We start from the raw sequence: 144179 nt of genomic DNA, 5'->3' as shown, positions 1-144179 counted from the left end.
AGATCACCTTGTAGAGTGAACAGAGAAGATGAGTTGGGGTTAAAGATCACCTTGTAGAGTGAACAGAGAAGATGAGTTGGGGTTAAAGATCACCTTATAGTGTGAACAGAACAGAGAAGATGAGTTGGGGTTAAATATCACCTTGTAGAGTGAACAGAGAAGATGAGTTGGGGTTAAAGGTCACCTTGTAGAGTGAACAGAGAAGATGAGTTGGGGTTAAAGATCACCTTGTAGATTGAACAGAGAACACGAGTTGGGGTTAAAGATCACCTTGTAGAGTAAACAGAGCAGAGAAGATGAGTTAGGATTAAAGATCGCCTTGTAGAGTGAACTTAGAAGATGAGTTGGGGTTAAAGATCACCTTGTAGAGTGAACAGAGAAGATGAATTGGGGTTAAAGATGACCTTGTAGAGTGAACAGAGAAGATGAGTTGGGGTTAAAGATCACCTTGTAGAGTGAACAGAGCAGATTAGTTGGGGTTAAAGATCAACTGGTAGAGTGAACAGAGAAGATGAGTTGGGGTTAAAGATCACCTTGTAGAGTGAAAAGAGAAGATGAGTTGGGGTTAAAGATGACCTTGTAGAGTGAACAGAGAAGATGAGTTGGGGTTAAAGATCACCTTATAGTGTGAACAGAACAGTGAAGATGAGTTGGGGTTAAAGATAACCTTGTAGAGTGAACAGAGAAGATGAGTTGGGGTTAAAGATCACCAAATAGAGTTAACAGAGCAGAGATTATGAGTTGGGGTTAAAGATCACCTTGTAGAGTGAACAGAGAAGATGAGTTGGGGTTAAAGATCACCTTATAGTGTGAACAGAACAGAGAAGATGAGTTGGGGTTAAAGATCACCTTGTAGAGTGTACAGAGAAGATGAGTTGGGGATAAAGATCACCAAATAGAGTGAACAGAGCAGAGAAGATGAGTTCGGGTTAAAGATCACCTTGTAGTGTGAACAGAGCAGAGAAGATGAGTTGGGGTTAAATATCACCTTGTAGAGTGAACAGAGAAGATGAGTTGGGGTTAAAGATCACCTTGTAGAGTGAACAGAGCAGAGAAGATGAGTTGGGGTTAAAGATCACCTTGTAGAGTGAACAGAGAAGATGAGTTGGGGTTAAAGATCACCTTGTTGAGTGAACAGAGAAGATGAGTTGGGGTTAAAGATCACCTTGTAGAGTGAACAGAGAAGATGAGTTGGGGTTAAAGATCCACTTGTAGAGTGAACAGAGAAGATGAGTTGATGTAAAATATCACCTTGTAGAGTGAACAGAGCAGAGAAGATGAGTTAGGGTTAAAGATCGCCTTGTAGAGTGAACAGAGAAGATGAGTTGGGGTTAAAGATCACCTTGTAGAGTGAACAGAGAAGATGAGTTGGGGTTAAAGATAACCTTGTAGAGTGAACAGAGCAGATGAGTTGGGGTTAAAGATCAACTGGTAGAGTGAACAGAGAAGATGAGTTGGGGTTAAAGATCACCTTGTAGAGTGAACAGAGAAGATGAGTTGGGGTTAAAGATCACCTTGTAGAGTGAACAGAGAAGATGAGTTGGGGTTAAAGATCACCTTGTAGAGTGAACAGAGAAGATGAGTTTGGGTTAAAGATCACCAAATAGAGTTAACAGAGCAGAGATTATGAGTTGGGGTTAAAGATCACCTTGTAGAGTGAACAGAGAAGATGAGTTGGGGTTAAAGATCACCTTATAGTGTGAACAGAACAGAGAAGATGAGTTGGGGTTAAAGATCACCTTGTAGAGTGTACAGAGAAGATGAGTTGGGGATAAAGATCACCAAATAGAGTGAACAGAGCAGAGAAGATGAGTTGGGGTTAAAGATCACCTTGTAGTGTGAACAGAGCAGAGAAGATGAGTTGGGGTTAAATATCACCTTGTAGAGTGAACAGAGAAGATGAGTTGGGGTTAAAGATCACCTTGTAGAGTGAACAGAGCAGAGAAGATGAGTTGGGGTTAAAGATCACCTTGTAGAGTGAACAGAGAAGATGAGTTGGGGTTAAAGATCACCTTGTTGAGTGAACAGAGAAGATGAGTTGGGGTTAAAGATCACCTTGTAGAGTGAACAGAGAAGATGAGTTGGGGTTAAAGATGACCTTGTAGAGTGAACAGAGAAGATGAGTTGGGGTTAAAGATCACCTTATAGTGTGAACAGAACAGTGAAGATGAGTTGGGGTTAAAGATAACCTTGTAGAGTGAACAGAGAAGATGAGTTGGGGTTAAAGATCACCAAATAGAGTTAACAGAGCAGAGATTATGAGTTGGGGTTAAAGATCACCTTGTAGAGTGAACAGAGAAGATGAGTTGGGGTTAAAGATCACCTTATAGTGTGAACAGAACAGAGAAGATGAGTTGGGGTTAAAGATCACCTTGTAGAGTGTACAGAGAAGATGAGTTGGGGATAAAGATCACCAAATAGAGTGAACAGAGCAGAGAAGATGAGTTCGGGTTAAACATCACCTTGTAGTGTGAACAGAGCAGAGAAGATGAGTTGGGCTTAAATATCACCTTGTAGAGTGAACAGAGAAGATGAGTTGGGGTTAAAGATCATCTTGTAGAGTGAACAGAGCAGAGAAGATGAGTTGGGGTTAAAGATCACCTTGTAGAGTGAACAGAGAAGATGAGTTGGGGTTAAAGATCACCTTGTTGAGTGAACAGAGAAGATGAGTTGGGGTTAAAGATCACCTTGTAGAGTGAACAGAGAAGATGAGTTGGGGTTAAAGATCCACTTGTAGAGTGAACAGAGAAGATGAGTTGATGTAAAATATCACCTTGTAGAGTGAACAGAACAGAGTTGATTTGGGGTTAAAGGTCACCTTGTAGAGTGAACAGAGAAGATGAGTTGGGGTTAAAGATCACCTTGTAGAGTGAACAGAGCAGATGAGTTGGGGTTAAAGATCACCTTGTAGAGTGAACAGAGAAGACGAGTTGGGGTTAAAGATCACCTTGTAGAGTAAACAGAGCAGAGAAGATGAGTTAGGGTTAAAGATCGCCTTGTAGAGTGAACAGAGAAGATGAGTTGGGGTTAAAGATCACCTTGTAGAGTGAACAGAGAAGATGAGTTGGGGTTAAAGATAACCTTGTAGAGTGAACAGAGCAGATGAGTTGGGGTTAAAGATCAACTGGTAGAGTGAACAGAGAAGATGAGTTGGGGTTAAAGATCACCTTGTAGAGTGAACAGAGAAGATGAGTTGGGGTTAAAGATCACCTTGTAGAGTGAACAGAGAAGATGAGTTGGGGTTAAAGATCACCTTGTAGAGTGAACAGAGAAGATGAGTTGGGGTTAAAGATCACCAAATAGAGTTAACAGAGCAGAGATTATGAGTTGGGGTTAAAGATCACCTTGTAGAGTGAACAGAGAAGATGAGTTGGGGTTAAAGATCACCTTATAGTGTGAACAGAACAGAGAAGATGAGTTGGGGTTAAAGATCACCTTGTAGAGTGTACAGAGAAGATGAGTTGGGGATAAAGATCACCAAATAGAGTGAACAGAGCAGAGAAGATGAGTTGGGGTTAAAGATCACCTTGTAGTGTGAACAGAGCAGAGAAGATGAGTTGGGGTTAAATATCACCTTGTAGAGTGAACAGAGAAGATGAGTTGGGGTTAAAGATCACCTTGTAGAGTGAACAGAGCAGAGAAGATGAGTTGGGGTTAAAGATCACCTTGTAGAGTGAACAGAGAAGATGAGTTGGGGTTAAAGATCACCTTGTTGAGTGAACAGAGAAGATGAGTTGGGGTTAAAGATCACCTTGTAGAGTGAACAGAGAAGATGAGTTGGGGTTAAAGATCCACTTGTAGAGTGAACAGAGAAGATGAGTTGATGTAAAATATCACCTTGTAGAGTGAACAGAACAGAGTTGATTTGGGGTTAAAGGTCACCTTGTAGAGTGAACAGAGAAGATGAGTTGGGGTTAAAGATAACCTTGTAGAGTGAACAGAGCAGATGAGTTGGGGTTAAAGATCAACTGGTAGAGTGAACAGAGAAGATGAGTTGGGGTTAAAGATCACCTTGTAGAGTGAACAGAGAAGATGAGTTGGGGTTAAAGATCACCTTATAGTGTGAACAGAACAGAGAAGATGAGTTGGGGTTAAATATCACCTTGTAGAGTGAACAGAGAAGATGAGTTGGGGTTAAAGATCACCTTGTTGAGTGAACAGAGAAGATGAGTTGGGGTTAAAGATCACCTTGTAGAGTGAACAGAGAAGATGAGTTGGGGTTAAAGATCCACTTGTAGAGTGAACAGAGAAGATGAGTTGATGTAAAATATCACCTTGTAGAGTGAACAGAACAGAGTTGATTTGGGGTTAAAGGTCACCTTGTAGAGTGAACAGAGAAGATGAGTTGGGGTTAAAGATCACCTTGTAGAGTGAACAGAGCAGATGAGTTGGGGTTAAAGATCACCTTGTAGAGTGAACAGAGAAGACGAGTTGGGGTTAAAGATCACCTTGTAGAGTAAACAGAGCAGAGAAGATGAGTTAGGGTTAAAGATCGCCTTGTAGAGTGAACAGAGAAGATGAGTTGGGGTTAAAGATCACCTTGTAGAGTGAACAGAGAAGATGAGTTGGGGTTAAAGATAACCTTGTAGAGTGAACAGAGCAGATGAGTTGGGGTTAAAGATCAACTGGTAGAGTGAACAGAGAAGATGAGTTGGGGTTAAAGATCACCTTGTAGAGTGAACAGAGAAGATGAGTTGGGGTTAAAGATCACCTTGTAGAGTGAACAGAGAAGATGAGTTGGGGTTAAAGATCACCTTGTAGAGTGAACAGAGAAGATGAGTTGGGGTTAAAGATCACCAAATAGAGTTAACAGAGCAGAGATTATGAGTTGGGGTTAAAGATCACCTTGTAGAGTGAACAGAGAAGATGAGTTGGGGTTAAAGATCACCTTATAGTGTGAACAGAACAGAGAAGATGAGTTGGGGTTAAAGATCACCTTGTAGAGTGTACAGAGAAGATGAGTTGGGGATAAAGATCACCAAATAGAGTGAACAGAGCAGAGAAGATGAGTTGGGGTTAAAGATCACCTTGTAGTGTGAACAGAGCAGAGAAGATGAGTTGGGGTTAAATATCACCTTGTAGAGTGAACAGAGAAGATGAGTTGGGGTTAAAGATCACCTTGTAGAGTGAACAGAGCAGAGAAGATGAGTTGGGGTTAAAGATCACCTTGTAGAGTGAACAGAGAAGATGAGTTGGGGTTAAAGATCACCTTGTTGAGTGAACAGAGAAGATGAGTTGGGGTTAAAGATCACCTTGTAGAGTGAACAGAGAAGATGAGTTGGGGTTAAAGATCCACTTGTAGAGTGAACAGAGAAGATGAGTTGATGTAAAATATCACCTTGTAGAGTGAACAGAACAGAGTTGATTTGGGGTTAAAGGTCACCTTGTAGAGTGAACAGAGAAGATGAGTTGGGGTTAAAGATCACCTTGTAGAGTGAACAGAGCAGATGAGTTGGGGTTAAAGATCACCTTGTAGAGTGAACAGAGAAGACGAGTTGGGGTTAAAGATCACCTTGTAGAGTAAACAGAGCAGAGAAGATGAGTTAGGGTTAAAGATCACCTTGTAGAGTGAACAGAGAAGATGAGTTGGGGTTAAAGATCACCTTGTAGAGTGAACAGAGAAGATGAGTTGGGGTTAAAGATAACCTTGTAGAGTGAACAGAGCAGATGAGTTGGGGTTAAAGATCAACTGGTAGAGTGAACAGAGAAGATGAGTTGGGGTTAAAGATCACCTTGTAGAGTGAACAGAGAAGATGAGTTGGGGTTAAAGATCACCTTATAGTGTGAACAGAACAGAGAAGATGAGTTGGGGTTAAATATCACCTTGTAGAGTGAACAGAGAAGATGAGTTGGGGTTAAAGGTCACCTTGTAGAGTGAACAGAGAAGATGAGTTGGGGTTAAAGATCACCTTGTAGAGTGAACAGAGAACACGAGTTGGGGTTAAAGATCACCTTGTAGAGTAAACAGAGCAGAGAAGATGAGTTAGGATTAAAGATCGCCTTGTAGAGTGAACTTAGAAGATGAGTTGGGGTTAAAGATCACCTTGTAGAGTGAACAGAGAAGATGAGTTGGGGTTAAAGATGACCTTGTAGAGTGAACAGAGAAGATGAGTTGGGGTTAAAGATCACCTTGTAGAGTGAACAGAGCAGATGAGTTGGGGTTAAAGATCAACTGGTAGAGTGAACAGAGAAGATGAGTTGGGGTTAAAGATCACCTTGTAGTGTGAACAGAACAGAGAAGATGAGTTGGTGTTAAAGATCACCGTGTAGAGTGAACAGAGCAGATGAGTTGGGGTTAAAGATCACCTTGTAGAGTGAACAGAGAAGATGAGTTGGGGTAAAATGTCACCTTGTAGTTTGAACAGAACAGAGAAGATGATTTGGGGTTAAAGATCACCTTGTAGAGTGAAGATAGAAGATGAGTTGTGGTTAAAGATCACCTTGTAGAGTGAACAGAGCAGAGAAGATGAGTTGGGGTTAAAGATAACCTTGTAGAGTGAACAGAGCAGATGAGTTGGGGTTAAAGATCAACTGGTAGAGTGAACAGAGAAGATGAGTTGGGGTTAAAGATCACCTTGTAGAGTGAACAGAGAAGATGAGTTGGGGTTAAAGATCACCTTGTAGAGTGAACAGAGAAGATGAGTTGGGGTTAAAGATCACCTTGTAGAGTGAACAGAGAAGATGAGTTGGGGTTAAAGATCACCAAATAGAGTTAACAGAGCAGAGATTATGAGTTGGGGTTAAAGATCACCTTGTAGAGTGAACAGAGAAGATGAGTTGGGGTTAAAGATCACCTTATAGTGTGAACAGAACAGAGCAGATGAGTTGGGGTTAAAGATCACCTTGTAGAGTGAACAGAGAAGACGAGTTGGGGTTAAAGATCACCTTGTAGAGTAAACAGAGCAGAGAAGATGAGTTAGGGTTAAAGATCACCTTGTAGAGTGAACAGAGAAGATGAGTTGGGGTTAAAGATCACCTTGTAGAGTGAACAGAGAAGATGAGTTGGGGTTAAAGATAACCTTGTAGAGTGAACAGAGCAGATGAGTTGGGGTTAAAGATCAACTGGTAGAGTGAACAGAGAAGATGAGTTGGGGTTAAAGATCACCTTGTAGAGTGAACAGAGAAGATGAGTTGGGGTTAAAGATCACCTTATAGTGTGAACAGAACAGAGAAGATGAGTTGGGGTTAAATATCACCTTGTAGAGTGAACAGAGAAGATGAGTTGGGGTTAAAGGTCACCTTGTAGAGTGAACAGAGAAGATGAGTTGGGGTTAAAGATCACCTTGTAGAGTGAACAGAGAACACGAGTTGGGGTTAAAGATCACCTTGTAGAGTAAACAGAGCAGAGAAGATGAGTTAGGATTAAAGATCGCCTTGTAGAGTGAACTTAGAAGATGAGTTGGGGTTAAAGATCACCTTGTAGAGTGAACAGAGAAGATGAGTTGGGGTTAAAGATGACCTTGTAGAGTGAACAGAGAAGATGAGTTGGGGTTAAAGATCACCTTGTAGAGTGAACAGAGCAGATGAGTTGGGGTTAAAGATCAACTGGTAGAGTGAACAGAGAAGATGAGTTGGGGTTAAAGATCACCTTGTAGTGTGAACAGAACAGAGAAGATGAGTTGGTGTTAAAGATCACCGTGTAGAGTGAACAGAGCAGATGAGTTGGGGTTAAAGATCACCTTGTAGAGTGAACAGAGAAGATGAGTTGGGGTAAAATGTCACCTTGTAGTTTGAACAGAACAGAGAAGATGATTTGGGGTTAAAGATCACCTTGTAGAGTGAAGATAGAAGATTAGTTGTGGTTAAAGATCACCTTGTAGAGTGAACAGAGCAGAGAAGATGAGTTGGGGTTAAAGATAACCTTGTAGAGTGAACAGAGCAGATGAGTTGGGGTTAAAGATCAACTGGTAGAGTGAACAGAGAAGATGAGTTGGGGTTAAAGATCACCTTGTAGAGTGAACAGAGAAGATGAGTTGGGGTTAAAGATCACCTTGTAGAGTGAACAGAGAAGATGAGTTGGGGTTAAAGATCACCTTGTAGAGTGAACAGAGAAGATGAGTTGGGGTTAAAGATCACCAAATAGAGTTAACAGAGCAGAGATTATGAGTTGGGGTTAAAGATCACCTTGTAGAGTGAACAGAGAAGATGAGTTGGGGTTAAAGATCACCTTATAGTGTGAACAGAACAGAGAAGATGAGTTGGGGTTAAAGATCACCTTGTAGAGTGTACAGAGAAGATGAGTTGGGGATAAAGATCACCAAATAGAGTGAACAGAGCAGAGAAGATGAGTTGGGGTTAAAGATCACCTTGTAGTGTGAACAGAGCAGAGAAGATGAGTTGGGGTTAAATATCACCTTGTAGAGTGAACAGAGAAGATGAGTTGGGGTTAAAGATCACCTTGTAGAGTGAACAGAGCAGAGAAGATGAGTTGGGGTTAAAGATCACCTTGTAGAGTGAACAGAGAAGATGAGTTGGGGTTAAAGATCACCTTGTTGAGTGAACAGAGAAGATGAGTTGGGGTTAAAGATCACCTTGTAGAGTGAACAGAGAAGATGAGTTGGGGTTAAAGATCCACTTGTAGAGTGAACAGAGAAGATGAGTTGATGTAAAATATCACCTTGTAGAGTGAACAGAACAGAGTTGATTTGGGGTTAAAGGTCACCTTGTAGAGTGAACAGAGAAGATGAGTTGGGGTTAAAGATCACCTTGTAGAGTGAACAGAGCAGATGAGTTGGGGTTAAAGATCACCTTGTAGAGTGAACAGAGAAGACGAGTTGGGGTTAAAGATCACCTTGTAGAGTAAACAGAGCAGAGAAGATGAGTTAGGGTTAAAGATCACCTTGTAGAGTGAACAGAGAAGATGAGTTGGGGTTAAAGATCACCTTGTAGAGTGAACAGAGAAGATGAGTTGGGGTTAAAGATAACCTTGTAGAGTGAACAGAGCAGATGAGTTGGGGTTAAAGATCAACTGGTAGAGTGAACAGAGAAGATGAGTTGGGGTTAAAGATCACCTTGTAGAGTGAACAGAGAAGATGAGTTGGGGTTAAAGATCACCTTATAGTGTGAACAGAACAGAGAAGATGAGTTGGGGTTAAATATCACCTTGTAGAGTGAACAGAGAAGATGAGTTGGGGTTAAAGGTCACCTTGTAGAGTGAACAGAGAAGATGAGTTGGGGTTAAAGATCACCTTGTAGAGTGAACAGAGAACACGAGTTGGGGTTAAAGATCACCTTGTAGAGTAAACAGAGCAGAGAAGATGAGTTAGGATTAAAGATCGCCTTGTAGAGTGAACTTAGAAGATGAGTTGGGGTTAAAGATCACCTTGTAGAGTGAACAGAGAAGATGAGTTGGGGTTAAAGATGACCTTGTAGAGTGAACAGAGAAGATGAGTTGGGGTTAAAGATCACCTTGTAGAGTGAACAGAGCAGATGAGTTGGGGTTAAAGATCAACTGGTAGAGTGAACAGAGAAGATGAGTTGGGGTTAAAGATCACCTTGTAGTGTGAACAGAACAGAGAAGATGAGTTGGTGTTAAAGATCACCGTGTAGAGTGAACAGAGCAGATGAGTTGGGGTTAAAGATCACCTTGTAGAGTGAACAGAGAAGATGAGTTGGGGTAAAATGTCACCTTGTAGTTTGAACAGAACAGAGAAGATGATTTGGGGTTAAAGATCACCTTGTAGAGTGAAGATAGAAGATGAGTTGTGGTTAAAGATCACCTTGTAGAGTGAACAGAGCAGAGAAGATGAGTTGGGGTTAAAGATCACCTTGTAGAGTGAACAGAGAAGATGAGTTGGGGTTAAATATCACCTTGTAGAGTGAACAGAGAAGATGAGTTGGGGTTAAAGATCACCTTGTAGAGTGAACAGAGAAGATGAGTTGGGGTTAAAGATCACCTTATAGTGTGAACAGAACAGAGAAGATGAGTTGGGGTTAAAGATCACCTTGTAGAGTGTACAGAGAAGATGAGTTGGGGATAAAGATCACCAAATAGAGTGAACAGAGCAGAGAAGATGAGTTGGGGTTAAAGATCACCTTGTAGTGTGAACAGAGCAGAGAAGATGAGTTGGGGTTAAATATCACCTTGTAGAGTGAACAGAGAAGATGAGTTGGGGTTAAAGATCACCTTGTAGAGTGAACAGAGCAGAGAAGATGAGTTGGGGTTAAAGATCACCTTGTAGAGTGAACAGAGAAGATGAGTTGGGGTTAAAGATCACCTTGTTGAGTGAACAGAGAAGATGAGTTGGGGTTAAAGATCACCTTGTAGAGTGAACAGAGAAGATGAGTTGGGGATAAAGATCACCAAATAGAGTGAACAGAGCAGAGAAGATGAGTTGGGGTTAAAGATCACCTTGTAGTGTGAACAGAGCAGAGAAGATGAGTTGGGGTTAAATATCACCTTGTAGAGTGAACAGAGAAGATGAGTTGGGGTTAAAGATCACCTTGTAGAGTGAACAGAGCAGAGAAGATGAGTTGGGGTTAAAGATCACCTTGTAGAGTGAACAGAGAAGATGAGTTGGGGTTAAAGATCACCTTGTTGAGTGAACAGAGAAGATGAGTTGGGGTTAAAGATCACCTTGTAGAGTGAACAGAGAAGATGAGTTGGGGTTAAAGATCCACTTGTAGAGTGAACAGAGAAGATGAGTTGATGTAAAATATCACCTTGTAGAGTGAACAGAACAGAGTTGATTTGGGGTTAAAGGTCACCTTGTAGAGTGAACAGAGAAGATGAGTTGGGGTTAAAGATCAACTGGTAGAGTGAACAGAGAAGATGAGTTGGGGTTAAAGATCACCTTGTAGAGTGAACAGAGAAGATGAGTTGGGGTTAAAGATCACCTTCTAGAGTGAACAGAGAAGATGAGTTGGGGTTAAAGATCACCTTATAGTGTGAACAGAACAGAGAAGATGAGTTGGGGTTAAAGATCACCTTGTAGAGTGAACAGAGAACACGAGTTGGGGTTAAAGATCACCTTGTAGAGTAAACAGAGCAGAGAAGATGAGTTAGGATTAAAGATCGCCTTGTAGAGTGAACTTAGAAGATGAGTTGGGGTTAAAGATCACCTTGTAGAGTGAACAGAGAAGATGAGTTGGGGTTAAAGATGACCTTGTAGAGTGAACAGAGAAGATGAGTTGGGGTTAAAGATCACCTTGTAGAGTGAACAGAGCAGATGAGTTGGGGTTAAAGATCACCTTGTAGAGTGAACAGAGAAGACGAGTTGGGGTTAAAGATCACCTTGTAGAGTAAACAGAGCAGAGAAGATGAGTTAGGGTTAAAGATCGCCTTGTAGAGTGAACAGAGAAGATGAGTTGGGGTTAAAGATGACCTTGTAGAGTGAACAGAGAAGATGAGTTGGGGTTAAAGATCACCTTGTAGAGTGAACAGAGCAGATGAGTTGGGGTTAAAGATCACCTTGTAGAGTGAACAGAGAAGACGAGTTGGGGTTAAAGATCACCTTGTAGAGTAAACAGAGCAGAGAAGATGAGTTAGGGTTAAAGATCGCCTTGTAGAGTGAACAGAGAAGATGAGTTGGGGTTAAAGATGACCTTGTAGAGTGAACAGAGAAAATGAGTTGGGGTTAAAGATCACCTTGTAGAGTGAACAGAGCAGATGAGTTGGGGTTAAAGATCAACTTGTAGAGTGAACAGAGCAGATGAGTTGGGGTTAAAGATCAACTGGTAGAGTGAACAGAGAAGATGAGTTGGGGTTAAAGATCACCTTGTAGAGTGAAAAGAGAAGATGAGTTGGGGTTAAAGATGACCTTGTAGAGTGAACAGAGAAGATGAGTTGGGGTTAAAGATCACCTTATAGTGTGAACAGAACAGAGAAGATGAGTTGGGGTTAAAGATAACCTTGTAGAGTGAACAGAGAAGGTGAGTTGGGGTTAAAGATCACCAAATAGAGTTAACAGAGCAGAGATGATGAGTTGGGGTTAAAGATCACCTTGTAGAGTGAACAGAGCAGATGAGTTGGGGTTAAAGATCAACTGGTAGAGTGAACAGAGAAGATGAGTTGGGGTTAAAGATCACCTTGTAGAGTGAACAGAGAAGATGAGTTGGGGTTAAAGATCACCTTATAGTGTGAACAGAACAGAGAAGATGAGTTGGGGTTAAATATCACCTTTTAGAGTGAACAGAGAAGATGAGTTGGGGTTAAAGGTCACCTTGTAGAGTGAACAGAGAAGATGAGTTGGGGTTAAAGATCACCTTGTAGAGTGAACAGAGCAGATGAGTTGGGGTTTAAGATCACCTTGTAGAGTGAACAGAGAACACGAGTTGGGGTTAAAGATCACCTTGTAGAGTAAACAGAGCAGAGAAGATGAGTTAGGATTAAAGATCGCCTTGTAGAGTGAACTTAGAAGATGAGTTGGGGTTAAAGATCACCTTGTAGAGTGAACAGAGAAGATGAGTTGGGGTTAAAGATGACCTTGTAGAGTGAACAGAGAAGATGAGTTGGGGTTAAAGATGACCTTGTAGAGTGAACAGAGAAGATGAGTTGAGGTTAAAGATCACCTTGTAGAGTGAACAGAGCAGATGAGTTGGGGTTAAAGATCAACTGGTAGAGTGAACAGAGAAGATGAGTTGGGGTTAAAGATCACCTTGTAGTGTGAACAGAATAGAGAAGATGAGTTGGGGTTAAAGATCACCTTGTAGAGTGAACAGAGAAGATGAGTTGGGGTAAAATGTCACCTTGTAGTTTGAACAGAACAGAGAAGATGATTTGGGGTTAAAGATCACCTTGTAGAGTGAAGATAGAAGATGAGTTGTGGTTAAAGATCACCTTGTAGAGTGAACAGAGCAGAGAAGATGAGTTGGGGTTAAAGATCACCTTGTAGAGTGAACAGAGAAGATGAGTTGGAGTTAAATATCACCTTGTAGAGTGAACAGAGAAGATGAGTTGGGGTTAAAGATCACCTTGTAGAGTGAACAGAGAAGATGAGTTGGGGTTAAAGATCACCTTATAGTGTGAACAGAACAGAGAAGATGAGTTGGGGTTAAAGATCACCTTGTAGAGTGAACAGAGAAGATGAGTTGGGGTTAAAGATCACCAAATAGAGTTAACAGAGCAGAGAAGATGAGTTGGGGTTAAAGATCGCCTTGTAGAGTGAACAGAGAAGATGAGTTGGGGTTAAAGATCAACTGGTAGAGTGAACAGAGAAGATGAGTTGGGGTTAAAGATCACCTTGTAGAGTGAACAGAGAAGATGAGTTGGGGTTAAAGATCACCTTATAGTGTGAACAGAACAGAGAAGATGAGTTGGGGTTAAATATCACCTTTTAGAGTGAACAGAGAAGATGAGTTGGGGTTAAAGGTCACCTTGTAGAGTGAACAGAGAAGATGAGTTGGGGTTAAAGATCACCTTGTAGAGTGAACAGAGCAGATGAGTTGGGGTTTAAGATCACCTTGTAGAGTGAACAGAGAACACGAGTTGGGGTTAAAGATCACCTTGTAGAGTAAACAGAGCAGAGAAGATGAGTTAGGATTAAAGATCGCCTTGTAGAGTGAACTTAGAAGATGAGTTGGGGTTAAAGATCACCTTGTAGAGTGAACAGAGAAGATGAGTTGGGGTTAAAGATGACCTTGTAGAGTGAACAGAGAAGATGAGTTGGGGTTAAAGATGACCTTGTAGAGTGAACAGAGAAGATGAGTTGAGGTTAAAGATCACCTTGTAGAGTGAACAGAGCAGATGAGTTGGGGTTAAAGATCAACTGGTAGAGTGAACAGAGAAGATGAGTTGGGGTTAAAGATCACCTTGTAGTGTGAACAGAATAGAGAAGATGAGTTGGGGTTAAAGATCACCTTGTAGAGTGAACAGAGAAGATGAGTTGGGGTAAAATGTCACCTTGTAGTTTGAACAGAACAGAGAAGATGATTTGGGGTTAAAGATCACCTTGTAGAGTGAAGATAGAAGATGAGTTGTGGTTAAAGATCACCTTGTAGAGTGAACAGAGCAGAGAAGATGAGTTGGGGTTAAAGATCACCTTGTAGAGTGAACAGAGAAGATGAGTTGGAGTTAAATATCACCTTGTAGAGTGAACAGAGAAGATGAGTTGGGGTTAAAGATCACCTTGTAGAGTGAACAGAGAAGATGAGTTGGGGTTAAAGATCACCTTATAGTGTGAACAGAACAGAGAAGATGAGTTGGGGTTAAAGATCACCTTGTAGAGTGAACAGAGAAGATGAGTTGGGGTTAAAGATCACCAAATAGAGTTAACAGAGCAGAGAAGATGAGTTGGGGTTAAAGATCGCCTTGTAGAGTGAACAGAGAAGATGAGTTGGGGTTAAAGATCAACTGGTAGAGTGAACAGAGAAGATGAGTTGGGGTTAAAGATCACCTTGTAGAGTGAACAGAGAAGATGAGTTGGGGTTAAAGATCACCTTGTAGAGTGAACAGAGAAGATGAGTTGGGGTTAAAGATCACCTTATAGTGTGAACAGAACAGAGAAGATGAGTTGGGGTTAAATATCACCTTGTAGAGTGAACAGAGAAGATGAGTTGGGGTTAAAGGTCACCTTGTAGAGTGAACAGAGAAGATGAGTTGGGGTTAAAGATCACCTTGTAGAGTGAACAGAGAAGACGAGTTGGGGTTAAAGATCACCTTGTAGAGTAAACAGAGCAGAGAAGATGAGTTAGGGTTAAAGATCGCCTTGTAGAGTGAACAGAGAAGATGAGTTGGGGTTAAAGATGACCTTGTAGAGTGAACAGAGAAGATGAGTTGGGGTTAAAGATCACCTTGTAGAGTGAACAGAGCAGATGAGTTGGGGTTAAAGATCACCTTGTAGAGTGAACAGAGAAGACGAGTTGGGGTTAAAGATCACCTTGTAGAGTAAACAGAGCAGAGAAGATGAGTTAGGGTTAAAGATCGCCTTGTAGAGTGAACAGAGAAGATGAGTTGGGGTTAAAGATGACCTTGTAGAGTGAACAGAGAAAATGAGTTGGGGTTAAAGATCACCTTGTAGAGTGAACAGAGCAGATGAGTTGGGGTTAAAGATCAACTTGTAGAGTGAACAGAGCAGATGAGTTGGGGTTAAAGATCAACTGGTAGAGTGAACAGAGAAGATGAGTTGGGGTTAAAGATCACCTTGTAGAGTGAAAAGAGAAGATGAGTTGGGGTTAAAGATGACCTTGTAGAGTGAACAGAGAAGATGAGTTGGGGTTAAAGATCACCTTATAGTGTGAACAGAACAGAGAAGATGAGTTGGGGTTAAAGATAACCTTGTAGAGTGAACAGAGAAGGTGAGTTGGGGTTAAAGATCACCAAATAGAGTTAACAGAGCAGAGATGATGAGTTGGGGTTAAAGATCACCTTGTAGAGTGAACAGAGCAGATGAGTTGGGGTTAAAGATCAACTGGTAGAGTGAACAGAGAAGATGAGTTGGGGTTAAAGATCACCTTGTAGAGTGAACAGAGAAGATGAGTTGGGGTTAAAGATCACCTTATAGTGTGAACAGAACAGAGAAGATGAGTTGGGGTTAAATATCACCTTTTAGAGTGAACAGAGAAGATGAGTTGGGGTTAAAGGTCACCTTGTAGAGTGAACAGAGAAGATGAGTTGGGGTTAAAGATCACCTTGTAGAGTGAACAGAGCAGATGAGTTGGGGTTTAAGATCACCTTGTAGAGTGAACAGAGAACACGAGTTGGGGTTAAAGATCACCTTGTAGAGTAAACAGAGCAGAGAAGATGAGTTAGGATTAAAGATCGCCTTGTAGAGTGAACTTAGAAGATGAGTTGGGGTTAAAGATCACCTTGTAGAGTGAACAGAGAAGATGAGTTGGGGTTAAAGATGACCTTGTAGAGTGAACAGAGAAGATGAGTTGGGGTTAAAGATGACCTTGTAGAGTGAACAGAGAAGATGAGTTGAGGTTAAAGATCACCTTGTAGAGTGAACAGAGCAGATGAGTTGGGGTTAAAGATCAACTGGTAGAGTGAACAGAGAAGATGAGTTGGGGTTAAAGATCACCTTGTAGTGTGAACAGAATAGAGAAGATGAGTTGGGGTTAAAGATCACCTTGTAGAGTGAACAGAGAAGATGAGTTGGGGTAAAATGTCACCTTGTAGTTTGAACAGAACAGAGAAGATGATTTGGGGTTAAAGATCACCTTGTAGAGTGAAGATAGAAGATGAGTTGTGGTTAAAGATCACCTTGTAGAGTGAACAGAGCAGAGAAGATGAGTTGGGGTTAAAGATCACCTTGTAGAGTGAACAGAGAAGATGAGTTGGAGTTAAATATCACCTTGTAGAGTGAACAGAGAAGATGAGTTGGGGTTAAAGATCACCTTGTAGAGTGAACAGAGAAGATGAGTTGGGGTTAAAGATCACCTTATAGTGTGAACAGAACAGAGAAGATGAGTTGGGGTTAAAGATCACCTTGTAGAGTGAACAGAGAAGATGAGTTGGGGTTAAAGATCACCAAATAGAGTTAACAGAGCAGAGAAGATGAGTTGGGGTTAAAGATCGCCTTGTAGAGTGAACAGAGAAGATGAGTTGGGGTTAAAGATCAACTGGTAGAGTGAACAGAGAAGATGAGTTGGGGTTAAAGATCACCTTGTAGAGTGAACAGAGAAGATGAGTTGGGGTTAAAGATCACCTTGTAGAGTGAACAGAGAAGATGAGTTGGGGTTAAAGATCACCTTATAGTGTGAACAGAACAGAGAAGATGAGTTGGGGTTAAATATCACCTTGTAGAGTGAACAGAGAAGATGAGTTGGGGTTAAAGGTCACCTTGTAGAGTGAACAGAGAAGATGAGTTGGGGTTAAAGATGACCTTGTAGAGTGAACAGAGAAAATGAGTTGGGGTTAAAGATCACCTTGTAGAGTGAACAGAGCAGATGAGTTGGGGTTAAAGATCAACTTGTAGAGTGAACAGAGCAGATGAGTTGGGGTTAAAGATCAACTGGTAGAGTGAACAGAGAAGATGAGTTGGGGTTAAAGATCACCTTGTAGAGTGAAAAGAGAAGATGAGTTGGGGTTAAAGATGACCTTGTAGAGTGAACAGAGAAGATGAGTTGGGGTTAAAGATCACCTTATAGTGTGAACAGAACAGAGAAGATGAGTTGGGGTTAAAGATAACCTTGTAGAGTGAACAGAGAAGGTGAGTTGGGGTTAAAGATCACCAAATAGAGTTAACAGAGCAGAGATGATGAGTTGGGGTTAAAGATCACCTTGTAGAGTGAACAGAGCAGATGAGTTGGGGTTAAAGATCAACTGGTAGAGTGAACAGAGAAGATGAGTTGGGGTTAAAGATCACCTTGTAGAGTGAACAGAGAAGATGAGTTGGGGTTAAAGATCACCTTATAGTGTGAACAGAACAGAGAAGATGAGTTGGGGTTAAATATCACCTTTTAGAGTGAACAGAGAAGATGAGTTGGGGTTAAAGGTCACCTTGTAGAGTGAACAGAGAAGATGAGTTGGGGTTAAAGATCACCTTGTAGAGTGAACAGAGCAGATGAGTTGGGGTTTAAGATCACCTTGTAGAGTGAACAGAGAACACGAGTTGGGGTTAAAGATCACCTTGTAGAGTAAACAGAGCAGAGAAGATGAGTTAGGATTAAAGATCGCCTTGTAGAGTGAACTTAGAAGATGAGTTGGGGTTAAAGATCACCTTGTAGAGTGAACAGAGAAGATGAGTTGGGGTTAAAGATGACCTTGTAGAGTGAACAGAGAAGATGAGTTGGGGTTAAAGATGACCTTGTAGAGTGAACAGAGAAGATGAGTTGAGGTTAAAGATCACCTTGTAGAGTGAACAGAGCAGATGAGTTGGGGTTAAAGATCAACTGGTAGAGTGAACAGAGAAGATGAGTTGGGGTTAAAGATCACCTTGTAGTGTGAACAGAATAGAGAAGATGAGTTGGGGTTAAAGATCACCTTGTAGAGTGAACAGAGAAGATGAGTTGGGGTAAAATGTCACCTTGTAGTTTGAACAGAACAGAGAAGATGATTTGGGGTTAAAGATCACCTTGTAGAGTGAAGATAGAAGATGAGTTGTGGTTAAAGATCACCTTGTAGAGTGAACAGAGCAGAGAAGATGAGTTGGGGTTAAAGATCACCTTGTAGAGTGAACAGAGAAGATGAGTTGGAGTTAAATATCACCTTGTAGAGTGAACAGAGAAGATGAGTTGGGGTTAAAGATCACCTTGTAGAGTGAACAGAGAAGATGAGTTGGGGTTAAAGATCACCTTATAGTGTGAACAGAACAGAGAAGATGAGTTGGGGTTAAAGATCACCTTGTAGAGTGAACAGAGAAGATGAGTTGGGGTTAAAGATCACCAAATAGAGTTAACAGAGCAGAGAAGATGAGTTGGGGTTAAAGATCGCCTTGTAGAGTGAACAGAGAAGATGAGTTGGGGTTAAAGATCAACTGGTAGAGTGAACAGAGAAGATGAGTTGGGGTTAAAGATCACCTTGTAGAGTGAACAGAGAAGATGAGTTGGGGTTAAAGATCACCTTGTAGAGTGAACAGAGAAGATGAGTTGGGGTTAAAGATCACCTTATAGTGTGAACAGAACAGAGAAGATGAGTTGGGGTTAAATATCACCTTGTAGAGTGAACAGAGAAGATGAGTTGGGGTTAAAGGTCACCTTGTAGAGTGAACAGAGAAGATGAGTTGGGGTTAAAGATCACCTTGTAGAGTGAACAGAGAAGACGAGTTGGGGTTAAAGATCACCTTGTAGAGTAAACAGAGCAGAGAAGATGAGTTAGGGTTAAAGATCGCCTTGTAGAGTGAACAGAGAAGATGAGTTGGGGTTAAAGATGACCTTGTAGAGTGAACAGAGAAGATGAGTTGGGGTTAAAGATCACCTTGTAGAGTGAACAGAGCAGATGAGTTGGGGTTAAAGATCACCTTGTAGAGTGAACAGAGAAGACGAGTTGGGGTTAAAGATCACCTTGTAGAGTAAACAGAGCAGAGAAGATGAGTTAGGGTTAAAGATCGCCTTGTAGAGTGAACAGAGAAGATGAGTTGGGGTTAAAGATGACCTTGTAGAGTGAACAGAGAAAATGAGTTGGGGTTAAAGATCACCTTGTAGAGTGAACAGAGCAGATGAGTTGGGGTTAAAGATCAACTTGTAGAGTGAACAGAGCAGATGAGTTGGGGTTAAAGATCAACTGGTAGAGTGAACAGAGAAGATGAGTTGGGGTTAAAGATCACCTTGTAGAGTGAAAAGAGAAGATGAGTTGGGGTTAAAGATGACCTTGTAGAGTGAACAGAGAAGATGAGTTGGGGTTAAAGATCACCTTATAGTGTGAACAGAACAGAGAAGATGAGTTGGGGTTAAAGATAACCTTGTAGAGTGAACAGAGAAGGTGAGTTGGGGTTAAAGATCACCAAATAGAGTTAACAGAGCAGAGATGATGAGTTGGGGTTAAAGATCACCTTGTAGAGTGAACAGAGCAGATGAGTTGGGGTTAAAGATCACCTGGTGGGGAGTAGTGTGAACAGAACAGAGAAGATGAGTTGGGGTTAAATATCACCTTTTAGAGTGAACAGAGAAGATGAGTTGGGGTTAAAGGTCACCTTGTAGAGTGAACAGAGAAGATGAGTTGGGGTTAAAGATCACCTTGTAGAGTGAACAGAGCAGATGAGTTGGGGTTTAAGATCACCTTGTAGAGTGAACAGAGAACACGAGTTGGGGTTAAAGATCACCTTGTAGAGTAAACAGAGCAGAGAAGATGAGTTAGGATTAAAGATCGCCTTGTAGAGTGAACTTAGAAGATGAGTTGGGGTTAAAGATCACCTTGTAGAGTGAACAGAGAAGATGAGTTGGGGTTAAAGATGACCTTGTAGAGTGAACAGAGAAGATGAGTTGGGGTTAAAGATGACCTTGTAGAGTGAACAGAGAAGATGAGTTGAGGTTAAAGATCACCTTGTAGAGTGAACAGAGCAGATGAGTTGGGGTTAAAGATCAACTGGTAGAGTGAACAGAGAAGATGAGTTGGGGTTAAAGATCACCTTGTAGTGTGAACAGAATAGAGAAGATGAGTTGGGGTTAAAGATCACCTTGTAGAGTGAACAGAGAAGATGAGTTGGGGTAAAATGTCACCTTGTAGTTTGAACAGAACAGAGAAGATGATTTGGGGTTAAAGATCACCTTGTAGAGTGAAGATAGAAGATGAGTTGTGGTTAAAGATCACCTTGTAGAGTGAACAGAGCAGAGAAGATGAGTTGGGGTTAAAGATCACCTTGTAGAGTGAACAGAGAAGATGAGTTGGAGTTAAATATCACCTTGTAGAGTGAACAGAGAAGATGAGTTGGGGTTAAAGATCACCTTGTAGAGTGAACAGAGAAGATGAGTTGGGGTTAAAGATCACCTTATAGTGTGAACAGAACAGAGAAGATGAGTTGGGGTTAAAGATCACCTTGTAGAGTGAACAGAGAAGATGAGTTGGGGTTAAAGATCACCAAATAGAGTTAACAGAGCAGAGAAGATGAGTTGGGGTTAAAGATCGCCTTGTAGAGTGAACAGAGAAGATGAGTTGGGGTTAAAGATCAACTGGTAGAGTGAACAGAGAAGATGAGTTGGGGTTAAAGATCACCTTGTAGAGTGAACAGAGAAGATGAGTTGGGGTTAAAGATCACCTTGTAGAGTGAACAGAGAAGATGAGTTGGGGTTAAAGATCACCTTATAGTGTGAACAGAACAGAGAAGATGAGTTGGGGTTAAATATCACCTTGTAGAGTGAACAGAGAAGATGAGTTGGGGTTAAAGGTCACCTTGTAGAGTGAACAGAGAAGATGAGTTGGGGTTAAAGATGACCTTGTAGAGTGAACAGAGAAAATGAGTTGGGGTTAAAGATCACCTTGTAGAGTGAACAGAGCAGATGAGTTGGGGTTAAAGATCAACTTGTAGAGTGAACAGAGCAGATGAGTTGGGGTTAAAGATCAACTGGTAGAGTGAACAGAGAAGATGAGTTGGGGTTAAAGATCACCTTGTAGAGTGAAAAGAGAAGATGAGTTGGGGTTAAAGATGACCTTGTAGAGTGAACAGAGAAGATGAGTTGGGGTTAAAGATCACCTTATAGTGTGAACAGAACAGAGAAGATGAGTTGGGGTTAAAGATAACCTTGTAGAGTGAACAGAGAAGGTGAGTTGGGGTTAAAGATCACCAAATAGAGTAAACAGAGCAGAGATGATGAGTTGGGGTTAAAGATCACCTTGTAGAGTGAACAGAGCAGATGAGTTGGGGTTAAAGATCAACTGGTAGAGTGAACAGAGAAGATGAGTTGGGGTTAAAGATCACCTTGTAGAGTGAACAGAGAAGATGAGTTGGGGTTAAAGATCACCTTATAGTGTGAACAGAACAGAGAAGATGAGTTGGGGTTAAATATCACCTTTTAGAGTGAACAGAGAAGATGAGTTGGGGTTAAAGGTCACCTTGTAGAGTGAACAGAGAAGATGAGTTGGGGTTAAAGATCACCTTGTAGAGTGAACAGAGCAGATGAGTTGGGGTTTAACCTCTTGGGGCTAGGTGGGACGCTAGCGTGCCACCTGTGGTGCACTCCATCAACAGCAGGTGCATTTCAAGAGCGGCAAATTTGAATCCAAATAAATGTCAAAATTCAAATTTTTCAAAAATACAACTATGTTACACCATTTGAAAGATAAACATCTCCTTAATCTAACCACGTTTTACGATTTCAAAAAGGTTTTACGGCGAAAGCATAAATTTAGAGTATGTTAGGACAGTACATTTACAAGAGTTGTGTGTAATGTTTTGTCAAGTCAAAGACAGGGTCACCAAAACCATAAAACCAGCTAAAATGATACACTAACCTTTTACAATCTCCATCAGATGACACTCCTAGGACATTATGTTAGACAATGCATGCATTTTTAGTTCTATCAAGTTCATATTTATATACAAAAACAGCGTTTTACTATGGCATTGATGTTGAGGAAATCGTTTCCCTCCAATAACCGGCAGTCAAGTCAGCGTCACAAATTAAATAATTAAAATTAGAAAACATTGGTAAAATATTATATTGTCATTTAAAGAATTATAGATTTACATCTTTTGAACGCAATCAACTTGCCAGATTTAAAAATAACCTTACTGGGAAATCACACTTTGCAATAATCTGAGCACTGTGCCCAGAAAAATACGCGTTGCGATACAGACTAGACGTCATGTTGGGGAGATCTAAAATCGAAAATACTATGTAAATAATCCATTACCTTTGATTCTCTTCATCAGATGTCACTTCCAGGTATCACAGGTCCATAACGAATGTAGTTTTGTTCAAAAAAGCTCATCATTTATGTCCAAAAATCTCCGTCTCGTTAGCACATGATGTAAGCCAGCCGGACTTCTCGTCATGAACGAGGGGAAAAAATATATTTCCGTTCGTTCAAACATGTCAAACGTTGTATAGCATAAATCATTAGGGCCTTTTTTAACCAGAACATGAATAATATTCAAGGTGGACGAATGCATAGCCTTTTATAACGTATTGGAACGAGGGTACCCAACATGAAGTAGCGCGCCAGGTGTCTAATGGGACATCACCGTTCCATGGCTCTTGTTCGGTCAGATCTCCCTCCAGAAGACTCAAAACACTTTGTAAAGGCTGGTGACATCTAGTGGAAGCAATAGGAAGTGCCAAAATATTCCTAAACCCCTGTGTTTTTCAATGGGATAGGTTTAAAGTCAATACAACACATCAGGTATCCACTTCCTGTCAGAAAATGTCTCAGGGTTTTGCCTGCCAAATGAGTTCTGTTATACTCACAGACACCATTCAAACAGTTTTGGAAACTTTAGAGTGTTTTCTATCCATATATAATAAGTATATGCATATTCTAGTTACTGGGTAGGATTAGTAACCAGATTAAATCGGGTACATTTTTTTTATCCAGACGTGCAAATGCTGCCCCCTAGACCCAACAGGTTAAGATCACCTTGTAGAGTGAACAGAGAACACGAGTTGGGGTTAAAGATCACCTTGTAGAGTAAACAGAGCAGAGAAGATGAGTTAGGATTAAAGATCGCCTTGTAGAGTGAACTTAGAAGATGAGTTGGGGTTAAAGATCACCTTGTAGAGTGAACAGAGAAGATGAGTTGGGGTTAAAGATGACCTTGTAGAGTGAACAGAGAAGATGAGTTGGGGTTAAAGATGACCTTGTAGAGTGAACAGAGAAGATGAGTTGAGGTTAAAGATCACCTTGTAGAGTGAACAGAGCAGATGAGTTGGGGTTAAAGATCAACTGGTAGAGTGAACAGAGAAGATGAGTTGGGGTTAAAGATCACCTTGTAGTGTGAACAGAATAGAGAAGATGAGTTGGGGTTAAAGATCACCTTGTAGAGTGAACAGAGAAGATGAGTTGGGGTAAAATGTCACCTTGTAGTTTGAACAGAACAGAGAAGATGATTTGGGGTTAAAGATCACCTTGTAGAGTGAAGATAGAAGATGAGTTGTGGTTAAAGATCACCTTGTAGAGTGAACAGAGCAGAGAAGATGAGTTGGGGTTAAAGATCACCTTGTAGAGTGAACAGAGAAGATGAGTTGGAGTTAAATATCACCTTGTAGAGTGAACAGAGAAGATGAGTTGGGGTTAAAGATCACCTTGTAGAGTGAACAGAGAAGATGAGTTGGGGTTAAAGATCACCTTATAGTGTGAACAGAACAGAGAAGATGAGTTGGGGTTAAAGATCACCTTGTAGAGTGAACAGAGAAGATGAGTTGGGGTTAAAGATCACCAAATAGAGTTAACAGAGCAGAGAAGATGAGTTGGGGTTAAAGATCGCCTTGTAGAGTGAACAGAGAAGATGAGTTGGGGTTAAAGATCAACTGGTAGAGTGAACAGAGAAGATGAGTTGGGGTTAAAGATCACCTTGTAGAGTGAACAGAGAAGATGAGTTGGGGTTAAAGATCACCTTATAGTGTGAACAGAACAGAGAAGATGAGTTGGGGTTAAATATCACCTTTTAGAGTGAACAGAGAAGATGAGTTGGGGTTAAAGGTCACCTTGTAGAGTGAACAGAGAAGATGAGTTGGGGTTAAAGATCACCTTGTAGAGTGAACAGAGCAGATGAGTTGGGGTTTAAGATCACCTTGTAGAGTGAACAGAGAACACGAGTTGGGGTTAAAGATCACCTTGTAGAGTAAACAGAGCAGAGAAGATGAGTTAGGATTAAAGATCGCCTTGTAGAGTGAACTTAGAAGATGAGTTGGGGTTAAAGATCACCTTGTAGAGTGAACAGAGAAGATGAGTTGGGGTTAAAGATGACCTTGTAGAGTGAACAGAGAAGATGAGTTGGGGTTAAAGATGACCTTGTAGAGTGAACAGAGAAGATGAGTTGAGGTTAAAGATCACCTTGTAGAGTGAACAGAGCAGATGAGTTGGGGTTAAAGATCAACTGGTAGAGTGAACAGAGAAGATGAGTTGGGGTTAAAGATCACCTTGTAGTGTGAACAGAATAGAGAAGATGAGTTGGGGTTAAAGATCACCTTGTAGAGTGAACAGAGAAGATGAGTTGGGGTAAAATGTCACCTTGTAGTTTGAACAGAACAGAGAAGATGATTTGGGGTTAAAGATCACCTTGTAGAGTGAAGATAGAAGATGAGTTGTGGTTAAAGATCACCTTGTAGAGTGAACAGAGCAGAGAAGATGAGTTGGGGTTAAAGATCACCTTGTAGAGTGAACAGAGAAGATGAGTTGGAGTTAAATAGCACCTTGTAGAGTGAACAGAGAAGATGAGTTGGGGTTAAAGATCACCTTGTAGAGTGAACAGAGAAGATGAGTTGGGGTTAAAGATCACCTTATAGTGTGAACAGAACAGAGAAGATGAGTTGGGGTTAAAGATCACCTTGTAGAGTGAACAGAGAAGATGAGTTGGGGTTAAAGATCACCAAATAGAGTTAACAGAGCAGAGAAGATGAGTTGGGGTTAAAGATCGCCTTGTAGAGTGAACAGAGAAGATGAGTTGGGGTTAAAGATCAACTGGTAGAGTGAACAGAGAAGATGAGTTGGGGTTAAAGATCACCTTGTAGTGTGAACAGAATAGAGAAGATGAGTTGGGGTTAAAGATCACCTTGTAGAGTGAACAGAGAAGATGAGTTGGGGTAAAATGTCACCTTGTAGTTTGAACAGAACAGAGAAGATGATTTGGGGTTAAAGATCACCTTGTAGAGTGAAGATAGAAGATGAGTTGTGGTTAAAGATCACCTTGTAGAGTGAACAGAGCAGAGAAGATGAGTTGGGGTTAAAGATCACCTTGTAGAGTGAACAGAGAAGATGAGTTGGAGTTAAATATCACCTTGTAGAGTGAACAGAGAAGATGAGTTGGGGTTAAAGATCACCTTGTAGAGTGAACAGAGAAGATGAGTTGGGGTTAAAGATCACCTTATAGTGTGAACAGAACAGAGAAGATGAGTTGGGGTTAAATATCACCTTGTAGAGTGAACAGAGAAGATGAGTTGGGGTTAAAGGTCACCTTGTAGAGTGAACAGAGAAGATGAGTTGGGGTTAAAGATCACCTTGTAGATTGAACAAAGAACACGAGTTGGGGTTAAAGATGACCTTGTAGAGTAAACAGAGAAAATGAGTTGGGGTTAAAGATCACCTTGCAGAGTGAACAGAGCAGATGAGTTGGGGTTAAAGATCAACTTGTAGAGTGAACAGAGCAGATGAGTTGGGGTTAAAGATCAACTGGTAGAGTGAACAGAGAAGATGAGTTGGGGTTAAAGATCACCTTGTAGAGTGAAAAGAGAAGATGAGTTGGGGTTAAAGATGACCTTGTAGAGTGAACAGAGAAGATGAGTTGGGGTTAAAGATCACCTTATAGTGTGAACAGAACAGAGAAGATGAGTTGGGGTTAAAGATAACCTTGTAGAGTGAACAGAGAAGGTGAGTTGGGGTTAAAGATCACCAAATAGAGTTAACAGAGCAGAGATGATGAGTTGGGGTTAAAGATCACCTTGTAGAGTGAACAGAGCAGATGAGTTGGGGTTAAAGATCAACTGGTAGAGTGAACAGAGAAGATGAGTTGGGGTTAAAGATCACCTTGTAGAGTGAACAGAGAAGATGAGTTGGGGTTAAAGATCACCTTATAGTGTGAACAGAACAGAGAAGATGAGTTGGGGTTAAATATCACCTTTTAGAGTGAACAGAGAAGATGAGTTGGGGTTAAAGGTCACCTTGTAGAGTGAACAGAGAAGATGAGTTGGGGTTAAAGATCACCTTGTAGAGTGAACAGAGCAGATGAGTTGGGGTTTAAGATCACCTTGTAGAGTGAACAGAGAACACGAGTTGGGGTTAAAGATCACCTTGTAGAGTAAACAGAGCAGAGAAGATGAGTTAGGATTAAAGATCGCCTTGTAGAGTGAACTTAGAAGATGAGTTGGGGTTAAAGATGACCTTGTAGAGTGAACAGAGAAGATGAGTTGGGGTTAAAGATGACCTTGTAGAGTGAACAGAGAAGATGAGTTGAGGTTAAAGATCACCTTGTAGAGTGAACAGAGCAGATGAGTTGGGGTTAAAGATCAACTGGTAGAGTGAACAGAGAAGATGAGTTGGGGTTAAAGATCACCTTGTAGTGTGAACAGAATAGAGAAGATGAGTTGGGGTTAAAGATCACCTTGTAGAGTGAACAGAGAAGATGAGTTGGGGTAAAATGTCACCTTGTAGTTTGAACAGAACAGAGAAGATGATTTGGGGTTAAAGATCACCTTGTAGAGTGAAGATAGAAGATGAGTTGTGGTTAAAGATCACCTTGTAGAGTGAACAGAGCAGAGAAGATGAGTTGGGGTTAAAGATCACCTTGTAGAGTGAACAGAGAAGATGAGTTGGAGTTAAATATCACCTTGTAGAGTGAACAGAGAAGATGAGTTGGGGTTAAAGATCACCTTGTAGAGTGAACAGAGAAGATGAGTTGGGGTTAAAGATCACCTTGTAGAGTGAACAGAGAAGATGAGTTGGGGTTAAAGATCACCTTATAGTGTGAACAGAACAGAGAAGATGAGTTGGGGTTAAAGATCACCTTGTAGAGTGAACAGAGAAGATGAGTTGGGGTTAAAGATCACCAAATAGAGTTAACAGAGCAGAGAAGATGAGTTGGGGTTAAAGATCGCCTTGTAGAGTGAACAGAGAAGATGAGTTGGGGTTAAAGATCAACTGGTAGAGTGAACAGAGAAGATGAGTTGGGGTTAAAGATCACCTTGTAGAGTGAACAGAGAAGATGAGTTGGGGTTAAAGATCACCTTGTAGAGTGAACAGAGAAGATGAGTTGGGGTTAAAGATCACCTTATAGTGTGAACAGAACAGAGAAGATGAGTTGGGGTTAAATATCACCTTGTAGAGTGAACAGAGAAGATGAGTTGGGGTTAAAGGTCACCTTGTAGAGTGAACAGAGAAGATGAGTTGGGGTTAAAGATGACCTTGTAGAGTGAACAGAGAAAATGAGTTGGGGTTAAAGATCACCTTGTAGAGTGAACAGAGCAGATGAGTTGGGGTTAAAGATCAACTTGTAGAGTGAACAGAGCAGATGAGTTGGGGTTAAAGATCAACTGGTAGAGTGAACAGAGAAGATGAGTTGGGGTTAAAGATCACCTTGTAGAGTGAAAAGAGAAGATGAGTTGGGGTTAAAGATGACCTTGTAGAGTGAACAGAGAAGATGAGTTGGGGTTAAAGATCACCTTATAGTGTGAACAGAACAGAGAAGATGAGTTGGGGTTAAAGATAACCTTGTAGAGTGAACAGAGAAGGTGAGTTGGGGTTAAAGATCACCAAATAGAGTTAACAGAGCAGAGATGATGAGTTGGGGTTAAAGATCACCTTGTAGAGTGAACAGAGCAGATGAGTTGGGGTTAAAGATCAACTGGTAGAGTGAACAGAGAAGATGAGTTGGGGTTAAAGATCACCTTGTAGAGTGAACAGAGAAGATGAGTTGGGGTTAAAGATCACCTTATAGTGTGAACAGAACAGAGAAGATGAGTTGGGGTTAAATATCACCTTTTAGAGTGAACAGAGAAGATGAGTTGGGGTTAAAGGTCACCTTGTAGAGTGAACAGAGAAGATGAGTTGGGGTTAAAGATCACCTTGTAGAGTGAACAGAGCAGATGAGTTGGGGTTTAAGATCACCTTGTAGAGTGAACAGAGAACACGAGTTGGGGTTAAAGATCACCTTGTAGAGTAAACAGAGCAGAGAAGATGAGTTAGGATTAAAGATCGCCTTGTAGAGTGAACTTAGAAGATGAGTTGGGGTTAAAGATCACCTTGTAGAGTGAACAGAGAAGATGAGTTGGGGTTAAAGATGACCTTGTAGAGTGAACAGAGAAGATGAGTTGGGGTTAAAGATGACCTTGTAGAGTGAACAGAGAAGATGAGTTGAGGTTAAAGATCACCTTGTAGAGTGAACAGAGCAGATGAGTTGGGGTTAAAGATCAACTGGTAGAGTGAACAGAGAAGATGAGTTGGGGTTAAAGATCACCTTGTAGTGTGAACAGAATAGAGAAGATGAGTTGGGGTTAAAGATCACCTTGTAGAGTGAACAGAGAAGATGAGTTGGGGTAAAATGTCACCTTGTAGTTTGAACAGAACAGAGAAGATGATTTGGGGTTAAAGATCACCTTGTAGAGTGAAGATAGAAGATGAGTTGTGGTTAAAGATCACCTTGTAGAGTGAACAGAGCAGAGAAGATGAGTTGGGGTTAAAGATCACCTTGTAGAGTGAACAGAGAAGATGAGTTGGAGTTAAATATCACCTTGTAGAGTGAACAGAGAAGATGAGTTGGGGTTAAAGATCACCTTGTAGAGTGAACAGAGAAGATGAGTTGGGGTTAAAGATCACCTTATAGTGTGAACAGAACAGAGAAGATGAGTTGGGGTTAAAGATCACCTTGTAGAGTGAACAGAGAAGATGAGTTGGGGTTAAAGATCACCAAATAGAGTTAACAGAGCAGAGAAGATGAGTTGGGGTTAAAGATCGCCTTGTAGAGTGAACAGAGAAGATGAGTTGGGGTTAAAGATCAACTGGTAGAGTGAACAGAGAAGATGAGTTGGGGTTAAAGATCACCTTGTAGAGTGAACAGAGAAGATGAGTTGGGGTTAAAGATCACCTTATAGTGTGAACAGAACAGAGAAGATGAGTTGGGGTTAAATATCACCTTTTAGAGTGAACAGAGAAGATGAGTTGGGGTTAAAGGTCACCTTGTAGAGTGAACAGAGAAGATGAGTTGGGGTTAAAGATCACCTTGTAGAGTGAACAGAGCAGATGAGTTGGGGTTTAAGATCACCTTGTAGAGTGAACAGAGAACACGAGTTGGGGTTAAAGATCACCTTGTAGAGTAAACAGAGCAGAGAAGATGAGTTAGGATTAAAGATCGCCTTGTAGAGTGAACTTAGAAGATGAGTTGGGGTTAAAGATCACCTTGTAGAGTGAACAGAGAAGATGAGTTGGGGTTAAAGATGACCTTGTAGAGTGAACAGAGAAGATGAGTTGGGGTTAAAGATGACCTTGTAGAGTGAACAGAGAAGATGAGTTGAGGTTAAAGATCACCTTGTAGAGTGAACAGAGCAGATGAGTTGGGGTTAAAGATCAACTGGTAGAGTGAACAGAGAAGATGAGTTGGGGTTAAAGATCACCTTGTAGTGTGAACAGAATAGAGAAGATGAGTTGGGGTTAAAGATCACCTTGTAGAGTGAACAGAGAAGATGAGTTGGGGTAAAATGTCACCTTGTAGTTTGAACAGAACAGAGAAGATGATTTGGGGTTAAAGATCACCTTGTAGAGTGAAGATAGAAGATGAGTTGTGGTTAAAGATCACCTTGTAGAGTGAACAGAGCAGAGAAGATGAGTTGGGGTTAAAGATCACCTTGTAGAGTGAACAGAGAAGATGAGTTGGAGTTAAATAGCACCTTGTAGAGTGAACAGAGAAGATGAGTTGGGGTTAAAGATCACCTTGTAGAGTGAACAGAGAAGATGAGTTGGGGTTAAAGATCACCTTATAGTGTGAACAGAACAGAGAAGATGAGTTGGGGTTAAAGATCACCTTGTAGAGTGAACAGAGAAGATGAGTTGGGGTTAAAGATCACCAAATAGAGTTAACAGAGCAGAGAAGATGAGTTGGGGTTAAAGATCGCCTTGTAGAGTGAACAGAGAAGATGAGTTGGGGTTAAAGATCAACTGGTAGAGTGAACAGAGAAGATGAGTTGGGGTTAAAGATCACCTTGTAGAGTGAACAGAGAAGATGAGTTGGGGTTAAAGATCACCTTGTAGAGTGAACAGAGAAGATGAGTTGGGGTTAAAGATCACCTTATAGTGTGAACAGAACAGAGAAGATGAGTTGGGGTTAAATATCACCTTGTAGAGTGAACAGAGAAGATGAGTTGGGGTTAAAGGTCACCTTGTAGAGTGAACAGAGAAGATGAGTTGGGGTTAAAGATCACCTTGTAGATTGAACAAAGAACACGAGTTGGGGTTAAAGATCACCTTGTAGAGTAAACAGAGCAGAGAAGATGAGTTAGGATTAAAGATCGCCTTGTTGAGTGAACTTAGAAGATGAGTTGGGGTTAAAGATCACCTTGTAGAGTGAACAGAGAAGATGAATTGGGGTTAAAGATGACCTTGTAGAGTGAACAGAGAAGATGAGTTGGGGTTAAAGATCACCTTGTAGAGTGAACAGAGCAGATGAGTTGGGGTTAAAGATCACCTTGTAGAGTGAACAGAGAAGACGAGTTGGGGTTAAAGATCACCTTGTAGAGTAAACAGAGCAGAGAAGATGAGTTAGGGTTAAAGATCGCCTTGTAGAGTGAACAGAGAAGATGAGTTGGGGTTAAAGATGACCTTGTAGAGTGAACAGAGAAGATGAGTTGGGGTTAAAGATCACCTTGTAGAGTGAACAGAGCAGATGAGTTGGGGTTAAAGATCAACTGGTAGAGTGAACAGAGAAGATGAGTTGGGGTTAAAGATCACCTTGTAGAGTGAAAAGAGAAGATGAGTTGGAGTTAAAGATCACCTTGTAGAGTGAACAGAGAAGATGAGTTGGGGTTAAAGATGACCTTGTAGAGTGAACAGAGAAGATGAGTTGGGGTTAAAGATCACCTTATAGTGTGAACAGAACAGTGAAGATGAGTTGGGGTTAAAGATAACCTTGTAGAGTGAACAGAGAAGATGAGTTGGGGTTAAAGATCACCAAATAGAGTTAACAGAGCAGAGATTATGAGTTGGGGTTAAAGATCACCTTGTAGAGTGAACAGAGAAGATGAGTTGGGGTTAAAGATCACCTTATAGTGTGAACAGAACAGAGAAGATGAGTTGGGGTTAAAGATCACCTTGTAGAGTGTACAGAGAAGATGAGTTGGGGATAAAGATCACCAAATAGAGTGAACAGAGCAGAGAAGATGAGTTGGGGTTAAAGATCACCTTGTAGTGTGAACAGAGCAGAGAAGATGAGTTGGGGTTAAATATCACCTTGTAGAGTGAACAGAGAAGATGAGTTGGGGTTAAAGATCACCTTGTAGAGTGAACAGAGCAGAGAAGATGAGTTGGGGTTAAAGATCGCCTTGTAGAGTGAACTTAGAAGATGAGTTGGGGTTAAAGATCACCTTGTAGAGTGAACAGAGAAGATGAATTGGGGTTAAAGATGACCTTGTAGAGTGAACAGAGAAGATGAGTTGGGGTTAAAGATCACCTTGTAGAGTGAACAGAGCAGATGAGTTGGGGTTAAAGATCACCTTGTAGAGTGAACAGAGAAGACGAGTTGGGGTTAAAGATCACCTTGTAGAGTAAACAGAGCAGAGAAGATGAGTTAGGGTTAAAGATCGCCTTGTAGAGTGAACAGAGAAGATGAGTTGGGGTTAAAGATGACCTTGTAGAGTGAACAGAGAAGATGAGTTGGGGTTAAAGATCACCTTGTAGAGTGAACAGAGCAGATGAGTTGGGGTTAAAGATCAACTGGTAGAGTGAACAGAGAAGATGAGTTGGGGTTAAAGATCACCTTGTAGAGTGAAAAGAGAAGATGAGTTGGGGTTAAAGATGACCTTGTAGAGTGAACAGAGAAGATGAGTTGGGGTTAAAGATCACCTTATAGTGTGAACAGAACAGTGAAGATGAGTTGGGGTTAAAGATAACCTTGTAGAGTGAACAGAGAAGATGAGTTGGGGTTAAAGATCACCAAATAGAGTTAACAGAGCAGAGATTATGAGTTGGGGTTAAAGATCACCTTGTAGAGTGAACAGAGAAGATGAGTTGGGGTTAAAGATCACATTATAGTGTGAACAGAACAGAGAAGATGAGTTGGGGTTAAAGATCACCTTGTAGAGTGTACAGAGAAGATGAGTTGGGGATAAAGATCACCAAATAGAGTGAACAGAGCAGAGAAGATGAGTTGGGGTTAAAGATCACCTTGTAGAGTGAACAGAGAAGATGAATTGGGGTTAAAGATGACCTTGTAGAGTGAACAGAGAAGATGAGTTGGGGTTAAAGATCACCTTGTAGAGTGAACAGAGCAGATGAGTTGGGGTTAAAGATCACCTTGTAGAGTGAACAGAGAAGACGAGTTGGGGTTAAAGATCACCTTGTAGAGTAAACAGAGCAGAGAAGATGAGTTAGGGTTAAAGATCGCCTTGTAGAGTGAACAGAGAAGATGAGTTGGGGTTAAAGATGACCTTGTAGAGTGAACAGAGAAGATGAGTTGGGGTTAAAGATCACCTTGTAGAGTGAACAGAGCAGATGAGTTGGGGTTAAAGATCAACTGGTAGAGTGAACAGAGAAGATGAGTTGGGGTTAAAGATCACCTTGTAGAGTGAAAAGAGAAGATGAGTTGGGGTTAAAGATGACCTTGTAGAGTGAACAGAGAAGATGAGTTGGGGTTAAAGATCACCTTATAGTGTGAACAGAACAGTGAAGATGAGTTGGGGTTAAAGATAACCTTGTAGAGTGAACAGAGAAGATGAGTTGGGGTTAAAGATCACCAAATAGAGTTAACAGAGCAGAGATTATGAGTTGGGGTTAAAGATCACCTTGTAGAGTGAACAGAGAAGATGAGTTGGGGTTAAAGATCACCTTATAGTGTGAACAGAACAGAGAAGATGAGTTGGGGTTAAAGATCACCTTGTAGAGTGTACAGAGAAGATGAGTTGGGGATAAAGATCACCAAATAGAGTGAACAGAGCAGAGAAGATGAGTTGGGGTTAAAGATCACCTTGTAGTGTGAACAGAGCAGAGAAGATGAGTTGGGGTTAAATATCACCTTGTAGAGTGAACAGAGAAGATGAGTTGGGGTTAAAGATCACCTTGTAGAGTGAACAGAGCAGAGAAGATGAGTTGGGGTTAAAGATCACCTTGTAGAGTGAACAGAGAAGATGAGTTGGGGTTAAAGATCACCTTGTTGAGTGAACAGAGAAGATGAGTTGGGGTTAAAGATCACCTTGTAGAGTGAACAGAGAAGATGAGTTGGGGTTAAAGATCCACTTGTAGAGTGAACAGAGAAGATGAGTTGATGTAAAATATCACCTTGTAGAGTGAACAGAACAGAGTTGATTTGGGGTTAAAGGTCACCTTGTAGAGTGAACAGAGAAGATGAGTTGGGGTTAAAGATCACCTTGTAGAGTGAACAGAGCAGATGAGTTGGGGTTAAAGATCACCTTGTAGAGTGAACAGAGAAGACGAGTTGGGGTTAAAGATCACCTTGTAGAGTAAACAGAGCAGAGAAGATGAGTTAGGGTTAAAGATCGCCTTGTAGAGTGAACAGAGAAGATGAGTTGGGGTTAAAGATCACCTTGTAGAGTGAACAGAGCAGATGAGTTGGGGTTAAAGATCAACTGGTAGAGTGAACAGAGAAGATGAGTTGGGGTTAAAGATCACCTTGTAGAGTGAACAGAGAAGATGAGTTGGGGTTAAAGATCACCTTGTAGAGTGAACAGAGAAGATGAGTTGGGGTTAAAGATCACCTTGTAGAGTGAACAGAGAAGATGAGTTGGGGTTAAAGATCACCTTGTAGAGTGAACAGAGAAGATGAGTTGGGGTTAAAGATCACCTTGTAGAGTGAACAGAGAAGACGAGTTGGGGTTAAAGATCACCTTGTAGAGTAAACAGAGCAGAGAAGATGAGTTAGGGTTAAAGATCGCCTTGTAGAGTGAACAGAGAAGATGAGTTGGGGTTAAAGATGACCTTGTAGAGTGAACAGAGAAGATGAGTTGGGGTTAAAGATCACCTTGTAGAGTGAACAGAGCAGATGAGTTGGGGTTAAAGATCAACTGGTAGAGTGAACAGAGAAGATGAGTTGGGGTTAAAGATCACCTTGTAGAGTGAAAAGAGAAGATGAGTTGGGGTTAAAGATGACCTTGTAGAGTGAACAGAGAAGATGAGTTGGGGTTAAAGATCACCTTATAGTGTGAACAGAACAGTGAAGATGAGTTGGGGTTAAAGATAACCTTGTAGAGTGAACAGAGAAGATGAGTTGGGGTTAAAGATCACCAAATAGAGTTAACAGAGCAGAGATTATGAGTTGGGGTTAAAGATCACCTTGTAGAGTGAACAGAGAAGATGAGTTGGGGTTAAAGATCACCTTATAGTGTGAACAGAACAGAGAAGATGAGTTGGGGTTAAAGATCACCTTGTAGAGTGTACAGAGAAGATGAGTTGGGGATAAAGATCACCAAATAGAGTGAACAGAGCAGAGAAGATGAGTTGGGGTTAAAGATCACCTTGTAGTGTGAACAGAGCAGAGAAGATGAGTTGGGGTTAAATATCACCTTGTAGAGTGAACAGAGAAGATGAGTTGGGGTTAAAGATCACCTTGTAGAGTGAACAGAGCAGAGAAGATGAGTTGGGGTTAAAGATCACCTTGTAGAGTGAACAGAGAAGATGAGTTGGGGTTAAAGATCACCTTGTTGAGTGAACAGAGAAGATGAGTTGGGGTTAAAGATCACCTTGTAGAGTGAACAGAGAAGATGAGTTGGGGTTAAAGATCCACTTGTAGAGTGAACAGAGAAGATGAGTTGATGTAAAATATCACCTTGTAGAGTGAACAGAACAGAGTTGATTTGGGGTTAAAGGTCACCTTGTAGAGTGAACAGAGAAGATGAGTTGGGGTTAAAGATCACCTTGTAGAGTGAACAGAGCAGATGAGTTGGGGTTAAAGATCACCTTGTAGAGTGAACAGAGAAGACGAGTTGGGGTTAAAGATCACCTTGTAGAGTAAACAGAGCAGAGAAGATGAGTTAGGGTTAAAGATCGCCTTGTAGAGTGAACAGAGAAGATGAGTTGGGGTTAAAGATCACCTTGTAGAGTGAACAGAGCAGATGAGTTGGGGTTAAAGATCAACTGGTAGAGTGAACAGAGAAGATGAGTTGGGGTTAAAGATCACCTTGTAGAGTGAACAGAGAAGATGAGTTGGGGTTAAAGATCACCTTGTAGAGTGAACAGAGAAGATGAGTTGGGGTTAAAGATCACCTTATAGTGTGAACAGAACAGAGAAGATGAGTTGGGGTTAAATATCACCTTGTAGAGTGAACAGAGAAGATGAGTTGGGGTTAAAGGTCACCTTGTAGAGTGAACAGAGAAGATGAGTTGGGGTTAAAGATCACCTTGTAGAGTGAACAGAGAACACGAGTTGGGGTTAAAGATCACCTTGTAGTGTGAACAGAGAAGATGAGTTGGGGTTAAAGATCACCTTGTAGAGTGAACAGAGAAGATGAGTTGGGGTTAAAGATGACCTTGTAGAGTGAACAGAGAAGATGAGTTGGGGTTAAAGATCACCTTGTAGTGTGAACAGAACAGAGAAGATGAGTTGGTGTTAAAGATCACCGTGTAGAGTGAACAGAGCAGATGAGTTGGGGTTAAAGATCACCTTGTAGAGTGAACAGAGAAGATGAGTTGGGGTAAAATGTCACCTTGTAGTTTGAACAGAACAGAGAAGATGATTTGGGGTTAAAGATCACCTTGTAGTGTGAACAGAGCAGAGAAGATGAGTTGGGGTTAAATATCACCTTGTAGAGTGAACAGAGAAGATGAGTTGGGGTTAAAGATCACCTTGTAGAGTGAACAGAGCAGAGAAGATGAGTTGGGGTTAAAGATCACCTTGTAGAGTGAACAGAGAAGATGAGTTGGGGTTAAAGATCACCTTGTTGAGTGAACAGAGAAGATGAGTTGGGGTTAAAGATCACCTTGTAGAGTGAACAGAGAAGATGAGTTGGGGTTAAAGATCCACTTGTAGAGTGAACAGAGAAGATGAGTTGATGTAAAATATCACCTTGTAGAGTGAACAGAACAGAGTTGATTTGGGGTTAAAGGTCACCTTGTAGAGTGAACAGAGAAGATGAGTTGGGGTTAAAGATCACCTTGTAGAGTGAACAGAGAAGACGAGTTGGGGTTAAAGATCACCTTGTAGAGTAAACAGAGCAGAGAAGATGAGTTAGAGTTAAAGATCGCCTTGTAGAGTGAACAGAGAAGATGAGTTGGGGTTAAAGATCACCTTGTAGAGTGAACAGAGAAGATGAGTTGGGGTTAAAGATAACCTTGTAGAGTGAACAGAGCAGATGATTTGGGGTTAAAGATCAACTGGTAGAGTGAACAGAGAAGATGAGTTGGGGTTAAAGATCACCTTGTAGAGTGAACAGAGAAGATGAGTTGGGGTTAAAGATCACCTTATAGTGTGAACAGAGAAGATGAGTTGGGGTTAAAGGTCACCTTGTAGAGTGAACAGAGAAGATGAGTTGGGGTTAAAGATCACCTTGTAGAGTGAACAGAGAAGATGAGTTGGGGTTAAAGATCACCTTATAGTGTGAACAGAACAGAGAAGATGAGTTGGGGTTAAAGATCACCTTGTAGAGTGAACAGAGAAGATGAGTTGGGGTTAAAGATCACCTTATAGTGTGAACAGAACAGAGAAGATGAGTTGGGGTTAAATATCACCTTGTAGAGTGAACAGAGAAGATGAGTTGGGGTTAAAGGTCACCTTGTAGAGTGAACAGAGAAGATGAGTTGGGGTTAAAGATCACCTTGTAGAGTGAACAGAGAACACGAGTTGGGGTTAAAGATCACCTTGTAGTGTGAACAGAGAAGATAGAGTTGGGGTTAAAGATCACCTTGTAGAGTGAACAGAGAAGATGAGTTGGGGTTAAAGATGACCTTGTAGAGTGAACAGAGCAGATGAGTTGGGGTTAAAGATCAACTGGTAGAGTGAACAGAGAAGATGAGTTGGGGTTAAAGATCACCTTGTAGTGTGAACAGAACAGAGAAGATGAGTTGGTGTTAAAGATCACCGTGTAGAGTGAACAGAGCAGATGAGTTGGGGTTAAAGATCACCTTGTAGAGTGAACAGAGAAGATGAGTTGGGGTAAAATGTCACCTTGTAGTTTGAACAGAACAGAGAAGATGATTTGGGGTTAAAGATCACCTTGTAGAGTGAAGATAGAAGATGAGTTGTGGTTAAAGATCACCTTGTAGAGTGAACAGAGCAGAGAAGATGAGTTGGGGTTAAAGATCACCTTGTAGAGTGAACAGAGAAGATGAGTTGGGGTTAAATATCACCTTGTAGAGTGAACAGAGAAGATGAGTTGGGGTTAAAGATCACCTTGTAGAGTGAACAGAGAAGATGAGTTGGGGTTAAAGATCACCTTATAGTGTGAACAGAACAGAGAAGATGAGTTGGGGTTAAAGATCACCTTGTAGAGTGAACAGAGAAGATGAGTTGGGGTTAAAGATCACCAAATAGAGTTAACAGAGCAGAGAAGATGAGTTGGGGTTAAAGATCACCTTGTAGAGTGAACAGAGAAGATGAGTTGGGGTTAAAGATCAACTTGTAGAGTGAACAGAGAAGATGAGTTGATGTAAAATATCACCTTGTAGAGTGAACAGAACAGAGAAGATGATTTGGGGTTAAAGATCACCTTGTAGAGTGAACAGAGAAGATGAGTTGGGGTTAAAGGTCACCTTGTAGAGTGAACAGAGAAGATGAGTTGGGGTTAAAGATAACCTTGTAGAGTGAACAGAGCAGATGAGTTGGGGTTAAAGATCACCTTGTAGAGTGAACAGAGAAGACGAGTTGGGGTTAAAGATCACCTTGTAGAGTAAACAGAGCAGAGAAGATGAGTTAGGGTTAAAGATCGCCTTGTAGAGTGAACAGAGAAGATGAGTTGGGGTTAAAGATGACCTTGTAGAGTGAACAGAGAAGATGAGTTGGGGTTAAAGATCACCTTGTAGAGTGAACAGAACAGAGTTGATTTGGGGTTAAAGGTCACCTTGTAGAGTGAACAGAGAAGATGAGTTGGGGTTAAAGATCACCTTGTAGAGTGAACAGAGAAGATGAGTTGGGGTTAAAGATAACCTTGTAGAGTGAACAGAGCAGATGAGTTGGGGTTAAAGATCAACTGGTAGAGTGAACAGAGAAGATGAGTTGGGGTTAAAGATCACCTTGTAGAGTGAACAGAGAAGATGAGTTGGGGTTAAAGATCACCTTGTAGAGTGAACAGAGAAGATGAGTTGGGGTTAAAGATCACCTTATAGTGTGAACAGAACAGAGAAGATGAGTTGGGGTTAAATATCACCTTGTAGAGTGAACAGAGAAGATGAGTTGGGGTTAAAGGTCACCTTGTAGAGTGAACAGAGAAGATGAGTTGGGGTTAAAGATCACCTTGTAGATTGAACAGAGAACACGAGTTGGGGTTAAAGATCACCTTGTAGAGTGAACAGAGAAGATGAGTTGGGGTTAAAGATAACCTTGTAGAGTGAACAGAGCAGATGAGTTGGGGTTAAAGATCAACTGGTAGAGTGAACAGAGAAGATGAGTTGGGGTTAAAGATCACCTTGTAGAGTGAAGAAAGAAGATGAGTTGTGGTTAAAGATCACCTTGTAGAGTGAACAGAGAAGATGAGTTGGGGTTAAAGATCACCTTATAGTGTGAACAGAACAGAGAAGATGAGTTGGGGTTAAATATCACCTTGTAGAGTGAACAGAGAAGATGAGTTGGGGTTAAAGGTCACCTTGTAGAGTGAACAGAGAAGATGAGTTGGGGTTAAAGATCACCTTGTAGAGTGAACAGAGAACACGAGTTGGGGTTAAAGATCACCTTGTAGAGTAAACAGAGCAGAGAAGATGAGTTAGGATTAAAGATCGCCTTGTAGAGTGAACTTAGAAGATGAGTTGGGGTTAAAGATCACCTTGTAGAGTGAACAGAGAAGATGAGTTGGGGTTAAAGATGACCTTGTAGAGTGAACAGAGAAGATGAGTTGGGGTTAAAGATCACCTTGTAGAGTGAACAGAGCAGATGAGTTGGGGTTAAAGATCAACTGGTAGAGTGAACAGAGAAGATGAGTTGGGGTTAAAGATCACCTTGTAGTGTGAACAGAACAGAGAAGATGAGTTGGTGTTAAAGATCACCGTGTAGAGTGAACAGAGCAGATGAGTTGGGGTTAAAGATCACCTTGTAGAGTGAACAGAGAAGATGAGTTGGGGTAAAATGTCACCTTGTAGTTTGAACAGAACAGAGAAGATGATTTGGGGTTAAAGATCACCTTGTAGAGTGAAGATAGAAGATGAGTTGTGGTTAAAGATCACCTTGTAGAGTGAACAGAGCAGAGAAGATGAGTTGGGGTTAAAGATCACCTTGTAGAGTGAACAGAGAAGATGAGTTGGGGTTAAATATCACCTTGTAGAGTGAACAGAGAAGATGAGTTGGGGTTAAAGATCACCTTGTAGAGTGAACAGAGAAGATGAGTTGGGGTTAAAGATCACCTTATAGTGTGAACAGAACAGAGAAGATGAGTTGGGGTTAAAGATCACCTTGTAGAGTGTACAGAGAAGATGAGTTGGGGATAAAGATCACCAAATAGAGTGAACAGAGCAGAGAAGATGAGTTGGGGTTAAAGATCACCTTGTAGTGTGAACAGAGCAGAGAAGATGAGTTGGGGTTAAATATCACCTTGTAGAGTGAACAGAGAAGATGAGTTGGGGTTAAAGATCACCTTGTAGAGTGAACAGAGCAGAGAAGATGAGTTGGGGTTAAAGATCACCTTGTAGAGTGAACAGAGAAGATGAGTTGGGGTTAAAGATCACCTTGTTGAGTGAACAGAGAAGATGAGTTGGGGTTAAAGATCACCTTGTAGAGTGAACAGAGAAGATGAGTTGGGGATAAAGATCACCAAATAGAGTGAACAGAGCAGAGAAGATGAGTTGGGGTTAAAGATCACCTTGTAGTGTGAACAGAGCAGAGAAGATGAGTTGGGGTTAAATATCACCTTGTAGAGTGAACAGAGAAGATGAGTTGGGGTTAAAGATCACCTTGTAGAGTGAACAGAGCAGAGAAGATGAGTTGGGGTTAAAGATCACCTTGTAGAGTGAACAGAGAAGATGAGTTGGGGTTAAAGATCACCTTGTTGAGTGAACAGAGAAGATGAGTTGGGGTTAAAGATCACCTTGTAGAGTGAACAGAGAAGATGAGTTGGGGTTAAAGATCCACTTGTAGAGTGAACAGAGAAGATGAGTTGATGTAAAATATCACCTTGTAGAGTGAACAGAACAGAGTTGATTTGGGGTTAAAGGTCACCTTGTAGAGTGAACAGAGAAGATGAGTTGGGGTTAAAGATCACCTTGTAGAGTGAACAGAGCAGATGAGTTGGGGTTAAAGATCACCTTGTAGAGTGAACAGAGAAGACGAGTTGGGGTTAAAGATCACCTTGTAGAGTAAAGAGAGCAGAGAAGATGAGTTAGGGTTAAAGATCGCCTTGTAGAGTGAACAGAGAAGATGAGTTGGGGTTAAAGATCACCTTGTAGAGTGAACAGAGAAGATGAGTTGGGGTTAAAGATAACCTTGTAGAGTGAACAGAGCAGATGAGTTGGGGTTAAAGATCAACTGGTAGAGTGAACAGAGAAGATGAGTTGGGGTTAAAGATCACCTTGTAGAGTGAACAGAGAAGATGAGTTGGGGTTAAAGATCACCTTATAGTGTGAACAGAACAGAGAAGATGAGTTGGGGTTAAATATCACCTTGTAGAGTGAACAGAGAAGATGAGTTGGGGTTAAAGGTCACCTTGTAGAGTGAACAGAGAAGATGAGTTGGGGTTAAAGATCACCTTGTAGAGTGAACAGAGAACACGAGTTGGGGTTAAAGATCACCTTGTAGAGTAAACAGAGCAGAGAAGATGAGTTAGGATTAAAGATCGCCTTGTAGAGTGAACTTAGAAGATGAGTTGGGGTTAAAGATCACCTTGTAGAGTGAACAGAGAAGATGAGTTGGGGTTAAAGATGACCTTGTAGAGTGAACAGAGAAGATGAGTTGGGGTTAAAGATCACCTTGTAGAGTGAACAGAGCAGATGAGTTGGGGTTAAAGATCAACTGGTAGAGTGAACAGAGAAGATGAGTTGGGGTTAAAGATCACCTTGTAGTGTGAACAGAACAGAGAAGATGAGTTGGTGTTAAAGATCACCGTGTAGAGTGAACAGAGCAGATGAGTTGGGGTTAAAGATCACCTTGTAGAGTGAACAGAGAAGATGAGTTGGGGTAAAATGTCACCTTGTAGTTTGAACAGAACAGAGAAGATGATTTGGGGTTAAAGATCACCTTGTAGAGTGAAGATAGAAGATGAGTTGTGGTTAAAGATCACCTTGTAGAGTGAACAGAGCAGAGAAGATGAGTTGGGGTTAAAGATCACCTTGTAGAGTGAACAGAGAAGATGAGTTGGGGTTAAATATCACCTTGTAGAGTGAACAGAGAAGATGAGTTGGGGTTAAAGATCACCTTGTAGAGTGAACAGAGAAGATGAGTTGGGGTTAAAGATCACCTTATAGTGTGAACAGAACAGAGAAGATGAGTTGGGGTTAAAGATCACCTTGTAGAGTGAACAGAGAAGATGAGTTGGGGTTAAAGATCACTAAATAGAGTTAACAGAGCAGAGAAGATGAGTTGGGGTTAAAGATCAACTTGTAGAGTGAACAGAGAAGATGAGTTGGGGTTAAAGATCACCTTGTTGAGTGAACAGAGAAGATGAGTTGGGGTTAAAGATCACCTTGTAGAGTGAACAGAGAAGATGAGTTGGGGTTAAAGATCCACTTGTAGAGTGAACAGAGAAGATGAGTTGATGTAAAATATCACCTTGTAGAGTGAACAGAACAGAGTTGATTTGGGGTTAAAGGTCACCTTGTAGAGTGAACAGAGAAGATGAGTTGGGGTTAAAGATCACCTTGTAGAGTGAACAGAGCAGATGAGTTGGGGTTAAAGATCACCTTGTAGAGTGAACAGAGAAGACGAGTTGGGGTTAAAGATCACCTTGTAGAGTAAACAGAGCAGAGAAGATGAGTTAGGGTTAAAGATCGCCTTGTAGAGTGAACAGAGAAGATGAGTTGGGGTTAAAGATCACCTTGTAGAGTGAAGATAGAAGATGAGTTGTGGTTAAAGATCACCTTGTAGAGTGAACAGAGCAGAGAAGATGAGTTGGGGTTAAAGATCACCTTGTAGAGTGAACAGAGAAGATGAGTTGGGGTTAAAGATCACCTTGTAGAGTGAACAGAGAAGATGAGTTGGGGTTAAAGATCACCTTGTAGAGTGAACAGAGAAGATGAGTTGGGGTTAAAGATCACCTTATAGTGTGAACAGAACAGAGAAGATGAGTTGGGGTTAAAGATCACCTTGTAGAGTGAACAGAGAAGATGAGTTGGGGTTAAAGATCACTAAATAGAGTTAACAGAGCAGAGAAGATGAGTTGGGGTTAAAGATCAACTTGTAGAGTGAACAGAGAAGATGAGTTGATGTAAAATATCACCTTGTAGAGTGAACAGAACAGAGAAGACGATTTGGGGTTAAAGATCACCTTGTAGAGTGAACAGAGAAGATGAGTTGGGGTTAAAGGTCACCTTGTAGAGTGAACAGAGAAGATGAGTTGGGGTTAAAGATCACCTTGTAGAGTGAACAGAGCAGATGAGTTGGGGTTAAAGATCACCTTGTAGAGTGAACAGAGAAGACGAGTTGGGGTTAAAGATCACCTTGTAGAGTAAACAGAGCAGAGAAGATGAGTTAGGGTTAAAGATCGCCTTGTAGAGTGAACAGAGAAGATGAGTTGGGGTTAAAGATGACCTTGTAGAGTGAACAGAGAAGATGAGTTGGGGTTAAAGATCACCTTGTAGAGTGAACAGAGCAGATGAGTTGGGGTTAAAGATCAACTGGTAGAGTGAACAGAGAAGATGAGTTGGGGTTAAAGATCACCTTGTAGAGTGAAAAAAGAAGATGAGTTGGGGTTAAAGATGACCTTGTAGAGTGAACAGAGAAGATGAGTTGGGGTTAAAGATCACCTTATAGTGTGAACAGAACAGAGAAGATGAGTTGGGGTTAAAGATCACCTTGTAGAGTGAACAGAGAAGATGAGTTGGGGTTAAAGATCACCAAATAGAGTTAACAGAGCAGAGAAGATGAGTTGGGGTTAAAGATCACCTTGTAGAGTGAACAGAGAAGATGAGTTGGGGTTAAAGATCAACTTGTAGAGTGAACAGAGAAGATGAGTTGATGTAAAATATCACCTTGTAGAGTGAACAGAACAGAGAAGATGATTTGGGGTTAAAGATCACCTTGTAGAGTGAACAGAGAAGATGATTTGGGGTTAAAGATCACCTTGTAGAGTGAACAGAGAAGATGAGTTGGGGTTAAAGGTCACCTTGTAGAGTGAACAGAGAAGATGAGTTGGGGTTAAAGATCACCAAATAGAGTTAACAGAGCAGAGAAGATGAGTTGGGGTTAAAGATCACCTTGTAGAGTGAACAGAGAAGACGAGTTGGGGTTAAAGATCACCTTGTAGAGTAAACAGAGCAGAGAAGATGAGTTGGGGTTAAATATCACCTTGTAGAGTGAACAGAGAAGATGAGTTGGGGTTAAAGGTCACCTTGTAGAGTGAACAGAGAAGATGAGTTGGGGTTAAAGATCACCTTGTAGATTGAACAGAGAACACGAGTTGGGGTTAAAGATCACCTTGTAGAGTGAACAGAGAAGATGAGTTGGGGTTAAAGATAACCTTGTAGAGTGAACAGAGCAGATGAGTTGGGGTTAAAGATCAACTGGTAGAGTGAACAGAGAAGATGAGTTGGGGTTAAAGATCACCTTGTAGAGTGAAGAAAGAAGATGAGTTGTGGTTAAAGATCACCTTGTAGAGTGAACAGAGAAGATGAGTTGGGGTTAAAGATCACCTTATAGTGTGAACAGAACAGAGAAGATGAGTTGGGGTTAAATATCACCTTGTAGAGTGAACAGAGAAGATGAGTTGGGGTTAAAGGTCACCTTGTAGAGTGAACAGAGAAGATGAGTTGGGGTTAAAGATCACCTTGTAGAGTGAACAGAGAACACGAGTTGGGGTTAAAGATCACCTTGTAGAGTAAACAGAGCAGAGAAGATGAGTTAGGATTAAAGATCGCCTTGTAGAGTGAACTTAGAAGATGAGTTGGGGTTAAAGATCACCTTGTAGAGTGAACAGAGAAGATGAGTTGGGGTTAAAGATGACCTTGTAGAGTGAACAGAGAAGATGAGTTGGGGTTAAAGATCACCTTGTAGAGTGAACAGAGCAGATGAGTTGGGGTTAAAGATCAACTGGTAGAGTGAACAGAGAAGATGAGTTGGGGTTAAAGATCACCTTGTAGTGTGAACAGAACAGAGAAGATGAGTTGGTGTTAAAGATCACCGTGTAGAGTGAACAGAGCAGATGAGTTGGGGTTAAAGATCACCTTGTAGAGTGAACAGAGAAGATGAGTTGGGGTAAAATGTCACCTTGTAGTTTGAACAGAACAGAGAAGATGATTTGGGGTTAAAGATCACCTTGTAGAGTGAAGATAGAAGATGAGTTGTGGTTAAAGATCACCTTGTAGAGTGAACAGAGCAGAGAAGATGAGTTGGGGTTAAAGATCACCTTGTAGAGTGAACAGAGAAGATGAGTTGGGGTTAAATATCACCTTGTAGAGTGAACAGAGAAGATGAGTTGGGGTTAAAGATCACCTTGTAGAGTGAACAGAGAAGATGAGTTGGGGTTAAAGATCACCTTATAGTGTGAACAGAACAGAGAAGATGAGTTGGGGTTAAAGATCACCTTGTAGAGTGTACAGAGAAGATGAGTTGGGGATAAAGATCAACAAATAGAGTGAACAGAGCAGAGAAGATGAGTTGGGGTTAAAGATCACCTTGTAGTGTGAACAGAGCAGAGAAGATGAGTTGGGGTTAAATATCACCTTGTAGAGTGAACAGAGAAGATGAGTTGGGGTTAAAGATCACCTTGTAGAGTGAACAGAGCAGAGAAGATGAGTTGGGGTTAAAGATCACCTTGTAGAGTGAACAGAGAAGATGAGTTGGGGTTAAAGATCACCTTGTTGAGTGAACAGAGAAGATGAGTTGGGGTTAAAGATCACCTTGTAGAGTGAACAGAGAAGATGAGTTGGGGATAAAGATCACCAAATAGAGTGAACAGAGCAGAGAAGATGAGTTGGGGTTAAAGATCACCTTGTAGTGTGAACAGAGCAGAGAAGATGAGTTGGGGTTAAATATCACCTTGTAGAGTGAACAGAGAAGATGAGTTGGGGTTAAAGATCACCTTGTAGAGTGAACAGAGCAGAGAAGATGAGTTGGGGTTAAAGATCACCTTGTAGAGTGAACAGAGAAGATGAGTTGGGGTTAAAGATCACCTTGTTGAGTGAACAGAGAAGATGAGTTGGGGTTAAAGATCACCTTGTAGAGTGAACAGAGAAGATGAGTTGGGGTTAAAGATCCACTTGTAGAGTGAACAGAGAAGATGAGTTGATGTAAAATATCACCTTGTAGAGTGAACAGAACAGAGTTGATTTGGGGTTAAAGGTCACCTTGTAGAGTGAACAGAGAAGATGAGTTGGGGTTAAAGATCACCTTGTAGAGTGAACAGAGCAGATGAGTTGGGGTTAAAGATCACCTTGTAGAGTGAACAGAGAAGACGAGTTGGGGTTAAAGATCACCTTGTAGAGTAAAGAGAGCAGAGAAGATGAGTTAGGGTTAAAGATCGCCTTGTAGAGTGAACAGAGAAGATGAGTTGGGGTTAAAGATCACCTTGTAGAGTGAACAGAGAAGATGAGTTGGGGTTAAAGATAACCTTGTAGAGTGAACAGAGCAGATGAGTTGGGGTTAAAGATCAACTGGTAGAGTGAACAGAGAAGATGAGTTGGGGTTAAAGATCACCTTATAGTGGTGAACAGAACAGAGAAGATGAGTTGGGGTTAAATATCACCTTGTAGAGTGAACAGAGAAGATGAGTTGGGGTTAAAGGTCACCTTGTAGAGTGAACAGAGAAGATGAGTTGGGGTTAAAGATCACCTTGTAGAGTGAACAGAGAACACGAGTTGGGGTTAAAGATCACCTTGTAGAGTAAACAGAGCAGAGAAGATGAGTTAGGATTAAAGATCGCCTTGTAGAGTGAACTTAGAAGATGAGTTGGGGTTAAAGATCACCTTGTAGAGTGAACAGAGAAGATGAGTTGGGGTTAAAGATGACCTTGTAGAGTGAACAGAGAAGATGAGTTGGGGTTAAAGATCACCTTGTAGAGTGAACAGAGCAGATGAGTTGGGGTTAAAGATCAACTGGTAGAGTGAACAGAGAAGATGAGTTGGGGTTAAAGATCACCTTGTAGTGTGAACAGAACAGAGAAGATGAGTTGGTGTTAAAGATCACCGTGTAGAGTGAACAGAGCAGATGAGTTGGGGTTAAAGATCACCTTGTAGAGTGAACAGAGAAGATGAGTTGGGGTAAAATGTCACCTTGTAGTTTGAACAGAACAGAGAAGATGATTTGGGGTTAAAGATCACCTTGTAGAGTGAAGATAGAAGATGAGTTGTGGTTAAAGATCACCTTGTAGAGTGAACAGAGCAGAGAAGATGAGTTGGGGTTAAAGATCACCTTGTAGAGTGAACAGAGAAGATGAGTTGGGGTTAAATATCACCTTGTAGAGTGAACAGAGAAGATGAGTTGGGGTTAAAGATCACCTTGTAGAGTGAACAGAGAAGATGAGTTGGGGTTAAAGATCACCTTATAGTGTGAACAGAACAGAGAAGATGAGTTGGGGTTAAAGATCACCTTGTAGAGTGAACAGAGAAGATGAGTTGGGGTTAAAGATCACTAAATAGAGTTAACAGAGCAGAGAAGATGAGTTGGGGTTAAAGATCAACTTGTAGAGTGAACAGAGAAGATGAGTTGGGGTTAAAGATCACCTTGTTGAGTGAACAGAGAAGATGAGTTGGGGTTAAAGATCACCTTGTAGAGTGAACAGAGAAGATGAGTTGGGGTTAAAGATCCACTTGTAGAGTGAACAGAGAAGATGAGTTGATGTAAAATATCACCTTGTAGAGTGAACAGAACAGAGTTGATTTGGGGTTAAAGGTCACCTTGTAGAGTGAACAGAGAAGATGAGTTGGGGTTAAAGATCACCTTGTAGAGTGAACAGAGCAGATGAGTTGGGGTTAAAGATCACCTTGTAGAGTGAACAGAGAAGACGAGTTGGGGTTAAAGATCACCTTGTAGAGTAAACAGAGCAGAGAAGATGAGTTAGGGTTAAAGATCGCCTTGTAGAGTGAACAGAGAAGATGAGTTGGGGTTAAAGATCACCTTGTAGAGTGAAGATAGAAGATGAGTTGTGGTTAAAGATCACCTTGTAGAGTGAACAGAGCAGAGAAGATGAGTTGGGGTTAAAGATCACCTTGTAGAGTGAACAGAGAAGATGAGTTGGGGTTAAATATCACCTTGTAGAGTGAACAGAGAAGATGAGTTGGGGTTAAAGATCACCTTGTAGAGTGAACAGAGAAGATGAGTTGGGGTTAAAGATCACCTTATAGTGTGAACAGAACAGAGAAGATGAGTTGGGGTTAAAGATCACCTTGTAGAGTGAACAGAGAAGATGAGTTGGGGTTAAAGATCACTAAATAGAGTTAACAGAGCAGAGAAGATGAGTTGGGGTTAAAGATCAACTTGTAGAGTGAACAGAGAAGATGAGTTGATGTAAAATATCACCTTGTAGAGTGAACAGAACAGAGAAGACGATTTGGGGTTAAAGATCACCTTGTAGAGTGAACAGAGAAGATGAGTTGGGGTTAAAGGTCACCTTGTAGAGTGAACAGAGAAGATGAGTTGGGGTTAAAGATCACCTTGTAGAGTGAACAGAGCAGATGAGTTGGGGTTAAAGATCACCTTGTAGAGTGAACAGAGAAGACGAGTTGGGGTTAAAGATCACCTTGTAGAGTAAACAGAGCAGAGAAGATGAGTTAGGGTTAAAGATCGCCTTGTAGAGTGAACAGAGAAGATGAGTTGGGGTTAAAGATGACCTTGTAGAGTGAACAGAGAAGATGAGTTGGGGTTAAAGATCACCTTGTAGAGTGAACAGAGCAGATGAGTTGGGGTTAAAGATCAACTGGTAGAGTGAACAGAGAAGATGAGTTGGGGTTAAAGATCACCTTGTAGAGTGAAAAAAGAAGATGAGTTGGGGTTAAAGATGACCTTGTAGAGTGAACAGAGAAGATGAGTTGGGGTTAAAGATCACCTTATAGTGTGAACAGAACAGAGAAGATGAGTTGGGGTTAAAGATCACCTTGTAGAGTGAACAGAGAAGATGAGTTGGGGTTAAAGATCACCAAATAGAGTTAACAGAGCAGAGAAGATGAGTTGGGGTTAAAGATCACCTTGTAGAGTGAACAGAGAAGATGAGTTGGGGTTAAAGATCAACTTGTAGAGTGAACAGAGAAGATGAGTTGATGTAAAATATCACCTTGTAGAGTGAACAGAACAGAGAAGATGATTTGGGGTTAAAGATCACCTTGTAGAGTGAACAGAGAAGATGATTTGGGGTTAAAGATCACCTTGTAGATTGAACAGAGAAGATGAGTTGGGGTTAAAGGTCACCTTGTAGAGTGAACAGAGAAGATGAGTTGGGGTTAAAGATCACCAAATAGAGTTAACAGAGCAGAGAAGATGAGTTGGGGTTAAAGATCACCTTGTAGAGTGAACAGAGAAGACGAGTTGGGGTTAAAGATGACCTTGTAGAGTGAACAGAGCAGAGAAGATGAGTTGGGGTTAAAGATCGCCTTGTAGAGTGAACAGAGAAGATGAGTTGGGGTTAAAGATGACCTTGTAGAGTGAACAGAGAAGATGAGTTGGGGTTAAAGATCAGCCTTGTAGTGTGAACAGAACAGAGAAGATGAGTTGGTGTTAAAGATCACCTTGTAGAGTGAACAGAGCAGATGAGTTGGGGTTAAAGATCACCTTGTAGAGTGAACAGAGAAGATGAGTTGGGGTAAAATGTCACCTTGTAGAGTGAACAGAACAGAGAAGATGATTTGGGGTTAAAGATCACCTTGTAGAGTGAAGATAGAAGATGAGTTGGGGTTAAAGATCACCTTGTAGAGTGAACAGAGAAGATGAGTTGGGGTTAAAGATCACCTTGTAGAGTAAACAGAGAAGATGAGTTGGGGTTAAAGATCACCTTGTAGTGTGAACAGAACAGAGAAGATGAGTTGGTGTTAAAGATCACCGTGTAGAGTGAACAGAGCAGATGAGTTGGGGTTAAAGATCACCTTGTAGAGTGAACAGAGAAGATGAGTTGGGGTAAAATGTCACCTTGTAGTTTGAACAGAACAGAGAATATGATTTGGGGTTAAAGATCACCTTGTAGAGTGAAGATAGAAGATGAGTTGTGGTTAAAGATCACCTTGTAGAGTGAACAGAGCAGAGAAGATGAGTTGGGGTTAAAGATCACCTTGTAGAGTGAACAGAGAAGATGAGTTTGGGGTTAAATATCACCTTGTAGAGTGAACAGAGAAGATGAGTTGGGGTTAAAGATCACCTTGTAGAGTGAACAGAGAAGATGAGTTGGGGTTAAAGATCACCTTATAGTGTGAACAGAACAGAGAAGATGAGTTGGGGTTAAAGATCACCTTATAGTGTGAACAGAACAGAGAAGATGAGTTGGGGTTAAAGATCACCTTGTAGAGTGTACAGAGAAGATGAGTTGGGGATAAAGATCACCAAATAGAGTGAACAGAGCAGAGAAGATGAGTTGGGGTTAAAGATCACCTTGTAGTGTGAACAGAGCAGAGAAGATGAGTTGGGGTTAAATATCACCTTGTAGAGTGAACAGAGAAGATGAGTTGGGGTTAAAGATCACCTTGTAGAGTGAACAGAGCAGAGAAGATGAGTTGGGGTTAAAGATCACCTTGTAGAGTGAACAGAGAAGATGAGTTGGGGTTAAAGATCACCTTGTTGAGTGAACAGAGAAGATGAGTTGGGGTTAAAGATCACCTTGTAGAGTGAACAGAGAAGATGAGTTGGGGATAAAGATCACCAAATAGAGTGAACAGAGCAGAGAAGATGAGTTGGGGTTAAAGATCACCTTGTAGTGTGAACAGAGCAGAGAAGATGAGTTGGGGTTAAATATCACCTTGTAGAGTGAACAGAGAAGACGAGTTGGGGTTAAAGATCACCTTGTAGAGTAAACAGAGCAGAGAAGATGAGTTAGGGTTAAAGATCGCCTTGTAGAGTGAACAGAGAAGATGAGTTGGGGTTAAAGATCACCTTGTAGAGTGAACAGAGAAGATGAGTTGGGGTTAAAGATAACCTTGTAGAGTGAACAGAGCAGATGAGTTGGGGTTAAAGATCAACTGGTAGAGTGAACAGAGAAGATGAGTTGGGGTTAAAGATAACCTTGTAGAGTGAACAGAGAAGATGAGTTGGGGTTAAAGATCACCTTGTAGAGTGAACAGAGAAGATGAGTTGGGGTTAAAGATCACCTTATAGTGTGAACAGAACAGAGAAGATGAGTTGGGGTTAAATATCACCTTGTAGAGTGAACAGAGAAGATGAGTTGGGGTTAAAGGTCACCTTGTAGAGTGAACAGAGAAGATGAGTTGGGGTTAAAGATCACCTTGTAGAGTGAACAGAGAACACGAGTTGGGGTTAAAGATCACCTTGTAGAGTAAACAGAGCAGAGAAGATGAGTTAGGATTAAAGATCGCCTTGTAGAGTGAACTTAGAAGATGAGTTGGGGTTAAAGATCACCTTGTAGAGTGAACAGAGAAGATGAGTTGGGGTTAAAGATGACCTTGTAGAGTGAACAGAGAAGATGAGTTGGGGTTAAAGATCACCTTGTAGAGTGAACAGAGCAGATGAGTTGGGGTTAAAGATCAACTGGTAGAGTGAACAGAGAAGATGAGTTGGGGTTAAAGATCACCTTGTAGTGTGAACAGAACAGAGAAGATGAGTTGGTGTTAAAGATCACCGTGTAGAGTGAACAGAGCAGATGAGTTGGGGTTAAAGATCACCTTGTAGAGTGAACAGAGAAGATGAGTTGGGGTAAAATGTCACCTTGTAGTTTGAACAGAACAGAGAAGATGATTTGGGGTTAAAGATCACCTTGTAGAGTGAAGATAGAAGATGAGTTGTGGTTAAAGATCACCTTGTAGAGTGAACAGAGCAGAGAAGATGAGTTGGGGTTAAAGATCACCTTGTAGAGTGAACAGAGAAGATGAGTTGGGGTTAAATATCACCTTGTAGAGTGAACAGAGAAGATGAGTTGGGGTTAAAGATCACCTTGTAGAGTGAACAGAGAAGATGAGTTGGGGTTAAAGATCACCTTATAGTGTGAACAGAACAGAGAAGATGAGTTGGGGTTAAAGATCACCTTGTAGAGTGAACAGAGAAGATGAGTTGGGGTTAAAGATCACTAAATAGAGTTAACAGAGCAGAGAAGATGAGTTGGGGTTAAAGATCAACTTGTAGAGTGAACAGAGAAGATGAGTTGGGGTTAAAGATCACCTTGTTGAGTGAACAGAGAACACGAGTTGGGGTTAAAGATCACCTTGTAGAGTAAACAGAGCAGAGAAGATGAGTTAGGATTAAAGATCGCCTTGTAGAGTGAACTTAGAAGATGAGTTGGGGTTAAAGATCACCTTGTAGAGTGAACAGAGAAGATGAGTTGGGGTTAAAGATGACCTTGTAGAGTGAACAGAGAAGATGAGTTGGGGTTAAAGATCACCTTGTAGAGTGAACAGAGCAGATGAGTTGGGGTTAAAGATCAACTGGTAGAGTGAACAGAGAAGATGAGTTGGGGTTAAAGATCACCTTGTAGTGTGAACAGAACAGAGAAGATGAGTTGGTGTTAAAGATCACCGTGTAGAGTGAACAGAGCAGATGAGTTGGGGTTAAAGATCACCTTGTAGAGTGAACAGAGAAGATGAGTTGGGGTAAAATGTCACCTTGTAGTTTGAACAGAACAGAGAAGATGATTTGGGGTTAAAGATCACCTTGTAGAGTGAAGATAGAAGATGAGTTGTGGTTAAAGATCACCTTGTAGAGTGAACAGAGCAGAGAAGATGAGTTGGGGTTAAAGATCACCTTGTAGAGTGAACAGAGAAGATGAGTTGGGGTTAAATATCACCTTGTAGAGTGAACAGAGAAGATGAGTTGGGGTTAAAGATCACCTTGTAGAGTGAACAGAGAAGATGAGTTGGGGTTAAAGATCACCTTATAGTGTGAACAGAACAGAGAAGATGAGTTGGGGTTAAAGATCACCTTGTAGAGTGAACAGAGAAGATGAGTTGGGGTTAAAGATCACTAAATAGAGTTAACAGAGCAGAGAAGATGAGTTGGGGTTAAAGATCAACTTGTAGAGTGAACAGAGAAGATGAGTTGGGGTTAAAGATCACCTTGTTGAGTGAACAGAGAAGATGAGTTGGGGTTAAAGATCACCTTGTAGAGTGAACAGAGAAGATGAGTTGGGGTTAAAGATCCACTTGTAGAGTGAACAGAGAAGATGAGTTGATGTAAAATATCACCTTGTAGAGTGAACAGAACAGAGTTGATTTGGGGTTAAAGGTCACCTTGTAGAGTGAACAGAGAAGATGAGTTGGGGTTAAAGATCACCTTGTAGAGTGAACAGAGCAGATGAGTTGGGGTTAAAGATCACCTTGTAGAGTGAACAGAGAAGACGAGTTGGGGTTAAAGATCACCTTGTAGAGTAAACAGAGCAGAGAAGATGAGTTAGGGTTAAAGATCGCCTTGTAGAGTGAACAGAGAAGATGAGTTGGGGTTAAAGATCACCTTGTAGAGTGAACAGAGAAGATGAGTTGGGGTTAAAGATAACCTTGTAGAGTGAACAGAGCAGATGAGTTGGGGTTAAAGATCAACTGGTAGAGTGAACAGAGAAGATGAGTTGGGGTTAAAGATCACCTTGTAGAGTGAACAGAGAAGATGAGTTGGGGTTAAAGATCACCTTGTAGAGTGAACAGAGAAGATGAGTTGGGGTTAAAGATCACCTTGTAGAGTGAACAGAGAAGATGAGTTGGGGTTAAAGATCACCAAATAGAGTTAACAGAGCAGAGATTATGAGTTGGGGTTAAAGATCACCTTGTAGAGTGAACAGAGAAGATGAGTTGGGGTTAAAGATCACCTTATAGTGTGAACAGAACAGAGAAGATGAGTTGGGGTTAAAGATCACCTTGTAGAGTGTACAGAGAAGATGAGTTGGGGATAAAGATCACCAAATAGAGTGAACAGAGCAGAGAAGATGAGTTGGGGTTAAAGATCACCTTGTAGTGTGAACAGAGCAGAGAAGATGAGTTGGGGTTAAATATCACCTTGTAGAGTGAACAGAGAAGATGAGTTGGGGTTAAAGATCACCTTGTAGAGTGAACAGAGCAGAGAAGATGAGTTGGGGTTAAAGATCACCTTGTAGAGTGAACAGAGAAGATGAGTTGGGGTTAAAGATCACCTTGTTGAGTGAACAGAGAAGATGAGTTGGGGTTAAAGATCACCTTGTAGAGTGAACAGAGAAGATGAGTTGGGGTTAAAGATCCACTTGTAGAGTGAACAGAGAAGATGAGTTGATGTAAAATATCACCTTGTAGAGTGAACAGAACAGAGTTGATTTGGGGTTAAAGGTCACCTTGTAGAGTGAACAGAGAAGATGAGTTGGGGTTAAAGATCACCTTGTAGAGTGAACAGAGCAGATGAGTTGGGGTTAAAGATCACCTTGTAGAGTGAACAGAGAAGACGAGTTGGGGTTAAAGATCACCTTGTAGAGTAAACAGAGCAGAGAAGATGAGTTAGGGTTAAAGATCGCCTTGTAGAGTGAACAGAGAAGATGAGTTGGGGTTAAAGATCACCTTGTAGAGTGAACAGAGAAGATGAGTTGGGGTTAAAGATAACCTTGTAGAGTGAACAGAGCAGATGAGTTGGGGTTAAAGATCAACTGGTAGAGTGAACAGAGAAGATGAGTTGGGGTTAAAGATAACCTTGTAGAGTGAACAGAGAAGATGAGTTGGGGTTAAAGATCACCTTGTAGAGTGAACAGAGAAGATGAGTTGGGGTTAAAGATCACCTTATAGTGTGAACAGAACAGAGAAGATGAGTTGGGGTTAAATATCACCTTGTAGAGTGAACAGAGAAGATGAGTTGGGGTTAAAGGTCACCTTGTAGAGTGAACAGAGAAGATGAGTTGGGGTTAAAGATCACCTTGTAGAGTGAACAGAGAACACGAGTTGGGGTTAAAGATCACCTTGTAGAGTAAACAGAGCAGAGAAGATGAGTTAGGATTAAAGATCGCCTTGTAGAGTGAACTTAGAAGATGAGTTGGGGTTAAAGATCACCTTGTAGAGTGAACAGAGAAGATGAGTTGGGGTTAAAGATGACCTTGTAGAGTGAACAGAGAAGATGAGTTGGGGTTAAAGATCACCTTGTAGAGTGAACAGAGCAGATGAGTTGGGGTTAAAGATCAACTGGTAGAGTGAACAGAGAAGATGAGTTGGGGTTAAAGATCACCTTGTAGTGTGAACAGAACAGAGAAGATGAGTTGGTGTTAAAGATCACCGTGTAGAGTGAACAGAGCAGATGAGTTGGGGTTAAAGATCACCTTGTAGAGTGAACAGAGAAGATGAGTTGGGGTAAAATGTCACCTTGTAGTTTGAACAGAACAGAGAAGATGATTTGGGGTTAAAGATCACCTTGTAGAGTGAAGATAGAAGATGAGTTGGGGTTAAAGATCACTAAATAGAGTTAACAGAGCAGAGAAGATGAGTTGGGGTTAAAGATCAACTTGTAGAGTGAACAGAGAAGATGAGTTGATGTAAAATATCACCTTGTAGAGTGAACAGAACAGAGAAGACGATTTGGGGTTAAAGATCACCTTGTAGAGTGAACAGAGAAGATGAGTTGGGGTTAAAGGTCACCTTGTAGAGTGAACAGAGAAGATGAGTTGGGGTTAAAGATCACCTTGTAGAGTGAACAGAGCAGATGAGTTGGGGTTAAAGATCACCTTGTAGAGTGAACAGAGAAGACGAGTTGGGGTTAAAGATCACCTTGTAGAGTAAACAGAGCAGAGAAGATGAGTTAGGGTTAAAGATCGCCTTGTAGAGTGAACAGAGAAGATGAGTTGGGGTTAAAGATGACCTTGTAGAGTGAACAGAGAAGATGAGTTGGGGTTAAAGATCACCTTGTAGAGTGAACAGAGCAGATGAGTTGGGGTTAAAGATCAACTGGTAGAGTGAACAGAGAAGATGAGTTGGGGTTAAAGATCACCTTGTAGAGTGAAAAAAGAAGATGAGTTGGGGTTAAAGATGACCTTGTAGAGTGAACAGAGAAGATGAGTTGGGGTTAAAGATCACCTTATAGTGTGAACAGAACAGAGAAGATGAGTTGGGGTTAAAGATCACCTTGTAGAGTGAACAGAGAAGATGAGTTGGGGTTAAAGATCACCAAATAGAGTTAACAGAGCAGAGAAGATGAGTTGGGGTTAAAGATCACCTTGTAGAGTGAACAGAGAAGATGAGTTGGGGTTAAAGATCAACTTGTAGAGTGAACAGAGAAGATGAGTTGATGTAAAATATCACCTTGTAGAGTGAACAGAACAGAGAAGATGATTTGGGGTTAAAGATCACCTTGTAGAGTGAACAGAGAAGATGATTTGGGGTTAAAGATCACCTTGTAGAGTGAACAGAGAAGATGAGTTGGGGTTAAAGGTCACCTTGTAGAGTGAACAGAGAAGATGAGTTGGGGTTAAAGATCACCAAATAGAGTTAACAGAGCAGAGAAGATGAGTTGGGGTTAAAGATCACCTTGTAGAGTGAACAGAGAAGACGAGTTGGGGTTAAAGATCACCTTGTAGAGTAAACAGAGCAGAGAAGATGAGTTAGGGTTAAAGATCGCCTTGTAGAGTGAACAGAGAAGATGAGTTGGGGTTAAAGATGACCTTGTAGAGTGAACAGAGAAGATGAGTTGGGGTTAAAGATCAGCCTTGTAGTGTGAACAGAACAGAGAAGATGAGTTGGTGTTAAAGATCACCTTGTAGAGTGAACAGAGCAGATGAGTTGGGGTTAAAGATCACCTTGTAGAGTGAACAGAGAAGATGAGTTGGGGTAAAATGTCACCTTGTAGAGTGAACAGAACAGAGAAGATGATTTGGGGTTAAAGATCACCTTGTAGAGTGAAGATAGAAGATGAGTTGGGGTTAAAGATCACCTTGTAGAGTGAACAGAGAAGATGAGTTGGGGTTAAAGATCACCTTGTAGAGTAAACAGAGAAGATGAGTTGGGGTTAAAGATCACCTTGTAGTGTGAACAGAACAGAGAAGATGAGTTGGTGTTAAAGATCACCGTGTAGAGTGAACAGAGCAGATGAGTTGGGGTTAAAGATCACCTTGTAGAGTGAACAGAGAAGATGAGTTGGGGTAAAATGTCACCTTGTAGTTTGAACAGAACAGAGAATATGATTTGGGGTTAAAGATCACCTTGTAGAGTGAAGATAGAAGATGAGTTGTGGTTAAAGATCACCTTGTAGAGTGAACAGAGCAGAGAAGATGAGTTGGGGTTAAAGATCACCTTGTAGAGTGAACAGAGAAGATGAGTTTGGGGTTAAATATCACCTTGTAGAGTGAACAGAGAAGATGAGTTGGGGTTAAAGATCACCTTGTAGAGTGAACAGAGAAGATGAGTTGGGGTTAAAGATCACCTTATAGTGTGAACAGAACAGAGAAGATGAGTTGGGGTTAAAGATCACCTTGTAGAGTGAACAGAGAAGATGAGTTGGGGTTAAAGATCACCAAATAGAGTTAACAGAGCAGAGAAGATGAGTTGGGGTTAAAGATCACCTTGTAGAGTAAACAGAGCAGAGAAGATGAGTTAGGGTTAAAGATCGCCTTGTAGAGTGAACAGAGAAGATGAGTTGGGGTTAAAGATCACCTTGTAGAGTGAACAGAGCAGATGAGTTGGGGTTAAAGATCACCTTGTAGAGTGAACAGAGAAGACGAGTTGGGGTTAAAGATCACCTTGTAGAGTAAACAGAGCAGAGAAGATGAGTTAGGGTTAAAGATCGCCTTGTAGAGTGAACAGAGAAGATGAGTTGGGGTTAAAGATGACCTTGTAGAGTGAACAGAGAAAATGAGTTGGGGTTAAAGATCACCTTGTAGAGTGAACAGAGCAGATGAGTTGGGGTTAAAGATCAACTTGTAGAGTGAACAGAGCAGATGAGTTGGGGTTAAAGATCAACTGGTAGAGTGAACAGAGAAGATGAGTTGGGGTTAAAGATCACCTTGTAGAGTGAAAAGAGAAGATGAGTTGGGGTTAAAGATGACCTTGTAGAGTGAACAGAGAAGATGAGTTGGGGTTAAAGATCACCTTATAGTGTGAACAGAACAGAGAAGATGAGTTGGGGTTAAAGATAACCTTGTAGAGTGAACAGAGAAGGTGAGTTGGGGTTAAAGATCACCAAATAGAGTTAACAGAGCAGAGATGATGAGTTGGGGTTAAAGATCACCTTGTAGAGTGAACAGAGCAGATGAGTTGGGGTTAAAGATCAACTGGTAGAGTGAACAGAGAAGATGAGTTGGGGTTAAAGATCACCTTGTAGAGTGAACAGAGAAGATGAGTTGGGGTTAAAGATCACCTTATAGTGTGAACAGAACAGAGAAGATGAGTTGGGGTTAAATATCACCTTTTAGAGTGAACAGAGAAGATGAGTTGGGGTTAAAGGTCACCTTGTAGAGTGAACAGAGAAGATGAGTTGGGGTTAAAGATCACCTTGTAGAGTGAACAGAGCAGATGAGTTGGGGTTTAAGATCACCTTGTAGAGTGAACAGAGAACACGAGTTGGGGTTAAAGATCACCTTGTAGAGTAAACAGAGCAGAGAAGATGAGTTAGGATTAAAGATCGCCTTGTAGAGTGAACTTAGAAGATGAGTTGGGGTTAAAGATCACCTTGTAGAGTGAACAGAGAAGATGAGTTGGGGTTAAAGATGACCTTGTAGAGTGAACAGAGAAGATGAGTTGGGGTTAAAGATGACCTTGTAGAGTGAACAGAGAAGATGAGTTGAGGTTAAAGATCACCTTGTAGAGTGAACAGAGCAGATGAGTTGGGGTTAAAGATCAACTGGTAGAGTGAACAGAGAAGATGAGTTGGGGTTAAAGATCACCTTGTAGTGTGAACAGAATAGAGAAGATGAGTTGGGGTTAAAGATCACCTTGTAGAGTGAACAGAGAAGATGAGTTGGGGTAAAATGTCACCTTGTAGTTTGAACAGAACAGAGAAGATGATTTGGGGTTAAAGATCACCTTGTAGAGTGAAGATAGAAGATGAGTTGTGGTTAAAGATCACCTTGTAGAGTGAACAGAGCAGAGAAGATGAGTTGGGGTTAAAGATCACCTTGTAGAGTGAACAGAGAAGATGAGTTGGAGTTAAATATCACCTTGTAGAGTGAACAGAGAAGATGAGTTGGGGTTAAAGATCACCTTGTAGAGTGAACAGAGAAGATGAGTTGGGGTTAAAGATCACCTTATAGTGTGAACAGAACAGAGAAGATGAGTTGGGGTTAAAGATCACCTTGTAGAGTGAACAGAGAAGATGAGTTGGGGTTAAAGATCACCAAATAGAGTTAACAGAGCAGAGAAGATGAGTTGGGGTTAAAGATCGCCTTGTAGAGTGAACAGAGAAGATGAGTTGGGGTTAAAGATCAACTGGTAGAGTGAACAGAGAAGATGAGTTGGGGTTAAAGATCACCTTGTAGAGTGAACAGAGAAGATGAGTTGGGGTTAAAGATCACCTTATAGTGTGAACAGAACAGAGAAGATGAGTTGGGGTTAAATATCACCTTTTAGAGTGAACAGAGAAGATGAGTTGGGGTTAAAGGTCACCTTGTAGAGTGAACAGAGAAGATGAGTTGGGGTTAAAGATCACCTTGTAGAGTGAACAGAGCAGATGAGTTGGGGTTTAAGATCACCTTGTAGAGTGAACAGAGAACACGAGTTGGGGTTAAAGATCACCTTGTAGAGTAAACAGAGCAGAGAAGATGAGTTAGGATTAAAGATCGCCTTGTAGAGTGAACTTAGAAGATGAGTTGGGGTTAAAGATCACCTTGTAGAGTGAACAGAGAAGATGAGTTGGGGTTAAAGATGACCTTGTAGAGTGAACAGAGAAGATGAGTTGGGGTTAAAGATGACCTTGTAGAGTGAACAGAGAAGATGAGTTGAGGTTAAAGATCACCTTGTAGAGTGAACAGAGCAGATGAGTTGGGGTTAAAGATCAACTGGTAGAGTGAACAGAGAAGATGAGTTGGGGTTAAAGATCACCTTGTAGTGTGAACAGAATAGAGAAGATGAGTTGGGGTTAAAGATCACCTTGTAGAGTGAACAGAGAAGATGAGTTGGGGTAAAATGTCACCTTGTAGTTTGAACAGAACAGAGAAGATGATTTGGGGTTAAAGATCACCTTGTAGAGTGAAGATAGAAGATGAGTTGTGGTTAAAGATCACCTTGTAGAGTGAACAGAGCAGAGAAGATGAGTTGGGGTTAAAGATCACCTTGTAGAGTGAACAGAGAAGATGAGTTGGAGTTAAATATCACCTTGTAGAGTGAACAGAGAAGATGAGTTGGGGTTAAAGATCACCTTGTAGAGTGAACAGAGAAGATGAGTTGGGGTTAAAGATCACCTTATAGTGTGAACAGAACAGAGAAGATGAGTTGGGGTTAAAGATCACCTTGTAGAGTGAACAGAGAAGATGAGTTGGGGTTAAAGATCACCAAATAGAGTTAACAGAGCAGAGAAGATGAGTTGGGGTTAAAGATCGCCTTGTAGAGTGAACAGAGAAGATGAGTTGGGGTTAAAGATCAACTGGTAGAGTGAACAGAGAAGATGAGTTGGGGTTAAAGATCACCTTGTAGAGTGAACAGAGAAGATGAGTTGGGGTTAAAGATCACCTTGTAGAGTGAACAGAGAAGATGAGTTGGGGTTAAAGATCACCTTATAGTGTGAACAGAACAGAGAAGATGAGTTGGGGTTAAATATCACCTTGTAGAGTGAACAGAGAAGATGAGTTGGGGTTAAAGGTCACCTTGTAGAGTGAACAGAGAAGATGAGTTGGGGTTAAAGATCACCTTGTAGAGTGAACAGAGAAGACGAGTTGGGGTTAAAGATCACCTTGTAGAGTAAACAGAGCAGAGAAGATGAGTTAGGGTTAAAGATCGCCTTGTAGAGTGAACAGAGAAGATGAGTTGGGGTTAAAGATGACCTTGTAGAGTGAACAGAGAAGATGAGTTGGGGTTAAAGATCACCTTGTAGAGTGAACAGAGCAGATGAGTTGGGGTTAAAGATCACCTTGTAGAGTGAACAGAGAAGACGAGTTGGGGTTAAAGATCACCTTGTAGAGTAAACAGAGCAGAGAAGATGAGTTAGGGTTAAAGATCGCCTTGTAGAGTGAACAGAGAAGATGAGTTGGGGTTAAAGATGACCTTGTAGAGTGAACAGAGAAAATGAGTTGGGGTTAAAGATCACCTTGTAGAGTGAACAGAGCAGATGAGTTGGGGTTAAAGATCAACTTGTAGAGTGAACAGAGCAGATGAGTTGGGGTTAAAGATCAACTGGTAGAGTGAACAGAGAAGATGAGTTGGGGTTAAAGATCACCTTGTAGAGTGAAAAGAGAAGATGAGTTGGGGTTAAAGATGACCTTGTAGAGTGAACAGAGAAGATGAGTTGGGGTTAAAGATCACCTTATAGTGTGAACAGAACAGAGAAGATGAGTTGGGGTTAAAGATAACCTTGTAGAGTGAACAGAGAAGGTGAGTTGGGGTTAAAGATCACCAAATAGAGTTAACAGAGCAGAGATGATGAGTTGGGGTTAAAGATCACCTTGTAGAGTGAACAGAGCAGATGAGTTGGGGTTAAAGATCAACTGGTAGAGTGAACAGAGAAGATGAGTTGGGGTTAAAGATCACCTTGTAGAGTGAACAGAGAAGATGAGTTGGGGTTAAAGATCACCTTATAGTGTGAACAGAACAGAGAAGATGAGTTGGGGTTAAATATCACCTTTTAGAGTGAACAGAGAAGATGAGTTGGGGTTAAAGGTCACCTTGTAGAGTGAACAGAGAAGATGAGTTGGGGTTAAAAATCACCTTGTAGAGTGAACAGAGCAGATGAGTTGGGGTTTAAGATCACCTTGTAGAGTGAACAGAGAACACGAGTTGGGGTTAAAGATCACCTTGTAGAGTAAACAGAGCAGAGAAGATGAGTTAGGATTAAAGATCGCCTTGTAGAGTGAACTTAGAAGATGAGTTGGGGTTAAAGATCACCTTGTAGAGTGAACAGAGAAGATGAGTTGGGGTTAAAGATGACCTTGTAGAGTGAACAGAGAAGATGAGTTGGGGTTAAAGATGACCTTGTAGAGTGAACAGAGAAGATGAGTTGAGGTTAAAGATCACCTTGTAGAGTGAACAGAGCAGATGAGTTGGGGTTAAAGATCAACTGGTAGAGTGAACAGAGAAGATGAGTTGGGGTTAAAGATCACCTTGTAGTGTGAACAGAATAGAGAAGATGAGTTGGGGTTAAAGATCACCTTGTAGAGTGAACAGAGAAGATGAGTTGGGGTAAAATGTCACCTTGTAGTTTGAACAGAACAGAGAAGATGATTTGGGGTTAAAGATCACCTTGTAGAGTGAAGATAGAAGATGAGTTGTGGTTAAAGATCACCTTGTAGAGTGAACAGAGCAGAGAAGATGAGTTGGGGTTAAAGATCACCTTGTAGAGTGAACAGAGAAGATGAGTTGGAGTTAAATATCACCTTGTAGAGTGAACAGAGAAGATGAGTTGGGGTTAAAGATCACCTTGTAGAGTGAACAGAGAAGATGAGTTGGGGTTAAAGATCACCTTATAGTGTGAACAGAACAGAGAAGATGAGTTGGGGTTAAAGATCACCTTGTAGAGTGAACAGAGAAGATGAGTTGGGGTTAAAGATCACCAAATAGAGTTAACAGAGCAGAGAAGATGAGTTGGGGTTAAAGATCGCCTTGTAGAGTGAACAGAGAAGATGAGTTGGGGTTAAAGATCAACTGGTAGAGTGAACAGAGAAGATGAGTTGGGGTTAAAGATCACCTTGTAGAGTGAACAGAGAAGATGAGTTGGGGTTAAAGATCACCTTGTAGAGTGAACAGAGAAGATGAGTTGGGGTTAAAGATCACCTTATAGTGTGAACAGAACAGAGAAGATGAGTTGGGGTTAAATATCACCTTGTAGAGTGAACAGAGAAGATGAGTTGGGGTTAAAGGTCACCTTGTAGAGTGAACAGAGAAGATGAGTTGGGGTTAAAGATGACCTTGTAGAGTGAACAGAGAAAATGAGTTGGGGTTAAAGATCACCTTGTAGAGTGAACAGAGCAGATGAGTTGGGGTTAAAGATCAACTTGTAGAGTGAACAGAGCAGATGAGTTGGGGTTAAAGATCAACTGGTAGAGTGAACAGAGAAGATGAGTTGGGGTTAAAGATCACCTTGTAGAGTGAAAAGAGAAGATGAGTTGGGGTTAAAGATGACCTTGTAGAGTGAACAGAGAAGATGAGTTGGGGTTAAAGATCACCTTATAGTGTGAACAGAACAGAGAAGATGAGTTGGGGTTAAAGATAACCTTGTAGAGTGAACAGAGAAGGTGAGTTGGGGTTAAAGATCACCAAATAGAGTTAACAGAGCAGAGATGATGAGTTGGGGTTAAAGATCACCTTGTAGAGTGAACAGAGCAGATGAGTTGGGGTTAAAGATCAACTGGTAGAGTGAACAGAGAAGATGAGTTGGGGTTAAAGATCACCTTGTAGAGTGAACAGAGAAGATGAGTTGGGGTTAAAGATCACCTTATAGTGTGAACAGAACAGAGAAGATGAGTTGGGGTTAAATATCACCTTTTAGAGTGAACAGAGAAGATGAGTTGGGGTTAAAGGTCACCTTGTAGAGTGAACAGAGAAGATGAGTTGGGGTTAAAGATCACCTTGTAGAGTGAACAGAGCAGATGAGTTGGGGTTTAAATGACAATATAATATTTTACCAATGTTTTCTAATTTTAATTATTTAATTTCTGACGCTGACTTGACTGCCGGTTATTGGAGGGAAACGATTTCCTCAACATCAATGCCATAGTAAAACGCTGTTTTTGTATATAAATATGAACTTGATAGAACTAAAAATGCATGCATTGTCTAACATAATGTCCTAGGAGTGTCATCTGATGGAGATTGTAAAAGGTTAGTGCATCATTTTAGCTGGTTTTATGGTTTTGGTGACCCTGTCTTTGACTTGACAAAACATTACACACAACTCTTGTAAATGTACTGTCCTAACATACTCTAAATTTATGCTTTCGCCGTAAAACCTTTTTGAAATCGTAAAACGTGGTTAGATTAAAGAGATGTTTATCTTTCAAATGGTGTAACATAGTTGTATTTTTGAAAAATTTGAATTTTGACATTTATTTGGATTCAAATTTGCCGCTCTTGAAATGCACCTGTTGTTGATGGAGTGCACCACGGGTGGCACGCTAGCGTCCCACCTAGCCCCAAGAGGTTAAAGATCACCTTGTAGAGTAAACAGAGCAGAGAAGATGAGTTAGGGTTAAAGATCGCCTTGTAGAGTGAACAGAGAAGATGAGTTGGGGTTAAAGATGACCTTGTAGAGTGAACAGAGAAGATGAGTTGGGGTTAAAGATCAGCCTTGTAGTGTGAACAGAACAGAGAAGATGAGTTGGTGTTAAAGATCACCTTGTAGAGTGAACAGAGCAGATGAGTTGGGGTTAAAGATCACCTTGTAGAGTGAACAGAGAAGATGAGTTGGGGTAAAATGTCACCTTGTAGAGTGAACAGAACAGAGAAGATGATTTGGGGTTAAAGATCACCTTGTAGAGTGAAGATAGAAGATGAGTTGGGGTTAAAGATCACCTTGTAGAGTGAACAGAGAAGATGAGTTGGGGTTAAAGATCACCTTGTAGAGTAAACAGAGAAGATGAGTTAGGGTTAAAGATCGCCTTGTAGAGTGAACAGAGAAGATGAGTTGGGGTTAAAGATCACCTTGTAGAGTGAACAGAGAAGATGAGTTGGGGTTAAAGATCACCTTGTAGAGTGAACAGAGAAGATGAGTTGGAGTTAAAGATGACCTTGTAGAGTGAACAGAGAAGATGAGTTGGGGTTAAAGATGACCTTGTAGAGTGAACAGAGAAGATGAGTTGGGGTTAAAGATCACCAAATAGAGTTAACAGAGCAGAGAAGATGAGTTGGGGTTAAAGATCACCTTGTAGAGTGAACAGAGAAGACGAGTTGGGGTTAAAGATCACCTTGTAGAGTAAACAGAGCAGAGAAGATGAGTTAGGGTTAAAGATCGCCTTGTAGAGTGAACAGAGAAGATGAGTTGGGGTTAAAGATGACCTTGTAGAGTGAACAGAGAAGATGAGTTGGGGTTAAAGATCAGCCTTGTAGTGTGAACAGAACAGAGAAGATGAGTTGGTGTTAAAGATCACCTTGTAGAGTGAACAGAGCAGATGAGTTGGGGTTAAAGATCACCTTGTAGAGTGAACAGAGAAGATGAGTTGGGGTAAAATGTCACCTTGTAGAGTGAACAGAACAGAGAAGATGATTTGGGGTTAAAGATCACCTTGTAGAGTGAAGATAGAAGATGAGTTGGGGTTAAAGATCACCTTGTAGAGTGAACAGAGAAGATGAGTTGGGGTTAAAGATCACCTTGTAGAGTAAACAGAGAAGATGAGTTAGGGTTAAAGATCGCCTTGTAGAGTGAACAGAGAAGATGAGTTGGGGTTAAAGATCACCTTGTAGAGTGAACAGAGAAGATGAGTTGGGGTTAAAGATGACCTTGTAGAGTGAACAGAGAAGATGAGTTGGGGTTAAAGATCACATTGTAGAGTAAACAGAGCAGAGACGATGAGTTAGGGTTAAAGATCGCCTTGTAGAGTGAACAGAGAAGATGAGTTGGGGTAAAATGTCACCTTGTAGAGTGAACAGAACAGAGAAGTTGATTTGGGGTTAAAGATCACCATGTAGAGTGAAGATAGAAGATGAGTTGTGGTTAAAGATCACCTTGTAGAGTGAACAGAGCAGAGAAGATGAGTTGGGGTTAAAGATCACCTTGTAGAGTGAACAGAGAAGATGAGTTGGGGTTAAATATCACCTTGTAGAGTGAACAGAGAAGATGAGTTGGGGTTAAAGATCACCTTGTAGAGTGAACAGAGAAGATGAGTTGGGGTTAAAGATCACCTTATAGTGTGAACAGAACAGAGAAGATGAGTTGGGGTTAAAGATCACCTTGTAGAGTGAACAGAGAAGATGAGTTGGGGTTAAAGATCACCAAATAGAGTTAACAGAGCAGAGAAGATGAGTTGGGGTTAAAGATCACCTTGTAGAGTGAACAGAGCAGATGAGTTGGGGTTAAAGATCACCTTGTAGAGTGAACAGAGAAGACGAGTTGGGGTTAAAGATCACCTTGTAGAGTAAACAGAGCAGAGAAGATGAGTTAGGGTTAAAGATCGCCTTGTAGAGTGAACAGAGAAGATGAGTTGGGGTTAAAGATCACCTTGTAGAGTGAACAGAGAAGATGAGTTGGGGTTAAAGATCACCTTGTAGAGTGAACAGAGAAGATGAGTTGGGGTTAAAGATGACCTTGTAGAGTGAACAGAGAAGATGAGTTGGGGTTAAAGATGACCTTGTAGAGTGAACAGAGAAGATGAGTTGGGGTTAAAGTTCACCTTGTAGAGTAAACAGAGCAGAGAAGATGAGTTAGGGTTAAAGATCGCCTTGTAGAGTGAACAGAGAAGATGAGTTGGGGTTAAAGATGACCTTGTAGAGTGAACAGAGAAGATGAGTTGGGGTTAAAGATGACCTTGTAGAGTGAACAGAGAAGATGAGTTGGGGTTAAAGATCACCTTGTAGAGTGAACAGAGCAGATGAGTTGGGGTTAAAGATCAACTGGTAGAGTGAACAGAGAAGATGAGTTGGGGTTAAAGATCACCTTGTAGTGTGAACAGAACAGAGAAGATGAGTTGGGGTTAAAGATCACCTTGTAGAGTGAACAGAGAAGATGAGTTGGGGTTAAAGATCACCTTGTAGAGTGAACAGAGCAGATGAGTTGGGGTTAAAGATCACCTTGTAGAGTGAACAGAGAAGACGAATTGGGGTTAAAGATCACCTTGTAGAGTAAACAGAGCAGAGAAGATGAGTTGGGGTTAAAGATCACCTTGTAGTGTGAACAGTACAGAGAAGATGAGTTGGGGTTAAAGATCACCTTGTAGAGTGAACAGAGCAGAGAAGATGAGTTGGGGTTAAAGATCACCTTGTAGAGACAGGAAGACCACATCAGTGACTCAACCCACTCAAGTGACGCACCCCTCCCATGGGCGGCATGGAAGAACACCAGTAAGCCAGTGACTCAGCCCCTGTTTTAGGGTTAGAGGCAGAGAATCCCAGTGGAAAGAGGGGAACCGGCAAGGCAGAGACAGCAAGGGCGGTTCGTTGCTCCAGCCTTTCCGTTCACCTTCACACTCCTGGGCCAGACCATACTTAATCATAGGACCTACTGAAGAGATAAGTCTTCAGTAAAGACTTAAAGGTTGAGACTGAGTCTGCGTCTCTCACATTGGTAGGCAGACAATTCCATAAAAATGGAGCTCTATAGGAGAAAGCCCTACCTCCAGCCGTTTGCTTAGAAATTCTAGGGACAATTAGGAGGCCTGCGTCTTGTGACCGTAGCGTACGTGTAGGTATGTACGGCAGGACCAAATCGGAAAGATAGGTAGGAGCAAGCCCATGTAATGCTTTGTAGGTTAGCAGTAAAATCTTGAAATCAGCCCTTGCCTTAACAGGAAGCCAGTGTAGGGAGGCTAGCACTGGAGTAATATGATAACATTTTTTGGTTCTAGTCAGGATTCTAGCAGCCGTATTTAGCACTAACTGAAGTTTTTTTAGTGCTTTATCCGGGTAGCCGGAAAGTAGAGCATTGCAGTAGTCCAGCCTAGAAGTAACAAAAGCATGGATACATTTTTCTGCGTCATTTTTGGACAGAAAGTTTCTGATTTTTGCAATGTTACGTAGATGGAAAAAAGCTGTCCTTGAAACAGTCTTGATATGTTCTTCAAAAGAGAGATCAGGGTCCAGAGTAACGCCGAGGTCCTTCACAGTTTTATTTGAGACGACTGTACAACCATCCAGATTAATTGTCAGATTCAACAGATGATCTCTTTGTTTCTTGGGACCTAGAACAAGCATCTCTGTTTTGTCCGAGTTTAAAAGTAGAAAGTTTGCAGCCATCCACTTCTTTATGTCTGAAACACAGGCTTCTAGCGAGGGCAATTTTGGGGCTTCACCATGTTTCATTGAAATGTACAGCTGTGTGTCGTCCGCATAGCAGTGAAATTTAACATTATGTTTTCGAATGACATCCCCAAGAGGTAAAATATATAGTGAAAACAATAGTGGTCCTAAAACGGAACCTTGAGGAACACCGACATTTACAATTGATTTGTCAGAGGACAAACCATTCACAGAGACAAACTGATATCTTTCCGACAGATAAGATCTAAACCAGGCCAGAACTTGTCCATGTAGACCAATTTGGGTTTCCAATCTCTCCAAAAGAATGTGGTGATCGATGGTATCAAAAGCGGCACGCAGATCTAGGAGCACGAGGACAGATGCAGAGCCTGGGTCTGAAGTCATTAAAAGGTCATTTACCACCTTCACAAGTGCAGTCTCAGTGCTATGATGGGGTCTAAAACCAGACTGAAGCGTTTCGTATACATTGTTTGTCTTCAGGAAGGCAGTGAGTTGCTGTGCAACAGGTTTTCTAAAATCTTTGAGAGGAATGGAAGATTCGATATAGGCCGATAGTTTTTTATAATTTCTGGGTCAAGATTCGGCTTTTTCAAGAGAGGCTTTATTACTGCCACTTTTAGTGAGCTTGGTACACATCCGGTGGATAGAGAGCCGTTTATTATGTTCAACATAGGAGGGCCAAGCACAGGAAGCAGCTCTTTCAGTAGTTTAGTTGGAATAGGGTCCAGTATGCAGCTTGAGGGTTTGGAGGCCATGATTATTTTCATCATTGTGTCAAGAGATATAGTACTAAAACACTTTAGTATCTCCCTTGATCCTAGGTCCTGGCAGAGTTGTGTAGACTCAGGACAATGGAGCTTTGGAGGAATACCCAGATTTAAAGAGGAGTCTGTAATTTGCTTTCTAATGATCATGATCTTTTCCTCAAAGAAGTTCATAAATGTATTACTGCTGAAGTGAAAGCCATCCTCCATTTGCGAAGGCTGCTTTTTAGTTAGCTTTGCGACAGTATCAAAAATAAATTTCGGATTGTTCTTATTTTCCTCAATTAAGTTGGAAAAATAGGATGATCGAGCAGCAGTGAGGGCTCTTCGATACTGCACGGTACTGTCTTTCCAAGCTAGTCGGAAGACTTCCAGTTTGGTGTGGCGCCATTTCCGTTCCAATTTTCTGGAAGCTTGCTTCAGAGCTCGTGTATTTTCTGTATACCAGGGAGCTAGTTTCTTATGACAGATGTTTTTAGTTTTTAGGGGTGCAACTGCATCTAGGGTATTGCGCAAGGTTAACCTCTTGGGGCTAGGTGGGACGCTAGCGTGCCACCCGTGGTGCACTCCATCAACAGCAGGTGCATTTCAAGAGCGGCAAATTTGAATCCAAATAAATGTCAAAATTCAAATTTTTCAAAAATACAACTATGTTACACCATTTGAAAGATAAACATCTCCTTAATCTAACCACGTTTTACGATTTCAAAAAGGTTTTACGGCGAAAGCATAAATTTAGAGTATGTTAGGACAGTACATTTACAAGAGTTGTGTGTAATGTTTTGTCAAGTCAAAGACAGGGTCACCAAAACCATAAAACCAGCTAAAATGATGCACTAACCTTTTACAATCTCCATCAGATGACACTCCTAGGACATTATGTTAGACAATGCATGCATTTTTAGTTCTATCAAGTTCATATTTATATCCAAAAACAGCGTTTTACTATGGCATTGATGTTGAGGAAATCGTTTCCCTCCAATAACCGGCAGTCAAGTCAGCGTCAGAAATTAAATAATTAAAATTAGAAAACATTGGTAAAATATTATATTGTCATTTAAAGAATTATAGATTTACATCTCTTGAACGCAATCAACTTGCCAGATTTAAAAATAACCTTACTGGGAAATCACACTTTGCAATAATCTGAGCACTGCGCCCAGAAAAATACGCGTTGCGATACAGACTAGACGTCATGTTGGGGAGATCTAAAATCGAAAATACTATGTAAATAATCCATTACCTTTGATTCTCTTCATCAGATGTCACTTCCAGGTATCACAGGTCCATAACGAATGTAGTTTTGTTCAAAAAAGCTCATCATTTATGTCCAAAAATCTCCGTCTCGTTAGCACATGATGTAAGCCAGCCGGACTTCTCGTCATGAACGAGGGGAAAAAATATATTTCCGTTCGTTCAAACATGTCAAACGTTGTATAGCATAAATCATTAGGGCCTTTTTTAACCAGAACATGAATAATATTCAAGGTGGACGAATGCATACTCTTTTATAACGTATTGGAACGAGGGTACCCAAGATGAACTCGCGCGCAAGGTGTCTAATGGGCCATCATCGTTCCATGGCTCTTGTTCGGTCAGATCTCCCTCCAGAAGACTCAAAACACTTTGTAAAGGCTGGTGACATCTAGTGGAAGCAATAGGAAGTGCCAAAATATTCCTAAACCCCTGTGTTTTTCAATGGGATAGGTTTAAAGTCAATACAACACATCAGGTATCCACTTCCTGTCAGAAAATGTCTCAGGGTTTTGCCTGCCAAATGAGTTCTGTTATACTCACAGACACCATTCAAACAGTTTTGGAAACTTTAGAGTGTTTTCTATCCATATATAATAAGTATATGCATATTCTAGTTACTGGGTAGGATTAGTAACCAGATTAAATCGGGTACATTTTTTTTATCCAGACGTGCAAATGCTGCCCCCTAGACCCAACAGGTTAAATTGAGTTCCTCGGTTAGGTGGTTAACTGATTTTTGTCCTCTGACGTCCTTGGGTAGGCAGAGGGAGTCTGGAAGGGCATCAAGGAATCTTTGGGTTGTCTGAGAATTTATAGCACGACTTTTAATGCTCCTTGGTTGGGGTCTGAGCAGATTATTTGTTGCGATTGCAAACGCATTAAAATGGTGGTCCGATAATCCAGGATTATGAGGAAAAACATTAAGATCCATAACATTTATTCCATGGGACAAAACTAGGTCCAGAGTATGACTGTGGCAGTGAGTAGGTCCAGTGACATGTTGGACAAAACCCACTGAGTCGATGATGGCTCCGAAAGCCTTTTGGAGTGGGTCTGTGGACTTTTCCATGTGAATGTTAAAGTCACCAAAAATTAGAATATTATCTGCTATGACTACAAGATCCGATAGGAATTCAGGGAACTCAGTGAGGAACACTGCATATGGCCCAGGAGGCCTGTAAACAGTAGCTATAAAAAGTGAGTGAGTAGGCTGCATAGATTTCATGACTAGAAGCTCAAAAGACGTGTTTCAGTCAGGCCAATCACATCAAGATTATGATCAGTGATTAGTTCATTGACTATAACTGCCTTGGAAGTGAGGGATCTAACATTAAGTAACCCAATTTTGAGATGGGAGGTATCACAATCTCTTTCAATAATGGCAGGAATGGAGGAGGTCTTTATACTAGTGAGATTGCTAAAGCGAACACCGCCATTTTTAATTTTGCCCAACCTAGATCGAGGCACAGACACGGTCTCAATGGGGAAAGCTGCTGACTACGCTGACTGTGCTCGTGGCAGACTCCACTAAACTGGCAGGCTGGCTAACAGCCTGCTGCCTGGCCTGCACCCTATTTCATTGTGGAGCTAGAGGAGTTAGAGCCCTGTCTATGTTCGTAGATAAGATGAGAGCACCCCTCCAGCTAGGATAGAGTCCGTCACTCCTCAACAGGCCAGGCTTGGTCCTGTTTGTGGGTGAGTCCCAGAAAGAGGGCCAATTATCTACAAATTCTATCTTTTGGGAGGGGCAGAAAACAGTTTTCAACCAGCGATTGAGTTGTGAGACTCTGCTGTAGAGCTCATCACTCCCCCTAACTGGGAGGGGGCCAGAGACAATCGATGCCGACACATCTTTCTAGCTGATTTACACGCTGAAGCTATGTTGCGCTTGGTGACCTCTGACTGTTTCATCCTAACATCGTTGGTGCCGACGTGGATAACAATATCTCTATACTCTCTACACTCGCCAGTTTTAGCTTTAGCCAGCACCGTCTTTAGATTAGCCTTAACGTCGCTAGCCCTGCCCCTGGTAAACAGTGTATGATCGCTGGATGATTAGTTTTAAGTCTAATACTGCGGGTAATGGAGTCGCCAATGACTAGGGTTTTCAATTTGTCAGAGCTAATGGTGGGAGCCGTCGGCGTCTCAGACCCCACAACGGGAGGAGTAGAGACCAGAGAAGTCTCGGCCTCCGACTCCGACTCGCTTAATGGGGAGAACTGGTTGAAAGTTTCTGTCGGCTGAATAAGCGACACCGGTTGAGCATTCATACAGCGTTTCCCTCTAGAAGCCATGAGAAAGTTGTCCGGCTGCGGGGACCGTGCGAGGGGGTTTATACTAACGTTACTATCTGTGCTTACTGGTGGCACAGACGCTGTTTTATCCTTTCCTACACTGAAATTGCCCTTGCCTAACGATTGCGTCTGAAGCTGGGCTTGCAGCACAGCTATCCTTGCCGTAAGGCGATCGTTCTCCTGTATATTATAAGTACAACGACTGCAATTAGAAGGCATCATGTTAATGTTACTTAGCTTCAGCTGTTTGAAGTCCTGACGAACCATGTCCAGATAAAACCTCCGGGGTGAAAAAGTTGAATGAAAAAAGTTGAGTTTGGGAAAAAGTAAAAATATACGGTAATGAAAAAGTAAAAAACCGTCAGGTAGCAAAGTAAGATCGGCAACAAAACGCACAGCAGGTAGGGGTGTAGTGACTAATCATAGATAATAAACAATTGGTAGGGGTGTTACGACTATGCATAGATGTAGTGACTATGCATAGATAATAAACAGTAGGTAGGGGTGTAGTGACTATGCATTGATATGGTGTGAGGGAAAAAGTAAAAATATACGGTAATGAAAAAGTAAAAAACCGTCAGGTAGCAAAGTAAGATCGGCAACAAAACGCACAGCAGGTAGGGGTGTAGTGACTATGCATAGATAATAAACAATTGGTAGGGGTGTAGTGACTATGCATAGATGTAGTGACTATGCATAGATAATAAACTGTATGTAGGGGTGTAGTGCATAGATAATAAACAGTAGGTAGGGGTGTAGTGCATAGATAATATACAGTAGGTATGGGTGTCGTGCATAGATAATAAACAGTAGGTAGGGGTATAGTGACTATGCCTATATAATAAACAGTAGGTAGGGGTGTAGTGCATAGATAATAAACAGTAGGTAGGGGTGTAGTGACTATGCATAGATAATAAACAGTAGGTACGGGTGTAGTGCATAGATAATAACCAGTAGGTAGGGGTGTCGTGCATAGATAATAAACAGTAGGTAGGGGTGTAGTGCATAGATAAAACAGTAGGTAGGGGTGTAGTGCATAGATAATAAACAGTAGGTAGGGGTGTAGTGCATAGATAAAACAGTAGGTAGGGGTGTAGTGCATAGATAATAAACAGTAGGTAGGGGTGTAGTGCATAGATGATAAACAGTAGGTAGGGGTGTAGTGCATAGATAAAACAGTAGGTAGGGGTGTAGTGCATAGATAATAAACAGTAGGTAGGGTGTAGTGACTATGCATAGATAATAAAAATTAGGTAGGGGTGTAGTGACTATGCATAGATAATAAACAGTAGGTAGGGGTGTAGTGACTATGCATAGATAATAAACTGTATGTAGGGGTGTAGTGCATAGATAATAAACAGTAGGTAGGGGTGTAGTGACTATGCATAGATAATAAACAGTAGGTACGGGTGTAGTGCATAGATAATAAACAGTAGGTAGGGGTGTCGTGCATAGATAATAAACAGTAGGTAGGGGTATAGTGACTATGCATAGATAATAAACAGTAGGTAGGGGTGTAGTGACTATGCATATATAATAAACAGTAGGTAGGGGTGTAGTGACTATGCATAGATAATAAACAGTAGGTAGGGGTGTAGGGACTATGCATAGATAATAAACAGTAGGTAGGGGTGTAGTGCATAGATAATAAACAGTAGGTAGGGGTGTAGTGACTATGCATAGATAATAAACAGTAGGTAGGGGTGTAGTGCATAGATAATAAACAGTAGGTAGGGGTGTAGTGACTATGCATTGATAATAAACAGTAGGTAGGGGTGTAGTGACTATGCATAGATAATAAACAGTAGGAAGGGGTGTAGTGACTATGCATAGATAATAAACAGTAGGTAGGGGTGTAGTGACTATGCATAGATAATAAACAGTAGGTAGGGGTGTAGTGACTGTGCATATATAATAAACAGTAGGTAGGGGTGTAGTGACTATGCATAGATAATAAAGAGTAGGTAGGGGTGTAGTGACTATGCATAGATAATAAACAGTAGGTAGGGGTGTAGTGACTATGCATAGATAATAAACAGTAGGTAGGGGTGTAGTGGTTATGCATAGATAATAAACAGTAGGTAGGGGTGTAGTGATTATGCATAGATAATAAAGAGTAGGTAGGGGTGTAGTGCATAGATAATAAACAGTAGGTAGGGGTATAGTGACTATGCATAGATAATAAACAGTAGGTAGGGGTGTAGTGACTATGCATAGATAATAAACAGTAGGTAGGGGTGTAGTGCATAGATAATAAACAGTAGGTAGGGGTGTAGTGCATAGATAATAAACAGTAGGTAGGGGTGTAGTGCATAGATAATAAACAGTAGGTAGGGGTGTAGTGCATAGATAATAAACAGTAGGTAGGGGTGTAGTGCATAGATAATAAACAGTAGGTAGGGGTGTAGTGCATAGATAATAAACAGTAGGTAGGGGTGTAGTGCATAGATAATAAACAGTAGGTAGGGGTGTAGTGACTATGCATAGATAATAAACAGTAGGTACGGGTGTAGTGCATAGATAATAACCAGTAGGTAGGGGTGTCGTGCATAGATAATAAACAGTAGGTAGGGGTGTCGTGCATAGATAATAAACAGTAGGTAGGGGTGTAGTGACTATGCATATATAATAAACAGTAGGTAGGGGTGTAGTGACTATGCATATATAATAAACAGTAGGTAGGGGTGTAGTGACTATGCATAGATAATAAACAGTAGGTAGGGGTGAAGAGACTATGCATAGATAATAAACAGTAGGTAGGGGTGTAGTGACTATGCATAGATAATAAACAGTAGGTAGGGGTGTAGTGACTATGCATAGATAATAAACAGTAGGTAGGGGTGTAGTGATTATGCATAGATAATACACTGTATGTAGGGGTGTAGTGATTATGCATAGATAATAAACAGTAGGTAGGGGGGTAGTGACTATGCATAGATAAAAAACAGTAGGTAGGGGTGTAGTGACTATGCATAGATAATAAACAGTAGGTAGGGGTGTAGTGATTATGTATAGATAATAAAGAGTAGGTAGGGGTGTAGTGCATAGATGATAAACAGTAGGTAGGGGTGTAGTGCATAGATAAAACAGTAGGTAGGGGTGAGGTGCATAGATAATAAACAGTAGGTAGGGGTGTAGTGACTATGCATAGATAATACAAATTAGGTAGGGGTGTAGTGACTATGCATAGATAATAAACAGTAGGTAGGGGTGTAGTGACTATGCATAGATAATAAACTGTATGTAGGGGTGTAGTGCATAGATAATAAACAGTAGGTAGGGGTGTAGTGACTATGCATAGATAATAAACAGTAGGTACGGGTGTAGTGCATAGATAATAAACAGTAGGTAGGGGTGTCGTGCATAGATAATAAACAGTAGGTAGGGGTATAGTGACTATGCATAGATAATAAACGGTAGGTAGGGGTGTCGTGCATAGATAATAAACAGTAGGTAGGGGTGTCGTGCATAGATAATAAACAGTAGGTAGGGGTGTAGTGACTATGCATATATAATAAACAGTAGGTAGGGGTGTAGTGACTATGCATATATAATAAACAGTAGGTAGGGGTGTAGTGACTATGCATAGATAATAAACAGTAGGTAGGGGTGAAGAGACTATGCATAGATAATAAACAGTAGGTAGGGGTGTAGTGACTATGCATAGATAATAAACAGTAGGTAGGGGTGTAGTGACTATGCATAGATAATAAACAGTAGGTAGGGGTGTAGTGATTATGCATAGATAATACACTGTATGTAGGGGTGTAGTGATTATGCATAGATAATAAACAGTAGGTAGGGGGGTAGTGACTATGCATAGATAAAAAACAGTAGGTAGGGGTGTAGTGACTATGCATAGATAATAAACAGTAGGTAGGGGTGTAGTGATTATGTATAGATAATAAAGAGTAGGTAGGGGTGTAGTGCATAGATGATAAACAGTAGGTAGGGGTGTAGTGCATAGATAAAACAGTAGGTAGGGGTGAGGTGCATAGATAATAAACAGTAGGTAGGGGTGTAGTGACTATGCATAGATAATAAAAATTAGGTAGGGGTGTAGTGACTATGCATAGATAATAAACAGTAGGTAGGGGTGTAGTGACTATGCATAGATAATAAACTGTATGTAGGGGTGTAGTGCATAGATAATAAACAGTAGGTAGGGGTGTAGTGACTATGCATAGATAATAAACAGTAGGTACGGGTGTAGTGCATAGATAATAAACAGTAGGTAGGGGTGTCGTGCATAGATAATAAACAGTAGGTAGGGGTATAGTGACTATGCATAGATAATAAACAGTAGGTAGGGGTATAGTGACTATGCATAGATAATAAACAGTAGGTAGGGGTGTAGTGACTATGCATATATAATAAACAGTAGGTAGGGGTGTAGTGACTATGCATAGATAATAAACAGTAGGTAGGGGTGTAGGGACTATGCATAGATAATAAACAGTAGGTAGGGGTGTAGTGCATAGATAATAAACAGTAGGTAGGGGTGTAGTGACAATGCATAGATAATAAACAGTAGGTAGGGGTGTAGTGACTATGCATAGATAATAAACAGTAGGTAGGGGTGTAGTGACTGTGCATATATAATAAACAGTAGGAAGGGGTGTAGTGACTATGCATAGATAATAAACAGTAGGTAGGGGTGTAGTGACTATGCATAGATAATAAACAGTAGGTAGGGGTGTAGTGACTATGCATAGATAATAAACAGTAGGTAGGGGTGTAGTGACTATGCATAGATAATAAACAGTAGGTAGGGGTGTAGTGATTATGCATAGATAATAAACAGTAGGTAGGGGGTGTAGTGATTATGCATAGATAATAAAGAGTAAGTAGGGGTGTAGTGCACAGATAATAAACAGTAGGTAGGGGTGTAGTGCATAGATAATAAACAGTAGGTAGGGGTGTAGTGCATAGATAATAAACAGTAGGTAGGCGTATAGTGCATAGATAATAAACAGTAGGTAGGGGTGTAGTGACTATGCATAGATAATAAACAGTAGGTAGGGGTGTAGTGACTATGCATAGATAATAAACAGTAGGTAGGGGTGTAGTGCATAGATGATAAACAGTAGGTAGGGGTGTAGTGCATAGATAAAACAGTAGGTAGGGGTGTAGTGCATAGATAAAACAGTAGGTAGGGGTGTAGTGCATAGATAATAAACAATAGGTAGGGGTGTAGTGACTATGCATAGATAATAAACAGTAGGTAGGGGTGTCGTGCATTGATAATAAACAGTAGGTAGGGGTATAGTGACTATGCATAGATAATAAACAGTAGGTAGGGGTGTAGTGACTATGCATATATAATAAACAGTAGGTAGGGGTTTAGTGACTATGCATAGATAATAAACAGTATGTAGGGGTGTAGGGACTATGCATAGATAATAAACAGTAGGTAGGGATGTAGTGCATAGATAATAAACAGTAGGTAGGGGTGTAGTGACTATGCATAGATAATAAACAGTAGGTAGGGTGTAGTGCATAGATAATAAACAGTAGGTAGGGGTGTAGTGACTATGCATAGATAAAAAACAGTAGGTAGGGGTGTAGTGACAATGCATAGATAATAAACAGTAGGAAGGGGTGTAGTGACTATGCATAGATAATAAACAGTAGGTAGGGGTGTAGTGACTATGCATAGATAATAAACAGTAGGTAGGGGTGTAGTGCATAGATAATAAACAGTAGGTAGGGGTGTAGTGCAAAGATAATAAACAGTAGGTAGGGGTGTAGTGCATAGATAATAAACAGTAGGTAGGGGTGTAGTGCATAGATAATAAACAGTAGGTAGGGGTGTAGTATATAGATAATAAACAGTAGGTAGGGGTGTAGTGCATAGATAATAAACAGTAGGTAGGGGTGTAGTGCATAGATAATAAACAGTAGGTAGGGTGTAGTGACTATGCATAGATAATAAACAGTAGGTAGGTGTGTAGTGACTATGCATAGATAATAAACAGTAGGAAGGGGTGTAGTGACTATGCATAGATAATAAACAGTAGGTAGGGGTGTAGTGACTATGCATAGATAGTAAACAGTAGGTAGGGGTGTAGTGATTGCATAGATAATAAACAATTGGTAGGGGTGTAGTGCATAGATAATAAACAGTAGGTAGGGGTGTAGTGCATAGATAATAAACAGTAGGTAGGGGTGTAGTGCATAGATAATAAACAGTAGGTAGGGGTGTAGTGCATAGATGATAAACAGTAGGTAGGGGTGTAGTGCATAGATAAAACAGTAGGTAGGGGTGTAGTGCATAGATAATAAACAGTAGGTAGGGGTGTAGTGCATAGATAATAAACAGTAGGTAGGGGTGTAGTGACTATGCATAGATAATAAACAGTAGGTACGGGTGTAGTGCATAGATAATAACCAGTAGGTAGGGGTGTCGTGCATAGATAATAAACAGTAGGTAGGGGTGTCGTGCATAGATAATAAACAGTAGGTAGGGGTGTAGTGACTATGCATATATAATAAACAGTAGGTAGGGGTGTAGTGACTATGCATATATAATAAACAGTAGGTAGGGGTGTAGTGACTATGCATAGATAATAAACAGTAGGTAGGGGTGAAGAGACTATGCATAGATAATAAACAGTAGGTAGGGGTGTAGTGACTATGCATAGATAATAAACAGTAGGTAGGGGTGTAGTGACTATGCATAGATAATAAACAGTAGGTAGGGGTGTAGTGATTATGCATAGATAATACACTGTATGTAGGGGTGTAGTGATTATGCATAGATAATAAACAGTAGGTAGGGGTGTAGTGACTATGCATAGATAAAAAACAGTAGGTAGGGGTGTAGTGACTATGCATAGATAATAAACAGTAGGTAGGGGTGTAGTGATTATGTATAGATAATAAAGAGTAGGTAGGGGTGTAGTGCATAGATGATAAACAGTAGGTAGGGGTGTAGTGCATAGATAAAACAGTAGGTAGGGGTGAGGTGCATAGATAATAAACAGTAGGTAGGGGTGTAGTGACTATGCATAGATAATAAAAATTAGGTAGGGGTGTAGTGACTATGCATAGATAATAAACAGTAGGTAGGGGTGTAGTGACTATGCATAGATAATAAACTGTATGTAGGGGTGTAGTGCATAGATAATAAACAGTAGGTAGGGGTGTAGTGACTATGCATAGATAATAAACAGTAGGTACGGGTGTAGTGCATAGATAATAAACAGTAGGTAGGGGTGTCGTGCATAGATAATAAACAGTAGGTAGGGGTATAGTGACTATGCATAGATAATAAACAGTAGGTAGGGGTGTAGTGACTATGCATATATAATAAACAGTAGGTAGGGGTGTAGTGACTATGCATAGATAATACACAGTAGGTAGGGGTGTAGGGACTATGCATAGATAATAAACAGTAGGTAGGGGTGTAGTGCATAGATAATAAACAGTAGGTAGGGGTGTAGTGACAATGCATAGATAATAAACAGTAGGTAGGGGTGTAGTGACTATGCATAGATAATAAACAGTAGGTAGGGGTGTAGTGACTGTGCATATATAATAAACAGTAGGAAGGGGTGTAGTGACTATGCATAGATAATAAACAGTAGGTAGGGGTGTAGTGACTATGCATAGATAATAAACAGTAGGTAGGGGTGTAGTGCATAGATAATAAACAGTAGGTAGGGGTGTAGTGCAAAGATAATAAACAGTAGGTAGGGGTGTAGTGCATAGATAATAAACAGTAGGTAGGGGTGTAGTGCATAGATAATAAACAGTAGGTAGGGGTGTAGTATATAGATAATAAACAGTAGGTAGGGGTGTAGTGCATAGATAATAAACAGTAGGTAGGGGTGTAGTGCATAGATAATAAACAGTAGGTAGGGTGTAGTGACTATGCATAGATAATAAACAGTAGGTAGGGGTGTAGTGACTATGCATAGATAATAAACAGTAGGAAGGGGTGTAGTGACTATGCATAGATAATAAACAGTAGGTAGGGGTGTAGTGACTATGCATAGATAGTAAACAGTAGGTAGGGGTGTAGTGATTGCATAGATAATAAACAATTGGTAGGGGTGTAGTGCATAGATAATAAACAGTAGGTAGGGGTGTAGTGCATAGATAATAAACAGTAGGTAGGGGTGTAGTGCATAGATAATAAACAGTAGGTAGGGGTGTAGTGCATAGATAATAAACAGTAGGTAGGGGTGTAGTGCATAGATAATAAACAGTAGGTAGGGGTGTAGTGCATAGATAATAAACAGTAGGTAGGGGTGTAGTGCATAGATAATAAACAGTAGATAGGGGTGTAGTGACTATGCATAGATAATAAACAGTAGGTAGGGGTGTAGTGCATAAATAATAAACAGTTGGTAAGGGTGTAGTGACTATGCATAGATAATAAACAGTAGGTAGGGGTGTAGTGACTATGCATAGATAATAAACAGTAGGTAGGGGTGTAGTGCATAAATAATAAACAGTTGGTAAGGGTGTAGTGACTATGCATAGATAATAAACAGTAGGTAGGGGTATAGTGACTATGCATAGATAATAAACAGTAGGTAGGGGTGTAGTGACTATGCATAGATAATAAACAGTAGGTAGGGGTGTAGTGACTATGCATAGATAATAAACAGTAGGTAGGGGTGTAGTGCATAGATAATAAACAGTAGGTAGGGGTGTAGTGCATAGATAATAAACAGTAGGTACGGGTGTAGTGCATAGATAATAAACAGTAGGTAGGGGTGTAGTGCATAGATAATAAACAGTAGGTAGGGGTGTAGTGCATAGATAATAAACAGTAGGTAGGGGTGTAGTGCATAGATAATAAACAGTAGGTAGGGGTGTAGGGACTATGCATAGATAATAAACAGTAGGTAGGGGTGTAGTGACTATGCATCGATAATAAACAGTAGGTAGGGGTGTAGTGCATAGATAAAACAGTAGGTAGGGGTGTAGTGCATAGATAATAAAAAGTAGGTAGGGGTGTAGTGCATAGATAATAAACAGTAGGTAGGGGTGTAGTGCATAGATAATAAAAAGTAGGTAGGGGTGTAGTGCACAGATAATAACCAGTAGGTAGGGGTGTCGTGCATAGATAATAAACAGTAGGTAGGGGTGTCGTGCATAGATAATAAACAGTAGGTAGGGGTGTAGTGACTATGCATATATAATAAACAGTAGGTAGGGGTGTATTGACTATGCATTGATAATAAACAATTGGTAGGGGTGTAGTGACTATGCATAGATGTAGTGACTATGCATAGATAATAAACTGTATGTAGGGGTGTAGTGCATAGATAATAAACAGTAGGTAGGGGTGTAGTGACTATGCAAAGATAATAAACAGTAGGTACGGGTGTAGTGCATAGATAATAAACAGTAGGTATGGGTGTCGTGCATAGATAATAAACAGTAGGTAGGGGTATAGTGACTATGCATATATAATAAACAGTAGGTAGGGGTGTAGTGCATAGATAATAAACAGTAGGTACGGGTGTAGTGCATAGATAATAAACAGTAGGTAGGGGTGTCTTGCATAGATAATAAACAGTGGGTAGGGGTGTCGTGCATAGATAATAAACAGTAGGTAGGGGTGTAGTGACTATGCATATATAATAAACAGTAGGTAGGGGTGTAGTGACTATGCGTAGATAATAAAAAATAGGTATGGGTGAAGAGACTATGCATAGATAATAAACAGTAGGTAGGGGTGTAGTGACTATGCATAGATAATAAACAGTAGGTAGGGGTGTAGTGACTATGCATAGATAATAAAACAGTAGGTAGGGGTGTAGTGCACAGATAATAAACAGTAGGTAGGGGTGTAGTGACTATGCATAGATAATAAACAGTAGGTAGGGGTGTAGTGACTATGCATAGATAATAAACAGTAGGTAGGGGTGTAGTGACTATGCATAGATAATAAACAGTAGGTAGGGGTGTAGTGACTATGCATAGATGATAAACAGTAGGTAGGGGTGTAGTGCATAGATAAAACAGTAGGTAGGGGTGTAGTGCATAGATAATAAACAGTAGGTAGGGGTGTAGTGACTATGCATAGATAATAAAAATTAGGTAGGGGTGTAGTGACTATGCATAGATAATAAACTGTATGTAGGGGTGTAGTGCATAGATAATAAACAGTAGGTAGGGGTGTAGTGACTATGCATAGATAATAAACAGTAGGTACGGGTGTAGTGCATAGATAATAAACAGTAGGTAGGGGTGTCGTGCATAGATAATAAACAGTAGGTAGGGGTATAGTGACTATGCATAGATAATAAACAGTAGGTAGGGGTGTAGTGACTATGCATATATAATAAACAGTAGGTAGGGGTGTAGTGACTATGCATAGATAATAAACAGTAGGTAGGGGTGTAGGGACTATGCATAGATAATAAACAGTAGGTAGGGGTGTAGTGCATAGATAATAAACAGTAGGTAGGGGTGTAGTGACTATGCATAGATAATAAACAGTAGGTAGGGGTGTAGTGCATAGATAATAAACAGTAGGTAGGGGTGTAGTGACTATGCATAGATAATAAACAGTAGGTAGGGGTGTAGTGACTATGCATAGATAATAAACAGTAGGAAGGGGTGTAGTGACTATGCATATATAATAAACAGTAGGTAGGGGTGTAGTGACTATGCATAGATAATAAACAGTAGGTAGGGGTGTAGTGCATAGATGATAAACAGTAGGTAGGGGTGTAGTGCATAGATAAAACAGTAGGTAGGGGTGTAGTGCATAGATAAAACAGTAGGTAGGGGTGTAGTGCATAGATAATAAACAATAGGTAGGGGTGTAGTGACTATGCATAGATAATAAACAGTAGGTAGGGGTGTCGTGCATAGATAATAAACAGTAGGTAGGGGTATAGTGACTATGCATAGATAATAAACAGTAGGTAGGGGTGTAGTGACTATGCATATATAATAAACAGTAGGTAGGGGTGTAGTGACTATGCATAGATAATAAACAGTATGTAGGGGTGTAGGGACTATGCATAGATAATAAACAGTAGGTAGGGATGTAGTGCATAGATAATAAACAGTAGGTAGGGGTGTAGTGACTATGCATAGATAATAAACAGTAGGTAGGGTGTAGTGCATAGATAATAAACAGTAGGTAGGGGTGTAGTGACTATGCATAGATAAAAAACAGTAGGTAGGGGTGTAGTGACAATGCATAGATAATAAACAGTAGGAAGGGGTGTAGTGACTATGCATAGATAATAAACAGTAGGTAGGGGTGTAGTGACTATGCATAGATAATAAACAGTAGGTAGGGGTGTAGTGCATAGATAATAAACAGTAGGTAGGGGTGTAGTGCAAAGATAATAAACAGTAGGTAGGGGTGTAGTGCATAGATAATAAACAGTAGGTAGGGGTGTAGTGCATAGATAATAAACAGTAGGTAGGGGTGTAGTATATAGATAATAAACAGTAGGTAGGGGTGTAGTGCATAGATAATAAACAGTAGGTAGGGGTGTAGTGCATAGATAATAAACAGTAGGTAGGGTGTAGTGACTATGCATAGATAATAAACAGTAGGTAGGGGTGTAGTGACTATGCATAGATAATAAACAGTAGGAAGGGGTGTAGTGACTATGCATAGATAATAAACAGTAGGTAGGGGTGTAGTGACTATGCATAGATAGTAAACAGTAGGTAGGGGTGTAGTGATTGCATAGATAATAAACAATTGGTAGGGGTGTAGTGCATAGATAATAAACAGTAGGTAGGGGTGTAGTGCATAGATAATAAACAGTAGGTAGGGGTGTAGTGCATAGATAATAAACAGTAGGTAGGGGTGTAGTGCATAGATAATAAACAGTAGGTAGGGGTGTAGTGCATAGATAATAAACAGTAGGTAGGGGTGTAGTGCATAGATAATAAACAGTAGATAGGGGTGTAGTGACTATGCATAGATAATAAACAGTAGGTAGGGGTGTAGTGCATAAATAATAAACAGTTGGTAAGGGTGTAGTGACTATGCATAGATAATAAACAGTAGGTAGGGGTGTAGTGACTATGCATAGATAATAAACAGTAGGTAGGGGTGTAGTGCATAAATAATAAACAGTTGGTAAGGGTGTAGTGACTATGCATAGATAATAAAAAGTAGGTAGGGGTATAGTGACTATGCATAGATAATAAACAGTAGGTAGGGGTGTAGTGACTATGCATAGATAATAAACAGTAGGTAGGGGTGTAGTGACTATGCATAGATAATAAACAGTAGGTAGGGGTGTAGTGCATAGATAATAAACAGTAGGTAGGGGTGTAGTGCATAGATAATAAACAGTAGGTACGGGTGTAGTGCATAGATAATAAACAGTAGGTAGGGGTGTAGTGCATAGATAATAAACAGTAGGTAGGGGTGTAGTGCATAGATAATAAACAGTAGGTAGGGGTGTAGTGCATAGATAATAAACAGTAGGTAGGGGTGTAGGGACTATGCATAGATAATAAACAGTAGGTAGGGGTGTAGTGACTATGCATCGATAATAAACAGTAGGTAGGGGTGTAGTGACTAGAGATGATAAACAGTAGGTATGGGTGTAGTGCATAGATAAAACAGTAGGTAGGGGTGTAGTGCATAGATAATAAAAAGTAGGTAGGGGTGTAGTGCATAGATAATAAACAGTAGGTAGGGGTGTAGTGCATAGATAATAAAAAGTAGGTAGGGGTGTAGTGCACAGATAATAACCAGTAGGTAGGGGTGTCGTGCATAGATAATAAACAGTAGGTAGGGGTGTCGTGCATAGATAATAAACAGTAGGTAGGGGTGTAGTGACTATGCATATATAATAAACAGTAGGTAGGGGTGTATTGACTATGCATTGATAATAAACAATTGGTAGGGGTGTAGTGACTATGCATAGATGTAGTGACTATGCATAGATAATAAACTGTATGTAGGGGTGTAGTGCATAGATAATAAACAGTAGGTAGGGGTGTAGTGACTATGCAAAGATAATAAACAGTAGGTACGGGTGTAGTGCATAGATAATAAACAGTAGGTATGGGTGTCGTGCATAGATAATAAACAGTAGGTAGGGGTATAGTGACTATGCATATATAATAAACAGTAGGTAGGGGTGTAGTGCATAGATAATAAACAGTAGGTACGGGTGTAGTGCATAGATAATAAACAGTAGGTAGGGGTGTCTTGCATAGATAATAAACAGTGGGTAGGGGTGTCGTGCATAGATAATAAACAGTAGGTAGGGGTGTAGTGACTATGCATATATAATAAACAGTAGGTAGGGGTGTAGTGACTATGCGTAGATAATAAAAAATAGGTATGGGTGAAGAGACTATGCATAGATAATAAACAGTAGGTAGGGGTGTAGTGACTATGCATAGATAATAAACAGTAGGTAGGGGTGTAGTGACTATGCATAGATAATAAAACAGTAGGTAGGGGTGTAGTGCACAGATAATAAACAGTAGGTAGGGGTGTAGTGACTATGCATAGATAATAAACAGTAGGTAGGGGTGTAGTGACTATGCATAGATAATAAACAGTAGGTAGGGGTGTAGTGACTATGCATAGATAATAAACAGTAGGTAGGGGTGTAGTGACTATGCATAGATAATAAACAGTAGGTAGGGGTGTAGTGACTATGCATAGATGATAAACAGTAGGTAGGGGTGTAGTGCATAGATAAAACAGTAGGTAGGGGTGTAGTGCATAGATAATAAACAGTAGGTAGGGGTGTAGTGACTATGCATAGATAATAAAAATTAGGTAGGGGTGTAGTGACTATGCATAGATAATAAACTGTATGTAGGGGTGTAGTGCATAGATAATAAACAGTAGGTGGGGTGTAGTGACTATGCATAGATAATAAACAGTAGGTACGGGTGTAGTGCATAGATAATAAACAGTAGGTAGGGGTGTCGTGCATAGATAATAAACAGTAGGTAGGGGTATAGTGACTATGCATAGATAATAAACAGTAGGTAGGGGTGTAGTGACTATGCATATATAATAAACAGTAGGTAGGGGTGTAGTGACTATGCATAGATAATAAACAGTAGGTAGGGGTGTAGGGACTATGCATAGATAATAAACAGTAGGTAGGGGTGTAGTGCATAGATAATAAACAGTAGGTAGGGGTGTAGTGACTATGCATAGATAATAAACAGTAGGTAGGGGTGTAGTGCATAGATAATAAACAGTAGGTAGGGGTGTAGTGACTATGCATAGATAATAAACAGTAGGTAGGGGTGTAGTGACTATGCATAGATAATAAACAGTAGGAAGGGGTGTAGTGACTATGCATATATAATCAACAGTAGGTAGGGGTGTAGTGACTATGCGTAGATAATAAACAGTAGGTAGGGATGTAGTGACTATGCATAGATAATAAACAGTAGGTAGAGGTGTAGTGATTATGCATAGATAATAAACAGTAGGTAGGGGTGTAGTGATTATGCATAGATAATAAAGAGCAGGTAGGGGTGTAGTGACTATGCATACATAATAAAACAGTAGGTAGGGGTGTAGTGCACAGATAATAAACAGTAGGTAGGGGTGTAGTGACTATGCATAGATAATAAACAGTGGGTAGGGGTGTCGTGCATAGATAATAAACAGTAGGTAGGGGTGTAGTGACTATGCATATATAATAAACAGTAGGTAGGGGTGTAGTGACTATGCGTAGATAATAAACAGTAGGTAGGGGTGTAGTGACTATGCATAGATAATAAAATATTAGGTAGGGGTGTAGTGCACAGATAATAAACAGTAGGTAGGGGTGTAGTGACTATGCATAGATAATAAACAGTAGGTAGGGGTGTAGTGACTATGCATAGATAATAAACAGTAGGTAGGGGTGTAGTGACTATGCATAGATAATAAACAGTAGGTAGGGGTGTAGTGACTATGCATAGATAATAAACAGTAGGTAGGGGTGTAGTGACTATGCATAGATGATAAACAGTAGGTAGGGGTGTAGTGCATAGATAAAACAGTAGGTAGGGGTGTAGTGCATAGATAATAAACAGTAGGTAGGGGTGTAGTGACTATGCAGAGATAATAAAAATTAGGTAGGGGTGTAGTGACTATGCATAGATAATAAACTGTATGTAGGGGTGTAGTGCATAGATAATAAACAGTAGGTAGGGGTGTAGTGACTATGCATAGATAATAAACAGTAGGTACGGGTGTAGTGCATAGATAATAAACAGTAGGTAGGGGTGTCGTGCATAGATAATAAACAGTAGGTAGGGGTATAGTGACTATGCATAGATAATAAACAGTATGTAGGGGTGTAGTGACTATGCATATATAATAAACAGTAGGTAGGGGTGTAGTGACTATGCATAGATAATAAACAGTAGGTAGGGGTGTAGGGACTATGCATAGATAATAAACAGTAGGTAGGGGTGTAGTGCATAGATAATAAACAGTAGGTAGGGGTGTAGTGACTATGCATAGATAATAAACAGTAGGTAGGGGTGTAGTGCATAGATAATAAACAGTAGGTAGGGGTGTAGTGACTATGCATAGATAATAAACAGTAGGTAGGGGTGTAGTGACTATGCATAGATAATAAACAGTAGGAAGGGGTGTAGTGACTATGCATATATAATCAACAGTAGGTAGGGGTGTAGTGACTATGCGTAGATAATAAACAGTAGGTAGGGATGTAGTGACTATGCATAGATAATAAACAGTAGGTAGGGGTGTAGTGATTATGCATAGATAATAAACAGTAGGTAGGGGTGTAGTGATTATGCATAGATAATAAAGAGCAGGTAGGGGTGTAGTGACTATGCATACATAATAAAACAGTAGGTAGGGGTGTAGTGCACAGATAATAAACAGTAGGTAGGGGTGTAGTGACTATGCATAGATAATAAACAGTAGGTAGGGGTGTAGTGACTATGCATAGATAATAAACAGTAGGTAGGGTTGTAGTGACTATGCATAGATAATAAACAGAAGGTAGGGGTGTCGTGCATAGATGATAAACAGTAGGTAGGGGTGTAGTGCATAGATAAAACAGTAGGTAGGGGTGTAGTGCATAGATAATAAACAGTAGGTAGGGGTGTAGTGACTATGCATAGATATTAAAAATTAGGTAGGGGTGTAGTGACTATGCATAGATAATAAACTGTATGTAGGGGTGTAGTGCATAGATAATAAACAGTAGGTAGGGGTGTAGTGACTATGCATAGATAATAAACAGTAGGTACGGGTGTAGTGCATAGATAATAAACAGTAGGTAGGGGTGTCGTGCATAGATAATAAACAGTAGGTAGGGGTATAGTGACTATGCATAGATAATAAACAGTAGGTAGGGGTGTAGTGACTATGCATATATAATAAACAGAAGGTAGGGGTGTAGTTACTATGCATAGATAATAAACAGTAGGTAGGGGTGTAGGGACTATGCATAGATAATAAACAGTAGGTAGGGGTGTAGTGCATAGATAATAAACAGTAGGTAGGGGTGTAGTGACTATGCATAGATAATAAACAGTAGGTAGGGGTGTAGTGCATAGATAATAAACAGTAGGTAGTGGTGTAGTGACTATGCATAGATAATAAACAGTAGGTAGGGGTGTAGTGACTATGCATAGATAATAAACAGTAGGAAGGGGTGTAGTGACTATGCATAGATAATAAACAGTAGGTAGGGGTGTAGTGACTATGCATAGATTATAAACAGTAGGTAGGGGTGTAGTGACTGTGCATATATAATAAACAGTCGGAAGGGGTGTAGTGACTATGCATAGATAATAAACAGTAGGTAGGGGTGTAGTGACTATGCATACATAATAAACAGTAGGTAGGGGTGTAGTGACTATGCATAGATAATAAACAGTAGGTAGGGGTGTAGTGACTATGCATAGATAATAAACAGTAGGTAGGGGTGTAGTGACTATGCATAGATAATAAACAGTAGGTAGGGGTGTAGTGATTATGCATAGATAATAAACAGTAGGTAGGGGTGTAGTGATTATGCATAGATAATAAAGAGTAGGTAGGGGTGTAGTGCATAGATAATAAACAGTAGGTAGGGGTATAGTGACTATGCATAGATAATAAACAGTAGGTAGGGGTGTAGTGACTATGCATAGATAATAAACAGTAGGTAGGGGTGTAGTGACTATGCATAGATAATAAACATTGGGTAGGGGTGTAGTGCATAGATAATAAACAGTAGGTAGGGGTGTAGTGCATAGATAATAAACAGTAGGTAGTGGTGTAGTGCATAGATAATAAACAGTAGGTAGGGGTGTAGTGCATAGATAATAAACAGTAGGTAGGGGTGTAGTGCATAGATAATAAACAGTAGGTAGGGGTGTAGTGCATAGATAATAAACAGTAGGTAGGGGTGTAGTGACTATGCATAGATAATAAACAGTAGGTAGGGGTGTAGTGACTATGCATAGATAATAAACAGTAGGTAGGGGTGTAGTGCATAGATGATAAACAGTAGGTAGGGGTGTAATGCATAGATAAAACAGTAGGTAGGGGTGTAGTGCATCAATAAAACAGTAGGTAGGGGTGTAGTGCATAGATAATAAACAGTAGGTAGGGGTGTAGTGACTATGCATAGATAATAAACAGTAGGTAGGGGTGTCGTGCATAGATAATAAACAGTAAGTAGGGATATAGTGACTATGCATAGATAATAAACAGTTGGTAGGGGTGTAGTGACTATGCATAGATAATAAACAGTAGGTAGGTGTGTAGGGACTATGCATAGATAATAAACAGTAGGTAGAGATGTAGTGCATAGATAATAAACAGTAGGTAGGGGTGTAGTGACTATGCATAGATAATAAACAGTAGGTAGGGGTGTAGTGACTATGCATAGATAATAAACAGTAGGTAGGGGTGTAGTGCATAGATAATAAACAGTAGGTAGGGGTGTAGTGCATAGATAATAAACAGTAGGTAGGGGTGTAGTGCATAGATAAAACAGTAGGTAGGGGTGTAGTGCATAGATAATAAACAGTAGGTAGGGGTGTAGTGACTATGCATAGATAATAAAAATTAGGTAGGGGTGTAGTGACTATGCATAGATAATAGACAGTAGGTAGGGGTGTAGTGACTATGCATAGATAATAAACTGTATGTAGGGGTGTAGTGCATAGATAATAAACAGTAGGTAGGGGTGTAGTGACTATGCATAGATAATAAACAGTAGGTACGGGTGTAGTGCATAGATAATAAACAGTAGGTAGGGGTGTCGTGCATAGATAATAAACAGTAGGTAGGGGTATAGTGACTATGCATAGATAATAAACAGTAGGTAGGGGTGTAGTGACTATGCATATATAATAAACAGTAGGTAGGGGTGTAGTGACTATGCATAGATAATAAACAGTAGGTAGGGGTGTAGGGACTATGCATAGATAATAAACAGTAGGTAGGGGTGTAGTGACTATGCATAGATAATAAACAGTAGGTAGGGGTGTAGTGCATAGATAATAAACAGTAGGTAGGGGTGTAGTGACTATGCATAGATAATAAACAGTAGGTAGGGGTGTAGTGACTATGCATAGATAATAAACAGTAGGAAGGGGTGTAGTGACTATGCATAGATAATAAACAGTAGGTAGGGGTGTAGTGACTATGCATAGATAATAAACAGTAGGTAGGGGTGTAGTGACTGTGCATATATAATAAACAGTAGGAAGGGGTGTAGTGACTATGCATAGATAATAAACAGTAGGTAGGGGTGTAGTGACTATGCATAGATAATAAAGAGTAGGTAGGGGTGTAGTGACTATGCATAGATAATAAACAGTAGGTAGGGGTGTAGTGACTATGCATAGATAATAAACAGTAGGTAGGGGTGTAGTGATTATGCATAGATAATAAACAGTAGGTAGGGGTGTAGTGATTATGCATAGATAATAAAGAGTAGGTAGGGGTGGGGTGCATAGATAATAAACAGTAGGTAGGGGTATAGTGGCTATGCATAGATAATAAACAGTAGGTAGGGGTGTAGTGACTATGCATAGATAATAAACAGTAGGTAGGGGTGTAGTGACTATGCATAGATAATAAACAGTAGGTAGGGGTGTAGTGCATAGATAATAAACAGTAGGTAGGGGTGTAGTGCATAGATAATAAACAGTAGGTACGGGTGTAGTGCATAGATAATAAACAGTAGGTAGGGGTGTAGTGCATAGATAATAAACAGTAGGTAGGGGTGTAGTGCATAGATAATAAACAGTAGGTAGGGGTGTAGTGCATAGATAATAAACAGTAGGTAGGGGTGTAGTGACTATGCATAGATAATAAACAGTAGGTAGGGGTGTAGTGACTATGCATCGATAATAAACAGTAGGTAGGGGTGTAGTGCATAGATGATAAACAGTAGGTAGGGGTGTAGTGCATAGATAAAACAGTAGGTAGGGGTGTAGTGCATAGATAATAAACAGTAGGTAGGGGTGTAGTGCATGTATAATAAACAGTAGGTAGGGGTGTAGTGACTATGCATAGATAATAAACAGTAGGTACGGGTGTAGTGCATAGATAATAACCAGTAGGTAGGGGTGTCGTGCATAGATAATAAACAGTAGGTAGGGGTGTCGTGCATAGATAATAAACAGTAGGTAGGGGTGTAGTGACTATGCATATATAATAAACAGTAGGTAGGGGTGTATTGACTATGCATTGATAATAAACAATTGGTAGGGGTGTAGTGACTATGCATAGATGTAGTGACTATGCATAGATAATAAACTGTATGTAGGGGTGTAGTGCATAGATAATAAACAGTAGGTAGGGGTGTCGTGCATAGATAATAAACAGTAGGTAGGGGTATAGTGACTATGCATATATAATAAACAGTAGGTAGGGGTGTCTTGCATAGATAATAAACAGTGGGTAGGGGTGTCGTGCATAGATAATAAACAGTAGGTAGGGGTGTAGTGACTATGCATATATAATAAACAGTAGGTAGGGGTGTAGTGACTATGCATAGATAATAAACAGTAGGTAGGGGTGTAGTGACTATGCATAGATAATAAACAGTAGGTAGGGGTGTAGTGACTATGCATAGATAATAAACAGAAGGTAGGGGTGTCGTGCATAGATGATAAACAGTAGGTAGGGGTGTAGTGCATAGATAATAAACTGTATGTAGGGGTGTAGTGCATAGATAATAAACAGTAGGTAGGGGTGTAGTGACTATGCATAGATAATAAACAGTAGGTACGGGTGTAGTGCATAGATAATAAACAGTAGGTAAGGGTGTAGTGATTATGCATAGATAATAAAGAGTAGGTAGGGGTGTAGTGCATAGATAATAAACAGTAGGTAGGGGTATAGTGACTATGCATAGATAATAAACAGTAGGTAGGGGTGTAGTGACTATGCATAGATAATAAACAGTAGGTAGGGGTGTAGTGACTATGCATAGATAATAAACATTGGGTAGGGGTGTAGTGCATAGATAATAAACAGTAGGTAGGGGTGTAGTGCATAGATAATAAACAGTAGGTAGGGGTGTAGTGCATAGATAATAAACAGTAGGTAGGGGTGTAGTGCATAGATAATAAACAGTAGGTAGGGGTGTAGTGACTATGCATAGATAATAAACATTAGGTAGGGGTGTAGTGACTATGCATAGATAATAAACAGTAGGTAGGGGTGTAGTGCATAGATGATAAACAGTAGGTAGGGGTGTAGTGCATAGATAAAACAGTAGGTAGGGGTGTAGTGCATAGATAAAACAGTAGGTAGGGGTGTAGTGCATAGATAATAAACAGTAGGTAGGGGTGTAGTGACTATGCATAGATAATAAACAGTAGGTAGGGGTGTCGTGCATAGATAATAAACAGTAGGTAGGGGTATAGTGACTATGCATAGATAATAAACAGTAGGTAGGGGTGTAGTGACTATGCATAGATAATAAACAGTAGGTAGGGGTGTAGGGACTATGCATAGATAATAAACAGTAGGTAGAGATGTAGTGCATAGATAATAAACAGTAGGTAGGGGTGTAGTGACTATGCATAGATAATAAACAGTAGGTAGGGGTGTAGTGACTATGCATAGATAATAAACAGTAGGTAGTGGTGTAGTGCATAGATAATAAACAGTAGGTAGGGGTGTAGTGCATAGATAATAAACAGTAGGTAGGGGTGTAGTGCATAGATAAAACAGTAGGTAGGGGTGTAGTGCATAGATAATAAACAGTAGGTAGGGGTGTAGTGACTATGCATAGATAATAAAAATTAGGTAGGGGTGTAGTGACTATGCATAGATAATAGACAGTAGGTAGGGGTGTAGTGACTATGCATAGATAATAAACTGTATGTAGGGGTGTAGTGCATAGATAATAAACAGTAGGTAGGGGTGTAGTGACTATGCATAGATAATAAACAGTAGGTACGGGTGTAGTGCATAGATAATAAACAGTAGGTAGGGGTGTCGTGCATAGATAATAAACAGTAGGTAGGGGTATAGTGACTATGCATAGATAATAAAGAGTAGGTAGGGGTGTAGTGACTATGCATATATAATAAACAGTAGGTAGGGGTGTAGTGACTATGCATAGATAATAAACAGTAGGTAGGGGTGTAGGGACTATGCATAGATAATAAACAGTAGGTAGGGGTGTAGTGCATAGATAATAAACAGTAGGTAGGGGTGTAGTGACTATGCATAGATAATAAACAGTAGGTAGGGGTGTAGTGACTATGCATAGATAATAAACAGTAGGTAGGGGTGTAGTGACTATGCATAGATAATAAACAGTAGGAAGGGGTGTAGTGACTATGCATAGATAATAAACAGTAGGTTGGGGTGTAGTGACTATGCATAGATAATAAACAGTAGGTAGGGGTGTAGTGACTGTGCATATATAATAAACAGTAGGAAGGGGTGTAGTGACTATGCATAGATAATAAACAGTAGGTAGGGGTGTAGTGACTATGCATAGATAATAAAGAGTAGGTAGGGGTGTAGTGACTATGCATAGATAATAAACAGTAGGTAGGGGTGTAGTGACTATGCATAGATAATAAACAGTAGGTAGGGGTGTAGTGATTATGCATAGATAATAAACAGTAGGTAGGGGTGTAGTGATTATGCATAGATAATAAAGAGTAGGTAGGGGTGTAGTGCATAGATAATAAACAGTAGGTAGGGGTATAGTGGCTATGCATAGATAATAAACAGTAGGTAGGGGTGTAGTGACTATGCATAGATAATAAACAGTAGGTAGGGGTGTAGTGACTATGCATAGATAATAAACAGTAGGTAGGGGTGTAGTGCATAGATAATAAACAGTAGGTAGGGGTGTAGTGCATAGATAATAAACAGTAGGTACGGGTGTAGTGCATAGATAATAAACAGTAGGTAGGGGTGTAGTGCATAGATAATAAACAGTAAGTAGGGGTGTAGTGCATAGATAATAAACAGTAGGTAGGGGTGTAGTGCATAGATAATAAACAGTAGGTAGGGGTGTAGTGACTATGCATAGATAATAAACAGTAGGTAGTGGTGTAGTGACTATGCATCGATAATAAACAGTAGGTAGGGGTGTAGTGCATAGATGATAAACAGTAGGTAGGGGTGTAGTGCATAGATAAAACAGTAGGTAGGGGTGTCGTGCATAGATAATAAACAGTAGGTAGGGGTATAGTGACTATGCATAGATAATAAACAGTAGGTAGGGGTGTAGTGACTATGCATATATAATAAACAGTAGGTAGGGGTGTAGTGACTATGCATAGATAATAAACAGTAGGTAGGGGTGTAGGGACTATGCATAGATAATAAACAGTAGGTAGGGGTGTAGTGCATAGATAATAAACAGTAGGTAGGGGTGTAGTGACTATGCATAGATAATAAACAGTAGGTAGGGGTGTAGTGCATAGATAATAAACAGTAGGTAGGGGTGTAGTGACTATGCATAGATAATAAACAGTAGGTAGGGGTGTAGTGACTATGCATAGATAATAAACAGTAGGAAGGGGTGTAGTGACTATGCATAGATAATAAACAGTAGGTAGGGGTGTAGTGACTATGCATAGATAATAAACAGTAGGTAGGGGTGTAGTGACTGTGCATATATAATAAAGAGTAGGTAGGGGTGTAGTGCATAGATAATAAACAGTAGGTAGGGGTATAGTGGCTATGCATAGATAATAAACAGTAGGTAGGGGTGTAGTGATTATGCATAGATAATAAAGAGTAGGTAGGGGTGTAGTGCATAGATAATAAACAGTAGGTAGGGGTATAGTGGCTATGCATAGATAATAAACAGTAGGTAGGGGTGTAGTGACTATGCATAGATAATAAACAGTAGGTAGGGGTGTAGTGACTATGCATAGATAATAAACAGTAGGTAGGGGTGTAGTGCATAGATAATAAACAGTAGGTAGGGGTGTAGTGCATAGATAATAAACAGTAGGTACGGGTGTAGTGCATAGATAATAAACAGTAGGTAGGGGTGTAGTGCATAGATAATAAACAGTAAGTAGGGGTGTAGTGCATAGATAATAAACAGTAGGTAGGGGTGTAGTGCATAGATAATAAACAGTAGGTAGGGGTGTAGTGACTATGCATAGATAATAAACAGTAGGTAGTGGTGTAGTGACTATGCATCGATAATAAACAGTAGGTAGGGGTGTAGTGCATAGATGATAAACAGTAGGTAGGGGTGTAGTGCATAGATAAAACAGTAGGTAGGGGTGTCGTGCATAGATAATAAACAGTAGGTAGGGGTATAGTGACTATGCATAGATAATAAACAGTAGGTAGGGGTGTAGTGACTATGCATATATAATAAACAGTAGGTAGGGGTGTAGTGACTATGCATAGATAATAAACAGTAGGTAGGGGTGTAGGGACTATGCATAGATAATAAACAGTAGGTAGGGGTGTAGTGCATAGATAATAAACAGTAGGTAGGGGTGTAGTGACTATGCATAGATAATAAACAGTAGGTACGGGTGTAGTGCATAGATAATAAACAGTAGGTAGGGGTGTCATGCATAGATAATAAACAGTAGGTAGGGGTATAGTGACTATGCATAGATAATAAACAGTAGGTAGGGGTGTAGTGACTATGCATATATAATAAACAGTAGGTAGGGGTGTAGTGACTATGCATAGATAATAAACAGTAGGTAGGGGTGTAGGGACTATGCATAGATAATAAACAGTAGGTAGGGGTGTAGTGACTATGCATAGATAATAAACAGTAGGTAGGGGTGTAGTGCATAGATAATAAACAGTAGGTAGGGGTGTAGTGACTATGCATAGATAATAAACAGTAGGTAGGGGTGTAGTGACTATGCATAGATAATAAACAGTAGGAAGGGGTGTAGTGACTATGCATAGATAATAAACAGTAGGTAGGGGTGTAGTGACTATGCATAGATAATAAACAGTAGGTAGGGGTGTAGTGACTGTGCATATATAATAAACAGTAGGAAGGGGTGTAGTGACTATGCATAGATAATAAACAGTAGGTAGGGGTGTAGTGACTATGCATAGATAATAAAGAGTAGGTAGGGGTGTAGTGACTATGCATAGATAATAAACAGTAGGTAGGGGTGTAGTGACTATGCATAGATAATAAACAGTAGGTAGGGGTGTAGTGATTATGCATAGATAATAAACAGTAGGTAGGGGTGTAGTGATTATGCATAGATAATAAAGAGTAGGTAGGGGTGGGGTGCATAGATAATAAACAGTAGGTAGGGGTATAGTGGCTATGCATAGATAATAAACAGTAGGTAGGGGTGTAGTGACTATGCATAGATAATAAACAGTAGGTAGGGGTGTAGTGACTATGCATAGATAATAAACAGTAGGTAGGGGTGTAGTGCATAGATAATAAACAGTAGGTAGGGGTGTAGTGCATAGATAATAAACAGTAGGTACGGGTGTAGTGCATAGATAATAAACAGTAGGTAGGGGTGTAGTGCATAGATAATAAACAGTAGGTAGGGGTGTAGTGCATAGATAATAAACAGTAGGTAGGGGTGTAGTGCATAGATAATAAACAGTAGGTAGGGGTGTAGTGACTATGCATAGATAATAAACAGTAGGTAGGGGTGTAGTGACTATGCATCGATAATAAACAGTAGGTAGGGGTGTAGTGCATAGATGATAAACAGTAGGTAGGGGTGTAGTGCATAGATAAAACAGTAGGTAGGGGTGTAGTGCATAGATAATAAACAGTAGGTAGGGGTGTAGTGCATGTATAATAAACAGTAGGTAGGGGTGTAGTGACTATGCATAGATAATAAACAGTAGGTACGGGTGTAGTGCATAGATAATAACCAGTAGGTAGGGGTGTCGTGCATAGATAATAAACAGTAGGTAGGGGTGTCGTGCATAGATAATAAACAGTAGGTAGGGGTGTAGTGACTATGCATATATAATAAACAGTAGGTAGGGGTGTATTGACTATGCATTGATAATAAACAATTGGTAGGGGTGTAGTGACTATGCATAGATGTAGTGACTATGCATAGATAATAAACTGTATGTAGGGGTGTAGTGCATAGATAATAAACAGTAGGTAGGGGTGTCGTGCATAGATAATAAACAGTAGGTAGGGGTATAGTGACTATGCATATATAATAAACAGTAGGTAGGGGTGTCTTGCATAGATAATAAACAGTGGGTAGGGGTGTCGTGCATAGATAATAAACAGTAGGTAGGGGTGTAGTGACTATGCATATATAATAAACAGTAGGTAGGGGTGTAGTGACTATGCATAGATAATAAACAGTAGGTAGGGGTGTAGTGACTATGCATAGATAATAAACAGTAGGTAGGGGTGTAGTGACTATGCATAGATAATAAACAGAAGGTAGGGGTGTCGTGCATAGATGATAAACAGTAGGTAGGGGTGTAGTGCATAGATAATAAACTGTATGTAGGGGTGTAGTGCATAGATAATAAACAGTAGGTAGGGGTGTAGTGACTATGCATAGATAATAAACAGTAGGTACGGGTGTAGTGCATAGATAATAAACAGTAGGTAGGGGTGTAGTGATTATGCATAGATAATAAAGAGTAGGTAGGGGTGTAGTGCATAGATAATAAACATTAGGTAGGGGTATAGTGACTATGCATAGATAATAAACAGTAGGTAGGGGTGTAGTGACTATGCATAGATAATAAACAGTAGGTAGGGGTGTAGTGACTATGCATAGATAATAAACATTGGGTAGGGGTGTAGTGCATAGATAATAAACAGTAGGTAGGGGTGTAGTGCATAGATAATAAACAGTAGGTAGGGGTGTAGTGCATAGATAATAAACAGTAGGTAGGGGTGTAGTGCATAGATAATAAACAGTAGGTAGGGGTGTAGTGCATAGATAATAAACAGTAGGTAGGGGTGTAGTGACTATGCATAGATAATAAACATTAGGTAGGGGTGTAGTGACTATGCATAGATAATAAACAGTAGGTAGGGGTGTAGTGCATAGATGATAAACAGTAGGTAGGGGTGTAGTGCATAGATAAAACAGTAGGTAGGGGTGTAGTGCATAGATAAAACAGTAGGTAGGGGTGTAGTGCATAGATAATAAACAGTAGGTAGGGGTGTAGTGACTATGCATAGATAATAAACAGTAGGTAGGGGTGTCGTGCATAGATAATAAACAGTAGGTAGGGGTATAGTGACTATGCATAGATAATAAACAGTAGGTAGGGGTGTAGTGACTATGCATAGATAATAAACAGTAGGTAGGGGTGTAGGGACTATGCATAGATAATAAACAGTAGGTAGAGATGTAGTGCATAGATAATAAACAGTAGGTAGGGGTGTAGTGACTATGCATAGATAATAAACAGTAGGTAGGGGTGTAGTGACTATGCATAGATAATAAACAGTAGGTAGTGGTGTAGTGCATAGATAATAAACAGTAGGTAGGGGTGTAGTGCATAGATAATAAACAGTAGGTAGGGGTGTAGTGCATAGATAAAACTGTAGGTAGGGGTGTAGTGCATAGATAATAAACAGTAGGTAGGGGTGTAGTGACTATGCATAGATAATAAAAATTAGGTAGGGGTGTAGTGACTATGCATAGATAATAAACAGTAGGTAGGGGTGTAGTGACTATGCATAGATAATAAACAGTAAGTAGTGGTGTAGTGCATAGATAATAAACAGTAGGTAGGGGTGTAGTGCATAGATAATAAACAGTAGGTAGGGGTGTAGTGCATAGATAAAACAGTAGGTAGGGGTGTAGTGCATAGATAATAAACAGTAGGTAGGGGTGTAGTGACTATGCATAGATAATAAAAATTAGGTAGGGGTGTAGTGACTATGCATAGATAATAGACAGTAGGTAGGGGTGTAGTGACTATGCATAGATAATAAACTGTATGTAGGGGTGTAGTGCATAGATAATAAACAGTAGGTAGGGGTGTAGTGACTATGCATAGATAATAAACAGTAGGTACGGGTGTAGTGCATAGATAATAAACAGTAGGTAGGGGTGTCGTGCATAGATAATAAACAGTAGGTAGGGGTATAGTGACTATGCATAGATAATAAAGAGTAGGTAGGGGTGTAGTGACTATGCATATATAATAAACAGTAGGTAGGGGTGTAGTGACTATGCATAGATAATAAACAGTAGGTAGGGGTGTAGGGACTATGCATAGATAATAAACAGTAGGTAGGGGTGTAGTGCATAGATAATAAACAGTAGGTAGGGGTGTAGTGACTATGCATAGATAATAAACAGTAGGTAGGGGTGTAGTGACTATGCATAGATAATAAACAGTAGGTAGGGGTGTAGTGACTATGCATAGATAATAAACAGTAGGAAGGGGTGTAGTGACTATGCATAGATAATAAACAGTAGGTTGGGGTGTAGTGACTATGCATAGATAATAAACAGTAGGTAGGGGTGTAGTGACTGTGCATATATAATAAACAGTAGGAAGGGGTGTAGTGACTATGCATAGATAATAAACAGTAGGTAGGGGTGTAGTGACTATGCATAGATAATAAAGAGTAGGTAGGGGTGTAGTGACTATGCATAGATAATAAACAGTAGGTAGGGGTGTAGTGACTATGCATAGATAATAAACAGTAGGTAGGGGTGTAGTGATTATGCATAGATAATAAACAGTAGGTAGGGGTGTAGTGATTATGCATAGATAATAAAGAGTAGGTAGGGGTGTAGTGCATAGATAATAAACAGTAGGTAGGGGTATAGTGGCTATGCATAGATAATAAACAGTAGGTAGGGGTGTAGTGACTATGCATAGATAATAAACAGTAGGTAGGGGTGTAGTGACTATGCATAGATAATAAACAGTAGGTAGGGGTGTAGTGCATAGATAATAAACAGTAGGTAGGGGTGTAGTGCATAGATAATAAACAGTAGGTACGGGTGTAGTGCATAGATAATAAACAGTAGGTAGGGGTGTAGTGCATAGATAATAAACAGTAAGTAGGGGTGTAGTGCATAGATAATAAACAGTAGGTAGGGGTGTAGTGCATAGATAATAAACAGTAGGTAGGGGTGTAGTGACTATGCATAGATAATAAACAGTAGGTAGTGGTGTAGTGACTATGCATCGATAATAAACAGTAGGTAGGGGTGTAGTGCATAGATGATAAACAGTAGGTAGGGGTGTAGTGCATAGATAAAACAGTAGGTAGGGGTGTCGTGCATAGATAATAAACAGTAGGTAGGGGTATAGTGACTATGCATAGATAATAAACAGTAGGTAGGGGTGTAGTGACTATGCATATATAATAAACAGTAGGTAGGGGTGTAGTGACTATGCATAGATAATAAACAGTAGGTAGGGGTGTAGGGACTATGCATAGATAATAAACAGTAGGTAGGGGTGTAGTGCATAGATAATAAACAGTAGGTAGGGGTGTAGTGACTATGCATAGATAATAAACAGTAGGTAGGGGTGTAGTGCATAGATAATAAACAGTAGGTAGGGGTGTAGTGACTATGCATAGATAATAAACAGTAGGTAGGGGTGTAGTGACTATGCATAGATAATAAACAGTAGGAAGGGGTGTAGTGACTATGCATAGATAATAAACAGTAGGTAGGGGTGTAGTGACTATGCATAGATAATAAACAGTAGGTAGGGGTGTAGTGACTGTGCATATATAATAAAGAGTAGGTAGGGGTGTAGTGCATAGATAATAAACAGTAGGTAGGGGTATAGTGGCTATGCATAGATAATAAACAGTAGGTAGGGGTGTAGTGATTATGCATAGATAATAAAGAGTAGGTAGGGGTGTAGTGCATAGATAATAAACAGTAGGTAGGGGTATAGTGGCTATGCATAGATAATAAACAGTAGGTAGGGGTGTAGTGACTATGCATAGATAATAAACAGTAGGTAGGGGTGTAGTGACTATGCATAGATAATAAACAGTAGGTAGGGGTGTAGTGCATAGATAATAAACAGTAGGTAGGGGTGTAGTGCATAGATAATAAACAGTAGGTACGGGTGTAGTGCATAGATAATAAACAGTAGGTAGGGGTGTAGTGCATAGATAATAAACAGTAAGTAGGGGTGTAGTGCATAGATAATAAACAGTAGGTAGGGGTGTAGTGCATAGATAATAAACAGTAGGTAGGGGTGTAGTGACTATGCATAGATAATAAACAGTAGGTAGTGGTGTAGTGACTATGCATCGATAATAAACAGTAGGTAGGGGTGTAGTGCATAGATGATAAACAGTAGGTAGGGGTGTAGTGCATAGATAAAACAGTAGGTAGGGGTGTCGTGCATAGATAATAAACAGTAGGTAGGGGTATAGTGACTATGCATAGATAATAAACAGTAGGTAGGGGTGTAGTGACTATGCATATATAATAAACAGTAGGTAGGGGTGTAGACTATGCATAGATAATAAACAGTAGGTAGGGGTGTAGGGACTATGCATAGATAATAAACAGTAGGTAGGGGTGTAGTGCATAGATAATAAACAGTAGGTAGGGGTGTAGTGACTATGCATAGATAATAAACAGTAGGTAGGGGTGTAGTGCATAGATAATAAACAGTAGGTAGGGGTGTAGTGACTATGCATAGATAATAAACAGTAGGTAGGGGTGTAGTGACTATGCATAGATAATAAACAGTAGGAAGGGGTGTAGTGACTATGCATAGATAATAAACAGTAGGTAGGGGTGTAGTGACTATGCATAGATAATAAACAGTAGGTAGGGGTGTAGTGACTGTGCATATATAATAAACAGTAGGATGTGGTGTAGTGACTATGCATAGATAATAAACAGTAGGTAGGGGTGTAGTGACTATGCATAGATAATAAAGAGTAGGTAGGGGTGTAGTGACTATGCATAGATAATAAACAGTAGGTAGGGGTGTAGTGACTATGCATAGATAATAAACAGTAGGTAGGGGTGTAGTGATTATGCATAGATAATAAACAGTAGGTAGGGGTGTAGTGACTATGCATAGATAATAAAAATTAGGTAGGGGTGTAGTGACTATGCATAGATAATAGACAGTAGGTAGGGGTGTAGTGACTATGCATAGATAATAAACTGTATGTAGGGGTGTAGTGCATAGATAATAAACAGTAGGTAGGGGTGTAGTGACTATGCATAGATAATAAACAGTAGGTACGGGTGTAGTGCATAGATAATAAACAGTAGGTAGGGGTGTCGTGCATAGATAATAAACAGTAGGTAGGGGTATAGTGACTATGCATAGATAATAAAGAGTAGGTAGGGGTGTAGTGACTATGCATATATAATAAACAGTAGGTAGGGGTGTAGTGACTATGCATAGATAATAAACAGTAGGTAGGGGTGTAGGGACTATGCATAGATAATAAACAGTAGGTAGGGGTGTAGTGCATAGATAATAAACAGTAGGTAGGGGTGTAGTGACTATGCATAGATAATAAACAGTAGGTAGGGGTGTAGTGACTATGCATAGATAATAAACAGTAGGTAGGGGTGTAGTGACTATGCCTAGATAATAAACAGTAGGAAGGGGTGTAGTGACTATGCATAGATAATAAACAGTAGGTTGGGGTGTAGTGACTATGCATAGATAATAAACAGTAGGTAGGGGTGTAGTGACTGTGCATATATAATAAACAGTAGGAAGGGGTGTAGTGACTATGCATAGATAATAAACAGTAGGTAGGGGTGTAGTGACTATGCATAGATAATAAAGAGTAGGTAGGGGTGTAGTGACTATGCATAGATAATAAACAGTAGGTAGGGGTGTAGTGACTATGCATAGATAATAAACAGTAGGTAGGGGTGTAGTGATTATGCATAGATAATAAACAGTAGGTAGGGGTGTAGTGATTATGCATAGATAATAAAGAGTAGGTAGGGGTGTAGTGCATAGATAATAAACAGTAGGTAGGGGTATAGTGGCTATGCATAGATAATAAACAGTAGGTAGGGGTGTAGTGACTATGCATAGATAATAAACAGTAGGTAGGGGTGTAGTGACTATGCATAGATAATAAACAGTAGGTAGGGGTGTAGTGCATAGATAATAAACAGTAGGTAGGGGTGTAGTGCATAGATAATAAACAGTAGGTACGGGTGTAGTGCATAGATAATAAACAGTAGGTAGGGGTGTAGTGCATAGATAATAAACAGTAAGTAGGGGTGTAGTGCATAGATAATAAACAGTAGGTAGGGGTGTAGTGCATAGATAATAAACAGTAGGTAGGGGTGTAGTGACTATGCATAGATAATAAACAGTAGGTAGTGGTGTAGTGACTATGCATCGATAATAAACAGTAGGTAGGGGTGTAGTGCATAGATGATAAACAGTAGGTAGGGGTGTAGTGCATAGATAAAACAGTAGGTAGGGGTGTCGTGCATAGATAATAAACAGTAGGTAGGGGTATAGTGACTATGCATAGATAATAAACAGTAGGTAGGGGTGTAGTGACTATGCATATATAATAAACAGTAGGTAGGGGTGTAGTGACTATGCATAGATAATAAACAGTAGGTAGGGGTGTAGGGACTATGCATAGATAATAAACAGTAGGTAGGGGTGTAGTGCATAGATAATAAACAGTAGGTAGGGGTGTAGTGACTATGCATAGATAATAAACAGTAGGTAGGGGTGTAGTGCATAGATAATAAACAGTAGGTAGGGGTGTAGTGACTATGCATAGATAATAAACAGTAGGTAGGGGTGTAGTGACTATGCATAGATAATAAACAGTAGGAAGGGGTGTAGTGACTATGCATAGATAATAAACAGTAGGTAGGGGTGTAGTGACTATGCATAGATAATAAACAGTAGGTAGGGGTGTAGTGACTGTGCATATATAATAAACAGTAGGATGTGGTGTAGTGACTATGCATAGATAATAAACAGTAGGTAGGGGTGTAGTGACTATGCATAGATAATAAAGAGTAGGTAGGGGTGTAGTGACTATGCATAGATAATAAACAGTAGGTAGGGGTGTAGTGACTATGCATAGATAATAAACAGTAGGTAGGGGTGTAGTGATTATGCATAGATAATAAACAGTAGGTAGGGGTGTAGTGACTATGCATAGATAATAAAAATTAGGTAGGGGTGTAGTGACTATGCATAGATAATAGACAGTAGGTAGGGGTGTAGTGACTATGCATAGATAATAAACTGTATGTAGGGGTGTAGTGCATAGATAATAAACAGTAGGTAGGGGTGTAGTGACTATGCATAGATAATAAACAGTAGGTACGGGTGTAGTGCATAGATAATAAACAGTAGGTAGGGGTGTCGTGCATAGATAATAAACAGTAGGTAGGGGTATAGTGACTATGCATAGATAATAAAGAGTAGGTAGGGGTGTAGTGACTATGCATATATAATAAACAGTAGGTAGGGGTGTAGTGACTATGCATAGATAATAAACAGTAGGTAGGGGTGTAGGGACTATGCATAGATAATAAACAGTAGGTAGGGGTGTAGTGACTATGCCTAGATAATAAACAGTAGGTAGGGGTGTAGTGACTATGCATAGATAATAAACAGTAGGTAGGGGTGTAGTGCATAGATAATAAACAGTAGGTAGGGGTGTAGTGCATAGATAATAAACAGTAGGTAGGGGTGTAGTGACTATGCATATATAATAAACAGTAGGTAGGGGTGTAGTGATTATGCATAGATAATAAACAGTAGGTAGGGGTGTAGTGATTATGCATAGATAATAAAGAGTAGGTAGGGGTGTAGTGCATAGATAATAAACAGTAGGTAGGGGTATAGTGGCTATGCATAGATAATAAACAGTAGGTAGGGGTGTAGTGACTATGCATAGATAATAAACAGTAGGTAGGGGTGTAGTGACTATGCATAGATAATAAACAGTAGGTAGGGGTGTAGTGCATAGATAATAAACAGTAGGTAGGGGTGTAGTGCATAGATAATAAACAGTAGGTACGGGTGTAGTGCATCGATAATAAACAGTAGGTAGGGGTGTAGTGCATAGATAATAAACAGTAAGTAGGGGTGTAGTGCATAGATAATAAACAGTAGGTAGGGGTATAGTGACTATGCATAGATAATAAACAGTAGGTAGGGGTGTAGTGACTATGCATAGATAATAAACAGTAGGTAGGGGTGTAGGGACTATGCATAGATAATAAACAGTAGGTAGGGGTGTAGTGCATAGATAATAAACAGTAGGTAGGGGTGTAGTGACTATGCATAGATAATAAACAGTAGGTAGGGGTGTAGTGACTATGCATAGATAATAAACAGTAGGTAGGGGTGTAGTGACTATGCCTAGATAATAAACAGTAGGAAGGGGTGTAGTGACTATGCATAGATAATAAACAGTAGGTTGGGGTGTAGTGACTATGCATAGATAATAAAGAGTAGGTAGGGGTGTAGTGACTATGCATAGATAATAAACAGTAGGTAGGGGTGTAGTGACTATGCATAGATAATAAACAGTAGGTAGGGGTGTAGTGATTATGCATAGATAATAAACAGTAGGTAGGGGTGTAGTGATTATGCATAGATAATAAAGAGTAGGTAGGGGTGTAGTGCATAGATAATAAACAGTAGGTAGGGGTATAGTGGCTATGCATAGATAATAAACAGTAGGTAGGGGTGTAGTGACTATGCATAGATAATAAACAGTAGGTAGGGGTGTAGTGACTATGCATAGATAATAAACAGTAGGTAGGGGTGTAGTGCATAGATAATAAACAGTAGGTAGGGGTGTAGTGCATAGATAATAAACAGTAGGTACGGGTGTAGTGCATAGATAATAAACAGTAGGTAGGGGTGTAGTGCATAGATAATAAACAGTAAGTAGGGGTGTAGTGCATAGATAATAAACAGTAGGTAGGGGTGTAGTGCATAGATAATAAACAGTAGGTAGGGGTGTAGTGACTATGCATAGATAATAAACAGTAGGTAGTGGTGTAGTGACTATGCATCGATAATAAACAGTAGGTAGGGGTGTAGTGCATAGATGATAAACAGTAGGTAGGGGTGTAGTGCATAGATAAAACAGTAGGTAGGGGTGTCGTGCATAGATAATAAACAGTAGGTAGGGGTATAGTGACTATGCATAGATAATAAACAGTAGGTAGGGGTGTAGTGACTATGCATATATAATAAACAGTAGGTAGGGGTGTAGTGACTATGCATAGATAATAAACAGTAGGTAGGGGTGTAGGGACTATGCATAGATAATAAACAGTAGGTAGGGGTGTAGTGCATAGATAATAAACAGTAGGTAGGGGTGTAGTGACTATGCATAGATAATAAACAGTAGGTAGGGGTGTAGTGCATAGATAATAAACAGTAGGTAGGGGTGTAGTGACTATGCATAGATAATAAACAGTAGGTAGGGGTGTAGTGACTATGCATAGATAATAAACAGTAGGAAGGGGTGTAGTGACTATGCATAGATAATAAACAGTAGGTAGGGGTGTAGTGACTATGCATAGATAATAAACAGTAGGTAGGGGTGTAGTGACTGTGCATATATAATAAACAGTAGGATGTGGTGTAGTGACTATGCATAGATAATAAACAGTAGGTAGGGGTGTAGTGACTATGCATAGATAATAAAGAGTAGGTAGGGGTGTAGTGACTATGCATAGATAATAAACAGTAGGTAGGGGTGTAGTGACTATGCATAGATAATAAACAGTAGGTAGGGGTGTAGTGACTATGCATAGATAATAAACAGTAGGTAGGGGTGTAGTGACTATGCATAGATAATAAAGAGTAGGTAGGGGTGTAGTGCATAGATAATAAACAGTAGGTAGGGGTGTAGTGACTATGCATAGATAATAAACAGTAGGTAGGGGTGTAGTGATATGCATAGATAATAAACAGTAGGTAGGGGTGTAGTGACTATGCATAGATAATAAACAGTAGGTAGGGGTGTAGTGCATAGATAATAAACAGTAGGTAGGGGTGTAGTGACTATGCATAGATAATAAACAGTAGGTAGGGGTGTAGTGCATAGATAATAAACAGTAGGTAGGGGTGTAGTGACTATGCATAGATAATAAACAGTAGGTAGGGGTGTAGTGCATAGATAATAAACAGTAGGTAGGGGTGTAGTGCATAGATAATAAACAGTAGGTACGGGTGTAGTGCATAGATAATAAACAGTAGGTAGGGGTGTAGTGCATAGATAATAAACAGTAGGTAGGGGTGTAGTGCATAGATAATAAACAGTAGGTAGGGGTGTAGTGCATAGATAATAAACAGTAGGTAGGGGTGTAGTGACTATGCATAGATAATAAACAGTAGGTAGTGGTGTAGTGACTATGCATCGATAATAAACAGTAGGTAGGGGTGTAGTGCATAGATGATAAACAGTAGGTAGGGGTGTAGTGCATAGATAAAACAGTAGGTAGGGGTGTCGTGCATAGATAATAAACAGTAGGTAGGGGTATAGTGACTATGCATAGATAATAAACAGTAGGTAGGGGTGTAGTGACTATGCATATATAATAAACAGTAGGTAGGGGTGTAGTGACTATGCATAGATAATAAACAGTAGGTAGGGGTGTAGTGACTATGCATAGATAATAAACAGTAGGTAGGGGTGTAGTGCATAGATAATAAACAGTAGGTAGGGGTGTAGTGACTATGCATAGATAATAAACAGTAGGTAGGGGTGTAGTGCATAGATAATAAACAGTAGGTAGGGGTGTAGTGACTATGCATAGATAATAAACAGTAGGTAGGGGTGTAGTGACTATGCATAGATAATAAACAGTAGGTAGGGGTGTAGTGACTATGCATAGATAATAAACAGTAGGTAGGGGTGTAGTGACTATGCATAGATAATAAACAGTAGGTAGGGGTGTAGTGACTGTGCATATATAATAAACAGTAGGATGTGGTGTAGTGACTATGCATAGATAATAAACAGTAGGTAGGGGTGTAGTGACTATGCATAGATAATAAAGAGTAGGTAGGGGTGTAGTGACTATGCATAGATAATAAACAGTAGGTAGGGGTGTAGTGACTATGCATAGATAATAAACAGTAGGTAGGGGTGTAGTGATTATGCATAGATAATAAACAGTAGGTAGGGGTGTAGTGACTATGCATAGATAATAAAAATTAGGTAGGGGTGTAGTGACTATGCATAGATAATAGACAGTAGGTAGGGGTGTAGTGACTATGCATAGATAATAAACTGTATGTAGGGGTGTAGTGCATAGATAATAAACAGTAGGTAGGGGTGTAGTGACTATGCATAGATAATAAACAGTAGGTACGGGTGTAGTGCATAGATAATAAACAGTAGGTAGGGGTGTCGTGCATAGATAATAAACAGTAGGTAGGGGTATAGTGACTATGCATAGATAATAAAGAGTAGGTAGGGGTGTAGTGACTATGCATATATAATAAACAGTAGGTAGGGGTGTAGTGACTATGCATAGATAATAAACAGTAGGTAGGGGTGTAGGGACTATGCATAGATAATAAACAGTAGGTAGGGGTGTAGTGACTATGCATAGATAATAAACAGTAGGTAGGGGTGTAGTGACTATGCATAGATAATAAACAGTAGGTAGGGGTGTAGTGCATAGATAATAAACAGTAGGTAGGGGTGTAGTGCATAGATAATAAACAGTAGGTAGGGGTGTAGTGACTATGCATAGATAATAAACAGTAGGTAGGGGTGTAGTGATTATGCATAGATAATAAACAGTAGGTAGGGGTGTAGTGACTATGCATAGATAATAAAGAGTAGGTAGGGGTGTAGTGCATAGATAATAAACAGTAGGTAGGGGTGTAGTGGCTATGCATAGATAATAAACAGTAGGTAGGGGTGTAGTGACTATGCATAGATAATAAACAGTAGGTAGGGGTGTAGTGACTATGCATAGATAATAAACAGTAGGTAGGGGTGTAGTGCATAGATAATAAACAGTAGGTAGGGGTGTAGTGCATAGATAATAAACAGTAGGTAGGGGTGTAGTGCATAGATAATAAACAGTAGGTAGGGGTGTAGTGCTATGCATAGATAATAAACAGTAGGTAGGGGTGTAGTGCATAGATAATAAACAGTAGGTAGGGGTATAGTGACTATGCATAGATAATAAACAGTAGGTAGGGGTGTAGTGACTATGCATAGATAATAAACAGTAGGTAGGGGTGTAGTGACTATGCATAGATAATAAACAGTAGGTAGGGGTGTAGTGCATAGATAATAAACAGTAGGTAGGGGTGTAGTGACTATGCATAGATAATAAACAGTAGGTAGGGGTGTAGTGACTATGCATAGATAATAAACAGTAGGTAGGGGTGTAGTGACTATGCATAGATAATAAACAGTAGGTAGGGGTGTAGTGACTATGCATAGATAATAAACAGTAGGTAGGGGTGTAGTGACTATGCATAGATAATAAACAGTAGGTAGGGGTGTAGTGACTATGCATAGATAATAAACAGTAGGTAGGGGTGTAGTGACTATGCATAGATAATAAACAGTAGGTAGGGGTGTAGTGATTATGCATAGATAATAAACAGTAGGTAGGGGTGTAGTGACTATGCATAGATAATAAACAGTAGGTAGGGGTGTAGTGCATCAGATAATAAACAGTAGGTAGGGGTGTAGTGACTATGCATAGATAATAAACAGTAGGTAGGGGTGTAGTGACTATGCATAGATAATAAACAGTAGGTAGGGGTGTAGTGACTATGCATAGATAATAAACAGTAGGTAGGGGTGTAGTGCATAGATAATAAACAGTAGGTAGGGGTGTAGTGCATAGATAATAAACAGTAGGTACGGGTGTAGTGCATAGATAATAAACAGTAGGTAGGGGTGTAGTGCATAGATAATAAACAGTAAGTAGGGGTGTAGTGCATAGATAATAAACAGTAGGTAGGGGTGTAGTGCATAGATAATAAACAGTAGGTAGGGGTGTAGTGACTATGCATAGATAATAAACAGTAGGTAGTGGTGTAGTGACTATGCATCGATAATAAACAGTAGGTAGGGGTGTAGTGCATAGATGATAAACAGTAGGTAGGGGTGTAGTGCATAGATAAAACAGTAGGTAGGGGTGTCGTGCATAGATAATAAACAGTAGGTAGGGGTATAGTGACTATGCATAGATAATAAACAGTAGGTAGGGGTGTAGTGACTATGCATATATAATAAACAGTAGGTAGGGGTGTAGTGACTATGCATAGATAATAAACAGTAGGTAGGGGTGTAGGGACTATGCATAGATAATAAACAGTAGGTAGGGGTGTAGTGCATAGATAATAAACAGTAGGTAGGGGTGTAGTGACTATGCATAGATAATAAACAGTAGGTAGGGGTGTAGTGCATAGATAATAAACAGTAGGTAGGGGTGTAGTGACTATGCATAGATAATAAACAGTAGGTAGGGGTGTAGTGACTATGCATAGATAATAAACAGTAGGAAGGGGTGTAGTGACTATGCATAGATAATAAACAGTAGGTAGGGGTGTAGTGACTATGCATAGATAATAAACAGTAGGTAGGGGTGTAGTGACTGTGCATATATAATAAACAGTAGGATGTGGTGTAGTGACTATGCATAGATAATAAACAGTAGGTAGGGGTGTAGTGACTATGCATAGATAATAAACAGTAGGTAGGGGTGTAGTGACTATGCATAGATAATAAACAGTAGGTAGGGGTGTAGTGACTATGCATAGATAATAAACAGTAGGTAGGGGTGTAGTGATTATGCATAGATAATAAACAGTAGGTAGGGGTGTAGTGACTATGCATAGATAATAAAAATTAGGTAGGGGTGTAGTGACTATGCATAGATAATAGACAGTAGGTAGGGGTGTAGTGACTATGCATAGATAATAAACTGTATGTAGGGGTGTAGTGCATAGATAATAAATAGTAGGTAAGGGTGTAGTGACTATGCATAGATAATAAACAGTAGGTACGGGTGTAGTGCATAGATAATAAACAGTAGGTAGGGGTGTCGTGCATAGATAATAAACAGTAGGTAGGGGTGTAGTGACTATGCATAGATAATAAACAGTAGGTAGGGGTGTAGTGACTATGCATATATAATAAACAGTAGGTAGGGGTGTAGTGACTATGCATAGATAATAAACAGTAGGTAGGGGTGTAGGGACTATGCATAGATAATAAACAGTAGGTAGGGGTGTAGTGACTATGCATAGATAATAAACAGTAGGTAGGGGTGTAGTGACTATGCATAGATAATAAACAGTAGGTAGGGGTGTAGTGACTATGCATAGATAATAAACAGTAGGTAGGGGTGTAGTGACTATGCATAGATAATAAACAGTAGGAAGGGGTGTAGTGACTATGCATAGATAATAAACAGTAGGTAGGGGTGTAGTGACTATGCATAGATAATAAACAGTAGGTAGGGGTGTAGTGACTGTGCATATATAATAAACAGTAGGAAGGGGTGTAGTGACTATGCATAGATAATAAACAGTAGGTAGGGGTGTAGTGACTATGCATAGATAATAAAGAGTAGGTAGGGGTGTAGTGACTATGCATAGATAATAAACAGTAGGTAGGGGTGTAGTGACTATGCATAGATAATAAACAGTAGGTAGGGGTGTAGTGATTATGCATAGATAATAAAGAGTAGGTAGGGGTGTAGTGATTATGCATAGATAATAAAGAGTAGGTAGGGGTGTAGTGCATAGATAATAAACAGTAGGTAGGGGTATAGTGGCTATGCATAGATAATAAACAGTAGGTAGGGGTGTAGTGACTATGCATAGATAATAAACAGTAGGTAGGGGTGTAGTGACTATGCATAGATAATAAACAGTAGGTAGGGGTGTAGTGCATAGATAATAAACAGTAGGTAGGGGTGTAGTGCATAGATAATAAACAGTAGGTAGGGGTGTAGTGCATAGATAATAAACAGTAGGTAGGGGTGTAGTGCATAGATAATAAACAGTAAGTAGGGGTGTAGTGCATAGATAATAAACAGTAGGTAGGGGTGTAGTGCATAGATAATAAACAGTAGGTAGGGGTGTAGTGACTATGCATAGATAATAAACAGTAGGTAGGGGTGTAGTGACTATGCATAGATAATAAACAGTAGGTAGGGGTGTAGTGACTATGCATAGATAATAAACAGTAGGTAGGGGTGTAGTGACTATGCATAGATAATAAACAGTAGGTAGGGGTGTAGTGACTATGCATAGATAATAAACATTAGGTAGGGGTGTAGTGACTATGCATAGATAATAAACAGTAGGTAGGGGTGTAGTGACTATGCATAGATAATAAACAGTAGGTAGGGGTGTAGTGCATAGATAATAAACAGTAGGTAGGGGTGTAGTGACTATGCATAGATAATAAACAGTAGGTACGGGTGTAGTGCATAGATAATAAACAGTAGGTAGGGGTGTCGTGCATAGATAATAAACAGTAGGTAGGGGTGTAGTGACTATGCATAGATAATAAAGAGTAGGTAGGGGTGTAGTGACTATGCATAGATAATAAACAGTAGGTAGGGGTGTAGTGACTATGCATAGATAATAAACAGTAGGTAGGGGTGTAGTGACTATGCATAGATAATAAACAGTAGGAAGGGGTGTAGTGACTATGCATAGATAATAAACAGTAGGTAGGGGTGTAGTGACTATGCATAGATAATAAACAGTAGGTAGGGGTGTAGTGACTGTGCATATATAATAAACAGTAGGAAGGGGTGTAGTGACTATGCATAGATAATAAACAGTAGGTAGGGGTGTAGTGACTATGCATAGATAATAAAGAGTAGGTAGGGGTGTAGTGACTATGCATAGATAATAAACAGTAGGTAGGGGTGTAGTGCATAGATAATAAACAGTAGGTAGGGGTATAGTGGCTATGCATAGATAATAAACAGTAGGTAGGGGTGTAGTGACTATGCATAGATAATAAACAGTAGGTAGGGGTGTAGTGACTATGCATAGATAATAAACAGTAGGTAGGGGTGTAGTGCATAGATAATAAACAGTAGGTAGGGGTGTAGTGCATAGATAATAAACAGTAGGTACGGGTGTAGTGCATAGATAATAAACAGTAGGTAGGGGTGTAGTGCATAGATAATAAACAGTAAGTAGGGGTGTAGTGCATAGATAATAAACAGTAGGTAGGGGTGTAGTGCATAGATAATAAACAGTAGGTAGGGGTGTAGTGACTATGCATAGATAATAAACAGTAGGTAGTGGTGTAGTGACTATGCATCGATAATAAACAGTAGGTAGGGGTGTAGTGCATAGATGATAAACAGTAGGTAGGGGTGTAGTGCATAGATAAAACAGTAGGTAGGGGTGTCGTGCATAGATAATAAACAGTAGGTAGGGGTATAGTGACTATGCATAGATAATAAACAGTAGGTAGGGGTGTAGTGACTATGCATATATAATAAACAGTAGGTAGGGGTGTAGTGACTATGCATAGATAATAAACAGTAGGTAGGGGGGTAGGGACTATGCATAGATAATAAACAGTAGGTAGGGGTGTAGTGCATAGATAATAAACAGTAGGTAGGGGTGTAGTGACTATGCATAGATAATAAACAGTAGGTAGGGGTGTAGTGCATAGATAATAAACAGTAGGTAGGGGTGTAGTGACTATGCATAGATAATAAACAGTAGGTAGGGGTGTAGTGACTATGCATAGATAATAAACAGTAGGAAGGGGTGTAGTGACTATGCATAGATAATAAACAGTAGGTAGGGGTGTAGTGACTATGCATAGATAATAAACAGTAGGTAGGGGTGTAGTGACTGTGCATATATAATAAACAGTAGGATGTGGTGTAGTGACTATGCATAGATAATAAACAGTAGGTAGGGGTGTAGTGACTATGCATAGAAAATAAAGAGTAGGTAGGGGTGTAGTGACTATGCATAGATAATAAACAGTAGGTAGGGGTGTAGTGACTATGCATAGATAATAAACAGTAGGTAGGGGTGTAGTGATTATGCATAGATAATAAACAGTAGGTAGGGGTGTAGTGATTATGCATAGATAATAAAGAGTAGGTAGGGGTGTAGTGCATAGATAATAAACAGTAGGTAGGGGTATAGTGGCTATGCATAGATAATAAACAGTAGGTAGGGGTGTAGTGACTATGCATAGATAATAAACAGTAGGTAGGGGTGTAGTGACTATGCATAGATAATAAACAGTAGGTAGGGGTGTAGTGCATAGATAATAAACAGTAGGTAGGGGTGTAGTGCATAGATAATAAACAGTAGGTACGGGTGTAGTGCATAGATAATAAACAGTAGGTAGGGGTGTAGTGCATAGATAATAAACAGTAAGTAGGGGTGTAGTGCATAGATAATAAACAGTAGGTAGGGGTGTAGTGCATAGATAATAAACAGTAGGTAGGGGTGTAGTGACTATGCATAGATAATAAACAGTAGGTAGGGGTGTAGTGACTATGCATCGATAATAAACAGTAGGTAGTGGTGTAGTGCATAGATGATAAACAGTAGGTAGGGGTGTAGTGCATAGATAAAACAGTAGGTAGGGGTGTAGTGCATAGATAATAAACAGTAGGTAGGGGTGTAGTGCATGTATAATAAACAGTAGGTAGGGCTGTAGTGACTATGCATAGATAATAAACAGTAGGTACGGGTGTAGTGCATAGATAATAACCAGTTGGTAGGGGTGTCGTGCATAGATAATAAACAGTAGGTAGGGGTGTCGTGCATAGATAATAAACAGTAGGTAGGGGTGTAGTGACTATGCATATATAATAAACAGTAGGTAGGGGTGTATTGACTATGCATTGATAATAAACAATTGGTAGGGGTGTAGTGACTATGCATAGATGTAGTGACTATGCATAGATAATAAACTGTATGTAGGGGTGTAGTGCATAGATAATAAACAGTAGGTAGGGGTGTAGTGACTATGCAAAGATAATAAACAGTAGGTACGGGTGTAGTGCATAGATAATAAACAGTAGGTATGGGTGTCGTGCATAGATAATAAACATTAGGTAGGGGTATAGTGACTATGCATATATAATAAACAGTAGGTAGGGGTGTAGTGCATAGATAACAAACAGTAGGTAGGGGTGTAGTGACTATGCATAGATAATAAACAGTAGGTACGGGTGTAGTGCATAGATAATAAACAGTAGGTAGGGGTGTCTTGCATAGATAATAAACAGTGGGTAGGGGTGTCGTGCATAGATAATAAACAGTAGGTAGGGGTGTAGTGACTATGCATATATAATAAACAGTAGGTATGGGTGTCGTGCATAGATAATAAACAGTAGGTAGGGGTATAGTGACTATGCATATATAATAAATAGTAGGTAGGGGTGTAGTGCATAGATAATAAACAGTAGGTAGGGGTGTAGTGACTATGCATAGATAATAAACAGTAGGTACGGGTGTAGTGCATAGATAATAAACAGTAGGTAGGGGTGTCTTGCATAGATAATAAACAGTGGGTAGGGGTGTCGTGCATAGATAATAAACAGTAGGTAGGGGTGTAGTGACTATGCATATATAATAAACAGTAGGTAGGGGTGTAGTGACTATGCATAGATAATAAACAGTAGGTATGGGTGAAGAGACTATGCATAGATAATAAACAGTAGGTAGGGGTGTAGTGACTATGCATAGATAATAAACAGTAGGTAGGGGTGTAGTGACTATGCATAGATAATAAACAGTAGGTAGGGGTGTAGTGATTATGCATAGATAATAAACAGTAGGTAGGGGTGTAGTGATTATGCATAGATAATAAAGAGTAGGTAGGGGTGTAGTGACTATGCATAGATAATAAAACAGTAGGTAGGGGTGTAGTGCACAGATAATAAACAGTAGGTAGGGGTGTAGTGACTATGCATAGATAATAAACAGTAGGTAGGGGTGTAGTGACTATGCATAGATAATAAACAGTAGGTAGGGGTGTAGTGACTATGCATAGATAATAAACAGAAGGTAGGGGTGTCGTGCATAGATGATAAACAGTAGGTAGGGGTGTAGTGCATAGATAATAAACTGTATGTAGGGGTGTAGTGCATAGATAATAAACAGTAGGTAGGGGTGTAGTGACTATGCATAGATAATAAACAGTAGGTACGGGTGTAGTGCATAGATAATAAACAGTAGGTAGGGGTGTCGTGCATAGATAATAAACAGTAGGTAGGGGTATAGTGACTATGCATAGATAATAAACAGTAGGTAGGGGTGTAGTGACTATGCATATATAATAAACAGTAGGTAGGGGTGTAGTGACTATGCATAGATAATAAACAGTAGGTAGGGGTGTAGAGACTATGCATAGATAATAAACAGTAGGTAGGGGTGTAGTGCATAGATAATAAACAGTAGGTAGGGGTGTAGTGACTATGCATAGATAATAAACAGTAGGTAGGGGTGTAGTGACTATGCATAGATAATAAACAGTAGGAAGGGGTGTAGTGACTATGCATAGATAATAAACAGTAGGTAGGGGTGTAGTGACTATGCATAGATTATAAACAGTAGGTAGGGGTGTAGTGACTGTGCATATATAATAAGCAGTCGGAATGGGTGTAGTGACTATGCATAGATAATAAACAGTAGGTAGGGGTGTAGTGACTATGCATAGATAATAAACAGTAGGTAGGGGTGTAGTGACTATGCATAGATAATAAACAGTAGGTAGGGGTGTAGTGACTATGCATAGATAATAAACAGTAGGTAGGGGTGTAGTGACTATGCATAGATAATAAACAGTAGGTAGGGGTGTAGTGATTATGCATAGATAATAAACAGTAGGTAGGGGTGTAGTGATTATGCATAGATAATAAAGAGTAGGTAGGGGTGTAGTGCATAGATAATAAACAGTAGGTAGGGGTATAGTGACTATGCATAGATAATAAACAGTAGGTAGGGGTGTAGTGACTATGCATAGATAATAAACAGTAGGTAGGGGTGTAGTGACTATGCATAGATAATAAACAGTAGGTAGGGGTGTAGTGCATAGATAATAAACAGTAGGTAGGGGTGTAGTGCCTGGATAATAAACAGTAGGTAGGGATGTAGTGCATAGATAATAAACAGTAGGTAGGGGTGTAGTGCATAGATAATAAACAGTAGGTAGGGGTGTAGTGCATAGATAATAAACAGTAGGTAGGGGTGTAGTGACTATGCATAGATAATAAACAGTAGGTAGGGGTGTAGTGACTATGCATAGATAATAAACAGTAGGTAGGGGTGTAGTGCATAGATGATAAACAGTAGGTAGGGGTGTAGTGCATAGATAAAACAGTAGGTAGGGGTGTAGTGCATAAATAAAACAGTAGGTAGGGGTGTAGAGCATAGATAATAAACAGTAGGTAGGGGTGTAGTGACTATGCATAGATAATAAACAGTAGGTAGGGGTGTCGTGCATAGATAATAAACAGTAGGTAGGGGTATAGTGACTATGCATAGATAATAAACAGTATGTAGGGGTGTAGTGACTATGCATAGATAATAAACAGTAGGTAGGGGTGTAGGGACTATGCATAGATAATAAACAGTAGGTAGGGATGTAGTGCATAGATAATAAACAGTAGGTAGGGGTGTAGTGCATAGATAATAAACAGTAGGTAGGGGTGTAGTGACTATGCATAGATAAAAAACAGTAGGTAGGGGTGTAGTGACTATGCATAGATAATAAACAGTAGGTAGGGGTGTAGTGACTATGCATAGATAATAAACAGTAGGTAGGGGTGTAGTGCATAGATAATAAACAGTAGGTAGGGGTGTAGTGCATAGATAATAAACAGTAGGTAGGGGTGTAGTGCATAGATAATAAACAGTAGGTAGGGGTGTAGTGCATAGATAATAAACAGTAGGTAGGGGTGTAGTGCATAGATAATAAACAGTAAGTAGGGGTGTAGTGCATAGATAATAAACAGTAAGTAGGGGTGTAGTGCATAGATAATAAACAGTAGGTAGGGGTGTAGTGACTATGCATAGATAAAAAACAGTAGGTAGGGGTGTAGTGACTATGCATAGATAAAAAACAGTAGGTAGGTGTGTAGTGCATAGACAATAAACAGTAGGTAGGGTGTAGGGACTATGCATAGATAATAAACAGTAGGTAGGGGTGTAGTGACTATGCATAGATAATAAACAGTAGGAAGGGGTGTAGTGACTATGCATAGATAATAAACAGTAGGTAGGGGTGTAGTGCATAGATAATAAACAGTAGGTAGGGGTGTAGTGCATAGATAATAAACAGTAGGTAGGGGTGTAGTGCATAGATAATAAACAGTAAGTAGGGGTGTAGTGCATAGATAATAAACAGTAAGTAGGGGTGTAGTGCATAGATAATAAACAGTAGGTAGGGGTGTAGTGACTATGCATAGATAATAAACAGTAGGTAGGGGTGTAGTGACTATGCATAGATAAAAAACAGTAGGTAGGTGTGTAGTGCATAGACAATAAACAGTAGGTAGGGTGTAGGGACTATGCATAGATAATAAACAGTAGGTAGGGGTGTAGTGACTATGCATAGATAATAAACAGTAGGAAGGGGTGTAGTGACTATGCATAGATAATAAACAGTAGGTAGGGGTGTAGTGACTATGCATAGATAATAAACAGTAGGTAGGGGTGTAGTGACTCTGCATAGATAATAAACAATTGGTAGGGGTGTAGTGCATAGATAATAAACAGTAGGTAGGGGTGTAGTGCATAGATAATAAACAGTAGGTAGGGGTGTAGTGCATAGATAATAAACAGTAGGTAGGGGTGTAGTGCATAGATAATAAACAGTAGGTAGGGGTGTAGTGACTATGCATAGATAATAAACAGTAGGAAGGGGTGTATTGACTATGCATAGATAATAAACAGTAGGTAGGGGTGTAGTGACTATGCATAGATAATAAACAGTAGGTAGGGGTGTAGTGACTGTGCACATATAATAAACAGTAGGAAGGGGTGTAGTGATTATGCATAGATAATAAACAGTAGGTAGGGGAGTAGTGACTATGCATAGATAATAAACAGTAGGTAGGGGTGTAGTGACTATGCATAGATAATAAACAGTAGGTAGGGGTGTAGTGATTAGGCATAGATAACAAACAGTAGGTAGGGGTGTAGTGATTATGCATAGATAATAAAGAGTAGGTAGGGGTGTAGTGACTATGCATAGATAATAAACAGTAGGTAGGGGTGTAGTGCATAGATAATAAAAAGTAGGTAGGGGTGTAGTGACTATGCATAGATAATAAACAGTAGGTAGGGGTGTAGTGACTATGCATAGATAATAAACAGTAGGTAGGGGTGTAGTGACTATGCATAGATAATAAACAGTAGGTAGGGGTGTAGTGATTATGCATAGATAATAAACAGTAGGTAGGGGTGTAGTGACTATGCATAGATAAAAAACAGTAGGTAGGGGTGTAGTGACTATGCATAGATAATAAACAGTAGGAAGGGGTGTAGTGACTATGCATAGATAATAAACAGTAGGTAGGGGTGTAGTGACTATGCATAGATAACAAACAGTAGGTAGGGGTGTAGTGCATAGATAATAAACAGTAGGTAGGGGTGTAGTGCATAGATAATAAACAGTAGGTAGGGGTGTAGTGCATAGATAATAAACAGTAGGTAGGGGTGTAGTGCATAGATAATAAACAGTAGGTAGGTGTGTAGTGCATAGATAATAAACAGTAGGTAGGGGTGTAGTGCATAGATAATAAACAGTAGGTAGGGGTGTAGTGCATAGATAATAAACAGTAGGTAGGGGTGTAGTGCATAGATAATAAACAGTAGGTAGGGGTGCAGTGAATATGCATAGATAATAAACAGTAGGTAGGGGTGTAGTGACTATGCATAGATAATAAACAATAGGTAGGGGTGTAGTGACTATGCATAGATAATAAACAGTAGGTAGGGGTGTAGTGACTATGCATAGATAATAAACAGTAGGTAGGGGAGTAGTGCATAGATGATAAACAGTAGGTAGGGGTGTAGTGCATAGATAAAACAGTAGGTTGGGGTGTAGTGCATAGATAATAAACAGTAGGTAGGGGTGTAGTGACTATGCATAGATAATAAACAGTAGGTAGGGGTGTCGTGCATAGATAATAAAAAGTAGGTTGGGGTATAGGGACTATGCGTAGATAATAAACAGTAGGTAGGGGTGTAGTGACTATGCATATATAATAAACAGTAGGTAGGGGTGTAGTGACTATGCATAGATAATAAACAGTAGGTAGGGGTGTAGGGACTATGCATAGATAATAAACAGTAGGTAGGGATGTAGTGCATTGATAATAAACAGTAGGTAGGGGTGTAGTGACTATGCATAGATAATAAACAGTAGGTAGGGGTGTAGTAACTATGCATAGATAATAAAGAGTAGGTAGGGGTGTAGTGACAATGCATAGATAATAAACAGTAGGTAGGGGTGTAGTGCATAGATAATAAACAGTAGGTAGGGGTGTAGTGACTATGCATAGATAATAAACAGTAGGTAGGGGTGTAGTGACTATGCATAGATAATAAACAGTAGGTAGGTGTGTAGTGACTATGCATAGATAATAAACAGTAGGTAGGGGTGTAGTGCATAGATAATAAACAGTAGGTAGGGGTGTAGTGCATAGATAATAAACAGTAGGTAGGGGTGTAGTGCATAGATAATAAACAGTAGGTAGGGGTGTAGTGCATAGATAATAAACAGTAGGTAGGGGTGTAGTGCATAGATAATAAACAGTAGGTAGGGGTGTAGTGCATAGATAATAAACAGTAGGTAGGGGTGTAGTGCATAGATAATAAACAGTAGGTAGGGCTGTAGTGCATAGATAATAAACAGTAGGTAGGGGTGTAGTGCATAGATAATAAACAGTAGGTAGGGGTGTAGTGACTATGCATAGATAATAAACAGTAGGTAGGGGTGTAGTTACTATGCATAGATAATAAACAGTAGGTAGGGGTGTAGTGACTATGCATAGATAATAAACAGTAGGTAGGGGTGTAGTGACTATGCATAGATAATAAACAGTAGGTAGGGGTGTAGTGCATAGATGATAAACAGTAGGTAGGGGTGTAGTGCATAGATAAAACAGTAGGTAGGGGTGTAGTGCATAGATAAAACAGTAGGTTGGGGTGTAGTGCATAGATAATAAACAGTAGGTAGGGGTGTAGTGACTATGCATAGATAATAAACAGTAGGAAGGGGTGTCGTGCATAGATAATAAACAGTAGGTAGGGGTATAGGGACTATGCATAGATAATAAACAGTAGGTAGGGGTGTAGTGACTATGCATATATAATAAACAGTAGGTAGGGGTGTAGTGACTATGCATAGATAATAAACAGTAGGTAGGGGTGTAGGGACTATGCATAGATAATAAACAGTAGGTAGGGATGTAGTGCATATATAATAAACAGTAGGTAGGGGTGTAGTGACTATGCATAGATAATAAACAGTAGGTAGGGGTGTAGTGACTATGCATAGATAATAAAGAGTAGGTAGGGGTGTAGTGACAATGCATAGATAATAAACAGTAGGTAGGGGTGTAGTGCATAGATAATAAACAGTAGGTAGGGGTGTAGTGACTATGCATAGATAAAAAACAGTAGGTAGGGGTGTAGTGACTATGCATAGATAATAAACAGTAGGTAGGGGTGTAGTGACTATGCATAGATAATAAACAGTAGGTAGGTGTGTAGTGACTATGCATAGATAATAAACAGTAGGTAGGGGTGTAGTGCATAGATAATAAACAGTAGGTAGGGGTGTAGTGCATAGATAATAAACAGTAGGTAGGGGTGTAGTGCATAGATAATAAACAGTAGGTAGGGGTGTAGTGCATAGATAATAAACAGTAGGTAGGGGTGTAGTGCATAGATAATAAACAGTAGGTAGGGGTTTAGTGCATAGATAATAAACAGTAAGTATGGGTTTAGTGCATAGATAATAAACAGTAGGTAGGGGTGTAGTGACTATGCATAGATAATAAACAGTAGGTAGGGGTGTAGTGACTATGCATAGATAATAAACAGTAGGTAGGGGTGTAGTGACTATGCATAGATAACAAACAATAGGTAGGGGTGTAGTGACTATGCATAGATAATAAACAGTAGGAAGGGGTGTAGTGACTATGCATAGATAATAAACAGTAGGTAGGGGTGTAGTGACTATGCATAGATAATAAACAGTAGGTAGGGGTGTAGTGACTATGCATAGATAATAAACAGTAGGAAGGGGTGTAGTGACTATGCATAGATAATAAACAGTAGGTAGGGATGTAGTGACATGCATAGATAATAAACAGTAGGAAGGGGTGTAGTGACTATGCATAGATAATAAACAGTAGGTAGGGGTGTAGTGACTATGCATAGATAAGAAACAATAGGTAGGGGTGTAGTGACTATGCATAGATAATAAACAGTAGGAAGGGGTGTAGTGACTATGCATAGATAATAAACAGTAGGTAGGGGTGTAGTGACTATGCATAGATAATAAACAGTAGGTAGGGGTGTAGTGACTATGCATAGATAATAAACAGTAGGTAGGGGTGTAGTGCATAGATAATAAACAGTAGGTAGGGGTGTAGTGACTATGCATAGATAATAAACAGTAGGTAGGAGTGTAGTGACTATGCATAGATAATAAACAGTAGGTAGGGATGTAGTGACATGCATAGATAATAAACAGTAGGTAGGGGTGTAGTGACTATTCATATATAATAAACAGTAGGTAGGGGTGTAGTGACAATGCATAGATAATAAACAGTAGGTAGGGGTGTAGTGCATAGATAATAAACAGTAGGTAGGGGTGTAGTGACTATGCATAGATAAAAAACAGTAGGTAGGGGTGTAGTGACTATGCATAGATAATAAACAGTAGGTAGGGGTGTAGTGACTATGCATAGATAATAAACAGTAGGTAGGTGTGTAGTGACTATGCATAGATAATAAACAGTAGGTAGGGGTGTAGTGACTATGCATAGATAATAAACAGTATGTAGGGGTGTAGTGCATAGATAATAAACAGTAGGTAGGGGTGTAGTGCATAGATAATAAACAGTAGGTAGGGGTGTAGTGCATAGATAATAAACAGTAGGTAGGGGTGTAGTGCATAGATAATAAACAGTAGGTAGGGGTGTAGTGCATAGATAATAAACAGTAGGTAGGGGTGTAGTGACTATGCATAGATAATAAACAGTAGGTAGGGGTGTAGTGACTATGCATAGATAATAAACAGTAGGTAGGGGTGTAGTGCATAGATGATAAACAGTAGGTAGGGGTGTAGTGCATAGATAAAACAGTAGGTAGGGGTGTAGTGCATAGATAAAACAGTAGGTTGGGGTGTAGTGCATAGATAATAAACAGTAGGTAGAGGTGTAGTGACTATGCATAGATAATAAACAGTAGGTAGGGGTGTCGTGCATAGATAATAAACAGTAGGTTGGGGTATAGGGACTATGCATAGATAATAAACAGTAGGTAGGTGTGTAGTGACTATGCATATATAATAAACAGTAGGTAGGGGTGTAGTGACTATGCATAGATAATAAACAGTAGGTAGGGGTGTAGAGACTATGCATAGATAATAAACAGTAGGTAGGGATGTAGTGCATAGATAATAAACAGTAGGTAGGGGTGTAGTGACTATGCATAGATAATAAACAGTAGGTAGGGGTGTAGTGACTATGCATAGATAATAAAGAGTAGGTAGGGGTGTAGTGACAATGCATAGATAATAAACAGTAGGTAGGGGTGTAGTGACTATGCATAGATAATAAACAGTAGGTAGGGGTGTAGTGACTATGCATAGATAAAAAACAGTAGGTAGGGGTGTAGTGACTATGCATAGATAATAAACAGTAGGTAGGGGTGTAGTGACTATGCATAGATAATAAACAGTAGGTAGGTGTGTAGTGACTATGCATAGATAATAAACAGTAGGTAGGGGTGTAGTGCATAGATAATAAACAGTAGGTAGGGGTGTAGTGCATAGATAATAAACAGTAGGTAGGGGTGTAGTGCATAGATAATAAACAGTAGGTAGGGGTGTAGTGCATAGATAATGAACAGTAGGTAGGGGTGTAGTGCATAGATAATAAACAGTAGGTAGGGGTGTAGTGCATAGATAATAAACAGTAGGTAGGGGTGTAGTGCATAGATAATAAACAGTAGGTAGGGGTGTAGTGCATAGATAATAAACAGTAGGTAGGGCTGTAGTGCATAGATAATAAACAGTAGGTAGGGGTGTAGTGCATAGATAATAAACAGTAGGTAGGGGTGTAGTGACTATGCATAGATAATAAACAGTAGGTAGGGGTGTAGTTACTATGCATAGATAATAAACAGTAGGTAGGGGTGTAGTGACTATGCATAGATAATAAACAGTAGGTAGGGGTGTAGTGACTATGCATAGATAATAAACAGTAGGTAGGGGTGTAGTGCATAGATGATAAACAGTAGGTAGGGGTGTAGTGACTATGCATAGATAATAAACAGTAGGTAGGGGTGTAGTGACTATGCATAGATAATAAAGAGTAGGTAGGGGTGTAGTGACAATGCATAGATAATAAACAGTAGGTAGGGGTGTAGTGACTATGCATAGATAATAAACAGTAGGTAGGGGTGTAGTGACTATGCATAGATAAAAAACAGTAGGTAGGGGTGTAGTGACTATGCATAGATAATAAACAGTAGGTAGGGGTGTAGTGACTATGCATAGATAATAAACAGTAGGTAGGTGTGTAGTGACTATGCATAGATAATAAACAGTAGGTAGGGGTGTAGTGCATAGATAATAAACAGTAGGTAGGGGTGTAGTGCATAGATAATAAACAGTAGGTAGGGGTGTAGTGCATAGATAATAAACAGTAGGTAGGGGTGTAGTGCATAGATAATGAACAGTAGGTAGGGGTGTAGTGCATAGATAATAAACAGTAGGTAGGGGTGTAGTGCATAGATAATAAACAGTAGGTAGGGGTGTAGTGCATAGATAATAAACAGTAGGTAGGGGTGTAGTGCATAGATAATAAACAGTAGGTAGGGCTGTAGTGCATAGATAATAAACAGTAGGTAGGGGTGTAGTGCATAGATAATAAACAGTAGGTAGGGGTGTAGTGACTATGCATAGATAATAAACAGTAGGTAGGGGTGTAGTTACTATGCATAGATAATAAACAGTAGGTAGGGGTGTAGTGACTATGCATAGATAATAAACAGTAGGTAGGGGTGTAGTGACTATGCATAGATAATAAACAGTAGGTAGGGGTGTAGTGCATAGATGATAAACAGTAGGTAGGGGTGTAGTGCATAGATACAACAGTAGGTAGGGGTGTAGTGCATAGATAAAACAGTAGCTTGGGGTGTAGTGCATAGATAATAAACAGTAGGTAGGGGTGTAGTGACTATGCATAGATAATAAACAGTAGGAAGGGGTGTCGTGCATAGATAATAAACAGTAGGTAGGGGTATAGGGACTATGCATAGATAATAAACAGTAGGTAGGGGTGTAGTGACTATGCATATATAATAAACAGTAGGTAGGGGTGTAGTGACTATGCATAGATAATAAACAGTAGGTAGGGGTGTAGGGACTATGCATAGATAATAAACAGTAGGTAGGGATGTAGTGCATAGATAATAAACAGTAGGTAGGGGTGTAGTGACTATGCATAGATAATAAACAGTAGGTAGGGGTGTAGTGACTATGCATAGATAATAAAGAGTAGGTAGGGGTGTAGTGACAATGCATAGATAATAAACAGTAGGTAGGGGTGTAGTGCATAGATAATAAACAGTAGGTAGGGGTGTAGTGACTATGCATAGATAAAAAACAGTAGGTAGGGGTGTAGTGACTATGCATAGATAATAAACAGTAGGTAGGGGTGTAGTGACTATGCATAGATAATAAACAGTAGGTAGGTGTGTAGTGACTATGCATAGATAATAAACAGTAGGTAGGGGTGTAGTGCATAGATAATAAACAGTAGGTAGGGGTGTAGTGCATAGATAATAAACAGTAGGTAGGGGTGTAGTGACTATGCATAGATAAGAAACAATAGGTAGGGGTGTAGTGACTATGCATAGATAATAAACAGTAGGAAGGGGTGTAGTGACTATGCATAGATAATAAACAGTAGGTAGGGGTGTAGTGACTATGCATAGATAATAAACAGTAGGTAGGGGTGTAGTGACTATGCATAGATAATAAACAGTAGGTAGGGGTGTAGTGCATAGATAATAAACAGTAGGTAGGGGTGTAGTGACTATGCATAGATAATAAACAGTAGGTAGGAGTGTAGTGACTATGCATAGATAATAAACAGTAGGTAGGGATGTAGTGACATGCATAGATAATAAACAGTAGGTAGGGGTGTAGTGACTATTCATATATAATAAACAGTAGGTAGGGGTGTAGTGACAATGCATAGATAATAAACAGTAGGTAGGGGTGTAGTGCATAGATAATAAACAGTAGGTAGGGGTGTAGTGACTATGCATAGATAAAAAACAGTAGGTAGGGGTGTAGTGACTATGCATAGATAATAAACAGTAGGTAGGGGTGTAGTGACTATGCATAGATAATAAACAGTAGGTAGGTGTGTAGTGACTATGCATAGATAATAAACAGTAGGTAGGGGTGTAGTGACTATGCATAGATAATAAACAGTATGTAGGGGTGTAGTGCATAGATAATAAACAGTAGGTAGGGGTGTAGTGCATAGATAATAAACAGTAGGTAGGGGTGTAGTGCATAGATAATAAACAGTAGGTAGGGGTGTAGTGCATAGATAATAAACAGTAGGTAGGGGTGTAGTGCATAGATAATAAACAGTAGGTAGGGGTGTAGTGCATAGATAATAAACAGTAGGTAGGGGTGTAGTGACTATGCATAGATAATAAACAGTAGGTAGGGGTGTAGTGACTATGCATAGATAATAAACAGTAGGTAGGGGTGTAGTGCATAGATGATAAACAGTAGGTAGGGGTGTAGTGCATAGATAAAACAGTAGGTAGGGGTGTAGTGCATAGATAAAACAGTAGGTTGGGGTGTAGTGCATAGATAATAAACAGTAGGTAGAGGTGTAGTGACTATGCATAGATAATAAACAGTAGGTAGGGGTGTCGTGCATAGATAATAAACAGTAGGTTGGGGTATAGGGACTATGCATAGATAATAAACAGTAGGTAGGTGTGTAGTGACTATGCATATATAATAAACAGTAGGTAGGGGTGTAGTGACTATGCATAGATAATAAACAGTAGGTAGGGGTGTAGGGACTATGCATAGATAATAAACAGTAGGTAGGGATGTAGTGCATAGATAATAAACAGTAGGTAGGGGTGTAGTGACTATGCATAGATAATAAACAGTAGGTAGGGGTGTAGTGACTATGCATAGATAATAAAGAGTAGGTAGGGGTGTAGTGACAATGCATAGATAATAAACAGTAGGTAGGGGTGTAGTGACTATGCATAGATAATAAACAGTAGGTAGGGGTGTAGTGACTATGCATAGATAATAAACAGTAGGTAGGAGTGTAGTGACTATGCATAGATAATAAACAGTAGGTAGGGATGTAGTGACATGCATAGATAATAAACAGTAGGTAGGGGTGTAGTGACTATTCATATATAATAAACAGTAGGTAGGGGTGTAGTGACAATGCATAGATAATAAACAGTAGGTAGGGGTGTAGTGCATAGATAATAAACAGTAGGAGGGGTGTAGTGACTATGCATAGATAAAAAACAGTAGGTAGGGGTGTAGTGACTATGCATAGATAATAAACAGTAGGTAGGGGTGTAGTGACTATGCATAGATAATAAACAGTAGGTAGGTGTGTAGTGACTATGCATAGATAATAAACAGTAGGTAGGGGTGTAGTGACTATGCATAGATAATAAACAGTATGTAGGGGTGTAGTGCATAGATAATAAACAGTAGGTAGGGGTGTAGTGCATAGATAATAAACAGTAGGTAAGGGTGTAGTGCATAGATAATAAACAGTAGGTAGGGGTGTAGTGCATAGATAATAAACAGTAGGTAGGGGTGTAGTGCATAGATAATAAACAGTAGGTAGGGGTGTAGTGCATAGATAATAAACAGTAGGTAGGGGTGTAGTGACTATGCATAGATAATAAACAGTAGGTAGGGGTGTAGTGACTATGCATAGATAATAAACAGTAGGTAGGGGTGTAGTGCATAGATGATAAACAGTAGGTAGGGGTGTAGTGCATAGATAAAACAGTAGGTAGGGGTGTAGTGCATAGATAAAACAGTAGGTTGGGGTGTAGTGCATAGATAATAAACAGTAGGTAGAGGTGTAGTGACTATGCATAGATAATAAACAGTAGGTAGGGGTGTCGTGCATAGATAATAAACAGTAGGTTGGGGTATAGGGACTATGCTTAGATAATAAACAGTAGGTAGGTGTGTAGTGACTATGCATATATAATAAACAGTAGGTAGGGGTGTAGTGACTATGCATAGATAATAAACAGTAGGTAGGGGTGTAGGGACTATGCATAGATAATAAACAGTAGGTAGGGATGTAGTGCATAGATAATAAACAGTAGGTAGGGGTGTAGTGACTATGCATAGATAATAAACAGTAGGTAGGGGTGTAGTGACTATGCATAGATAATAAAGAGTAGGTAGGGGTGTAGTGACAATGCATAGATAATAAACAGTAGGTAGGGGTGTAGTGACTATGCATAGATAATAAACAGTAGGTAGGGGTGTAGTGACTATGCATAGATAAAAAACAGTAGGTAGGGGTGTAGTGACTATGCATAGATAATAAACAGTAGGTAGGGGTGTAGTGACTATGCATAGATAATAAACAGTAGGTAGGTGTGTAGTGACTATGCATAGATAATAAACAGTAGGTAGGGGTGTAGTGCATAGATAATAAACAGTAGGTAGGGGTGTAGTGCATAGATAATAAACAGTAGGTAGGGGTGTAGTGCATAGATAATAAACAGTAGGTAGGGGTGTAGTGCATAGATAATGAACAGTAGGTAGGGGTGTAGTGCATAGATAATAAACAGTAGGTAGGGGTGTAGTGCATAGATAATAAACAGTAGGTAGGGGTGTAGTGCATAGATAATAAACAGTAGGTAGGGGTGTAGTGCATAGATAATAAACAGTAGGTAGGGCTGTAGTGCATAGATAATAAACAGTAGGTAGGGGTGTAGTGACTATGCATAGATAATAAACAGTAGGTAGGGGTGTAGTTACTATGCATAGATAATAAACAGTAGGTAGGGGTGTAGTGACTATGCATAGATAATAAACAGTAGGTAGGGGTGTAGTGACTATGCATAGATAATAAACAGTAGGTAGGGGTGTAGTGCATAGATGATAAACAGTAGGTAGGGGTGTAGTGCATAGATAAAACAGTAGGTAGGGGTGTAGTGCATAGATAAAACAGTAGCTTGGGGTGTAGTGCATAGATAATAAACAGTAGGTAGGGGTGTAGTGACTATGCATAGATAATAAACAGTAGGAAGGGGTGTCGTGCATAGATAATAAACAGTAGGTAGGGGTATAGGGACTATGCATAGATAATAAACAGTAGGTAGGGGTGTAGTGACTATGCATATATAATAAACAGTAGGTAGGGGTGTAGTGACTATGCATAGATAATAAACAGTAGGTAGGGGTGTAGGGACTATGCATAGATAATAAACAGTAGGTAGGGATGTAGTGCATAGATAATAAACAGTAGGTAGGGGTGTAGTGACTATGCATAGATAATAAACAGTAGGTAGGGGTGTAGTGACTATGCATAGATAATAAAGAGTAGGTAGGGGTGTAGTGACAATGCATAGATAATAAACAGTAGGTAGGGGTGTAGTGCATAGATAATAAACAGTAGGTAGGGGTGTAGTGACTATGCATAGATAAAAAACAGTAGGTAGGGGTGTAGTGACTATGCATAGATAATAAACAGTAGGTAGGGGTGTAGTGACTATGCATAGATAATAAACAGTAGGTAGGTGTGTAGTGACTATGCATAGATAATAAACAGTAGGTAGGGGTGTAGTGCATAGATAATAAACAGTAGGTAGGGGTGTAGTGCATAGATAATAAACAGTAGGTAGGGGTGTAGTGCATAGATAATAAACAGTAGGTAGGGGTGTAGTGCATAGATAATAAACAGTAGGTAGGGGTGTAGTGCATAGATAATAAACAGTAGGTAGGGGTGTAGTGCATAGATAATAAACAGTAGGTAGGGGTTTAGTGCATAGATAATAAACAGTAAGTATGGGTTTAGTGCATAGATAATAAACAGTAGGTAGGGGTGTAGTGACTATGCATAGATAATAAACAGTAGGTAGGGGTGTAGTGACTATGCATAGATAATAAACAGTAGGTAGGGGTGTAGTGACTATGCATAGATAACAAACAATAGGTAGGGGTGTAGTGACTATGCATAGATAATAAACAGTAGGAAGGGGTGTAGTGACTATGCATAGATAATAAACAGTAGGTAGGGGTGTAGTGACTATGCATAGATAATAAACAGTAGGTAGGGGTGTAGTGACTATGCATAGATAATAAACAGTAGGAAGGGGTGTAGTGACTATGCATAGATAATAAACAGTAGGAAGGGGTGTAGTGACTATGCATAGATAATAAACAGTAGGTAGGGGTGTAGTGACTATGCATAGATAATAAACAGTAGGTAGGGGTGTAGTGACTATGGATAGATAATAAACAGTAGGTAGGGGTGTAGTGCATAGATAATAAACAGTAGGTAGGGGTGTAGTGACTATGCATAGATAATAAACAGTAGGTAGGAGTGTAGTGACTATGCATAGATAATAAACAGTAGGTAGGGATGTAGTGACATGCATAGATAATAAACAGTAGATAGGGGTGTAGTGACTATTCATATATAATAAACAGTAGGTAGGGGTGTAGTGACAATGCATAGATAATAAACAGTAGGTAGGGGTGTAGTGCATAGATAATAAACAGTAGGTAGGGGTGTAGTGACTATGCATAGATAAAAAACAGTAGGTAGGGGTGTAGTGACTATGCATAGATAATAAACAGTAGGTAGGGGTGTAGTGACTATGCATAGATAATAAACAGTAGGTAGGGGTGTAGTGCATAGATAATAAACAGTAGGTAGGGGTTTAGTGCATAGATAATAAACAGTAAGTATGGGTTTAGTGCATAGATAATAAACAGTAGGTAGGGGTGTAGTGACTATGCATAGATAAAAAACAGTAGGTAGGGGTGTAGTGACTATGCATAGATAATAAACAGTAGGTAGGGGTGTAGTGACTATGCATAGATAACAAACAATAGGTAGGGGTGTAGTGACTATGCATAGATAATAAACAGTAGGAAGGGGTGTAGTGACTATGCATAGATAATAAACAGTAGGTAGGGGTGTAGTGACTATGCATAGATAATAAACAGTAGGTAGGGGTGTAGTGACTATGCATAGATAATAAACAGTAGGAAGGGGTGTAGTGACTATGCATAGATAATAAACAGTAGGTAGGGATGTAGTGACATGCATAGATAATAAACAGTAGGAAGGGGTGTAGTGACTATGCATAGATAATAAACAGTAGGTAGGCGTGTAGTGACTATGCATAGATAAGAAACAATAGGTAGGGGTGTAGTGACTATGCATAGATAATAAACAGTAGGAAGGGGTGTAGTGACTATGCATAGATAATAAACAGTAGGTAGGGGTGTAGTGACTATGCATAGATAATAAACAGTAGGTAGGGGTGTAGTGACTATGGATAGATAATAAACAGTAGGTAGGGGTGTAGTGCATAGATAATAAACAGTAGGTAGGGGTGTAGTGACTATGCATAGATAATAAACAGTAGGTAGGAGTGTAGTGACTATGCATAGATAATAAACAGTAGGTAGGGATGTAGTGACATGCATAGATAATAAACTGTAGGTAGGGGTGTAGTGACTATTCATATATAATAAACAGTAGGTAGGGGTGTAGTGACAATGCATAGATAATAAACAGTAGGTAGGGGTGTAGTGCATAGATAATAAACAGTAGGTAGGGGTGTAGTGACTATGCATAGATAAAAAACAGTAGGTAGGGGTGTAGTGACTATGCATAGATAATAAACAGTAGGTAGGGGTGTAGTGACTATGCATAGACAATAAACAGTAGGTAGGTGTGTAGTGACTATGCATAGATAATAAACAGTAGGTAGGGGTGTAGTGACTATGCATAGATAATAAACAGTATGTAGGGGTGTAGTGCATAGATAATAAACAGTAGGTAGGGGTGTAGTGCATAGATAATAAACAGTAGGTAGGGGTGTAGTGCATAGATAATAAACAGTAGGTAGGGGTGTAGTGCATAGATAATAAACAGTAGGTAGGGGTGTAGTGCATAGATAATAAACAGTAGGTAGGGGTGTAGTGCATAGATAATAAACAGTAGGTAGGGGTGTAGTGACTATGCATAGATAATAAACAGTAGGTAGGGGTGTAGTGACTATGCAAAGATAATAAACAGTAGGTAGGGGTGTAGTGCATAGATGATAAACAGTAGGTAGGGGTGTAGTGCATAGATAAAACAGTAGGTAGGGGTGTAGTGCATAGATAAAACAGTAGGTTGGGGTGTAGTGCATAGATAATAAACAGTAGGTAGAGGTGTAGTGACTATGCATAGATAATAAACAGTAGGTAGGGGTGTCGTGCATAGATAATAAACAGTAGGTTGGGGTATAGGGACTATGCATAGATAATAAACAGTAGGTAGGTGTGTAGTGACTATGCATATATAATAAACAGTAGGTAGGGGTGTAGTGACTATGCATAGATAATAAACAGTAGGTAGGGGTGTAGGGACTATGCATAGATAATAAACAGTAGGTAGGGATGTAGTGCATAGATAATAAACAGTAGGTAGGGGTGTAGTGACTATGCATAGATAATAAACAGTATGTAGGGGTGTAGTGACTATGCATAGATAATAAAGAGTAGGTAGGGGTGTAGTGACAATGCATAGATAATAAACAGTAGGTAGGGGTGTAGTGACTATGCATAGATAATAAACAGTAGGTAGGGGTGTAGTGACTATGCATAGATAAAAAACAGTAGGTAGGGGTGTAGTGACTATGCATAGATAATAAACAGTAGGTAGGGGTGTAGTGACTATGCATAGATAATAAACAGTAGGTAGGTGTGTAGTGACTATGCATAGATAATAAACAGTAGGTAGGGGTGTAGTGCATAGATAATAAACAGTAGGTAGGGGTGTAGTGCATAGATAATAAACAGTAGGTAGGGGTGTAGTGCATAGATAATAAACAGTAGGTAGGGGTGTAGTGCATAGATAATAAACAGTAGGTAGGGGTGTAGTGCATAGATAATAAACAGTAGGTAGGGGTTTAGTGCATAGATAATAAACAGTAAGTATGGGTTTAGTGCATAGATAATAAACAGTATGTGGGGGTGTAGTGACTATGCATAGATAATAAACAGTAGGTAGGGGTGTAGTGACTATGCATAGATAATAAACAGTAGGTAGGGGTGTAGTGACTATGCATAGATAACAAACAATAGGTAGGGGTGTAGTGACTATGCATAGATAATAAACAGTAGGTAGGGGTGTAGTGACAATGCATAGATAATAAACAGTAGGTAGGGGTTTAGTGCATAGATAATAAACAGTAGGTAGGGGTGTAGTGACTATGCATAGATAAAAAACAGTAGGTAGGGGTGTAGTGACTATGCATAGATAATAAACAGTAGGTAGGGGTGTAGTGACTATGCATAGATAATAAACAGTAGGTAGGGGTGTAGTGCATAGATAATAAACAGTAGGTAGTTGTGTAGTGCATAGATAATAAACAGTAGGTAGGGGTGTAGTGCATAGATAATAAACAGTAGGTAGGGGTGTAGTGCATAGATAATAAACAGTAGGTAGGGGTGTAGTGCATAGATAATAAACAGTAGGTAGGGGTGTAGTGCATAGATAATAAACAGTAAGTAGGGGTGTAGTGCATAGATAATAAACAGTAAGTAGGGGTGTAGTGCATTGATAATAAACAGTAGGTAGGGGTGTAGTGACTATGCATAGATAATAAACAGTAGGTAGGGGTGTAGTGACTATGCATAGATAAAAAACAGTAGGTAGGTGTGTAGTGCATAGACAATAAACAGTAGGTAGGGTGTAGGGACTATGCATAGATAATAAACAGTAGGTAGGGGTGTAGTGACTATGCATAGATAATAAACAGTAGGAAGGGGTGTAGTGACTATGCATAGATAATAAACAGTAGGTAGGGGTGTAGTGCATAGATAATAAACAGTAGGTAGGGGTGTAGTGCATAGATAATAAACAGTAGGTAGGGGTGTAGTGCATAGATAATAAACAGTAAGTAGGGGTGTAGTGCATAGATAATAAACAGTAAGTAGGGGTGTAGTGCATAGATAATAAACAGTAGGTAGGGGTGTAGTGACTATGCATAGATAATAAACAGTAGGTAGGGGTGTAGTGACTATGCATAGATAAAAAACAGTAGGTAGGTGTGTAGTGCATAGACAATAAACAGTAGGTAGGGTGTAGGGACTATGCATAGATAATAAACAGTAGGTAGGGGTGTAGTGACTATGCATAGATAATAAACAGTAGGAAGGGGTGTAGTGACGATGCATAGATAATAAACAGTAGGTAGGGGTGTAGTGACTATGCATAGATAATAAACAGTAGGTAGGGGTGTAGTGACTCTGCATAGATAATAAACAATTGGTAGGGGTGTAGTGCATAGATAATAAACAGTAGGTAGGGGTGTAGTGCATAGATAATAAACAGTAGGTAGGGGTGTAGTGCATAGATAATAAACAGTAGGTAGGGGTGTAGTGCATAGATAATAAACAGTAGGTAGGGGTGTAGTGACTATGCATAGATAATAAACAGTAGGTAGGGGTGTAGTGCATAGATAATAAACAGTTGGTAAGGGTGTAGTGACTATGCATAGATAATAAACAGTAGGTAGGGTTGTAGTGACTATGCATAGATAATAAACAGTAGGAAGGGGTGTATTGACTATGCATAGATAATAAACAGTAGGTAGGGGTGTAGTGACTATGCATAGATAATAAACAGTAGGTAGGGGTGTAGTGACTGTGCACATATAATAAACAGTAGGAAGGGGTGTAGTGATTATGCATAGATAATAAACAGTAGGTAGGGGAGTAGTGACTATGCATAGATAATAAACAGTAGGTAGGGGTGTAGTGACTATGCATAGATAATAAACAGTAGGTAGGGGTGTAGTGATTAGGCATAGATAACAAACAGTAGGTAGGGGTGTAGTGATTATGCATAGATAATAAAGAGTAGGTAGGGGTGTAGTGACTATGCATAGATAATAAACAGCAGGTAGGGGTGTAGTGCATAGATAATAAAAAGTAGGTAGGGGTGTAGTGACTATGCATAGATAATAAACAGTAGGTAGGGGTGTAGTGACTATGCATAGATAATAAACAGTAGGTAGGGGTGTAGTGACTATGCATAGATAATAAACAGTAGGTAGGGGTGTAGTGATTATGCATAGATAATAAACAGTAGGTAGGGGTGTAGTGACTATGCATAGATAAAAAACAGTAGGTAGGGGTGTAGTGACTATGCATAGATAATAAACAGTAGGAAGGGGTGTAGTGACTATGCATAGATAATAAACAGTAGGTAGGGGTGTAGTGACTATGCATAGATAACAAACAGTAGGTAGGGGTGTAGTGCATAGATAATAAACAGTAGGTAGGGGTGTAGTGCATAGATAATAAACAGTAGGTAGGGGTGTAGTGCATAGATAATAAACAGTAGGTAGGGGTGTAGTGCATAGATAATAAACAGTAGGTAGGTGTGTAGTGCATAGATAATAAACAGTAGGTAGGGGTGTAGTGCACAGATAATAAACAGTAGGTAGGGGTGTAGTGCATATATAATAAACAGTAGCTAGGGGTGTAGTGCATAGATAATAAACAGTAGGTAGGGGTGCAGTGAATATGCATAGATAATAAACAGTAGGTAGGGGTGTAGTGACTATGCATAGATAATAAACAGTAGGTAGGGGTGTAGTGACTATGCATAGATAATAAACAGTAGGTAGGGGTGTAGTGACTATGCATAGATAATAAACAGTAGGTAGGGGAGTAGTGCATAGATGATAAACAGTAGGTAGGGGTGTAGTGCATAGATAAAACAGTAGGTAGGGGTGTAGTGCATAGATAAAACAGTAGGTTGGGGTGTAGTGCATAGATAATAAACAGTAGGTAGGGGTGTAGTGACTATGCATAGATAATAAACAGTAGGTAGGGGTGTCGTGCATAGATAATAAACAGTAGGTTGGGGTATAGGGACTATGCGTAGATAATAAACAGTAGGTAGGGGTGTAGTGACTATGCATATATAATAAACAGTAGGTAGGGGTGTAGTGCATTGATAATAAACAGTAGGTAGGGGTGTAGTGACTATGCATAGATAATAAACAGTAGGTAGGGGTGTAGTGACTATGCATAGATAATAAAGAGTAGGTAGGGGTGTAGTGACAATGCATAGATAATAAACAGTAGGTAGGGGTGTAGTGCATAGATAATAAACAGTAGGTAGGGGTGTAGTGACTATGCATAGATAATAAACAGTAGGTAGGGGTGTAGTGACTATGCATAGATAACAAACAGTAGGTAGGGGTGTAGTGCATAGATAATAAACAGTAGGTAGGGGTGTAGTGCATAGATAATAAACAGTAGGTAGGGGTGTAGTGCATAGATAATAAACAGTAGGTAGGGGTGTAGTGCATAGATAATAAACAGTAGGTAGGTGTGTAGTGCATAGATAATAAACAGTAGGTAGGGGTGTAGTGCATAGATAATAAACAGTAGGTAGGGGTGTAGTGCATAGATAATAAACAGTAGGTAGGGGTGTAGTGACTATGCATAGATAATAAACAGTAGGTAGGGGTGTAGTGACTATGCATAGATAACAAACAGTAGGTAGGGGTGTAGTGCATAGATAATAAACAGTAGGTAGGGGTGTAGTGCATAGATAATAAACAGTAGGTAGGGGTGTAGTGCATAGATAATAAACAGTAGGTAGGGGTGTAGTGCATAGATAATAAACAGTAGGTAGGTGTGTAGTGCATAGATAATAAACAGTAGGTAGGGGTGTAGTGCATAGATAATAAACAGTAGGTAGGGGTGTAGTGCATAGATAATAAACAGTAGGTAGGGGTGTAGTGCATAGATAATAAACAGTAGGTAGGGGTGCAGTGAATATGCATAGATAATAAACAGTAGGTAGGGGTGTAGTGACTATGCATAGATAATAAACAGTAGGTAGGGGTGTAGTGACTATGCATAGATAATAAACAGTAGGTAGGGGTGTAGTGACTATGCATAGATAATAAACAGTAGGTAGGGGAGTAGTGCATAGATGATAAACAGTAGGTAGGGGTGTAGTGCATAGATAAAACAGTAGGTAGGGGTGTAGTGCATAGATAAAACAGTAGGTTGGGGTGTAGTGCATAGATAATAAACAGTAGGTAGGGGTGTAGTGACTATGCATAGATAATAAACAGTAGGTAGGGGTGTCGTGCATAGATAATAAACAGTAGGTTGGGGTATAGGGACTATGCGTAGATAATAAAGAGTAGGTAGGGGTGTAGTGACTATGCATATATAATAAACAGTAGGTAGGGGTGTAGTGACTATGCATAGATAATAAACAGTAGGTAGGGGTGTAGGGACTATGCATAGATAATAAACAGTAGGTAGGGATGTAGTGCATTGATAATAAACAGTAGGTAGGGGTGTAGTGACTATGCATAGATAATAAACAGTAGGTAGGGGTGTAGTGACTATGCATAGATAATAAAGAGTAGGTAGGGGTGTAGTGACAATGCATAGATAATAAACAGTAGGTAGGGGTGTAGTGCATAGATAATAAACAGTAGGTAGGGGTGTAGTGACTATGCATAGATAAAAAACAGTAGGTAGGGGTGTAGTGACTATGCATAGATAATAAACAATAGGTAGGGGTGTAGTGACTATGCATAGATAATAAACAGTAGGTAGGTGTGTAGTGACTATGCATAGATAATAAACAGTTGGTAGTGGTGTAGTGCATAGATAATAAACAGTAGGTAGGGGTGTAGTGCATAGATAATAAACAGTAGGTAGGGGTGTAGTGCATAGATAATAAACAGTAGGTAGGGTTGTAGTGCATAGATAATAAACAGTAGGTAGGGGTGTAGTGCATAGATAATAAACAGTAGGTAGGGGTGTAGTGCATAGATAATAAACAGTAGGTAGGGGTGTAGTGCATAGATAATAAACAGTAGGTAGGGGTGTAGTGCATAGATAATAAACAGTAGGTAGGGCTGTAGTGCATAGATAATAAACAGTAGGTAGGGGTGTAGTGCATAGATAATAAACAGTAGGTAGGGGTGTAGTGACTATGCATAGATAATAAACAGTAGGTAGGGGTGTAGTTACTATGCATAGATAATAAACAGTAGGTAGGGGTGTAGTGACTATGCATAGATAATAAACAGTAGGTAGGGGTGTAGTGACTATGCATAGATAATAAACAGTAGGTAGGGGTGTAGTGCATAGATGATAAACAGTAGGTAGGGGTGTAGTGCATAGATAAAACAGTAGGTAGGGGTGTAGTGCATAGATAAAACAGTAGGTTGGGGTGTAGTGCATAGATAATAAACAGTAGGTAGGGGTGTAGTGCATAGATAATAAACAGTAGGTAGGGGTGTAGTGCATAGATAATAAACAGTAGGTAGGGGTGCAGTGAATATGCATAGATAATAAACAGTAGGTAGGGGTGTAGTGACTATGCATAGATAATAAACAGTAGGTAGGGGTGTAGTGACTATGCATAGATAATAAACAGTAGGTAGGGGTGTAGTGACTATGCATAGATAATAAACAGTAGGTAGGGGAGTAGTGCATAGATGATAAACAGTAGGTAGGGGTGTAGTGCATAGATAAAACAGTAGGTAGGGGTGTAGTGCATAGATAAAACAGTAGGTTGGGGTGTAGTGCATAGATAATAAACAGTAGGTAGGGGTGTAGTGACTATGCATAGATAATAAACAGTAGGTAGGGGTGTCGTGCATAGATAATAAACAGTAGGTTGGGGTATAGGGACTATGCGTAGATAATAAACAGTAGGTAGGGGTGTAGTGACTATGCATATATAATAAACAGTAGGTAGGGGTGTAGTGACTATGCATAGATAATAAACAGTAGGTAGGGGTGTAGGGACTATGCATAGATAATAAACAGTAGGTAGGGATGTAGTGCATTGATAATAAACAGTAGGTAGGGGTGTAGTGACTATGCATAGATAATAAACAGTAGGTAGGGGTGTAGTGACTATGCATAGATAATAAAGAGTAGGTAGGGGTGTAGTGACAATGCATAGATAATAAACAGTAGGTAGGGGTGTAGTGCATAGATAATAAACAGTAGGTAGGGGTGTAGTGACTATGCATAGATAATAAACAGTAGGTAGGGGTGTAGTGACTATGCATAGATAACAAACAGTAGGTAGGGGTGTAGTGCATAGATAATAAACAGTAGGTAGGGGTGTAGTGCATAGATAATAAACAGTAGGTAGGGGTGTAGTGCATAGATAATAAACAGTAGGTAGGGGTGTAGTGCATAGATAATAAACAGTAGGTAGGTGTGTAGTGCATAGATAATAAACAGTAGGTAGGGGTGTAGTGCATAGATAATAAACAGTAGGTAGGGGTGTAGTGCATAGATAATAAACAGTAGGTAGGGGTGTAGTGACTATGCATAGATAATAAACAGTAGGTAGGGGTGTAGTGACTATGCATAGATAACAAAGAGTAGGTAGGGGTGTAGTGCATAGATAATAAACAGTAGGTAGGGGTGTAGTGCATAGATAATAAACAGTAGGTAGGGGTGTAGTGCATAGATAATAAACAGTAGGTAGGGGTGTAGTGCATAGATAATAAACAGTAGGTAGGTGTGTAGTGCATAGATAATAAACAGTAGGTAGGGGTGTAGTGCATAGATAATAAACAGTAGGTAGGGGTGTAGTGCATAGATAATAAACAGTAGGTAGGGGTGTAGTGCATAGATAATAAACAGTAGGTAGGGGTGCAGTGAATATGCATAGATAATAAACAGTAGGTAGGGGTGTAGTGACTATGCATAGATAATAAACAGTAGGTAGGGGTGTAGTGACTATGCATAGATAATAAACAGTAGGTAGGGGTGTAGTGACTATGCATAGATAATAAACAGTAGGTAGGGGAGTAGTGCATAGATGATAAACAGTAGGTAGGGGTGTAGTGCATAGATAAAACAGTAGGTAGGGATGTAGTGCATAGATAAAACAGTAGGTTGGGGTGTAGTGCATAGATAATAAACAGTAGGTAGGGGTGTAGTGACTATACATAGATAATAAACAGTAGGTAGGGGTGTCGTGCATAGATAATAAACAGTAGGTTGGGGTATAGGGACTATGCGTAGATAATAAACAGTAGGTAGGGGTGTAGTGACTATGCATATATAATAAACAGTAGGTAGGGGTGTAGTGACTATGCATAGATAATAAACAGTAGGTAGGGGTGTAGGGACTATGCATAGATAATAAACAGTAGGTAGGGATGTAGTGCATTGATAATAAACAGTAGGTAGGGGTGTAGTGACTATGCATAGATAATAAACAGTAGGTAGGGGTGTAGTGAATATGCATAGATAATAAAGAGTAGGTAGGGGTGTAGTGACAATGCATAGATAATAAACAGTAGGTAGGGGTGTAGTGCATAGATAATAAACAGTAGGTAGGGGTGTAGTGACTATGCATAGATAAAAAACAGTAGGTAGGGGTGTAGTGACTATGCATAGATAATAAACAGTAGGTAGGGGTGTAGTGACTATGCATAGATAATAAACAGTAGGTAGGTGTGTAGTGACTATGCATAGATAATAAACAGTTGGTAGTGGTGTAGTGCATAGATAATAAACAGTAGGTAGGGGTGTAGTGCATAGATAATAAACAGTAGGTAGGGGTGTAGTGCATAGATAATAAACAGTAGGTAGGGTTGTAGTGCATAGATAATAAACAGTAGGTAGGGGTGTAGTGCATAGATAATAAACAGTAGGTAGGGGTGTAGTGCATAGATAATAAACAGTAGGTAGGGGTGTAGTGCATAGATAATAAACAGTAGGTAGGGGTGTAGTGCATAGATAATAAACAGTAGGTAGGGGTGTAGTGCATAGATAATAAACAGTAGGTAGGGCTGTAGTGCATAGATAATAAACAGTAGGTAGGGGTGTAGTGCATAGATAATAAACAGTAGGTAGGGGTGTAGTGACTATGCATAGATAATAAACAGTAGGTAGGGGTGTAGTTACTATGCATAGATAATAAACAGTAGGTAGGGGTGTAGTGACTATGCATAGATAATAAACAGTAGGTAGGGGTGTAGTGACTATGCATAGATAATAAACAGTAGGTAGGGGTGTAGTGCATAGATGATAAACAGTAGGTAGGGGTGTAGTGCATAGATAAAACAGTAGGTAGGGGTGTAGTGCATAGATAAAACAGTAGGTTGGGGTGTAGTGCATAGATAATAAACAGTAGGTAGGGGTGTAGTGACTATGCATAGATAATAAACAGTAGGAAGGGGTGTCGTGCATAGATAATAAACAGTAGGTAGGGGTATAGGGACTATGCATAGATAATAAACAGTAGGTAGGGGTGTATTGACTATGCATATATAATAAACAGTAGGTAGGGGTGTAGTGACTATGCATAGATAATAAACAGTAGGTAGGGGTGTAGGGACTATGCATAGATAATAAACAGTAGGTAGGGATGTAGTGCATAGATAATAAACAGTAGGTAGGGGTGTAGTGACTATGCATAGATAATAAACAGTAGGTAGGGGTGTAGTGACTATGCATAGATAATAAAGAGTAGGTAGGGGTGTAGTGACAATGCATAGATAATAAACAGTAGGTAGGGGTGTAGTGCATAGATAATAAACAGTAGGTAGGGGTGTAGTGACTATGCATAGATAAAAAACAGTAGGTAGGGGTGTAGTGACTATGCATAGATAATAAACAGTAGGTAGGGGTGTAGTGACTATGCATAGATAATAAACAGTAGGTAGGTGTGTAGTGACTATGCATAGATAATAAACAGTAGGTAGGGGTGTAGTGCATAGATATTAAACAGTAGGTAGGGGTGTAGTGCATAGATCATAAACAGTAGGTAGGGGTGTAGTGCATAGATAATAAACAGTAGGTAGGGGTGTAGTGCATAGATAATAAACAGTAGGTAGGGGTGTAGTGCATAGATAATAAACAGTAGGTAGGGGTGTAGTGCATAGATAATAAACAGTAGGTAGGGGTTTAGTGCATAGATAATAAACAGTAAGTATGGGTTTAGTGCATAGATAATAAACAGTAGGTAGGGGTGTAGTGACTATGCATAGATAATAAACAGTAGGTAGGGGTGTAGTGACTATGCATAGATAATAAACAGTAGGTAGGGGTGTAGTGACTATGCATAGATAACAAACAATAGGTAGGGGTGTAGTGACTATGCATAGATAATAAACAGTAGGTAGGGGTGTAGTGACTATGCATAGATAATAAACAGTAGGTAGGGGTGTAGTGACTATGCATAGATAAAAAACAGTAGGTAGGGGTGTAGTGACTATGCATAGATAATAAACAGTAGGTAGAGGTGTAGTGACTATGCATAGATAATAAACAGTAGGTAGGTGTGTAGTGACTATGCATAGATAATAAACAGTAGGTAGGGGTGTAGTGCATAGATAATAAACAGTAGGTAGGGGTGTAGTGCATAGATAATAAACAGTAGGTAGGGGTGTAGTGCATAGATAATAAACAGTAGGTAGGGGTGTAGTGCATAGATAATAAACAGTAGGTAGGGGCTTAGTGCATAGATAATAAACAGTAAGTATGGGTTTAGTGCATAGATAATAAACAGTAGGTGTGGGTGTAGTGACTATGCATAGATAATAAACAGTAGGTAGGGGTGTAGTGACTATGCATAGATAATAAACAGTAGGTAGGGGTGTAGTGACTATGCATAGATAATAAACAGTAGGTGGGGTGTAGTGACTATGCATAGATAATAAACAGTAGGAAGGGGTGTAGTGACTATGCATAGATAATAAACAGTAGGTAGGGATGTAGTGACATGCATAGATAATAAACAGTAGGAAGGGGTGTAGTGACTATGCATAGATAATAAACAGTAGGTAGGGGTGTAGTGACTATGCATAGATAAGAAACAATAGGTAGGGGTGTAGTGACTATGCATAGATAATAAACAGTAGGAAGGGGTGTAGTGACTATGCATAGATAATAAACAGTAGGTAGGGGTGTAGTGACTATGCATAGATAATAAACAGTAGGTAGGGGTGTAGTGACTATGCATAGATAATAAACAGTAGGTAGGGGTGTAGTGCATAGATAATAAACAGTAGGTAGGGGTGTAGTGACTATGCATAGATAATAAACAGTAGGTAGGAGTGTAGTGACTATGCATAGATAATAAACAGTAGGTAGGGATGTAGTGACATGCATAGATAATAAACAGTAGGTAGGGGTGTAGTGACTATTCATATATAATAAACAGTAGGTAGGGGTGTAGTGACAATGCATAGATAATAAACAGTAGGTAGGGGTGTAGTGCATAGATAATAAACAGTAGGTAGGGGTGTAGTGACTATGCATAGATAAAAAACAGTAGGTAGGGGTGTAGTGACTATGCATAGATAATAAACAGTAGGTAGGGGTGTAGTGACTATGCATAGATAATAAACAGTAGGTAGGTGTGTAGTGACTATGCATAGATAATAAACAGTAGGTAGGGGTGTAGTGACTATGCATAGATAATAAACAGTAGGAAGGTGTGTAGTGACTA

Source organism: Salmo salar, chromosome 11 (assembly GCF_965601325.2).
Source record: "Salmo salar chromosome 11, fSalSal1, whole genome shotgun sequence".
NCBI classification, from domain to species: domain Eukaryota; kingdom Metazoa; phylum Chordata; class Actinopteri; order Salmoniformes; family Salmonidae; genus Salmo; species Salmo salar.
The sequence above is the reverse complement of the archived record's forward strand: the minus strand, read 5'-3'. Positions refer to the sequence as shown.